A 144,179-nucleotide genomic window follows, 5' to 3' on the forward strand; every position below is an offset into this window, starting at 1 on the left:
ATGCAGATCATTTCAAATGAGAAAAGGGATTGGGGGTTTGGGGAAATATTCAAGACTGAGGAGGACTGCAGCAAATCACAGAAGGACATTACTAAATGTGGAAAGTGGACAAATAATTGGCAAATGAAGTTCAACACTGGTAAACGTTAGGCCATTCTTACTGATGGGGAGAATAGGGATGTGTTAACACCTATTATTTGTCAGGGTAGAGGAGCAAAGGGACATTAGAGTACATGTCCATGATCACTAGGTTAGTATGATAAGAACTTAGTTAAAAAGAGTAAACCAACCACCCTTATTATGGGTTGGTTGTGAAATGTAGGGGAATGCAGCAATGCCAGTTCAACAAATATGATTAGGCTGCATTGGGATTGCCATGTCCAGTTCTGGGCATCTTTATAGAGAAAAAAATGGGGGAAGTAGAGAACGTGTAGAAAAGATTCACAAGGATGACATTAGAACTGTATGGGTATAAGTACTTGGAAAGGTTTGAGAGCCTGCATCGCTATTCTCTTGAAATAAGAAAGCTGAGGGGTGACTGAACGAAAATATTTAAAATTATGAAAGGCTTTGATAGAATGGATACAGAGTGAATGCTTCCATATTTATGGAAAATCAGGAGTTGATAATCAATACAATCAATACAGGATAATCACCAAGACATACAGTCAGGAGTTTAGGAGAAGCAACCTTCGCCAAGAGGTAAGAACCCGGAGTGTTGAGAATGTGGTACTCGTTCCCACAGGGAGTGAGTGAAGTGAATCCTATTGATATGCTTGAGGGCAATTTGGACACATGCATGAGGGAGAAGGGAACAGAGATTTCCGATGGTCTATTTAAATGAGGAAAGATAGATTGCATAGATTGGCTGGATTGTTTCACTGCCTATCTTGTCATGTTCATATTCAATGCAATCCAACCAAGAAGCTTTTTCGAATTCTGTCATGGTATGTATATGAACATGGCTAGTTAGAATCTCTATTCTGGAAGATTCAACAAAGTACATTCAGTTTAAGTATTAAAAAAACATGATTGAATATTCTGACCTGTATTATTCAGGCTGGGCATAAAGAACTATGCTAGTCATCGCTTATTCACATAGCAACTGCTTCTGAATACAACTCAAATGCTTTTGTACTGTCAGTAGATGTCATTTATGCTTGCTATGTTATGTTCTTCAAAGCCAGGAAGGAAAAGGAATTTATTGGTTTACTGCATGAGATTAAGCAAGTGTTACTGTCATTCAGCATTAGATTACTAGATTACATGACCCCTTCTCTGGCAGTGAGGGGGCATTACCACTGTCAGCTGCTGTCTTTCAGGTGAAATGTTAAACTGAGGCCCGATCTATCCTCCTTGGTAGATAGATAAGGTTCCATGATATTATTTAAAGATCAATAGGTAAGTTTCTCTGATGTCATGAGTGTGTTGCTGGAAAAGCACAGCAGGTCAGGCAGCGTCCGAGGAGCAGGAAAATTGACGTTTCGGGCCGGAGCCCTTCATCAGGACCTCTTATCAGGCTCCTGCCCAAAACATCGATCTTCCTGCTCCTCGGACGCTGCCTGACCTACTGTGCTTTTCCAGCATCACACTCTTGACTCTGATCTCCAGCATCTGTAGACCTCACTTTCCCCCAACTAAATTTCTCCGATGCCCTGGGCCAATATTTATACCTTAGCCTACACCATGAAAACAGATGATCTGGTTGTTGCTGTTTGCAGAACTTTGCTGGGCTCAAATTGACTACTGGGTCTCGCACATGTGCAGATGATAGACAGGGCCAAGTGATTCCACAACCAACAGATCAGATTTAAGATCTGCAGTCCTGCAGTCATGAATGGCTCCTGGTAAAGAAACCACTCAGCGGAGGTGGAGGATCCACAAATATCCCCATTCTCAATGACAGGGAATCCCAACACATCAGTTCAAAGGATAAGGTTGAAGCTTTTGCAGCAATCTTCAGCCAGAAGGGTCGAGTGAATCATCCATCTCAGCTTTCAGTGGTCCCCAGCTCACAGATACCAGCCAATTTGAATCATTCCTTGTGATATAAAGAAATGGCTAAAAGACCTGTAAACTGCAAAGGCTGTGGGCCCTGACGACATTGCGGCAATAACATGGGAGACATGTGCTCCAGAACTTGCCGCCCCCCTAACCAAGCTGTTCCAGTACAGTTACAACATTAGCATTTACCCAACAATATGGAAAATTGTCCAGGTGCATTCTGTACACAGAAAGCAGGACAAATCCAGCTCAATGAATTCCCATTCCACCTGTCTGTTCTCAATCATCAGTGAAGTTAAAGAAGCTGTTTTAAACATTGCTGTCAAGAAGCACTTTTTCAACAATATCTGTTTAGATTAACCATAACAACCCTGGAATCAATGGGAATCGGAGAAATCACTCTCTGACAAAAAGGAAGATACTCGTGGTTGTTCCTTTCAGCTTCAGGATATCTCAGGGTGGTGTCTTAGGCCTGATCATCATCAGTTGCTTCCTCAATGACCTTTTCCCCATCATAAAGTCAGAAGTGGGGATGTTCTCAGATGAGTGCACAATGTTCAGCACCATTCGCGACTCCTCAGATAGTGAAGCAGTCCACGTTCAAATACAGCAAGACCAGGACAATATTCAGCAATAGAGTCCTAGCATCTTAGAGATGCACAGCATGGAAACAGACCCTTCGGTCCAACCCATCCATGTCGACCAGATATCCCAACCCAATCTAGTCCTACCTGCCAGCACCCGGCCCATATCTCTCCAAACCCTTCCTATTCATATTCCCATCCAAATGTCTCTTAAATGTTGCAATTGTACCAGCCTCCACCACTTCCTCTGGCAGCTCATTCCATACACATACCACCCTCTGTGTGTAAAAGTTGCCCCTTAGGTCTCTTTTATATCTTTCCCCTCTCACCCTAAACCTATGCCCTCTAGTTCTGGTCTCCCCAACCCCAGAGAAAAGACTTTCTCTATTTACCCTATCCATGCCCCTCATAATTTTGTAAACCTCTATAAGGTCACCCCTCAGCCTCCGACGCTCCAGGGAAAACAGCCCCAGCCTATTCAGCCTCTCCCTATAGCTCAAACCCTCCAACCCTGGCAACATCCTTGTAAATCTTTTCTGAACCATTTCAAGTTTCACAACATCTTTCCGATAGAAAGGAGACCAGAATTGCACGCAATATTCCAACAGTGGTCTAATCAATGTCCTGTACAGTCGCTACATGGCCTCCCAACTCCTGTACTCAATACTCTGACCAATAAAGGAAAGCATACCAAACGCCTTCTTCACTATCCTATCTACCTGCGACTCCACTTTCAAGGAGCTATCAACCTGCACTCCAAGGTCTCTTTGTTCACCAACACTCCCTAGGACCTTACCATTAAGTGTATAAGTCCTGCTAGGATTTGCTTTCCCAAAATACAGCACCTTGCATTTATCTGACTTAAACTCCATCTGCCACTTCTCTGCCCATTGGCCCGTCTGGTCAAGATCCTGTTGTAATCTGAGGTAACCCTCTTCGCTGTCCACTACACTTCCAATTTTGGAGTCATCTGCAAACTTACTAACTGTTCCTCTTATGCTCGCATCCAAATCATTTATGTAAATGACCAAAAGTAGAGGACCCAGCACCGATACTTTACTGGTGACATGTTGCAGGTAACATTCACAAGTGCCAAGGAGTGACAATCTCCAACAAGAGAGAATCTAACTATTATCCCATGACATTCAAAGACATTACCATCACTCAGTATCCAAAAAAAAAATATCCTGGAGGCTACCATTGATGTTTGGGCTGGCCATATAAGTACTGTGGCTACAAGACTAAGTCAAAGGCTGGGAATCCAGCTGCCCATCCAGCTGCTCCAGTAACTCACCTCCTAACTCTGCAAGGCACCAGTCAGGAGTACGATGGAATGCAGTGTAACATTTTTGAGGCTGATATGAGTCTTCTTCTGAATGTTAACTCTGTTTGTCTCTCAACCGATGCTGTGATAATGGCTGAGTTTCCCCAGCATACTCTGTGTTTGAATCAGCCTTCCAGCATCCGCAGGATTTTGCTTTTATTTTAAGGGAGCTGGTGCATTAATTCATCTTCTTTGTCAGTTAAAAAGTAAATTGGGTATACATACCCTCTGAATTTCAGTGGAACTAAACAGCTAACTTTAGTAAAATTTGCTCATGATGCTGTTGAATTATTGTTGGAAACCAAACAATATCCTTTCTGAAGCCTGCAACCCTTACCTGGTCTGGACATGACTGCATTTCAACTTCAATGTGATTAACCCATAGCAGCTGGTTCTCTGAATTGGCCAAACCAGTTACTCAATTCTTTGAATAAGAGAGTAAAGGGAATGCTTGAATTGGGAAAGAAGTTCAAAGGTTTGGAAAACACGCATTTCAAAGAGACTGTTGAAGTCCCGACAGACAAATATTAAACCTCGCTTGTGTTCCTCTTCTTATCTTACTAATGCATAGGACAAAGGCAACAGGTAGATGGGAACATAACTACTTGCAAATTCCCCTCCCCTCCTAACTCGGAAGTATATCACCATTCACTCATGTTCACTTGGTCAAAATCCTGCAATCTCTCCCCAACAGCATTGCGGGTATACCTTTATCCCAAGGATTGCAGCAGCTCAAGAAAGTGACACACCAACACCTTCTCGAGGTAAGGCAATAAGTGCTCGCCAGGCCAGCGATGTCCACATCCCACAGACGAGCAATGAAAACAAAAGGAAAATTATTTTTATATTTCGAAATCGAGTAGCATGGGAACAGCCTTCAGGAGAACGGAGACAGACTGAACAGCGCTGACACATGCCAGTTACAGTTTCACACACACACAAGTGTGAAATGATACATTTTAATTGGAGGAATGGAAAGAGGCACCATAAACTAAATAGTATAATTTTCAAGCAGAGGAACAGACAGGCGTGGAGCTTTAAGGACACAATTGCCCAGTAGCAGGAAAAGGCAATAAATTACACAAATAATTTTTGGTTTCATTAGAAGAGTCAGTAAGTACAAAAGCAAGGAAGTGATATTAAATATCTATTAAATGCTGGTTCAGTCTTAGCTAGGACATTATGCTCAGTTCTGGGTGACCACACCGTATCGTAGAATCATTGTATTGTTACAGTGCAGGAGGAGGCCATTCAGCCCATTGAGTTAGTACATTCTAGAAAGAATATCAAATCTCTGGAGAGGGTGCAGAGGAGATTGACAGGAATTGTAACAAGAATCCTCAGTTCTGTGGGTAGCCTGGAGATGCTCGTGTTGTTCTTCTCGGAAATAGAATCCCCACAGTGTGGAAGCATGCCATTAGGCCCATCGAGTCCATACCAACCCCTCTGAAGAGCATCCCACCCAGACACATCCCCCTACCCTATTCTCGTAACCCTGCATTTACCTTGGCTAGCCCACACATCCTTAGACACTATAGACAATTTAGCATAGCCAATCCACTAACCTGCACATCTTTAGATTGTGAGAGGAAACCAGAACACTAGAGGAAATGCACGCAGATGCAGGGAGAATGTGCAAACTCCGCACACATCAGTCACCTGAGGCTGGAATCGAACCTGAGCCTCTGGCGCTGTGAGGCAGCAGTGTTAACCACTGAGTCACGAATCTTTGGAACTCTCTTCCTCAATCAAAGGTGGAACCAGTACCTCTGAATATTTATAAGGCAGCAGTAGATAGATTCTTGATGAGCGAGGGGGATGAAAGGAATGTGAAGTAATCAGACTCTGTTTCCACCTTCACTTGAGGAAAGGTAGCACAGATAGTTCCAGAGTTACAGTTAGTCACCTGTGCAAAATGGAGTATATGCTCTGTGGTGCATGCATGAAATCATGGACACACCATATGTCCCAAACAATCCCACCTGGAGGAAATGTCACTGGTTACACAAGATTGAGCTCCCAGTTTCAGAATTTGAACAGCGCCTGAAGTCCCTACAGTTGTGTGTCCCGAGAGGGTTACATGGATGGCACTTATAGGGAGGTGATCATGCTACAGATTGAAAAGCGTTCAGGCAGAGAGGGATTCTACCAGGCAATCTTCAGAAAACCAGCCAGGTAGTGCAGGAGTCCCCTGAGTCTATTCTGCTTGCCAATCAGTATTCCATTTCTGAAATGTGTGAAAGCCGTTGTTTCTCAGGAGAATGCAGGCAGAGACTGATCCACGGTACCAAGAGTGTCGGAGCTGTATGGGGCAGGGGAAGAAGAATGCAAGGGTATTAGTGTTAGTTAATGCCACAGAGAGGGGATCAGACAGGCATTTCTGCAGCATTGAACATGACTCCAGGGTGATGTGCTGCTTCCCTGGTGCCTTGACCAAGGATGTCATGGAGGAGATATAGGACATCCTTCCAGGGAGTGGGATGAGCCTGAATCCTGGTCCACAGTTGGTACCAACAACATCAATAGCAAATGGATGATGTCCTGAAAACAGAATCCAGGGATTACTTTAGATTACTTACTTTTTTTAGATTATTTACAGTGTGGAAACAGGCCCTTTGGCCCAACAAGTCCACACCAATCCGCTGAAGTGCAACCCACCCATACCCCTACATTTACCCCTTTACCTAACACTACAGGCAATTTAGCATGGCCAATTCACCTGACCCACACATTTTTGGACTGTGGGAGGAAACCGGAGCACCCGGAGGAAATCCACGCAGACACAGGGAGAACGTGCAAACTCCACACAGCCAGTCGCCTGAGGCGGGAATTGAACCCGGGTCTCTGGCGCTGTGAAGCAGCAGTGCTAACCACTGTGCCACCGTGCCGCCCACAAATTGGGAGTTGGGAAGGAACTTAAACAGTAGTACCCCAAAAGCAGTGTAGTCTCAGCATTTATCCCAGTGCCATGGCAGCATAATAGCTGGAGGATCGGACGATTGAATTCGTGGCTAGAGAATTGGTGTTTGAGGGAGGGCATAAGATTGATGAGGCGTTGGAACCAGTCCCAGCGTGATTGGGGCCTGTACAAGCTGGGACTGATTTTCTGACAGGGAGTGAGTTAATGCTGTTGGAGTTGGGTTAAACGAGCTTGGCAGGGGAATGGGAACCTGAGGGATAACCCAAATCAGAAGGAAGTAAGGTTGGTGACAGGAAATAGAGAAACTGCTATGCAGGCTAAAAGAAAGGAGAGACAAAGCTGAGCTGTGAGTATGCTTCGAAAGAAAAGTGATATTAAAAAGACAAAGTTAAGAGAACTCTACCTGAACAAACACAGCATTCACAACGAGGTCTAAAAGCATAAATAGGTCTAATCTAATTGCTATTACAGAAACACAGGTGACCAGGACTGGAAACTGAAGATTTGAGAGTATTTGACTTTTAGGAAGGACAGACAAGAAAGAAAAGGAGGTAATGTTGTGCTGGCACGTTAAAGTCACCAGAGTGACAGAGGACAGCTCTTTCATTACAGAGAGATAACTTGTGGGAAGGTCAGCCTTGATGGTCACCTCAGGTGAGATTGAGAAGGCAGGAGCCTTTATCTAATGTGGGTCTCAAACCCACACTGTTAGAGCTGCTCTGTATTGAAATCCAGGCATCCAGCCAACTGAGTGAACCGACCCCTGTGGGATCAGTTCATCAGTATGAGAGGATTGCAGATCAGAAGAACAACATGTAGATCAGGAGATGAGAGAATTCTTGTAGCATGGACTGCATAGTTAGGATGGGTAACTTTGATCTACGTTATGGGCTGGATAAACCAATCGAGCGCTCAGGTTTTCAAAGTTTGTGAAAAGATTTGTAGCTCGGGTGCTTGTTGTTGTAGTTCTGTTCGCCGAGCTGGGAGTTTTTGTTGCAAACGTTTCATCCCCTGTCTAGGTGACATCCTCAGTGCTTGGGAGCCTCCTGTGAAGCGCTTCTGTGCTGATTCCTCCGGCATTTATACTGGTTTGAATCTGCCGTTTCCGCTTTGCAAGAAAAACTCCCAGCTCGGCGAACAGCTCAGGTTTTAGAAGATGAGTATCTGGAGGATGCTCGGGATGGTTTTTTAGAGCAGCATTTTGAGAAGTCAACAATATGGCAGGCTATTTCAGATTTATGATGATACAATGAGAAAGAGCTCATTAATAATCTTGTTGTAAAGAGTGAGTGACCACAATATGATAAAATTTTACATTATGATTGAAAATGAGCCAGTTCAATCCGAAATAGGTGTACAGTTTGAATCAAGGAAATTATAAAAACGTGAAACCCAAGTTGGCTGAGCTGGATTTGGGAAAATAAAATTTAAAATGTGATTGTATGAGGAAGTGGGCAGTCTTTTAATAATTATTTTATCTGCTTACAGTTGCTATATATTCCCACAAAATGCAAAAATTCAAAAAATGCCTGTCAACCATTGGCTGACAGAAGAAGTTAAGGATTGAATAAGATGAAAGGATAAATCTTACAGAGTGGTCAGGAATATTATCTGATAATTGGGAAGTTGTTATAGTAAAGCAAAGGAATACCAATGAACTGATAGATAAAGAACAGAACGTGATGCTATCTAATTTAAAAACGTACTGCAAGAGCTTCTTTAGTTACATAAAAAGGAAGGCTTTGGCTCGGATTAGTGTTGGTCCATTACAGATAGAATTAGGAGAAATTATAATGAGCAATACAGAACAGGCAGAGAAGCTAATTGGCTACTTTGTGTTTTCACTGAAGAAGATATCAGGGATCTTGCAGAATTAGACATCTAAATGAAAATGGAGAATGAGGAATTGAAGGAAATAAGGATTATAAGGAAAGGTATGCTGGAGAAATTAAAGAGGCTGAAAATTGCTAAATCCCTGGGATGTGGTAGTCAACATCACAGAGTGTTGACGGAGGTGAATATGGAGATGTCAATGCATTGGTGATCATACATTCTGGAATGATTCCTGCAGATTGGATTCTTGCAAGTTTTACCCTACCGTTTAAGAAAGGAGAAAGAGAAGGATCTAGGGAACTGTCAGCCTCACACACAGTGGTAGGGCAATTGTTACATTCTATTACTAAGGCCATGATACATAAACACTTGGATAAACATGATCTTTTTGGGCATAGCCAGCATGGATTTGCAAATGAAAAATTGTGCTTGAAAAAGTTGTTGGATTTTTTTGATGATACTACAGAGATTTGATAAAGGGGCATTGATAGACATAGTATACTTAGATTTTCCACAGGCTTTTGATTAGGATCTGCATAAGAAGTGTTAATAAAATTAAAGCCTGTGGGATAGAAGGTAATGCACTGACATGGATTAAGGATTGACAAACAAAAAGAAAACAGAGAGTTGTACTAAATGGGTCATTCTCACAATGGCAGACAGTGGCTGAGGTGTGGGGATGAGTACTGAAAGGATACATATGTGGGCGGCACGGTGGCCAGTGGTTAGCACTGCTGCCTCACAGCGCCAGAGACCCGGGTTCAATTCCCGCCTCAGGCGACTGACTGTGTGGAGTTTGCACATTCTCCCCGTGTCTGGGTGGGTTTCCTCCGGGTGTTCCGGTTTCCTCCCACAGTCCAAACATGTGCAGGTTAGGTGAATTGGCCACGCTAAATTGCCTGTAGTGTTAGGTGTAGGGGTATGGGTTGGTTGCGCTTTGGCGGGTCGGTGTGGACTTGTTGGGCCGAAGGGCCTGTTTCCACACTGTAACTAATCTAATCTAATATGTGGGCCCCAGCTCTTTACAAAATATGGCAATGATGTGGTCGTGGGGACCAAACTTAAATCTCCAAATTTGTAAGTGATACGACGCTGAGCAGAAACATGCATTGTGAGGAAGATGGAAAGAAGCTGCAGAGGATTTGGACAGGCTTCATGATTAGGTGAGAATATGCAGCTAGAATACAGTGTGAGAAAATGTGAGGAGAAACAGATATGCAGACAATTATTTCAAATGGTGAGAGATGGAAAAGTGAGGAAATGCAAAGGGGCCTGAGTCTCCTTGTCAATATGTTAATCATTGAAGCTAACATACAGGTGCACCAAGCTGTTAGAGAGGCTAATGGAATATTAACCTGCTTTGAAAGATGATTTGAGTACAGGAGTAGTGAGGTCTTGTTTCAGCTACACAGGAGCTGGGCTCGACCCTACCTGGAGTACTGTCTGACATTTTGGTCTGCTTATCTCAGGAAATGATTTGGAGATGCTGGTGTTGAACTGGGGTGTGCAGAATTAAACATCACACAACACCAAGTTATAGTCCAACAGGTTTAATTGGGACCACTAGCTTTTGGAGCGCTGTTCCTTCATGATGAAGGAGCAGTGCTCTGAAAGCTAGTGCTTACAATTAAACCTGTTGGACTATAACCTGATGTTGCGTGATTTTAAACTTATCTCAGGAAAGATATTATTGCCATAGAGGGAATACAATAAAGGTTCACCAGAATTATTCCCAGAATGACTGACCTGTCCTATAAAGAGAGATTGGGCAAAATGGGGCCTGTATTCTCTCGAATCTCAAAGAATTAGAGGTGATCTCATTGAGACCTACAAAATACTTAAAGAGATAGAGAGGGTAGATGCAGATAAATTGCTTCCATTAGCTTGGAGGTCTGGAATCTAGGAGCATATTTAAAAACAAGGTGGATGCCATTTAAAAATGAGATGAAGAGAACTCCATTTACTCAGAGGGTTGTGAATCTTTGGAATTCTCTATGACACGAGGAGTTGGAAGCTTAGTTTTTGAGTATGTTAAAAGAATGGATTTCTGATCTTGAATGGCAGAAAGGGCTATGGAGTTGGGATGAGTGAAAGGCATTGAAGTGTTTGATCAACCACGGTCATAATAAATGTTGGGAGAACACAGCAAGCCAGGCAGCATTAGGAGGTGGAGACATCAACGTTTCGGTTGTAACCCATCTTCAGAACTTACTCCCAAAATGTCAGCTTCTCCACCTTCTGATGCTTCCTGGCTTGCTATGTTCTTCCAGCCTCCTGCTTGTCTACCTTGGATTCCAGTTTCGTGGTCTCATAATAAACATTGGGGCAGGCTAGATGGGGTGAATGGCCCTCTTCTGTTCCTATGTTCGTACTGGGAGTAGGCATCTGGCATACTAAGAACATCTTCTTTTACTCAATATATTCCTTAAGTAATCATTCATATTTCCCACATGATAAATCTGAACATAATAGCAATATTTCATCTGTCTTACCAACCAGTATCTCATTTTCTGTGATATTTAATACATTCTAATTGCGGCCTAATTGAGAAAAGCATCAAAACAAACCCTCAGCTATTTAAAGCTCTGTGCTTTCAGGCTATGAGAAATGAATGATCAATTATTAACTGTATGGTAAAGATTTTTAAATCAATTATTTGTTCAGTTGATGAGTTATTTTTTAGCTTCTTATACATGAAAATTCCTTCTGTAGTTCAGTACATGCTCCTGAAATGGATTTCAGCTCCTTAATAAATCACCAATTCACAATTCTTATAGAAAAAAATGGCTCCTATTAGATTTATGTCTTCAGTGAGGAAAATGACTAATTATTGATCAGAATATTATTGATGGATTCATGTCATGGTGCAATGTTCTCATGATTAGAACGGAAAGCTTAGATCAATAATGTTGCTCAGGTAAGTGTGTGTGTTCTAAGGATTAACAGAGGATCCATTACCATATTAAAAGTTTGAATCATGGCAGGAGGGATTGGAGGGACAATATTTATATTAATGACAACCCTTAAGAGTGTGCAGGGACAGAAAGACCTGGTGATTCACAGACATAGATGTATGAAAGTAAATGGCATATCGAGTGAACGATTTAAAAAGTATATGAGATAGTTGAGACATTGAGTGCAAAACCAAGGAAATTATGTTGAATCTTTATAAAGCTCTGGTTAGGTCACTGCTAGAATATTAGGTTCAGCTCTGGTCACCACACTCCAGGAAGGATGTGAAACACATTGAAAGGATGTACAGGGTATATATCAGAATCAACAATTAATAATACAGGAATTTGGCTGCCAGAGAAGTGAAATGTAAACAGAAAGTGCTGGAGAGAGAAACAGAATTAATGTTTTAAGTCCAATAGGACTCTTCTCCCAAACATGCGACAGATGCTGTCAGACTTACTGAGTTTCTCCAGCACTTCCTGTTCTTACCAAGGTGGTTCCAGGGAACGAGGGATTTTAACGATGAGGTTAGTCTGGAGAAGCTGCGGTTGTTCTCCCAGGAGCAAAGGAGTTGGAGAGGAGTTCAGATAGAGGTGTACAAGTTTATGTTAGGCGAAGCAAACTAGACAAAAAACATTGTTACAAAGGCAAAGGGACACAGATTTAAAGTTTTAGGCAAGCGATACAGGAGTGATATGAGGAAAAACCACCAGTGGGTGATAATGTGTGAAACCCATGGCCTGCGCAAGATTTGCAAGTAGAGATGACTTCAGAAGGAAATGGGATGGGCTTGCAAGTGAAATAAAGGGCTGGAGGAATGACAACCTCCTGGAGATTGCCGTCTGGCCATTTTTGCTTACATTTCTAAGAGGAATCTCTACTCAGGACTTCTTCAGATATGTGGAAACGTACTTCCAATATGTCAGCTCATTCATAGTCAGAAGTAGGAAAACCATCTCCCAATCTGCTGCATTGTGAAATCTAACGATGCTGAAAGCCACTGTGACAGCTGCTATCAAATGATGTTGTGATGTAGTGGTTCGTCCCTACTTCTGAGCTAGGAAGTACAAAGTACAAAGAACAATGAAGTACAGCCCAGGAACAGGCCCTTTGGCCCTCCAAGCCTGAGCAGATCCAAATTTACTGTCTAAACCTGCCCCCCAATTCCTAAGCATCTGTATCCCTCTGCTCCCCACCTACTCATGCATCTGACTAGACACATCTTAAATGTATCTACCATGCTTGCCTCTACTACCTTTGTTGGGTATTGAGTTCCAGGCACCTACCACCCTCTGTATAAAGTACTTGCTGTGTGTATCCCCCTTAACTTTTCACCTCTCACCTTGAAAGCGTGACGTCTCGTTATTGAATCCTTCACCCTGGGAAAAAGCTTATGTCTATCTACCCTGTCTATACCCGTCATGATTTGGTAGGCCTCAAACAGGTCCTCCCTCAATCTTCCATTTTCTAATGAAAACATAACTAATCTACTCAACCTCTCTTCATAGCTAGCACCTTCCATACCAGGCAACATCCTCGTAAACCTTCTCTGCACCCTTTCCAAAATGTCCACATGCTTTTGGTAATGTGGCAACCAGAACTGTCCACAGTATTCTAAATGTGGCTAAACCAACATCATGTACAATTTTAACATTTTAACAAGTCCAGGATCAAGTCCCACCAGGCCCCAGAGGTGTGCATTAACGTGTCTGAACAAGTTGATTAGGAAATATTTATAAGGTACTTGTGATGTTCGGGTGCTGAGAGGATAGGGCGCCAGACAGATGCCAGATGGGTAGGTGGCAGATTGCCAAGTAAGCAGAGTGCCATGTGGGTAAGGTGCCAGAATGCCAAGTAAGCAGAATGCCAGCTCAGTGCTGTGCCAGTATGGGGAGGACACAAGGTACCAGCTCAGAGCTGTAACTTGTGAGCGTGCTGATCGTTATTCAAACATCCCCACTTTTGACCTTATGATGGGGAAAGGTCATTGATGTAGCAGCTGGTTCTAGGACACTGGGAAATTCATGCAGAGACACCCCAGAGCTCAGAAGATTGACCTGGAACAACCAGAGATATCTTCCATTATAGCAGGTATGACGATTTGAGCTCTTCTTGAATCACATTGTCTCCAGTTAACATCATAGAATCCCTATAGTGTAGAAACAGGTCATTCTGCCCATTGAGTCCACACCAACCCTCTGAAGATTATCCCACCCAGACCCACCCTAACTGTGCATTTCTGATGGCTAATCTACCTAACCTGCACATCCCTGGGCACTATGGGCAATTTAGCATGGACAATCCACCTAACCTACACATCTTTGGGCTGTGGGATGAAACTGGAGCACTCAGTGGAAACCCACTCAGACATAGGGAGAATGGGCAAACTCCACACTGCATTACCTGAGGGTGGAATCAAACCTGGGTCCCTGGCACCGTGAGGCAGCAGTGCTAACCACTGAGCCACCATGCCACTCCATTTGCTTGGGGATGATGCCAGCCTTGGTCAAATGCAGCTTTGATATCAAGGCTGGGTCATTGTCTCCTCACCTCTGGAGACCAGTTCTGCTGTTCATGGTTGAACCAAGACTGTGATTATGTCAGGAGCTGAGTGAACCTGGCAGAACCCAAACTAAGGGTCACTGAGCAGCTTATTGCTGAACAATTGTCATTTGATAGGACTGTCAATGATCCATTCCATCTATTTGGCAAAAGTGAGGACTGCAGATGCTGGAAACCAGAGTTTAGTTCAGAGTGATGCTGGAAAAGCACAGCAGGTCAGGCAGCATCCGAGGAGCAGGAAAATCGACGTTTCGGGCAAAAGCCCTTCATCGGGAATAGAGCTATGGTTTCCAGCATCTGCAGTCCTCACTTTTGCCTAGTTGATTTAACCTTACTGCGAATCCTCTTGCAAGGATGCCACTCTATCTATTTGCTGATGGTCAAGGTGAGACTGATGGGACTGTGTTGTATTTGTCCTGTTTTCTATATGTGGGACATATCAGTGCAATTTTACATATTGCCAGAACATTAGGTGTACTGCAACAGATTGGCTGGAGACACGGTTAGTTCTGGACCACCAATGCTGTTGCTAGAATGCTGTCAGGTGCCATTGTCTTTGCAGCATTTGCCCTGTCAAGCCCCTTTCAGAATCTTATAGGTGTCATTACGATCACCTCCCATTCTTCTAAAATATGGAATGAACATGAAATTAGGTCACCCATAATCTGTTTGAATAGCAGAAGAGGCTCAAGGACTTACCGTCAACCTGTTTCTATCTTCATATTTAGACTCTTGAGTTCTTCCTGTTCAGAGATTTCTGTAGTCTATAGATTAGTGACATCTTTGGTAGGTTTATTTTAAAGTTCCTTCTGCGTTATTTTAATCATTGCGTGATTGTACTGCTCTCAAAAGAAATCATTTGCAGGTCAGTTACGACATGGCCAAGTAAAAACAGGCATGTTTGTTGCAATGTCTACACAGAAATGAACAAAACCATTTATTAAAACTATTGGCCTTCAGTTATGTTCCATACTAGCTTCATGTGGTGAATTGGAAATCCAAACGAGGCTAATTGCCTTTTCAATTCATAAATAAAAAATGAGAAATAGACACAGTTGTTGGTCATATGAATCCAGCACTCATTTTCTCACGGCATGTGTGTGAACTTTAACCTTCTTGCTGTTGTGTTGATAAAATTGTGAGACAGACAACAGAGTATGCAAGTGGTTTTGATTGAATTGCTTTATTTCTGTATGGAGAGAGATGTTTGTTCAATTCATGGCCACATTTGGGGAACATTTACTTGGATTGATGCAAGACGTTTTCCGCCAAAATTAGTATATGTGATGAAAACACTAAGCTGAGGACTTGCCCGCCATTTCAGGTGGCCATTATAGATCTCACTGCTATTTGAAGAGCAGGTGAGGTCTTCCTGCTGAAATGGAGAATATGCATCATATAATGAATAAAGGCAGATGATCTGGTCAGTACCAAATGATGTGAGTAAGATCTTGCTGTATGGAAATAAGCATCTACATTTCTTGCATTACAACAGCATCAGTGGGGTGGCACGATGGCTCAGTGGCTAGCCCTGCTGCCTCACATCATCAGGCACCCGGGTTCAATTCCAGCCTCAAGCAACTGTGTGGAGTTTGTGTGTTCTTCCTGTGTCTGTGTGGGTTTCCTCCCACGTAAGGTCCCAACTAAGAGCTGAGGAAGCTGATAACTTCCTCAGATATGTGGAAATGTACTTCCATTCTGGCAGTTCATTCACAGTCAGAAGTAGAAAAACTATCTCCCAGTCTGCTGCGTTGTGAAATCTAAAGATGCTGAAAGTCACTGTGACAGCTGCTGTCAAATGATGTTGTGATGTAGTGGTTCATCACTACTTCTGAGCTCGGAGGTCCGGGATCAAGTCCCACCAGGCCCCAGAGGTGTGCACTATTGTGTCTGAACAGGTTGATTAGAAAATATCTATAAGGTACTTGTGATGTTCGGGTGCTGAGAGGATAGGGTGCTAGACAGATGCCAGATGGATAGGTGGCAGATTGCCAAGTAAGTAGGATGCCAGCTCAGTGCTGTGCCGGCTGGGAGGACACAAGGTACCAGCTCAGAGCTGTAACTTGTGAGTGTGCTGAACGTTATTCAAACATCCCCACTTTTGACCTTATGATGGTGAAAGGTCATTGATGTAGCAGCTGGTTCTAGGACACTGGGAAATTCATGCAGAGACACCCCAGAGCTCAGAAGATTGACCTGGAACAACCAGAGACATCTTCCATTGTAGCAGGTATGACAACTTGAGCTCTTTCTGAATCACATTGATTCCAGTTTTCATCATTGATTTCCTACAATGTAGAAACAGGCCATTTGGCCCATTGAGTCCACACTGACCCTCTTAAGATTGTCCCACCCAGACCCATGCTATCCCTGTAACTCTGCATTTCTGATGGCTAATCTATCTAGCCTGCACGCTATGGACAATTTAACATGGCCAATCCACCTAACTTGCACGTCTTTGGTCTTTGTACTGTGGGATGAAACTGGAACACCCAGAGGAAACCATGCAGACATGGGGAGAATGTGCAAACTCCACACAGACCATTGCCTGAGAGTGGAATCAAACCTGGGTCCCTGGCACTGTGAAGCAGCAGTGCTAACCACTGAGCCACAGTGCCAGCCTTGGTCAAATGCAGCTTTGATATCAAGGCTGGTCATTGTTTCCTCCTCACTTCTGGAGATCAGTTCTTCCGTACGTGTTTGAACCCAAAACTGGTATGATGTCAGGAGCTGAGTTGACCTGGCAGAACCCAAAGTGAGGGTCACTGAGCAGGTAGTTGCTGTCAATTGATAATACTATCAATGACCCAATCTATTGCTGATGATCTAGGTAAGAGGGATGGCTGTGTTGTTTTTGTCCTGCTTTCTATTTACAGGGAATACCTGTGTAATTTTACACACTTCCAGGAAAGTGCCAGGGCATTAGGCGTACTCCAAAGATATGCAGGTCAGATGGATTGGCCATGGCAAACACAGGGTTGCAGTGGTGGGGTGGGTTTGGGCAGGATGCTCTTCAGAGCATCATTGGTGCAGACTCAATGGTCCGAATGGCCTGCTGAAGGGATCTTATGAGAAGCCATATTTCAAAAGGTTTAAAGTACTTTGGTCATCCTGAGGCCATAATGGGTGCAATATAAATACAAGATCTTCTTGTTTTAGTTTAAAATGGTGCTGCTGTAGCCATACCTCTGGTTTATCTGCAATTTCTCCTGGACAATCTAATATTAACTTTGAAAGTTTAGAAAGCTCAACCACCCCTTCAGTTAAACTGACTTATACTAACAAAGGATTGGAGTAGGCTATTTGGTCCCTTGAGCTCTCGCTGCTGATCTGATTGTAAGCTCAAATCTCTACTCCCAATGACCCTGGATAACCTTTCACTTTCTCGCTTAACAGGAACCTATCCTCCTGCGTCTTAAAAAATTCAAAGATTCTGCTTCCACTGCCTTTACAGAAAGAGAGTTTCAAAGACTCACGACCCTCTGAAAGGAAAATAAATTTACCTAATCGCAATATGAAATAGGCACTGCTCCAGTTTCAGCCATGCCATAGAGGGGATCTTTCCCCTGTGGGACAATCTAGAATGCAAGGTCATAGCCTTAAGCTAAGGAGTAGCAGATTTCAAATGGAGTTGTGGGAGAATTATATCTCCCGAAGGATCATGTAAGTGTGGACCAACACGACTCACCTTGGCTGCAGTGGAGGCCAGGAGTTTGAGTAAATTTAAGGAGGAGATACGCAGATTTTTTAATTAGACACAGGCTGAAGGATTATGGAGTTAGGACTTGAGCTGGGGTCAGCCATGATTGTATTAAATGGCAAAGCAGACTCGAGAGGCTCATTTACTGACTCCAGCTGGTATTTTTTATGTTCTTATGACCAATAATTCTACATTCTCCCATCAGAGGAAGCAACTTCTCCATGTCAATGTTCTCAAGCTCCCTCAGGAGTTTACATGTTTCAATCAAATCGCTTCTTACTCCTCTAACATCCTACAAGCCTAGCCTGCCCAATCCTTCCCTCTCATTCCAGGAATTCGTCTAGTAAACCTACTCTGAGCAGTCTCCAACACAATTACATCCTAAATGTGATGTGCTGGAATGACTGACCAGTCATCCAAAACTGTCTGCTAGCCCTGAGGCCTGTCAGTCTAACCCACTGATCCAGGATGCTCCGTGTTGTCCATGCTTATATTTCCATTCACCGATTGGGACAAGGATGGATTTAGAGTAGCATGAGGCCATTCAGCCCCCTTGAGATGCCTCACCATTCAATGGGATTTCGGGGCTGATCAGGCAGCCATGTTCTTGTCTGCCCCCAATAACCCTTGACTCCCTTGTCAATCAGAAATCTGTCTAACTCAGCCTTGAAGAAAGTCAACGCAATGGTCTCCACTGTTGTCTGTGGAAGAAAGTTCCACAGACTAATGAATATAAAAAATATTCTCCTTATTTCTAGTTCAAAAGAGAGACTTCTGATTCTTCAGCTGAGTTGCTTTGTTTCAGACTTCCCCATAAGAGAAAGTATCCTCTTGGTATCTATCCTATCCAACCCCCTCAGTATCTTGTACATTTCATTAAGATCACCTCTTTGTTCTAAATTCTAATTGGTAAAGACCCAAACTACTTGAATTGAATCAATTCCCTTTGAACTGCTTCAAGCAACTGTAGTTTTTAAAAGTAAGGATAAAAGGTTTAGTTGTATGACATTTGAAAACACTGTCTTGCTTTTGACACACTATTTAGCCAAAAGACAGTCTAGTATGTCTAATAATGTAATGAATTGAAGTACATTCTCCCAGTACTAAGGGATCAACAATCTGCTGTCATGTTGCACGGTTATTAAGGGGCTACATCATGTTGAAGCTGCTGTATAACACTTTAGATCCGTTGTTGCTGTTTTCGGATCCACCCGCTTTCCATTGCATCTTGCTTCATAGAGGATGACTTCAATATACCTCCCAGAAACGTTCACCTGCCTGGTAACTACCAACAGAAGTTAGGCCAGTAGCCAGTGGACTCTGATTCCAAAACTAGAGGGAATAGGCTTAAGGTGAGAGGGGAAAGATACAAAAGGGACCTAAGAGCAACTTTTTCATGCAAAGAGTGGTGTTCGTATGGAATGAGCTGCCAGAGGAAATGGTTGAGGCTGGTACAATTACTACATTTAAAAAAAGGATATTTGATGGGTGTATGAATAAGAAGAATTTGGAAGGATAGGGGCAAAATGCTGACAAATGGCACTAGATTAATTTAGAATATCTGGACACTTTGGATGAATTGGACTGAAGGGTCTGTTTCTGTGTTGTACATCTCTATGACACTATGACTTTGTGATTACCTTGGGAGGAGAGAGAGCTCCTCATTGTTCGGCCATATTGAATGACACTTAAATGGAAGTACTTTGGATAATTTCATAACAGACCCTTCATTTTGGATGGCAGTCTTGTAGAAAGAAAACATTTGCACTGACTCCTTCCTATCGGAAAGGTGTTGTGAAACTTAAAAGGGTTCAGAAAAGATTTACAAGGATGTTGCCAGGGTTGGAGGATTTGAGCTATAGGGAGAGACTGAACAGGCTGGGGCTGTTTTCCCTGGAGCGTTGGAGGCTGAGGGGTAACCTTATAGAGGTTAACAAAATTATGAGGGGCATGGATAGGGTAAATAGGCAAAGTCTTTTCCCTGGGGTTGGGGAGTCCAGAACTAGAGGGCATAGGTTTAGGGTGAGAGGGGAGAGATATAAAAGAGACCTAAGGGGCAACATTTTCACACAGAGGGTGGTACGTGTATGGAATGAGCTGCCAGAGGAAGTGATGGAGGCTGGTACGAATGTAACATTTAAGAGGCATTTGGATGGGTATATGAATAGGAAGGGTTTGGAGGGATATGGGCCGGGTGCTGGCAGGTGGGACTAGATTGGGTTGGGATATCTGGTCAGCATGGACGGGTTGGACCAAAGGGTCTGTTTCCATGCTGTACATCTCTATGACTCTATTATTTGTGATGTGAGCTCACCAAGGTCCTGCACAGCTGTAGTAAAACTTTCTGATGTTGACATTCCATTCTGTCTGCAGCGCAAACCAACAGTTGATTTGCTTTCCTGATTACGGGAGACACCTGTATATCAATCTTTTGCAATTTCTGTATTTGGAGAGCTGGAGGTTGAGTGGCTTAACAATCCAGAACCCAGGTCGATGTTCAGGGGCCTATTGGTTTGAATCCACCATGGCTGATGATGAAATTTGTATTCAGTAGGCATCTGGAATTAAAAGAAAATTTAGCCAAATAGTGACTGCTGATCGGTGCCAATGACGTTTAGGGAACAAAATCTGCAGTCCTTATCTGGGCAGACTTACATTTGATGCCAATATAGTTGACTCTCAACTGCCCTGTGGGCAATTAGGAAGACATCTAACTATTGATACCCATTTCCTGGGAATAAGTATTTGAAAATGTTATAGTTTGATTGGCATAGAAATGGTTTCTGGTCCCATTGCGTCATCAATGAATAAATTTCATTTTTGAACACAGCAATACAGGATCATAGATCAGAACCAAATTGAGCTTCTGAAATTCTGATTTAAATGATCCAGAGAAATAAAATCTAATGTTTATCTCTCTGGTCAGGAGAGATGTATTGGCTCCCATTTTCATTCACCCACCCCCTTGGTTGGATGCAATCAGATTAATTTTTAAATGATCCCTTTGCTTGTCCATATCATCTCCCAGACCCAAATGAACTTCTGTTTTTAAAAGAGCCAAATTAATCAGCTTTTTGGAGTCAACAAAGCATAGAAATTACTAAGTTTTGTAATTGCTAAACATGAGCAGAATTAGTAATGCAACACACATTTCACACAGATTAGGAATAAGATTTGTGTCCAGAAGTATAAAACACATTTACAGATCAGTGTTTGAATTGTTCACAAAGAACAAATAGTTGCATCTTGCAGTGAAGATTAGCAGCAGTGTTAATGTCAGTAGATGAACAAATGGTTCATTCAGAATCCTTGGGGATTTATGGGTTCAATACAATTCTGCAGTTCTGATTCTTTTCAACCATGATTGTATTTCAACATTCATGGTAGGAGTGAGTTCTTCTGTTGTCTGGTTTCCTTTCTAACTGGTTTGAGTATTTGGAGTGAGAGAAGGTATTAGAACACAGGGATAATCGTGTCGTTCACACATGATGATGCTCCAATCCAAGTTGGTATACATAAGAAGATTCAGTCCTACCAGTACACTCCAGTAGAGTTGAAACTGTATTTTTAACCATTCTCCTTGCATATTCTTCAGATGTCAAAACAGAAAGTATATCTGCAGTTTGGGATATAATCTTCAGGATGTGTCTTGAAGTTGAGCAGGAAGTCATCAGGCCTAATTATCTCTATAGTTAGAAGAGATCACAGTCCAGTCTGGTTTGATTTGCCTCTTCCCAACTCTGAGGGGTTTTTGTTCAAAGTTCCTTTTGCTTCCAAATGTGTGACATTTTATGGGTCTCTCTCTCTCTCTCTCTCCAGCCTCTTAATTTATATCCTCGGTTATTGTGGTTGTATCAACCTTCTGTTAAAGACACATACGTGTTTTGGACTGATAAGTTAAATTTGTCCGTAATACTTTGGGGTTCTGACCCATGGGCATGACACTTATTGGATCTCAACTGGAGTACTGTGTTCAGTTCTGGGTGCTATTCTATACGAAAGGATAGGAATACATTTAAATGGTTTATAAGAATGGTTCCAGGGAAGAACATAGACTGGAGAGATTGTGACTGTTCTCCTTGGATAAGAGAGGGCTAAGAGGAGATCTGAAAGAAATTTTCAAAGTTACGAGCGGTCTAGATAAAGTAATCGAGGATAAACTGTTCATTTTGGGCGTGGTTCCACCTGAAATGTTGACTTCTCCACCTCCTGTTGCTGCCTGGCTTGCTGTGTTCTTCCAGCCTCCTGCTTGTCTACCCTGGGAATGAGAAGACAGCGGTTTAAAGTGATTTGCAAACATAACAATATGGGATGAGAAAATTACTTTTTCACACAAGTATTTCGGATCTGGAATGCAAATTGAACTTTGGTGGAGTAGGTTCAATTGAGTCATTCAAGAGGACATTGTTTCTATTTAAATAATCGGTCAATGTGTAAAGATAAGGGGAAAAGCAGCAGAAGGCACTTAATTCTAAAGTTCATTCAGCCAGCCATGATGGGCTGATTGGCCTGTTTCTACACTTATGTGGATCTGTGCTGTTGTGCTATTTTGATTAAAACATACATAATGAATAGAAAATCTAAACGTCATGTACTCTTAAAGGATAGCCATAAATTTGATACCATTAAAACTCTTCATGGTAAAATTAATTTGACTATTGTTCTGATAATAAGTTCCTCTCTCTGTTGATAGCAAGAGGACAGGAGTTTGATAAAAGCATGAAGCATTTACATGATTACATTGCAAAAATAATTTCTGTATTTAACCCTCACAGATGGTCTGTCTTCAACACAAATATGCTTTAATAATATTCATGCACAAGAAAAGAAAATAATCAAGGTTTTTAAAAATTAAATTGTAGGATGTGTGTGTTGCTGGCTGACCAGTATTCATTGACCATCTTTAGTTGCTCTTGAGGTGGTGGTAAGCTATCTTCTTGAACTGCTGCAGTTCATGTGTTGTAGTTGATATGTTGTACCTTTTATTAAATATAAACCAAGGAAATGCTAGAATCACTGAGCAAGTCAGGCATCAACTAAGCAGAGGAATAGAGTTAATATTTCAAGTTGACGATCTTTCTCAGAATTGGAAAGAGCTTTGAGATGTAATAGATTTAAACATGTAGAAAGGCTGGGACGTCAGGAGAAAGTGGGGGAAGAAAAACAGGAAGTTCTGTGAATGAGTGGAAGACAGGATCGATTAAATGGTGAAAAGGATGGTGCAAAGAGATGGCAATGGGACAGGCAAAGTAAAAAAAAAGATGGGTCTAAAGGAGGTGTGAATGGCTGCAACTGGATCACCCAATCTGAAATTGCTGAACTCACTGTTAAGTCTGGGTGGGTGTAACGGGTCAGAGAGAGAGCTAAAGTTGGGAATTAAAACGACAAGCAACTGGAATCTCAGTCACATGCATGAACAAAATTACTCCTCAAAGTAGCCATCAAATCTATATTTGATCACCCCAGTGTAGAGGGGATGCATCATGAGCACTGAATTAGTTCACTAAATTGAAAAGTTCACTTGGAAAGACTGTTTGGAACCTTGGATAATGAAGTGGGAGGAGGTAAAAAGGCTTGTCCTCTCTTGATTCTTGGGATGTTGGCATCACAGACAAGGCTGGACCTTAATGCCCATCTGTAGTTTACATTGAGAAGGTGATGTGAGGCCTTTTCCTTACACTGTTGACCTCCTCAATTTTCCAAAAGAACTGAGGATGCTGGAAATCTGAAACAAGGGTTACTGGACATGAAACATTAATTCTGACTTCTCTCCACAGACCTGCTGAGATTTTTCAGCAATTTACGTCCTCAATTTTCAAACTTTTTAAAGTGTGGTTATTGTTCATTTGTTTGTAAATGCAGCAGCTAATTTACACACACCCGCATCCTGCAGAGGATGTCAATTTTGGCAGCTTGGTTGAGGGACAGATGGTTCCCAAGGAACTGCAAACTCCTTGCTCTTCTTCATTTCCCACTGTAGGGTGACTATCTAATGCAGTACTGAGGGAGTGCTGCATTGCTGGAGGGTCAGTGCTGGGGGAGTGCTGCACTGTCAGAGGATCAATGCTGAAAATGTGCTGCTGGTTAAAGCACGGCAGGTTAGGCAGCATCCAAGGAATAGGAAATTCGACGTTTCGGGTATAAGCCCTTCATCAGGAATGAGGAGAGTGTGCCAAGCAGGCTAAGATAAAAGGTAGGGAGGAGGGACTTGGGGGAGGGGCGATGGAGATGTGATAGGTGGAAGGAGGTCAAGGTGAGGGTGATAGGCCGGAGTGGGGTGGGGGCGGAGAGGTCAGGAAGAAGATTGCAGGTTAGGAGGGCGGTGCTGAGTTGAGGGAACCGACTGAGACAAGGTGGGGGGAGGAGAAATGAGGAAACTGGAGAAATCTGAGACACTCTCCTCATTCCTGATGAAGGGCTTATGGCCGAAACGTCGAATTTCCTATTCCTTGGATGCTGCCTAACCTGCTGTGCTTTAACCAGCAACACATTTTCAGCTGTGATCTCCAGCATCTGCAGACCTCATTTTTTACCTGTCAGAGGATCAATGCTGAGGGAGTGACACGCAGTTGGAGAGTCAGTACTGAGGGATTACCACACTGGCAGAGGGTCAGTACTGAGGGAATGGACACTTGGAGGGTCAGCACTGAGGGAGTGCCACACTGTTGGAGGATCAGTACTGAGGGAGTGGACACTATCAGAGGGTCAGTACTGAGGGAATGGACACTTGGAGGGTCAGCACTGAGGGAGTGCCACACTGTTGGAGGATCAGTACTGAGGGAGTGGACACTATCAGAGGGTCAGTACTGAGGGAATGCTGCACTGTCAGAGAGTCAGTACTGAGGGAGTGCTGCACTGTCAGAAGTACTGTCTTTCAGTTAGCATGTTTAACTAAAGTCCCTCTGCCCTCTTAATGAGACATTAAAAAATTCCAATGGACAATATCTATAAGCGTAACAAGGGTGATCTCCGCCATGTGTTATCAATAGACTCTGCTCAAACTCGGCATTTTGTTTCTTGTGCTTAAATTGACCGCCACGTTTCCCACAGTCCCACATAATGACGAGGTTTTCATTTGTGCGACGCCTTTGGGGCGCCATGTGCACGGGAGAGGCGTTACACAAATGCACGTTCCAGCTTCAGATGACAGAATTACAGATGAAGGAGGATACAGGATGCTGGAATGGGGTTTGAGTTCTGAGGAGGAATGCGTGCGGAGCCAAAATAGCGTGAAGGGAAAGGAGAGGCTGGAAAGGAGCAGCTATAATGTGGAAACTTGAATAATGTAGGTGAGGGGATCAGTGTGACTGGGAACTGGAAACTTGTCGCCTGATCCAGCTCCTGCTGTGTGGTGTGATGCCTACTGCAGTCTGATAGCTAGGGACTGTTAGCTCGCCTCGTCCTGCTACCTGTTGGACAGGCGGCGAGTCTGAGGGAGTGAGTGAGTGACAGAGGCACCGAGGGATCCCAGCCGGACAGAGCAGCCCAGCGCCCAGCTGCCGCTTCTCCCTCACTGTGCAGCGGCCTGAGAGCGCAGAGCGCCCCGGCTCCTGGGCGCAGGGAGGGCGGCGAGCAGGGGGGGGGGGGGAGAACCGAGCCCGCTCCAGCCCCGCACCCCCTGAGAATGGCTCAGCAGAGATGAGCGGCCAACAGGACGGCATCAGCCTGTGCGAGAAAGCTCTCCACATCGTGACTGAGCTCTGCTTCAGGGGGCTGGTGGAGCAGAAGAAATGTTACGAATTTATCTTCAGCGGAGAGCGCAGGAAGAGCGGAATCAGCGGAGCAGGTAACCGGGGAGAATGTGGGGAAGGAGGGATGGGGGAGAGAGGGAGGGAGAGGGGAAGAGTGGAGGGAGAGGGGAAGAGTGTGGGGAGAGAGGGAGAGGAGGAGAGAATGTGGGGAAGGAGGGATAGGGGAAGAATGGAGGGAGAGAGGAAGAGAGGGGGGAGAGGGAGAGAGGGGAAGAGTGTGGGGAGAAGGGAAGAGAGAGACAATGAGGCAGGGGAGAGAGGGAAGAGAACAAGATTGGGGGAAGGAATATCAGGAGAGGAAGAGATAGGGAAGAGTGTGGGAAAGAGGGAGGGAAGAAGGCACCAGGATAAGATCAAGACAGAGATGAGTACACTGAGTTGGACAGGAAAGAGGGGAGATGGGCCGGGGGGGAAGATGGCATTGGGAGGAAAAGAGGAAAGAATGGGTGGCGAATGGGGATAGATTGTGGAAAAAGATGAATCTGGAGCTCAGTCGGAGCGTTGAGGATGAGAATGGTTAGGTGGGATATGGGGGGGAATGCCGGCAGAGTGTACTGGAGCAGTCCACTTGTTGCTCGGGCTGGAATGAGCAAGGTTGGGGAGCTGCTTGTCTGGGACTCCTCCACTGGGTTTGCAAAAACTCAGCCCAGGAATACGCTCCTTAAATAGGCAGCCGAAGTCAGGTAAACATTCAGAACAGAACAGAAAACAACTTGCTGCGAATGTTGCATGGGGGTTTTGGGCGTGTACGTGAAGGAGAATTAATAATTAAAGTGCATTTGTAGAATTGGATAAAGATAAAAATACCAAATACACCGAGGGCAGGTGGTTGTGAAGTGCTAACCAGAAATAATATATTAACCACTGAATCTGGATTGAATATATTTTGATTCCACTGAGCGGCTAGCACGTGTCAACTGCGGAACACAGTCTCTTTCCCAGATATCTGTCCTTGAAGCTATCCTGGAATTTCTAACCCTGACTCTTCTAACTGCCTCCTTTTGCTCCCAGCTCCCTGCCTGGTTCTCATTCACAAATCAGTCTGAGAGAATTTCATTCATTGTTTTAGCTCCGAGCGTTCGCCTAATTTTCATCCCCCTATAACTCCTTTCTCTCCTATTTATTCCTCGCACTCTCTCTGAATTTTATTTCATTTCTCTATGTATCTCTCTCATTATTGTTTAAACTTTATCTCTGTGTGATATTTCCGATATTTCTTGTGAAAATGTTGTTAAATGCATCTCAGTCACCTTAAACACATCAACTGTGAGATATGACTGGAATAGTCATAGAATCATAGACAAAGTATTAATAATCATAATTTCTGGATTTTTTCACTTTATTTTAACAGTTATGTATATGTCAAAAGCACATTTAGTAGGACACAAACAATCATTAATTGTAAACATCTTTATTCAATAAATTGATCCAAAGTTGCGCATAATTACCATTTCAATGATTTTCTAATTATTATTTCAGTGCTTTCAGAATCTGCACATGCTGTGTCTTTCTGGTACATTTAACTGTAATGGTATTACTTCGAATGCTGCAGGGTTGTGGTTGAATACACTTCCAGAAAGCCTAGAAAAATCAGCCTTATTTGAAAGCAGTCAGTCATTAGATAGAAAGGAAGAAGTTGGTTTGATATAGCACTTTGTGCCTCAAAAATGCTAGCATCAATCCATTGGACTGAATAGCCAATAAGTTACATGCAGTGTTCATACCCTCAAGATGTCCAAACACATTCTCCATCAGTTGTTGCTGTTGTTTTTATTATGCAGCAAGTGTTGATTGGATGCTGGATCTCACAAACAAAAAGTAGATAATGACCAGATAATCTGTTTCAATGACCCTGACTGACGGCCATTTCCAGGAATAAGTCCTGCAACCTTTTCTTCAAATAGTATCACAGAATAGTTACACCCACCTGATAATGCAGTAAAAGGGCTGTGATATACCAACAAGTCCAATAGACAGCCCCCCCCCATCAGTGCAGCAGCCTCTCAGCCCTGCATTGGAGTCTCGGCCTAGATTATTGTCAGAAATCTCTAGGACATAAACTTCTTTTAGAATTAGTATCCTTATAGTGTGGAAACAGGCCTTTCAGCCCAACAAGTCCACACTGACACGTCAAAGGATAGCCCACCCAGACGCCTTCCCCTAAATTTAGCCCCTGACTAATGCACCTAAGCTACACATCCCTGAACACTGGGCAATTTAGCATAGCCAATTCACCTAATCTGCCCATCTTTGGATTGTGGGAGGAAACTCATGCAGACACAGAGGAATGTACAAACTCCAGACAGAACGTCACCCAAGGCTGGGATCAAATCCTGGTCCCTGGTGGTGTGAGGCCGCAGTGCTAACCACTGAGCTACTGTGCCACCCTCTTTTGATCTTCTTACTTGGAAATGAGAGTGCTACTGACTAAGACAGAGACTGTTTACGGGATTAGTGGTACTGGAAGAGCACAGCAGTTCAGGCAGCATCCAAGGAGCAGCGAAATCGACATTTTGGGCAAAAGCCCTTCATCAGGAATAAGGGCAGTGAGCCTGCAGCGTGGAGAGATAAGCTAGAGGAGGGTGGGGGTGGGAAGAAAGTAGCATAGAGTGCAATAGGTGAGTGGGGGAGGGGATGAAGGTCAGGGAGGAGAGGGTGGAGTGGATAGGTGGAAAAGGAGATAGCAGGTAGGACAAGTCCGGACAAGTCATGGGGACAGTGCTGAGTTGGAAGTTTGGAACTAGAGTGAGGTGGGGGAAGGGGAAATGAGGAAACTGTTGAAGTCCACATTGATGCCCTGGGGTTGAAGTGTTCCAAGGCGGAAGATGAGGCGTTCTTTCTCCAGGCGTCTGGTGGTGAGGGAGCGGCGGTGAAGGAGGCCCAGGACCTCCATGGGAGTGGGAGGGGGAGTTGAAATGTTGGGCCACGGGGCAGTGTGGTTGATTGGTGCGGGTGTCCCGGAGATGTTCCCTAAAGCGCTCTGCTAGGAGGCGCCCAGTCTCCCCAATGTAGAGGAGACCGCATCGGGAGCAACGGATACAATAAATGATATTAGTGGATGTGCAGGTAAAACCTTGATGGATGTGGAAGGCTCCTTTAGGGCCTTGGATAGAGGTGAGGGAGGAGGTGTGGGCACAGGTTTTACGGTTCCTGCGGTGGCAGGGGAAAGTGCCAGGATGGGAGGGTGGGTCGTGGGGTGGGGGGGGGGGCATGGACCTGACCAGGTAGTCACAGACGGAATGGTCTTTGCAGAAGGTGGAAAGGGGTGGGGAGGGAAATATACCCCTGGTGGTGGGGTCTTTTTGGAGGTGGATGATTTGGTTTATGTGAAGGTTTGTAGGGTGGAAGTTGAGCACCAGGGGCGTTCTGTCCTTGTTACAGTTGGAGGAGTCAGGTCTGAGGGCGGTGGTGCGGGATGTGGACGAGATGCATTGGATGCCTTCCTTGAAGAAGCTCTCTTCCTCCCTCTACAAGGATTTCAGTGAGTCTCTCTCTCACTGCACCCCCCAGGTCATCTCCTCTGCACAGAAACTCTTCAGACCTCCTTCCACCTATCACATCTCCATCGCTCCTCCCTACCTTTTATCTTAGCCTGCTTGGCACTCTCTTCTCATTCCTGATGAAGGGCTTGTGCCCGAAACGTCGAATTTCCTATTCCTTGGATGCTGCCTGACCTGCTGTGCTCTAACCAGCAACACATTTTCAACTGAGATGCATTGGAGGGCATCTTTAACCACGTGGGAAGGGAAATTGCGGTCTCTAAAGAAGGAGGCCATCTGGTGTGTTCTGTGGTGGAACTGGTCCTCCTGGGAGCAGATACGGTGGAGGCGGAGGAATTGGGAATACGGGATGGCATTTTTGCAGGAGGTAGGGTGGGTAGAGGTGTAATCCAGGCAGCTGTGGGAGTCGGTGGGTTTGTAAAAATTGTCAGTCTCAAGTCGGTCATCATTAATGGAGATGGAGAGGTCCAGGAAGGGGAGGGAGGTGTCAGAGATGGTCCAGGTAAATTTAAGGTCAGGGTGGAATGTGTTGAAGTTGATGAATTGCTCAACTTCCTCGCGGGAGCATGAGGTGGCGCCAATGCAGTCATCAATGTGGCAGAGGAAGAGGTGGGGAGTGGTGCCGGTGTAGTTATGGAAGATCAACTGTTCTACTTAACCAACAAAGAGACAGGCATAGCTGGGGCCCATACGTGTGCCCATGGCTACTCCTTTGGTCTGGAGGAAGTGGGAGGATTCAAAGGAGAAATTGTTAAGGGTGAGGACCAGTTCGGCCAAACGAATGAGAGTGTCGGTGGAAGGGTACTGTTGGGGATGTCTGGAGAAGAAAAACGGAGGGCTTGGAGGCCCTGGTCATGGCGGATGGAAGTGTAGAGGGATTGGATATCCATGGTGAAGATGAGGCGTTGGGGGCCGGGGAAACGGAAGTCTTGGAGGAGGTGGAGGGCATGGGTGGTGTCTCGAACGTATGTGGGGAGGTCCTGGACTAGGGGGGATAGGACAGTGTTGAGATAGGTAGAGATGAATTCATTGAGGCAGGAGCATGCTGAGACAATGGGTTGGCCAGGGTGGTCAGGCCTGTGGATCTTGGGAAGGAGGTAGAACCGGGCAGTGCGGGGTTCCCGGACTATGAGGTTGGAAGCTGTGGGTGGGAGATCTCCTGAGGTAATGAGGTTCTGTATGATCTGGGAGATGATGGTTTGATGGCCTCCTTCTTTAGAGACCGCAATTTCTCTTCCCATGTGGTTAAAGATGCCCTCCAATGCATCTCGTCCACATCCCGCACCTCCCCGCCCTCAGACCGCACCCCTCCAACCATAACAAGGACAGAACACCCCTGGTGCTCATCTTCCACCCTACAAACCTTCACATAAACCAAATCATCCTCCGACATTTCCACCAACTCCAAAAAGATCCCATCACCAGGGATATATTTGCCCACCCCTTTCCGCCTTCCGCAAAGACCGTTCTCTCCGTGACTACCTGGTCAGGTCCATGCCCCCCTACAACCCACCCTCCCATCCTGGCATTTTCCCCTGCCACCGCAGGAACTGTAAAACCTGCACCCACACCTCCTCCCTCACCTCTACCCAAGGCCCTAAAGGAGCCTTCCACATTCATCAAAGTTTTACCTGCACATCCACTAATATCATTTATTGTATCCGTTGCTCCCGATGTGGTCTCCTCTACATTGGGGAGACTGGGCGCCTCCTAGCAGAGCGCTTTAGGGAACATCTCCGGGACACCCGCACCAATCAACCACACTGCCCCGTGGCCCAACATTTCAACTCCCCCTCCCACTCTGCCGAGGACATGGAGGTCCTGGGCCTCCTTCACCACCGCTCCCTCACCACCAGACGCCTGGAGAAAGAACGCCTCATCTTCCGCCTTGGAACACTTCGACCCCAGGGCATCAATGTGGACTTCAACAGTTTCCTCATTTCCCCTTCCCCCACCTCACCCTAGTTTCAAACTTCCAGCTCAGCACTGTCCCCATGACTTGTCTGGACTTGTCCGACCTGCCTATCTCCTTTTCCACCTATCCACTCCACCCTCTCCTCTCTGACCTATCACCTTCATCCCCTCCCCCACTCACATATTGTACTCTATGCTACTTTCTCCCCCCCACACCCTCCTGTAGCTTATCTCTCCACGCTTCAGGCTCACTGCCTTTATTCCTGATTAAAGGCTTTTGCCCGAAACATCGATTTTACTGCTCGTCGGGTGCTGCCTGAACTGCTGTGCTCTTCCAGCACCACTAATCCAGAATCTGGTTTCCAGCATCTGCAGTCATTGTTTTTACCTCCGAGACTGTTTACTGTCTTATGACTTTTGCTGCATTAGTACTTTAACAATGTCACATTTTAAAAAAGATTTATTCTGAGAAGTCATAATTTTAAAATTGAGATGAATCCACCAGTTATTTTATTCAGAATTAACTGAATAACATTTAATGGTTTGTTGTGTATAACAAAAACTGGCCCAAATACTATGGCAACAGAAACAAGTCAGCTGACAATTCTACAGCAAGTAACTCACCTTCTGTCTTCTCAAAGCCTGTCCACTGTTGGCAAGGCACAGGTCAGGAAAGTGTGATGGAATACTCTCCACTTGCCTGGATGAGTGCAGCCCAACCAGACTGATGAAGCTAAATACTATCCAGGACAGAGCAACCTCTTGATTGGCCTCTCGTGCATCACATTCAACACTCACTGCCTCCCTCACTGATGCTCATATACAAGATACGTCACAGAAATTCACCTTCAGCAGCAATTTCCAAACTGATTGCCTCCAGCTCCAGAAAGACAAGGATGCATAGGAACACTCCCATTTGTAAAATCTCTTCTGCATTATCCTACTTGGAAGTCTATCGCTTCATAGCGAGAGGCTGAGGGCTGTTTTCCCTGGAGCGTCGGGTGTTTAGGGGTGACCTTACAGAGGTTTATAAAATCATGAGGAGCATGGATAGGATAAATAGTCAAGGTCTTTTCATTGGGGTGGGGGTGTCCAGAACTAGACAGCTAAGGTTTAAGGTGAGAAGAGAATGATTTATAAGGGATCTAAGGGGCAACGTTTTCATGCAGAGGATGGTGTGTGTATGGAATGAGCTGCCAGAGGAAGTGGTGGAGGCTGGTGCAATTACAGCATTTAAAAGGCATCTTGATAGGTATATGAATAGGAAGGTTTAGAGTGATATGGGCCAAGTGCTGGCAAATGGAACTAGATTAATTTAGGTTATCTGGTAGGATATGATTTGGGTCAAAGGGTCTGTTTCTGTGCTGTATATCTCTTTGAATCTATGACTCTATATCATTCCTTCATTGTCACGGGGTTCAAGTCTTGGAATTCCATCCCTGACAACATTGTATGTGTACCTTCAGCAAATAGACTAAAGTGTTTAAGAAGAGCTTTCACTACCACTTTCGGAAGGGTAATTAGGAATGGGCAATAAGAGCTGGACCAGCCAGCAACACCGACATTTCATGGCAGAATGATAAAGATCTGGTCTCAAACTGGGCTGACTAGTCTGCAGATCATTGTACAATTGGCTAATGTTGTGTCGGTGGTGATGTTTCAGATTCGGGTACTTATTTCAGCAGGAAATGTCTCTTATAGAATGCAGGTATAATTACTTTGCAAACATGTGAAACATAAGAATAGGGGAAGATATTCAATCTTTCGCACATTCAGTAAGGTCACAGTTGATCTGTACCTTAACTCCACTTAGCTGCATACTGGTTAATCCCCTTGCCTTTCTATCCACTTTTCGAAAAGAATCAACTTGAAACATTAACTCTGTTTCTCTGTCCAGAGATGCTGCCAGACTTGCTGAGTTTCCCCCATCATTTTCTGTTTTTATTTCAGATTTCCAACATCCACAATATTTTGTTCTTATTAACAATCTATCTCCATTGTCAAGGGCACCATTGACCTACAATGTCAGCAGCTATTTTGGACAGAGGGGAAGAATTTCTGTTTCACCCTCTGTGTGAGGAAATGCTTCTCAATGTTCTTGACCTCTGTCGAGCTCTGAGGCTTAGGAGAAAGTGAGAACTGCAGATGCTGGAGATCGAAGTCGAGAGTGTGTTGCTGGGAAAGCATAGCAAATCAGGCAGCATCTGAGGAGTAGGAGAATCGATGTTTCAGGCATTGGTCATTCCTGAGGAAGGGCTTTTGCCTGAAACATCGATTCTCCTGCTCCTCGGATGCTGCCTGACCTGCTGCGCTTTCCAAGCGACACACTCTGAGCTCTGAGGCTAATGCATCTTGGTGTCAGTCTAACTCCGTCCACTCTCTTGTCCATCATGCATTCTTACTGAGGTCCTTCAGGAAGTCCAGGCAGCTAGAGGGAAGGTGGTCACTGTCCACTGGAAAGGGCACCAGAGAGAGTGAGAGCCAGAGAGAATCACCACAGCCTTACAGGGTGTGCAGAAGAGATTTACAAGACTGGTATCAGGGAGGAGTGACTAAGTTTCTTCAACTGCTGAATCTGAGAATCTTGAGGGCAGGGAAGAGAATGGAGATGATCAGAATGAAAGGTTTGGACAGAGTGAAGATGGGGGAACTCCTTCCAAAGGCAGGAAGGACGATAATCAGAGGGACACAGATTTATGGTGAACAGGTTGTTATGATCTAGAATACACTGTGAAAGAGTACATGGAAGGAGATTTAACAAGAACTTTTAAAATGGAAATTAGAGAAATGCAAGAAGTGAAGACTACAGCGGGACTAAGAGGAAAGAAGTGAGAGTGGGATTAATTTAGGTAGCAGCTTTTTCAAAGCCGTGACCAGACAGGATGGACCAATGAAAGATAGAGTAAAAGATTAGCTATATTTTTATTCTGGAGATAGCGACCAAACACATACATAAAGAGCTATATCATCATGTAAGATCTCATTAAGGTGGGATCCAAGTATGGAGGGAGATTTCCTCTTTGAATCTTCTCCTGTAAGTAGTGTAGATACTTAGTGAACGTCATTGAAAATCACTGATGTGTGTGTTTGAATGTAATGCAGATCCCTTTCAGAGTCGACCAGAACAATCCCAGAGTTCTTTGAGAGGAGATAGACTTTGATTCCTTTATTCATTCACAGGATGAGGACGCGGCTGGCTGGGCCAGCATTTATTACCCATCCCTAATTGCCCAGAGGGCAGTTAAGAATCAACCACATTGCTGTGGGTGTGGAGTCACATGTAGGCCAGAACAGGTGAGGATGCAGTTCCCCTTCCCAGATGGGTTTTTCCGACAATTGAGTCACGGTCATCATTAGACTCTTAATTTCAGATATTTATTGAATTCAAATTCCACCATCTGTTGTGACGGGATTTGAACCCAGGTCCCCAGAACATGACCTGGATCTCTGAATTCACAGTCCAGTGATAATACCACTAGGTAATCGCCTCCCCTGAAGGACTATATCCTCCTTGGATATGCCCTGGCATTCCATTGTATCATCGGGTGCTGAACAGTGGTGGGCTGACTACACAGGAGTCCTCCTGCTTTCCACTGGGGTCCTGGGGTTGGAAGGTGTTACATGTAGCAATCCTTTGCAATGTGGTTAAGGTGGCTCACTGACTCCAGCTGTTTATTTTGCGGTGTGGAGGAATCCATGGACCATGTTGGTTGTGGGTGGTGTCCCCATTTAATTTTCTGAAAAATATTTTTTGGTTCTTTTGGTTACACACCAGCCCCATGCTTCTGTCTTTGGGCAGTGTAGAGGACCTCAATGGGTGGCTGCTCCTGAGCCTGACTAAAGTAGCTATGAATAGGTTCAATGCAGCGGGCTGTAGAGGGAGTTGTAATTCCTCCTCTTCCCCCTGCTTCATTTGTGCCTGAGTGTCCCTGGAGAGAGAATGTGCAATATCCATTGTCATCCTTAAAGCCTTTCAAGAGAGGTGGGCACCGTGAGAGATGGAGGACATATTTCTCCCTTTTGATTGAAACCTTCCCTCTTTCCCTATCAACACTGCCCCCTCCCCCACTGTGCTGTCGGATTGCCCCGCTGTGCAGTGTTTGTCATTTGTTAATTGGGTGTTTAGTTTAATTGGTGCTGAGTCTATTTAAAAAGAGCTAGACTCTTTTTCCCTCGCAGGCAGTGTTCATAAGTTACAGAGTTGGGTGAATTAATAAATTGTTGATGGATGTGTTCTTCCTCAGTGGAGGATCGGCTTCTGGACAGGAAAGAGTACAGCAGGGAAAGGTGGAAACTGGGGCTTGTGCTAAATCAGAGACAGACAATAAAACACTTGTAAATTTTCCAAAGGTATTTGGCTGCTTAATTCAACATATGAGTATCAGTCTGGTAAACAGTAATTGAGAGTGTGGTGCTGGAAAAGCACAGCAAGTCAGGCAGCATCCGAGGAGCAGGAGAATCAATGTTTCGGGCATATTCCTGATGAAGGGCTTATGCCCGAAATGTCAATTCTCCTGCTCCTTGGATGCTGCCTGACCTGCTGTGCTTTTCCAGCACCACACTCTTGACTCTGATCTCCAGCATCTGCAGTCCTCACTTTCTCCTGGTAAACAGTAATGACTGCCTTCCATTACCAAATCCTTACATGATCTTACTACAATGGCCTCCTCCTGTGCTGTGAAGTTCCATGACATAGCTTGGAAAGGACCTAAGAACGGCTAAGCATTGTACCGCAACCATTGATAGCTGATAAATCTCCCAACGTGGAACCAGATACATTTCCAATCTCCTCTTGGTAAAAGTTATAAAATTGTTCTTGATTTGTCTGTTCTACAAGGTCCATTCTCTGCCCCAATATTCTTTATTTCCAAACTTGTTTCAGAGCGTTAGAGCTCTGTCTTGTTGTTCAGGCCCCACCCAACAGTGATCAATCCCAGGTCTTGTTTTGCGTACAATATCATCAGTGAAGTCCCAGAGGGACCATTCTGTCATTAGGAAAACAATTTATTAATTCACCCAACTCTAACTTATGAACACTGCCCGCGAGGGAAAAAGAGTCTAGCTCTTTTCAAATAGACTCAGCACCAATTTATGGGCGGCATGGTGGCACAGTGGTTAGCACTGCTGCCTCACACCGCCAGAGACCTGGATTCAATTCCCACCTCAGGCAACTGTGTGGAGTTTGCATGTTCTCCCTGTGTCTGCGTGGGTTTCTTCCGGGTGCTCCGGTTTCCTCCCACAGTCCAAAGATGTGCAGGTCAGGTGAATTGGCCATGCTAAATTGCCCGTAGTGTTAGGTAACGGGGAAATGTAGGGGTATGTGTGAGCCGCGCTTTGGCGGGTCGGTGTGGGCCCGAAGGGCCTGTTTCCACACTGTAAGTAATCTAATCTAAACACCCAATTAACAAATGACAAACACTGCACAGCGGGGCAATCCAACAACCCATTGGGGGAGGGGGGGGCAGTGTTGATAGGGAAAGAGGGAAGGCTTCAATCAAAACCTCAGGAGAGATTGAGAAGGGAGGGCCTTCATAGTGACTTAGGCTGCTGTGACAATTGAACATCGTGCTGTTGTTATCTGTCTGCATCTCAAACCAGCCATCCAGCCAACTGAGCTAACCAATACCCTCAGCACCATTTGTGACTTCTCCAATTCTGAAGCAGTCCATGTTCAAATACAACAAGGTTTAGACGCTATCCAGGTTTGGGTTAACAAGTGGCAAGTACTATTCATGCCACACAAATGTCAGGTAATGACCATCTCCAATAACAGACAATCTAACCACCATCCCTTGACATTCAATAGTGTTACCATTACTAAATCCCCCTATCAGCATCCTTGGGGTTATCACTGACCAGAAACTCAACTGGACTCATCACATCAACACAGTGGCTGCAAGAGCAAGTCAGAGGCTGTGAATACTGAGGCAATTAAGTCAGCTCCTGATTCCCCAAAGCCTGTCCACCATCTACAAGGCATAAGTTAGGAGTGTGATGGAATGCTCCCCACTTGCCTGGATTGGTTCTGCCCCAATAATACTCATGAAGCTTGATACTATCCAGGACAGAGCAGCCTCTTGATTGGCATCATATCCACAAACATCCACTCCATCCACCACTGACACTCAGTACACACTGCTGCTACGATCTACAAGGTGTACGGCAGAAATTTACCAAAGGTCTTTAGCTAGCATCATCCAAACCCATGACCACTTCCACCTAGAAGATCAAGGGCAGCCGATAGATAGGAAAACCACCACCTGCAAGTCCCTCTCCAAGCCATCACCACCCCGATTTGGAAATATATCGCTCTTCTTTCACTGTCGCTGGGACAATAGCCTGGAATTCCATCCCTTAGTGCATTGTGGGTCAACATACAACACACGGACTGCAGTGGTTTAAAAAGGCAGCTCACCACCACCTTCTCAAGGGCAACTGGAAGACAAGAAACAAAATGCTGGCCAGCCAGCGATGTCCATGGCCCATTAGTGAGTTTAAAAAAAACTGTTTCTGATTTATCAAATTATGTGCAATGCCTCATAAAGGTGTGGGAGAGGTAGGAAAAGAGGGAGGGGACTCAATCAAAATGGAGTTGGAAGGGGAGGTAAGGCACTCCACCTTCTACAGTGCCCACCTTTCTTGAAAAGCAGTGATACCTTTGGTGAGCACCATAAGCTCTATCTCCTGGGCACAAAATAAATGAGAAGGCAAGTGCAGTGGATGATACACAGAGTATCTCAGTAAAGGTAACATCATCTCACTCTGTTATACAAGAGACAACTGGTGATTATTTAACCAGAGAACCACCTCAGTCATAGGGCAAGGTTGAGAAAGCAAGACTTTCATAGTACCATCAGCCAGTCCAGGAATTGAGCCCATGCAGTTTGTACCACTCAGCATCATAAACCAGCTGGCCAGTCAGCTGAACTAACCAACACCTCCAGAGCCCAGCTGTTCAATTCAAAGACTAATGAGCATCATCTGCTGTGAGAATTCTGGGGCTATTCTGGTTGGACCTTAAAGGGAACTGCATTTCTAACACACCCGCATTTACACACCCACATTTGCGCACACATACTCTCTCACACGCACTCACACAGCCATATTCACACACCCATCTACATATCAGTGAGTATCAGCAACCTTCATTAGATATTTTCACTATATTCAGGAGAACCTGATGAAGGGCTTATGCCCGGAATGTCAATTCTCCTGCTCCTCGAATGCTGCCTGACCTGCTGTGCTTTTCCAGCACCACAGTCTCGACTCTGATCTCCAGCATCTGCAGTCCTCACTTTGTCCGAAGTTATACCATATCAGACATAGTGTGTGTATGCTCAGATGTATAATTTAAATATTGATCCATCACAGACGATGCCATTCAGTGCACTCAACGGTACTGTGAGATTCTCTAATGTACATCTGACATGCATTTTCCACACGCTCCTGTTCATTTTAGCCACTGATGTCAAATTCTTCCTGAACAAATTGAGTTTATTTTTGTTAAAATTACATTTGGGACCTGTGAATTTTGCAGCAGAAGCCATTTAGCCCATGGTGTCTGAACCAGAGAGAAATGCTAAACTAATCCTGTTGCCACACTACTGCCTCCTTGTTCTGCAGTACCTTCAAATATTTATTTGTTATGAGTGATGCAGTGGTTGCTGTCTCAACTACCCATTGTGGCAATGTAATCTGCACTCCAGCAGCTCTCCATGTGAAAACATCTCTGCTTAACCTCAGAATGTTAAATTATGGATTGCTGCAAATTTAACATTTGGAAACTCCTGATAGATCTATCAATTATTAAGCCATTGTTCCTGAAAATTTTTTGGAGGATTCTGTTGGACTGTACACTTAGCCTGGCTTACTATATTAGAGCAAATTGATAATTGTAGCTCTGACTGTGAAATGGACTTGGAAAAGTAAATTTGATTCTATGAATTTGTATCACAATTCTTGTGGGATGACTGCTGAAATAAGTGGAGTCAGTGTACAAAGCTATATTGTAACCATTAGCTTAAGCTTAAGAGAATAATAAAATGAGCATCGCCTGTGGTCTGTTTAGGTGCTGAAAGGTATATTCCATTTCGGAAGAAGTGGTAATTTCACTGAACAAATAATCCAGAGGCACATGCTAATGCTCCAGAGAAATCAGTTCAAACGTAGACACATAGAAAATAGAAGAAGCACTAGGCCATTCGGCCCTGCTCCACCATTCGTTCTGATCATGGCCAATCATCCAACTTTCTTCCCATAATCTTTGATCCTTATGGTTCTAGGAACTATATCAAACTCCTTCTTGAAAACTCTCAAAAGATTTGGCCACAGCCACTTTCCATGGCAGAGAGAGTTCCACAGGGCTAACCCCCTCTGAATGAAGATATCTCGGTCCTTTTTGGCCTCAGCCAGTGACCCCTGGTTTTGGAAGCCCTCCTGTGGCAGCTGGTGGAACTTAAATTCAGTTGTGAAACTGCCTCGGTGTTAAGTATTTAGAAATATTTGAGATCCATTCTGTGATTGACGTGCACTGGTATTTTAATATATAAATCTGGAATGAAAGCTGGGCTCCGTGATGGTAAGTCATAGAGTAATAGAGATATACAGCACGGAAACAGACCCTTCAATTCAACTCGTCCATTCCAACCAGATATCCTAACCTAATCTATTCCTATTTCCCAGCACCAGGTCCCTATCCCTCTAAATCCTTCCAGATGTCTTTTAAATGTTGTAATTGTACCAGCCTCCACCACTTCCTCTGGCAGCTCATTCCATACACGCACCACCTTCTGTGTGAAAAGGTTGCTACTTAGTTCCCTTTAATATCTTTCCCTTCCCACCTTAAACTTATAACCTCTAGTTCTGGATTCCTCCACCCCAGGGAAAAGACCTTATGATTTTATAAACCTCTGTAAGGTCACTCTTCAGCTGCCAATGCTCCAGGGAAAACAGCCCTAGCCTATTCAGCCTCTCCCTATAGCTCAAACCCTCCAATCCTGGCAACATCCTTGTAAATCTTCCGATAGAGGGGAGACCAGAACTGCACACAGTATTCCAAAAGTGGTCTAACCAATGTCCTGTACAACTGCAAATTGACCTCCCAAGTCCTATACTCAATGCACTGACCAATAACGGAAAGCATACCAAGTGCCGCCTTCACTATTCTATCTACCTGCGACTCCACTTTCAAGGAACTCTGAACCTGCACGTGATTATTGCAGAAACTGATCTGGTTGTCTTATGTTCTTTAAGAAGGGAAATCTGCTATCCTTACTCGGACTGGCCAGACCCATAGCAAAGTGGTTTACTCATAATTGCCTTTGGAAATGGCCACTCATTTCAAGGGCTATTTGAGGTGTGTAACTAATTCTGTTCATGTCCATATTAGAATAAGCAGTAGTGCACGTCAGATGCAGAATGGACCTCAAATATTTCCAAGTACTTAATGTTGAGGCAGTTTAACTGAGGACTAATAGCTATAAAACTGTATTACAGCCATAGAAGGTTGTGGCACAGAAGGTGGCCATTCAGCCCTGTGCCTCTACTGGTATTATTGAATGGCCCAAAGCAGATCTGACTCTCCTCACTTTCCTTGTAAATGAAAATCTTAAGAGTCGATGGATATAGTGCCAAAGTGCATTTTAATTTTGGGAGCAGAGGGGAGCTGAGTTTGTAATGTTTTAAATCTGGTAAATGAGAACATGTAACTAATAAAAAGTAAAATAGTAAGCTCTCAGCTAATCTGTCTTTAAGTGATTATTGAATTCCACCTCAATCACACGTCAATGTGGAGCACACTAGCCTCTGTAGTTCGAATGTTCAAGTCTGACTCTGGATACTCTAGAGTTGAAGAGTGTGGTGCTGGAAAAGGACAGCCAGTCAGGCAGCATCCGAGGAGCAGGAGGAGAATCGACGTTTCAAGCAAAAGCCCTTCATCAGGAATGTGTGGGGGTGCCCCAAGGGGGCAGAGAGATAAATAGGAGGGGTTGGGGCTAGGGGGTGGTGGTGGCGAAGGTAGCTCTGAATGCGATAGGTAGATGAAGGTGGGGGGGGTGATGGTGATAGGTTGGAGAGGAGGGTGGAGCGGATAGTTGGGAGGGAAGGTGGACAGGTAGGATAGTTCAAGAGAGCAGTGCTGAGTTGGAAGGTTAGATCTGGGACAAGGTGCGGGGAGGGGTAATGGGGAAACTGGTGAAATCCAAATTGATTCCATGTGGTGAAACGGTCCCAAGGTTGAAGATGAGGCATTCTTCCTCCAGGCATCAGATGGTTAGGGCTACTGTCAAACCCTAACCATCTACCTGTCACATTCCCAGTTACCTTCCCCCCAACACCACCCCCCTCCCATTTATCTCGCAGCACCCTTGGGTCACAAGCCACATTCCTGATGAAGAGCTTATGCTCAAAATGTTGATTTCTGCCCCCACCCCCCACTCCTCGGATGCTGCCTGACCTGCTGTGCTTTTCCAGTACCACACTCTTTGGCTCTGATCTCCAGCATCTGCAGTCCTCACTTTCTCCCTCTGGAGACTCTAGTGCGTGATCCAGGCTGACACATGGACTGCTGTGCTGAGGGAGTGCCTGAGGCGTTTATGCAAGGGATCTTGTTAGTTGAGGTACTAGCATCAGCAAACCTATAACAAGTTTGAGAAGGCTAGGCAATCATTTTGACAGGTGGATAAGAGCATTAGAAATTCAAATCACATGTGATGCTTTTAGAGAAGTTATTCTCGTAGACAAATTAAAACTCGCAAGCTTCTGTCATACAGCCTCCTATTGAGGACCAAAGGGTTCACACCTGTGAGACAGGGAACAATAATGGCTGATATAATTATGAGTTGATCGAAAAGACTAAACATATTTTTCCATCACCTTCATTAGTTTGAGAAAGATAAATAATGAGAGCATGAAAGGAAGGCCGGTTGCTAAGCTAAAGAATGGTTGGTGGGAATGGCCTCCTCTTCTGAATCAGATCAGAATTGAGAAGTACTGAAGGTGGAGCTGAGAATCTGAAGCCAAAGTGCTTTTATAGTTAGAAGGTGGGACACATTCATTCAAAATGTTAGAAGTTGAGTGGGAACCCATGAGACTTGTTAGATTTCATAAAATCAAAAAGACAGGGAGGTGGGCAGAGGGGGGTGGGGTTGCCTTGAGAGTTAAGGATGAGATTAAGTCTATGGCACTGAATGACATAGAGTCAGAGGATGCCGAGTCTGTGTGGGTGGAGTTGAGGAGCCACAAGGGCAAATAAACCATACTGGGAGTTATGTATAGACCTCCTAATAGTGGTCAGGACCAGAGACGCAAGATGTACCGGGAAATAGATAGGGCATGTCAGAAAGGCACGGTCACGGTGATCATTGGGGACTTCAATATGCAAATGGACTGGGTGAATAATGTTGCTGGTGGACCCAAAGAAAGAGAATTCATGGAATGCTTACAGGATGGCATTTTGGAACACCTTGTGATGGAGCCCACAAGGGAGCAGGCTATTCTGGACTTAGTGCTGTGTAATGAGCCAGACTTTATATTAGATTTTAAAGTAAGGGAGCACTTAGGAGGCAGCGATCATAATATGGTAAAGTTCAGTCTGCAGTTTGAAAAAGAGAAGGCAAAATCGGATGTAATGGTGTTAACAGTTAAATAAAGGTAATTACTGGGGCACGAGAGAGGAATTGATGAAAATCAATTGGAAGCAGAGCCGAGTGGGGAAGACAGTAGAGCAACAATGGCAGGAGTTTCTGGGTGTAATTGAGGACACAGTACAGAGGTTCACCCCAAAGAAAAGACAGATTATCCGGTGGTGATGGGGGGGGGCGGGGGGAGGTTAGACAGCCATGGCTAACAAAGGAAGTCAGGAAATGTATCAAAGAAAAAGAGAGCCTGTAAAGTGGCCAAGAGCACTGGGAAATCAGAAGATTGGGAAAACTCCAAAAACAAACAGAGGACAATAACGAGAGCAATAGGGAAGGAGAGGATCAAATATGAAGGTAAGCTAGCCAGTAGTATTAGAAATGATAATAGAAGTTTGTTTCAATACATAAGAAATAAACAAGAGGCAAAAGTATTGATGCTGGAAAGTTAGAGCTGGGAGATAAGGAAATAGCTGAAGAACTTAATAAGTACTTTGTGTCAGTCTTCACAGTGGAAGACATGAGTAATATCCCAAGAATTAATGAGAGTCAAAGGGCAGAGTTGAGTATAGTAGCCATTACAAAAGCGAAAGTGCTAAAAAAGATAAAAGGTCTAAAAGTCATTAAATCTCCTGGCCCTGATGGGCTACATCCTAGAGTTCAAGAGAGGTGGCTGAGGAAATAGCGGAGGCGCTGACTGTGATCTTTCAAAAATCACTGGAGTCAGGGAAAATCCCAGATGATTGGAAAATTGCTGTTGTAACCCCCTTGCTCAAGAAAGGATCAAGTCAAAAGATGGAAAATTATAGGCCGATTAGCCTAACTTCAGTTGGAGGTAAAATTCTAGAATCTGTTGTTAAGGATGAGATTTCTAAATTCGTGGAAGTGCAGGGTTAGATTAGAACAAGTCAGCATGGATTTAGTAAGGGGAGGACGTGCCTGACAAACCTGTTAGATTTCTTGGAAGATTTAACAAGTTAGAATAGGTTAGACTTGTGAAACCCAGTTAATGTTATCTATCTAGACTTTCAAAAGGCCTTTGATAAGGTGCCTCACGGGAGGCTGCTGAGTAAGGTGAGGGCCCATGATGTTTGAGGTGAGCTACTGGCATGGTTTGAGGATTGGCTGTCTGACAGAAGGCAGAGAGTTGGGATAAAAGGTTCTTTTTCAGAATGACAGCTGGTGATAAGTGGTGTCCCGCAGGGTTCAGTGTTGGGGCCATGGCTGTTCACTTTATATATTAATGATCTGGATGAAGGGACTGGGAGTATTCTGGCAAAGTTCACCAATGATGCGAAGTTAGGCGGACAGGCAGGTAGTTCGGAGGAGGTGGGGAGGCTGCAGAAAGATTTAGACAGTTTCAGAGAGTTGTCCAAGAAATAGCTGATGAAGTTCAATGTGAGCAAATGTGAGGTCTTGCACTTTGGAAAAAAAAATACAATAATGGACTATTTTTTAAACGGTGAGAAAATTCATAAAGCCAAAGTACAAAGTGATCTGGGAGTGCTAGTCCAGGATTTCCAGGTTGAGTCCGTGATTAAGAAAGCAAATGTAATGTTGTCATTTATTTCAAGAGGGTTGGAATATAAAAGTGCAACGTACTTCTGAGACTTTATAATACTGTGTCCAAGCTTGGGCCCCACACCTCAGGAACGACATACTGGCACTGGAGCGTGTCCAGCAGAGATTCACATGAATGATTCCTGGAATGGTAGGCCTAACATACGATGATCGGCTGAGGATCCTGGGATTGTATTCATTAGGGTTTAGATGGTTGAAGGGAGATCTAATAGAAACTTACAAGATAATGCATGGCTTAGAAAGGGTGAATGCTGGGAAGTTGTTTCTGTTAGGTGGGGAAACTAGGACCCATGGGCACAGCCTTAAAATTAGAGGGGGTCAATTTATAACAGAAATGAGGAGACATTTCTTCAGTCAGAGAATGGTGGGCCTGTGGAATTCATTTCTACAGAACACAGTGGAGGCCAGGCTTTTGGGTGTCTGCAAGGCAGAGATTGATAAATTCTTGATCTCACAAGGAATTGAGGGCTACTGGGAGAGTGCGGGTAAGTGGAACTGAAGTGCCCATTAGCCATGATTAAATGGTGGAATGGTCTCAATGGGTCGAATGGCCTTGCTTCCACTCCTATGTCTTATGGTCTAAAATAATACCCAGATTAAAAAGTCCATGGATCAGATTGTAGCTTTAATTACAACGAAGAGATCAGAGATAGAAGAGGTATATGGGGAGATAAGAAAGTTTTTGTCTATCTTCCTCTTCCTTCAAAGGAAGCATCTAAGACATCTTGGCAGTGTTTGAAGATTCTTTCAGTTGAATGTTAATGGATTGAGTAGAATCATTGCCAAAACCAAGAGCAAGACATTAGTGTAACCTTCCAGTTATGAATAGGATAACCTGATTCCCAAAAGCTTTTCCTTTAAGGACAATTACAGCTGGATAATATTGGAAAAGTGAATGCAGTTTATTTTGCTCACTATGTGTCATCCGTAAACACAGGAAAGGTACTGTCAGACTCTCAAAACCACGGTTAAGGTATACTGCAATGAATATCCACAGGATTGGGATAAAGGATTCGATTTCTTTTTATCTGCTATCAGAGATTTCCTGAATGAATCTATTAGATTTAACTCATTTTAATTGGTTTATGATCATGAGATTAGAGGTCCCATTTACATTGTTTAGAGTCATAGAGATGTACAGCATGGAAACAGACTTGCTGGATTATGTGTCTATGTTTCTAGAAAGTCTGACAGGGTACCACAAGAACGGTGGCTCAGTGGTTAGCACTGCTACCTCACAGCGCCAGGGACCTGGGTTTGATTTCCACCTCGGGTGACTGTTGTGGAGTTTGTACATTCTCCCAGTGTTTGCACGTGTTTCCTCTGGGTGCTCTGGTTTCCTCCCACAATCCAATGATGCAGGTTAGGTGAATTGGTCATGGTAAATTACCCATAGTGATAGATGCATTAGTCAGGGTAAATATAGAGTAGAGGGATGGGTTACATAGAACATAGAACAGTACAGCACAGAACAGGCCCTTCAGCCCACGACGTTGTGCTGACCACTGATCCTCATGTATGCACCCTCAAATTTCTGTGACCATATGCATGTCCAGCAGTCTCTTAAATGTCCCCAATGACCTTGCTTCCACAACTGCTGCTGGCAATGCATTCCATGCTCTCACAACTCTCTGTGTAAAGAGCCCACCTCTGACATCCCCTCTATACTTTCCTCCAACCAGCTTAAAACTATGACCCCTTGTGTTAGTCATTTCTGCCTTGGGAAATAGTCTTTGGCTTTCGACTCTATCTATGCCTCTCATTATCTTGTATACTCTTTGGAAAGTCGGTGTGGACTTGTTGGGCCAAAGGGCTGTTTCCATACTATAGGGTATGTAATATCAAGAACATTTGATAGTTTCAGAGGTGAAAATGAAAGAATGGGAAGATTAGCGTTCAGAACTTGAGTGTTTCAAGGGGGAAATGAAGTCTTGGTATTGTTGCCTTCGCAAAGCGAACATCTGAAAGCAAAATTCAGTCGTCCCTATGTAATGGCTAGAAGGTTAGTAAAGTCACTCATCTGACATAGGAAGAAGAATCAGTTATGTCACATAAACATGCTGAAAAGGTATCATTGTAGGGAAGAGGATAGGAAGAAATAAGTGTGTCAGATGGTAAGAGCTGTGAAAGATGTCTGAGTAAATCCGAGTGAGGTAGAAGGAGAGATAGACAGCTCTCACAACAAATCTAAACTTGGACTAGCTAACACAAAAGTACTGGGATAGGTTGGCACTGTATCCTCATACCCTGAGAGGATGATTCTGTAAGACTACTGAGTAACGATGTGGTCATCTGAAGAGATACACCTGGTTGTATTACATTAGCTGGACATGATATAGAGAGTTAGGACTGGTAAAACAATACTGTATTGGTTGAGCTCAGAAACATAAACGCAGCTGGAAGACAGGTTCAGTACGTGCTAGAGAACCATTTGACTGTACCTACTCAAAGCAGCTGCAGTTCACCACTGATGTTCGTTCCTAAACTGGGTAGATCAACTAACTTTGCATTAATATAGAAAGGAGAATATGGTGAAAAACAAATTTGTACCCAATCCCACAGTTAGAAAACTGCATTGATAGGGTTGGCAGTTTCTCATGCCTTTCTAGGGTTGATCTGTTGAAGGGATAAAAGCATTAAAGGCTAAAGAAATATCTGCTTTTGTTACATCGAATGTACAGTCTCAAGATGTGCAGGTTAGATGGATTAGCTATGCTAAATTGCCCCATAGTGTTCAGGGATGAGTTGGCTCGGTGGATTAGCCATGTAAATGCAGGGTTACAGGAATAGGGTCAGGGGCTAGGTCTAGGTGGGATACTCATCCGGTGGGTCAGTGCAGACTCGATAGGCTGGATGGCCTCTTCCACATGGTAGGGATTCAACTTTTTAACATTCTACAAATTGGTTATACCAATGTCGAGTGATGCCATTTGGGTTAAAGAAAGCCCTTGCTACATTCAGAAGTGTATGAATTAAGCTGTAGCTGATATTCCTAACTGTATTGTGTATCTGGATGATGATATGTATGTGGTAGCAATAGAGAGATAATAGCCTGATGGTATTACCAGTAGAGTCAAGAGTGTGGTGCTGGGAAAGCATAGCAGGTCAGGCAGCATCCGAGGAGCAGAAGAATCAACGTTTCAGGCGTAAGTCCTTTCTGATGAAGGGCTTATGCCCGAGACATCGATTCTCCTGCTCCTCAGATGTTGCCTGATCTGTGCTTTTCCAGCACTACACTCTTGACTCTGGCATCTGCAGTCCTCACCTTTTTCCTGGTATTACCACTAGAGTATTAATTCAGAAATCCAGATAACATCCTGGGGAACCAGGTTTGAATCATACCATGTCAGGTGGTGGACTTTAAATTTATTAAAGATTTCTGGAATTAAGAATCTAAAGGTGACCGTGAAACTTGTGACGATTGTCAGAAAACCCCCATCAGGCTCATTAATGTGCTTTAGGGAAGGAAATCTACCATCTTCACCTCGTGTGGCCCACATGTGACTCCAGCCCCACATGGTGTGACCCACAAGTGACTCCAGCCTCACAGTAATGTGGTTGACTCTTAACTACCTTCTGTGCAATTAAGGATGAGCAATAAATGCTGGTCCGGCTAGTGACACCCACATCCTGTGAAAGAAGTTTTAAAAAAAGTCTTTGTTAGAACATGAGAGACTTGTCAGAGACCTGTTTGGTTCAATAACAAGTTTTAGCCAAAAGTGAATTCCAAACTTTGGAAATACTGTTGGATAATGACAAATGATGTTAAGGACAACAAAAGTTCCATATTGATGAAACTAATAGGAAATCGTGATTTTTTTTAGGAATGTATGGTTTTATAGGATATTTGTGCATAATCTCCGTATGATAGCTGTCCCTTAATAAATTTGTTAAACAAACAAGCAAAACGCTTTAGTTGTCAGAATGGCAAGCAGCCTTTGAGAAACTGAAGACAGTTCTGCGACAGGACCTTGTGGAGACCAGTCCTAATTTTTTCAAAATGGCAATTGATGCTATTGACTTGGAGGTGATGCTATCAGCTACTCAATAATGTGTTGAGATCAAAGAAACAAGTGGAGTACTTCTTTAAGAAACTAAACTGGTATCAGGAGAAGGACTTTCCCATGGTAAAAGGGAATTTGAGATTGTTGGATTTGAAAAAGAAACAAAAAAGTGTTAATTACACTGAGCATAATGCACTAGCATTCATTGAATAATTTGTAAAATTGGAAGGTGAGACAATTCTGATCTTTTGTAGCAACCATTTAAAGTAAAGATTATTTATATTATTGAAAATGTAACTGCAGATACTTTTGAAACAAATGTAGAGTGTTGAAATAAGGCGAAATGTATGAAATGCCAAGACTGTGTAAGGTTGAATAAGAATAAATGGATGTAACTTTTGAATCTAGTTGTTTGTTTCCACATGTATTTTATAATAAAACACATTTTTTGAAATGGCATTTTATCTCTTTGAAATAGCAGAGTAATGTAAAGATCGACTCTTTTTGTTATTTTTGTTTCTTTTAAAATTGTGAGCTGAAATGAGGAATAACATTTTTTATATAGGATTTGGGCATTGTTAGCTGGGCCAGCATTTATTGACAATCCCATGTCGACCTTGAGAAGGTTAGATTTAGGATGTTCAGCACCTTCTTGAACTGCTGTAACCCATTTGGTTTAGGTAGACTTAAATGCCATTAGGAAGGGAAGTTTTGGATTTTGACCCAGCAATACTGATGGAATGGAGATATATTTCCTAGTTGGGATGGTGACTGGAGTGGGTTTGGAGGAACCTTGCAGCTGATTATGTTCCCATGTGTCTGCTTCCTTGGCCCTTCCAGATGGAAGTGGTCAAGAATTTGGACAGTGCTGTCTAAAGAGCCTCAGTAAACATCTGCAGTGCATCTTGTAGATAACACACATTGCTTCGACTGAGCATAGGTGGCAGAGTGACTGAACATTTGTGGATGTGGTACCAATCAAGTGGGCTGCTTTGTTCTGGATGGTGTCAGTTTCATGAGAGTTGTTGGGGCTGCACGCATCTGAGTAGGTAGACAATATTCCTGACTTGTGCCTTGTAGATGGTGGACAAACTTTGGAGAGTCAGGGGGTGAGTTACTCACTGCAGTATTCCTAGCCTCTGTTGTGTTCTTGAAGCCCCTGTGTTTATGTGGTGAATCAAGTTGAGTTTCTTGCTATTAGTAGCCCCAAGGATGTCAATAGCGGGAGATTCAGTGATGGTAACACTATTGAATGTCAAGGGGCCTGGTTATGTTGTTTCTTATTGGTGATAGTCATCGTCTGGCATTTTTCTGGCAAGAATGTTACTTGACACTTGACAGCCCATACCTGGATATTGTACAAACCTTGTTCCATTTGAAGATACAGTGCTTCAGTATTGAAAGAATTGTGAATGGTGCTGAACTTTGTGCAATCATCAGGAAATATTCCCATTTCTGACCTCATGATGGAGGGAATGTCATTGTTGAAGGAGTTGAAGATGGTTGGGCTGAGGACACTACTCTGAGGAACTGCTGTAGAGACATCCTCGAGCTGAAATGGCGGACCTCCAACAGCCACAGCCATTTTCCTCAGTGCCCAGTGTGACTCCAACTACTAGAGAGTTTTCCCCCGATAGCCACTGATGCCAGTCTTGCTCGGGCTCCTTGATGCAACTTTGACGTCAAGAGCTGCCACACTTACCTCACCTCTGGAATTTAGCTCTTTTGTCTATATTTGAACCAAGGTTGTAATAAGGTCAGGAGCTGAGTGACCCTGGTGAAACCCAAACTGGGCGTCACTGAGGAGGTTATTGCTGAGTAGGTGCTGCTTGTTAGCACTGTTGATGACACCTTCCATCCCTTTACTGATGGATCAAGAGTAGACTGATGGGGCAGTAATTAACTGGGTTGGTTTTGTCCAGCTTTTCATGTACAGGAGCAATTTTCCACGTTGTTGGGTAGATGCCAATGTTGTAACTGTATTGGAACAGCTTGACTGCTGGAATTGCAAATTCTGGAGCATAAGTCTTCAGTTCTATTGCTGGAATGTTGTTAGGAGTTTTGCAGTACCCAGGGCCTCCAATTGTTTCTTGATATCACGTGGAGTGCATTGAATTGGCTGAAGAATGATATCTGTAATGCTGGGCAAAAGTGAGGACTGCGGATGCTGGAAACCAGAGTCTAGATTAGAGTGGCAGCATCTGAGGAGCTTTTGCCTGAAATGTCGATTCTCCTGCTCCTCGGATGTTGCCTGACCTGCTGTGCTTTTCCAGCACCACTCTGATCTAGACTCTGTAATGCTGGGGACCACTGGGAGGTCCAGATGGATCATCCACTTGGTAGTTCTGGCTGAAGATTGCACCAAAAGCTCCATCCTTTTGCACTGATGTACTGGGCTTTTCCATCACTGAGGATGGAGATATTTGTGGAGCCTTCTTCACCTCTAGTGGCTTGTTTAATTAACCACCACCATTCCCGAGTGGATGTGGAAAGACTGCAGAGCTTGGATCTGGTCCATTGGTTGCGGGATCACTTATCGAGAGTGTGTTGCTGGGAAAGCAGAGCAGGTCAGGCAGCATCCGAGGAGCAGGAGAATCAATGTTTTGGGCATAAGCCCATCATCATGAATAAGGCTTGTGGGCTGGGGGCTGAGAGAGAAATGTGGGATCATTTAGCTCTGTCTATCACTTGCTGCTTATGTTGTTTGGCACACAAGCGATCCTGTTTTGTGGCTTGTCTGTTGCTACTCATGGCAATGCCCTCCTGCACTCTCCACTGAACCAGAGTTGATCCTCTAGCCTGATGGTATAGATTGTGTGGGAGATATGTCAGGTCATGAGGTTGCAGATTGTGCTGGAGTACAATTCTGCTGCTGTTGATGGGCCACAGCACCTCATGGATGCCCAGTCTTGTGTTGCTAGATTTGTCTGAAGTCTGACTCATGTGCACAGTGATAGTGCCACACAACACAATGAAGATTATTCTCAATGTGAAGGTGGGACTTTGTCTCCTCAAGGTCTGTGCAGTGGTCACTCTTAGCAATATTGTCATGGACAGATACCATCTGCAGCCAGCAGACTGGTGACAATGAGGTCAAGTATGTTCTCCCTCTTGTTGGATCCCTCACCACCTGCCACAGACCCAGTCTAGTGACTATGGGCTTTAGGACCTGAGCAGATGGATCAGTAATGACTGCTGCTGAGCCACTCTTGGTGGTAGCTATGGAAATCCCCCACCCAGAGTACATTTTGTGTCCCCACCACCCTCAGTGCTTACTCCAAGAGTTGTACAAGGTGGAGGAGGATTTTACATGGTTATTAACATGAAGGTCTGAGACTTCATGGGGTCCAGAGTCAATGTTGACTACTCCCATGGCAACTCCCTCCTGACTCTATACTGCTGTGCTACCATCTTTGCTGCATCTGTCCTGCCTGTGGGATGAGAGGTATCCAGGGATGGTGATGGTGGTGTCTGGGACATAGTCATACTCATGGAATCATACCTTACAGGCTGTTGCTTGACTAGCCTATGAGACAGCTCTCCCAATTTTGACACTAGCCCCCAGATGTTAATGAGGAGGACTTCGCAGGACCAACAGGGCTGTTTCTGCTGTTGGTGCCGAGGTCAATGCTGGATGATCCATCTGGTTTAATTACTTTGAGACTTTGTAGTGATTGGTACAACTGAGTGGCTGGCTTGGCCATTTCAGAGGGCAGTTTAGAGTCAACTATGTTGCTGTGGCTCTGGAATCATATGTAGGCCAGACCACGGAAGATTTCCTTCCCTGAAGGACATTAACAAATCAGATGGGGTTTTCCAACAATTGCTGATGGTTTCACAGCCATCAGCAGATTCTTTATTCCAGATTTTTTTTGTCACACTTCCAGTGGTGAGAAATTCCTTCTGATTGCTTAATTACTTCTTCCCTCCAAATATACCAGTTTTTTTTTCCAACCTGTTATTGCATATCTTGGGGCAGGTGGGGGTGGAACTCAGACCATCTGGCTCAGGGATAGGGACACTATCACTGCACCACAAGAGCCTTTATATTTAAGTTTCACCATCTGCCAGGGAAGGATAATAACTGTTCACAAAACCAGGGATCGGAACTGGCATCCTCTAATCATTACTTAATTGATTAAGTGGATAATTTAAGAAGCTGAGTGATGTAACAATCACAAAACATTATTCAGAGCACCTTCTCCATTACAACTGAACGATAATTGACCCACTTGAAAGCAAACATTAGTGATGAATACTCCAAATTGGTAATTGGTTCATAAAATTAACTTGAATGTGAAAGTGCTACTGAGAGCTGTCTATCATAATGGAGTCAGAGAGATGTACAGCACGGAAACAGACAGTTCACTCCAATTCATCCATGCCGACCATATATCCTGAATTAATCTAGTCCCATTTGCCAGCACTTGGTCCATATCCCTCTAAATGCTTCTTATTCATATACCCATCCAGATGCCTTTTAAATGTTGCAATTGTACCAGCCTCCTCTGGCAGCTCATTCCATACACTTGCCCCATCGGTCCCTTTTATATCCTACCCCTTTCACCTTAAACCAATGCCCTCTAGTTCTGGACTCACCCACCCCAGGGAAAAGACTTTGTCTATTTACCCTATCCATGCCCTTCATGATTTTGTAAACTGCTATAAAGTCACCCCTCAGCCTCCAACGCTCCAGGGAAAACAGCCCCAGCCTATTCAGCCATGAATAATGTATCAGGAATCTGTGCAAATGGGTGTTTCTTTAGGTGGACATCAAACCTTGTTTCATGTGTTGCGAGTTACCAATGTATCAATTAGTGACAAGGCAAGAACAGATATTGACCATCTGCAGTACTCTGTACAGTATTAGTCTTCTTATTTAAGGAAAGATATAAATGCATTGGAAGCAATTCAGAGAAGGTTTACCAGACTAATACCTGGAATAAAGTTAAAAATCACACAACACCAGGTTATAGTCCAACAGGTTTAATTGGAAGCACACTAGCTTTCGGAGCGACACTCCTTCATCAGGTGATTGTCGCTCCGAGCATCGCTCCGAAAGCTAGTGCTTCCAATTAAACCTGTTGGACTATAACCTGGTGTTGTGTGATTTTTAACTTTGTACACCCCAGTCCAACACCGGCATCTCCAAATCATGAATACCTGGAATGGATTGCTTGCCTTATGAGGAAAGGTTGAACACACTGGGCTTGTATCTGCTAGAAATGTAAGAGGTAGCTTGATTAAAACATATAAGCTCCAGAGGGGTCTTGACAGCTGGATATAGAAAGGATGTTTCCTCTTTTCGACGATCCAGAACTAGCGATCACTGTTTAAAAATAAGAGGATTTGAAACAGAGATGAGGAGTTTTTTTTAAAATCACAGAGGCTTGTGAGTCTTTGAAACTCACTCTGAAAGCATCGGAGTCAGAGCTGTTGAATATTGTAAGAGTTGACAGATTCCCGACTAATCCAAAAGTTATCAGGGATAGGAGGAAATGTTGAGTTAAGGCCACAGTCAGTCTTGGTCTTATTGAATGGCGGCGCAGGCTTGGGGACCCTACTCCTGAATGTAACTTGTATGTTCATAAAACAAGATGAGAAGTATTTAAAAAAGTGATTAGTGGAGCTCAGGAGACACATACACAGGTATCACCTGCTTTTCAAACGTTTGCTTAATGCCACTTTGCTTTTACAAAAGACCTATATTAGTACCTGCTTTCGTGAATCTGAAGGGAATTTTTACTTTTATGAGAAACGGCGAAGTTTTTCCCACATAAATCATGCACCTTCACTTTACGCCATTTTCAGCTTACGAAAGGTTTCCTGGGAATGCTCTACTTTCGGCTAGCAGGGGAATACCTGTATTCTTGCATAAACAAGAATACACAAACCAACGATAAAATGTTCAAGGTAAATAACAAGACACAAGTTACATTGAAAATAAAGGAGGAGATTCACAAACAATATGTCGACAGTGAAGCAGAGGATGAATCGAGATTGTGGTGCTGGAAAGCGTCTGAGGAGCAGGAGAGTCAGCGTCTCAGGCATAAGCTGTTCTCCTGCTCCTCGGATGCTGCCTGACCTGCTGTGCTTTTCCAGCACCACACTCCCGACTTTGATCACCAGCACCTGTGGTCCTCACTTTCTCCTAGTGAAGCAGAGGATGACAAATGAAAAGCCTGATGAAATTGAAAAGGAAAGATGTCATAAAAAGTAAAGTGCTGAGAAGGTGGAGACCCTACATGATAATCCTGCCAAGGAATATGAAAAGAAACTTTCAAGCGCTTAACTGAAACATTAAATATCACAAGACAAGGCAACATAGGGGGCTGCACCACCAAAGGGACAAATTCACATAACGAGAATGAATGACTTAATTAGTTTCAATATTTATCACAAAGACTAAAAAAAGGAACTTGATATTAGTGCACAGTATAATGACATTTTATGTTAGAAAGTTGAAGGGAGAAAATTGATAAACAAATTAAACTTTGAAGATGAGAGCCCCCAGTCCAGCTGTCTGGCACCCACTTATATTCAAAGAAGTTCGGGAAGAGATAGCAGAGTCATCAATAGGAATGTGAATAGTGGCTGGGTATTGGAGGGCAGTTAATGTTTATTTAAAAAGAGAGATTGACCAACTCCGGGGAGCTTTAATTAAACTAAATGAGCTAACACAATTAAACAATTACCAATTGATATAGGAAAGATTCTGTGATTGTTGCTCCAAGATAAATTAGAAAACCATCCAGAAACTGAAGGTCAGGAATTAAAGACGATGAAGAAAAACTATGAAGCTCTCAAGCAGAGACAGGAAGGAAAAGCCTAAATGTGCAGGGTTTGCAAGGTAGCCTGGTGAAGAAAACCAGGCCTCAAGAAAATGGGAGCAAGAGAACCAAGCTGTAACTCATGAACAGTTGAAGGTTAAAGATAGACTTATTGAGGTCAAAAGGAATATGCGTTTAGTTTGATTTCTTCCATCTAAAACCATTTGACCAAGTAGCTGAAACTGTGGTACTTTATAACTCAAAAAACAGTTTTATTGAATAGTGACTAAATTGTTCTAATGTAACTATATTTTCTTTCAACTGAAATCCCACTCTGTCTATGTATCCTCTTTGGAAAGCTGCCATCCAAACTGTGGCTCCACTGAAGTACTATTTCACCTCCAAAGTATTCAATGGTTTATTTAGAGTAGATTTCTGTAGTGCAACATTTTAGTATAAAGGTATTGTTGGCATTAAGTGTAATTTGTATTTATATAGCACCTTTTTAGCTTGATGTACAAAAGAGGAGGTGGATAGACAAGATCTTTTTCCTAGTGTGGGGGAGTCTGAAGCTAGACAGCATGAGTTTAAGGTGAGAGGGGAAAGATTTTAAAAAAGGCTGAGGGGTAACTTTTTCGAGCAGAGGATGGTGTTTGTGTGGAATAAGCTGCCAGAGGAGGCTGCTACAATTACAACATCTGGATGGGTATATGAATAGGAAGGATTTAGAGGGATATGGGCCAAATGCTGGCAAATGGGATGAGGTCAGATTGGGATATTTGGTTGCTGCGGACGAGTTGGACTGAAGGGTCTGTTTCTGTGTCGTATGATTGTTTCTAATAAAGAACTGTCAGCACAGATTTCAAAGAGAAGTTTAGACTTGACCAATCAAATTGAATTCTATGATGTTTTAATGAAGGAGGGATGAGGATAATGTAGTTCAGGTGATATATTTGGATTTCCAAATACCCTTTGATAATAGGTGGTAAGTTTGAACATGGGAGCAGGGGTAGGCCATTCAGCCCATTGATCATGCTTTGCCATTTCATATGATCATGGTTGATTGATTGATTATTTCCTTCATGAGATATCATTTCTTATCTGTTTTACATCTGCCATCCCTTGGCCAATGGCCTTTCATTCTAGATCGCCCTAGATCTGCTCTACGTCTAATATATGGCTTAGGGACACATTTGGAGTAAAAAGTTATTTAGATTACAAGGTGAAATAGGGATGGGCAACATTACCTTTTCCCCATGTTATCCCCATATCCCATGATGCTATTGGTGCTTAAGAAGCAACAAGCAGAATTGGTTGCAAAATGGACAGAGAACAGTGTTGGGTTAAAATGCGCTAATCAGGTGGTGACGGGGTTGCGGTGACCACTACTGCTCAGCTTTCATGTTAAAGTTGTATTTGGGAAGCAGAAGCAGAATTGTGGTTGATGCCAAACTGGGAGAAAAAGTTAATGCAGGGAAAGACTAATTGCAGGAAGGAGTAAATAAGCAAGCTGAATGGGAACATAAATGGCAAATGAATTTGAATATCAATTAAATATAGATCGATATGTTTCAGTGGGAAGAATAAGTACTTTGTTTATTTGTTCATGAGATGTGGGCATTGCTGGAAAGGCCAGTTTTTTAAGTGCATCCCAAGCTGTCATTGAAATCTCAATGACTTTTTAATCCAAGTGTGTCTGCAAGACAAATATTAGAGTGGATGTGCCCATGGGGCATTCTAGAATTAGGGGTTATTGTTTTAGGCTAAAGGCTGGCAGATTTAAAATATAGATGAGGAGAAATTACTTCTTTGAAAGGGTTATAGAGCTGTGGAATTCACTACCCCAGAGTGTGTTGGAGGCTGGGAGATTCAGTATATTTTAAGGAGGACATAGTCAGACATGATTTGAAGGGTAGTGGATAATGGGCAAGTATGTGGAGTTGAGGCCTATATGAGATCAGCTGTGACTGGTTTTTAAAAATGGAGCCTGTTCAAGGGGCTATATAGCCTACTCCTACTCCTAGTTCTTATGTCCTTTATGTTCTTATGAATATGTGCACAGTTTTGGTCTCCATGCTATAAAATAGTAGAGATGGTGGGGGAGAAAGTACAAAAATGATTTGCAAAGTTAATACCAGAACTAACAGGTTAGAACTATCAGGGAAGATTGAACAGGCTGGGACTGTTCTCAAGAAAAGGGACTGAGGGTTGACCTGATTGAGGTTTTCAAATTTGTGGAGAGGTTTGTTTGGCTGGATGTGGAGAAGTCTGGAACTAGTGGCCACAGATATAGCATAGTCACTAATAAATCCAATAGGGAAGTCGGCAAACACCAAAATAGTGATTATTATAGATGGGGAATAGTACAAGTGTGTCTACCCATCTTTCCCTTATATCATGAAGGAGAATGGAATAGAAAGACATTGATTGATTGGTTGAAATGACGAGCAGTTGGAAGAGGCCCCAATGTAGTACAAACACCTGGACAGGCCAAATGGCCACATTTTGATCAATTCTGATAACCCACTCTGCAAAAACATTCCTTCAAACTTCCCCTTTTGTTCTTCCTGTGTCTTCTTCCTCCGTCCTGTGTGTTTGAGACTAATTTGCATCCAAAGTAAACAACCTTTGACCACTTACCCATTTTGATTTCCTCTTGACATTTTCTTAAAATATCCTGTGGAAACAAATGCAGAAAGGTCTGGGGATTGAGACTAATTGATTGCTTTCTGAAGGAGCAATGCATACTCAGTGGGTTACATGCTCTCCTTCTGTGCTGTCCTTCTCCATGATTTTTGAGTCTATCACCTCCCCATTGACTACAGAATTTTAATCCTTTCCATTTCTGTGCTTCTAATGCTTTTCCCCATAGCTAGCAGCCCAAGACTGAACACAATCCGCCATCTGTAGCCTAACATACAATAAAGTCATCCTAGCTTTATGCTCAGCATCATGTTTAAGACCATGAGACCATAATAAATGGGAACAAACGTAGGCCATTTAGCTCCTCTGCCATTCAATAGCATCATAGCTAATCCAACATTCCTCATAATAACTTTCTTTCATTTCCCCATAACCTTTTGATTCTCTGACTAATCAAGAATTTATCCATCTTAGCCTTAAGTACACAAAATGACCCTGCCCCCACCTCTGTGGAATGGAGTTCCAAACATTCTCAACCCTCTGAGAAAAGGAAGTTCTCCTCACCTCAGTTTTAAATTTGTACTCCTGTATTCAGAGAGTGTGCCTTCTGGTTCCCAGACTCTCCCATAAGTGAAAACTTCCTCTCAGCACTTACCCTGTCAAGCCCCTGAGGAATCCAATATGTTGCAGTGAGGTCATCTCTCGTTCTTTGGAACTGCAGTGAGTAGAGTCCCAGTCTGTTTAATCTTTGCTCATAAGACAATCCCATCATTCCAGGGACCATCCTAATGTACCTTCTCTGAACTGTCTCCAGTGAAATTATATATTTTCTTAAGGGAACCAAAACTGCTCACTTGTACTCCAGTTATGGTCTCACCAGCACTTTGCACAGTTGCAGTAAGACTTCCCTGCTCATATACCCCAATTCCCTTGAAATAAGGGGCCAATATTCCATTTGCCTTCCTGCTTACCTGATGCACCTATGTGCTAGCTGTCTGTGCTTCCTGTACAAGTACCCCCAAGTTCTGGACTGTTGCAGCTTTCTGCAGTTTTTCTCAATTTAAATAATATGCTGATCCTATGTTCTCCCTTCCAAAATGAACAACTTCACATTTTCCTATATTATACTCCATTTATATTTTTGTGCACTTTTCTAACCTACCAATATCTCTACTGAGCTCGACTGAGTGTAGAGCTGGTTGGAATGTGAGCCTCACTTTACACCATTGATAAGGTTGGAGGTAAAGTCATGAGCATGTTTAAGAAAGAAGTAGACTTCTACAAGTTGAAAGTTGTCTGAAGTAAGGCATTGAGATAGAAGATCATGTCGAATGTTGGAATGGGGTAGATGGGCCAAAAGGCCTTCTCCAACTTTTATTTTCTCTGTCTCTATATTGCTGCTTTTCACTGGTGTATGGAATCAAACGGTTAGGTTTTCTGATTGAGTGAGCCCTGCCTAATGTTATAGTGCTTAATGCAATATTTTTGCTACATCCAAGTGCTGTTGTTCAATTTTAGCGAGTTAATAATTTAACCTCACTGCTTTAGCAATATTGTTGTGGTTATTGATCATATTCATCTTGCTCTGTAAAATAGCAGAACATTTATCATCATAACTGTTTTGATATAAGGCCAGTTCACAAGAAGCAGGAATTGTTTATTAATTTGCATCTTGTATTTCTCTTGCAAAAAAAAACTATTGAGTTTCATTATAAATTTATTTCATAAAGGAACATGTTCAAAGAATAAAGACTTTCATTCCTAAAGCACCTTTTGCGATCTCCGATTGCACTGCAACCAATGCAGTACTTTTGAAGTGGATGTAGGATACTCAATGGACAATGTATGCACAGCAGTCTCCCACAAGCAGCAATGCGGGAATGTTACCGATCATTGTTTAATGATCAACACGACCCTGGGAGCACTCTCCTGCTCTTGTTCAAATGACATCATATAATGATGTCATTATATCATCTATATCCAACTGAGAGGGTAAACTTTTCAGAGGGTGCAGCATTCTTCCAGTACTGCAGTGGGAAATTCAACCTCCTCGTGGGAACAGCAGCACTCCATTCAGCCTGTCGCATCTGCTCTCCCAGTTGAATTGACCTTGGTTGATTATTTATGTCACATCCGAGAGCTATCTTGTTATTTTGTTATATCATTAAGCTCCACAAATCTTTCAATTTCTGACTTGAATATGCTCAGCGACTGAGCCTCACGACTACTACCCTCTGAATGAAGAAATTCCTCCTCATCTCCGTTTTTAAGTGGCCTGCCTGGCGTCCTGAGATTCTATCCCTTTTGTCCATGTTTGAATCAAGACTGTAATGAGGTCAGGAGCTGATTGGCTTGATGGAACCTATGCTGGGTATTAGCAAGCAAAAGGGAAGACGACAAATTAAAAGAAACTAGACTTCTTGCAGACAATATAAATATTGAGATTTTGAATCATACTGGAATATAATCCCCGCAATACTCCTTTACAAAACCCAAAACAATCCTGCACAGCACTCAGGATGCTCCAGAAGATCCTTTTCTCTAATGTCTGGATGGATTTAATTTGACTTCAACTCTTGGTCTGGAAAATCTTTGAGGGGTGGGATGGTGGCTCAGCGGTTCGCACTGCTGCCACATAGTGCTAGGGACCTGGGTTGTCTGTGTGGAGTTGGCACATTCTCCCATGTCTGCGTGGGTTTCCTCCGGCTGCTCCGGTTTCCTCTTACAGACTGAAGATGTACAGGTCAGGTGAATTGGCCCTGCTAAAATTGCCCATAGTGTTAGGTGCATTAGCTGGGGGTGTCTAAATGGGTTACTCTTCAGAGGGTCGGTGTGGACTTGTTGGGCCCAATGGCCTGTTTCCATACTGTAGGGAATCTAATCTAATCTTTTTGGCCCTGTTGTATACATGACCTTAAATAACTCTTCAGCATGTTATCCAAACATTTCTAGTCTGGGACTATCACTAACTTCTTATTCTAAGATAATCTATTGTTAACAACTCAATCTCCTCCTTTCTCAGGAACAACTTTACTTATGAAAACCTCTGCAAAACTACTACCAAAACTGAAACTAAAATGGAGAAGTTCTCTTTCTCTCTTACATATTATTAGTCCTGAAAATTAGCCCTCAGAAATTGTTTTTAAAAATAAACTCCACCATGGCTAGAGAAGTACTCCAGGTAACTGTTTATTCCTTCGCAAACACACAAAAGCCCATATGGCACAACTTCAGAATTCAAAATTAACACAAAATTGTATCAACAAGATATATAAATTACAAAGCCTAAATCACACTATCCCTGTGAGATGGGAAATGAAGCAACCATATTGAAGGAAAATAACATGTCAAAGCACAGACAGCAAAATTACTGAATACAAGAAACTCAGCTGTCAACAGCCAGACGTCAAAGATTAATGGAAGCATTTTGACTGCTTGTTATGGCAATTTCCCTCGGTCAATGAAGGAGATTAAAAAAACAATACAATACAAAAAACAATTGATAAACAATATAGAGGTCAAAGTTACCACCCCTAGTCCCAGATTCAACCTGCATGCCCAGAGGGAGAGTCTTGCATACATTCTCACAATGACAGGAAGATTCTAAGTTTGAATCAGGAAATTGTTACTGGTTTGTGTTGCACTGAGGCCAGTGGCTTGAGGTTCTAAACTCTACATTGGAACAAAGGCTACCATTGTCTCCTCTAACAGCTGTAATGTCTCTTATATCAATGTTTGTGTACTAAACGTGGTCAGTTTTTGCAAACTGTTTTATTTACAATATTGTACAACCTACTGTTGTCTATAATCACATCTCTCTCTACTGCAAACTATCCGAACCCCTCTTCAAATGTTCTTGCATGTGATTTTTACATCTTGATGTAACCACCATCTCATTTAAGATATCTATTGTCATTTTATTATAGGTACTGCACTGTAGGAGGCCATTCTGCCTGCTATGTCAGTGCTAGTCCTATGTAAGAACAACACAGCTAGTCCCAGTCCATGGCTTATTCTCTACAGCCCTACAACATTCTTCCATTAGGATAATTTAGAGGTGCTGAATTAATGGCTTATTTGCACATATTTTCCCATGGGCTACAGACAGCAGGTGAATTTCTTTGTGTTAGAGACAGAAACAAACCAAAAGCAAGATACTGCTGGACAGTCATCAATGTGACACATTGAGCTGATTTCTCTCTTTCTCCCAGATACTGCCTGCTCTGTTGAATGTTTCCATCAGCTTTGTCCCAAACAAAACCAAACCATATAACAATACTCCAGCAAAGGGACCAACACATCCCAATCATAGGTGTCCAGTGTGAGACCTGTGCAAGAAGATGAGCAGGGTCTAATAACATTCTACGTCATGCGCTGCCAAAGATTCTTTACATTTCTGTGAGCTAAGAAAAGAACTAACCTCATTAAGAATAAAAAAAACTGTAGTTTCACCTTGCCACAAGGATGCCCGAGAGAGACCGAGATCACGTCACTTTCTGTGATGTTTCCTTAGGGTTGGTTAGCTCAGTTGGCTGGATGCCAACAACGAGGAGTTCAATTCCAGTAGAAAGTGAGGACTGCAGATGCTGGAGATCAGAGCTGAAAATGTGTTGCTGGAAAAGCGCAGCAGGTCAGGCAGCATCCAAGGAACAGGAGAATCGACATTTCAGGCATGAGCCCTTCTTCAGGAATGAGGAGAGTGTGTCAAGCAGGCTAAGATAAAAGGTAGGGAGGAGGGACTTGGGGGAGGGGCGTTGGAAATGCGATAGGTGGAAGGAGGTTAAGGTGAGGGTGATAGGCCGGAGTGGGGTGGGGATGGAGAGGTCAGGAAGAAGATTGCAGGTTAGGAGGGCGGTGCTGAGTTCGAGGGATTTGACTGAGACAAGGTGGGGGGAGGGGAAATGAGGAAACTGGAGAAATCTGAGTTCATCCCTTGTGGGTGGAGGGTTCCTAGGCGGAAGATGAGGCGCTCTTCCTCCAGCCATCGTGTTGCTATGGTCTGGTGATGGAGGAGTCCAAGGACCTGCATGTCCTTGCCGGAGTGGGAGGGGGAGTTGAAGTGTTGAGCCACAGGGTGGTTGGGTTGGTTGGTCCGTGTGTTCCCAGAGGTGTTCTCTGAAAAGTTCCGCAAGTAGGCGGCCTGTCTCCCCAATATCGAGGAGGCCACATCGGGTGCAGTGGATGCAGTAAATAATGTGAGTGGAGGTGCAGGTGAATTTGTGGCGGATATGGAAGGATCTTTCATATCCGCCACATATTCACCTGCACCTCCACACACATCATTTACACACATCAGAGAACACCTCTGGGACACCCGGACCAACCAACCCAACCACCCCTTGGCTCAACACTTCAATGGAAAAACAAATGGGGTCTCTCAAAGAAGAGAGATGTGGAGAGATTTCACGGAAGAATTCCACCAATAAGGCCCACGCAGATGAAAGCATTTCCCCAGAAAAAAGTGCCCAGTCATTGCCCTGCTGATGTTTGTGAGAGCTTACTGGGCATAAATTGGCCACTGTACACTTCCCATGAAACAGTGACTGCATCCACTTTGAAAAAAAAGTACTTGTCTGGCTAGATGCAATTTGTTCCTAAGTCATTAAAAGTTCTGTATAAATGCAAGAATGCCTTTTCCTTTTTCTCACTTCTTGTAGGACGGTCATTCTGCCAGTGCAGACAATGGGCTCAGTGCTTTGCTTCAGAGACACTGGAATCCTCAGGGAGGGACAATTCCAGGGTCACTTCCGTGGCTCCATTATGCCCTCAGCAGTTTGGTGTAATTGCTAGAATCAGAGACTTGGGAGGAGTTGTAGAATAATGATTTAAGTTTGACTTGTGCTATGCTAATACAGCAAAGTAGACATCATCATCAGAAGGGACACAATATCACATCATCTTGCCCTTAGTTTGCAGCCTCGTACTGAGATGAAATGACAGAAGAATGACTTTATTTGAGAAACAATGTTTCCATTACCTCAACATGCCCTGTAAGAATTCCTTAGACTGCTGCAGCAGCTCCATTGTGTCTTAGGAAACAACTGAGGGCAAATCGCAGCAAAAGTATTGCCTTGTAAAGTCAATGAAATAAGTTTTGAGACCAAAGGTTGCAGGACAGGAGTAAAGAGCATGACTCCAGACACATGCCAACCCCAATTTGACTGCAGTGAGTTCTGAGAAATTGATTTTAGATAAAGGCAATTAAGATTCCCGCCTCAGGCGACTGACCGTGTGGAGTTTGCACATTCTCCCCGTGTCTGCGTGGGTTTCCTCTGGGTGCTCCGGTTTCCTCCCACAGTCCAAAGATGTGTGGGGCAGGTGAATTGGCCATGCTAAATTGCCCGTAATGTTAGGTTAGGGGTATGGGTGGCTGCAAATGTGTTGCTGGTCAAAGCACAGCAGGCCTGGCAGCATCTCAGGAATAGAGAATTCGACGTTTCGAGCATAAGCCCTTCATTTTTCTTCATAAGCCCTTTCTCTATTCCTGAGATGCTGCCTGGCCTGCTGTGCTTTGACCAGCAACACATTTGCAGCTGTGATCTCCAGCATCTGCAGACCTCATTTTTTACTAGGGGTATGGGTGGGTTGCGCTTTGGCGGGTCGGTTTGGACTTGTTGGGCCGAAGGGCCTGTTTCCACACTATAAGTAATCTAATCTAATCTAAGTAATCTAATCTTAAAAAAAAATGATGGGTTATAGGTTTTGTTGGCAAGTCTTGCATTTATTGCCTCATCCCTTGTTGCTCTTGATCTCTGATTGGCTTCCTGGGTCATTTCAAATGGCACGCGAGAGTTGACAAAGTGGGTTGGGAATCACATGTAGACCAGGTCAACTGAGAATTTCATATTCCCTTCCCTAAAGGACATTGGTGAACCAGGTGGGTTGACATTAGATTAGCTTATAATTCCAGGTTATATTGAATTTGAATTTCGCGGCTGTCATCATAGGATTTGAACTCCTGTCTACCCAGGACATTAACCTAGGTCCCTGGAATAACAGCGCACTGACATTACCAGTGAAATCCAGCCTGGAGGAGTCTCCTAACTATGTCCAGCCTCTCGTGGTCTGCAAGAACTTTTGAAGAATTTTAGATCACCTCTCATTCCTTGACACTCCAGAGAATACAGACCTGCCCTTAATCTCTCTACGTAGAGGTAGAGCCATCTTATGATGCAGTGGTAATGTCCCTGCCACTGGGCCAGAAGGCCTGAGTTCAAGGTCAAGATTAGGGTGGTGCTGGAAAAGCACAGCAGGTCAGACAGCATCCGAGGAGCAGGAAAATCAACATGTTGGGCAAAAGCCCTTCATCAGGAAGGCCTGAGTTTAAGCCTCACCTGCTCCAGAGGTGTGTAATAACATCTCTGAACACATTGATTAGAAAAACAGGTTGACAAAATAAAAAAATTAAGGTAGTCCTGATTTTGAGGGAATAATTGGGTGAACCTCTACTGTACTCCTTCTATGGTGGATCTATCCTTTCTTGAGTAAGGAGAACAAAGCTGCACTATTTCCAGGTGAGATCTTGCTCCTGTCTGTATCCTGATTAGGTCTGAACATTTTGCTGATTATTGAGGGACAGTATTGTAAAGATATTTGGAAGTGGGTATGCTGAGACCAGCTCCTTTCTCAATCTTTTCCTGTTTTCTCTCCTCCCTGTTTGTCTGCCATGTTGTTTGCTTGATTCCACCTCTCTGCCCGCTCCTAGACATTTCAGTCAGTCTCCTTGCTGTAGTTGTCTGTTTCTGTGGGCTTGCCTTGTTGGTAGTGTCTCTGTTTGTGTTTTGGAAGCTTTGCTGGCCGTACTGGAGGAATAAAGATCTCACCTCTAATGCAAATAACGTCCCTCAGCAAACATCGAGTGAAGTTCCAGAACCTGTGGAGACTCCAGAGAAAAAGGAGATCAAGGAGATTAAAGAGATTAAAGAGAATGGGAAGAATCCAGTCACACAACTGGCGACCGCCATGAAGATCAGCCAGACCTCCCCCGATATCCCTGCTGAAGTCCAAGCAGCTCTCAAGGAGCATCTTCTCAAACATACTCGTGTGCAACGCCAGACGACTGAACCGACATCCTCCTCCAGGTGAGTACCAGCCCCAGTGGGATTGCTGTGTGGTTCGCAGGAGACATACAACTTTTTTTTTCCTTTGTTAATTCACGGGTTGACGGTGTCACAAGCCCTCGTCTATTGCCCAGCGAGCAGTTAAGAGGCAACCACATTCCCAAATTGGGAAGGGAAGGGGTATCCTTAACGGGTTTGGCAACACGTGTAAGCTAGGCCCAGTTAGGATAGGCCTTCCCAGTTTCCTTCCCTAAAGGGGATTAGTGAACCAGATGGGTTTGTCTGACAACTGATTCATCATTAGACTCTTGTGCATACAGGACATCCAGGACGTTCTGTTTAATTAACATGAATTCGCTCTAATGCGATTGACAAATTGCGAAAATTGTTTCTAAAGCGTGAACTTTTAAAAAGTGTGTTGGCTGTAATCTGATTACATCACCAACGCTTTAAGCGTTGTTTCTAAAGCCCGATTTTTCTATAACACGGGGTTGCACAAGAACACGACCATCCCATTATAGAAGAATTACCTGGACTGATCTGACTTGTCTCGTTTGCTTCCAAATGGAGCCCCAGTGTGACAATTAAAATAAAACAAAGAACTGCGGATGCTGGAGATCTGGAACGAAAATAGACATTGCTAGTAAAACTCAGGAAGTTAGCATTGTGGCTCAGTGGTTAGCACTGCTGCCTCACAACACCAGGGTCCAGGATTGAATTCCACCCTCAGAAAACTGTCTGTGTGGAGTTTTCACATTCTCCCCCAGTCTGTATGGGTTTCCACCAGGTGCTTCAGGGATGTGTAGGCTATGTGCATTAGTCATGGGAAATGTAGAGCATTAGGGGTATGAGAATGGGTCTGGGTGGGATACTCTTCGGAGGGTTGGTGTGGACTTGTTGGGCTAATAGGCCTAATTCCACACAGTAGGGATTATATGATTCCGCTGCCTGAATAAAGTGAAACAACTCATCAACATTATCCATGTTTTTCATTTATTGGAAAACCCAAAAGAGAAGGCCTTTAAGGAATTTTTACAGATAAAGGGATACAGAATGATGCTGTGCTTTTGAAAGTGAAATAACACATGACCGCTCCATTAAACAACTCATCCATAACTAAACTGAGGATTGAATTGAGTTAGTGTTTTAATACTATGGCTTGGTCCACTATGGACTGCCAAAATCAGGCAGCACCCCTGTGTCAGGCGCCATCAGTCTCAGGCATCACTACCCCACCTCCCTCCCATTCCCCCCTCCCCCACCCCAGCCTAACTCCCTGGCCCCCAGAGCTACACAGTCTCCCCCAAGAAGGGTTACACCCGAAACGTCAATTTCTCCACCTCCTGATGCTGCCTTGTGTGCTGTGTTCTTTCAGCCCCCTGCCTGTTTACCTAATCTTCCTTCATTGTCAATCTAGACAGGACATCATCCCCATTGCAGGGAAGGGGGTCTCCACCACATCTGTCCCATTTGTCATATACCTGCTCTCACCTCTCCCTCTATGAGCTACAATAGGGCTCTCCTTGTCCTTATCTCCATAAGTAATGGATCATTCTTCAGACCTGCTCCAATATGACACCTTTCCCCCCCCCCCCCCAACATTCTACAGGGATCTTTCCTTCAGGATGTCCTGTTCACCTCTTCCTCTCACCCCAACACCTTCCAAAACAAACATAGGAGTTGCTATCTCAGATCTTTCACCTCCTCTATTATTCTCACCATCGTAGGTCCCAAACACTCCCTAGAGATGAAGAAACAATTTATTTTACTTCCTTCGATATTTGAATTTGATGTTTACAATCTAATCTCCTTTGGGAAAAGCCAACCATGGATTGGCCAACTGCTTTGCACAACAAAGCCTTCCTTATACACCATAGACTCAAGTATCCAATGGCTTCTCATCTTTGTCTGCCATTTCGCACAGCCACTGTCCACTCAGTTTTAACCTCCTGCAATATTTAAACAAATATATTTCAACACTTACTTAAGATCCAGCAACTCATCTTTTAATCGGGCACTTTCCAGGTTCAAAGCAAAATTGAACAATTTCAGAGCATAACCTCGATCCACTTGTTCAGACAGGAGCTGCTCCTGGTGATTCTGCCATTCCCATTAATACGCCTTCTCCACTCACCTATTTATATGTTCCCGTGTCCCAGCAATATTATCAGTGCTATAACACCATAAGATATAGGAGCAGAAATAGGCCATTCAGCCCATCAAGTCTGCTCCGACATTCAGTGAAATCGTGGCTGATTGGAAAATCCTCAACTCTACTTTCCTGTCTTTCCCCATAAACTTTATCTTGCTTTAAAAAATCTGGCTATCTCAGCCTTGAACATACTTAATGAACCAGTCTTTACAAGCCCTGCAGTAAATAATGCCATAGATTCATTACCCTCCTCATCTCCGTCTTAAATATCTTATTCTGACATTATGCCTAGACTCATGGTCAAACTTATTGGTATTCCAGCAGTGGATTGAATAGTATTGTTCCACCTGGGGACCCTGCAGTGTCTGGGACTCAACATCGAGTTCAATAACTTGATTCCATCCTTTGTGTTTTTTTACTCAGTTCTGTCAGGATTTGGGCTGCCTTAGGCATGTTTGCTAAGGGATGATTTGCATGTAAACACAAGCCCATTATGATATGACATGAGTTGTATTCAGCTCAGCGAACCCATTTTCTCACTTTAACCTCTTCATTATCAAATATTCAGCTTTTCTTCTGTCCTGGCCTGCTATCCTGAATTACCATGTTCACCTATCCTTTTCGTATCTCTCTCTCTCTCTCTCTCTCTCTCTGGGCTCCATCTCCACTTCATATCTGCTGACCTCTTCCCTTTTCCTCCCAGCTGCCTTCCCCTACTTCAGCTTCAGTATAAATATCACCTTTCCTGAGCTACTAACAGTTCTGATAAAGAGTCACCATGCTCACAACGTTAACTCTGCTTTCCTCCCACAGCCCTCATAGTGAATGATAGCATTTCCACAGTGTGGAAGCAGGCCATATGGTCCATCAATTCCATACCGACTTTCCAAAGAGTATCCCACCCAGGCCCAGCCCCTATCCTATCCCTGTAAACCCACATTTCCCATGGCTAACCCGCCTAGCCTGCACATTCCTGAACACTATGGGCAATTTATTAGGTTAGATTAAATTCCCTACAGTATGGAAACAGGTCCTTCAGCCCAACATGTCCACACCAACCCTCTGAAGAGTAACCCACCCAGACCCAATACCCCTTCCCCATATTTACCCCTGACTAATGCACCTAACACTATAGGCAGTTTAGCATGGCCAATTCACCTGACCTGGACTTCTTTTGGACTGTGGGAAGAAACTGGAGCACCCAGAGGAAACCCCACACAGATTTGGGGAGAGTGTGCAAACTCCACACAGGCAGTCACCCGAGTTTGGAATCAAACGTGGGTTCTGGGTGCTGTGAGGTAGCAGTGTTAACCACTGAGGCACTGTGCCACCCTAGTTCCAGGGGACATGAGGGAGAGAAATTATAAAACTAACCCAGAGATACAAAGAGTTGACTCATAACTCTCTTGAGCAGGGTCAGGTGAGGTGTTAACATCAACCCCAACCCACCCACTTGAGGGATAATTAGAGGTAGCATGAGGAATAGGTACTGACCCAATCCAGGCTGGCAATTGTAGTGTTTTATTGAGGTGGGCCCAAGATCGAACAGCTTTACATTGGTCGGAGATAATAGTATCCAAATATCAGGGAAATTGGCAACTGTAGGGAGGTGAGGGCAAGTTCACACAGCAGGTAAGCACCTTTTCAGCATTGTCTGTGGGCCAAGAGGATCAGGAAATCTTCACTATAAAGAGCCAACAGCTGTCTCCCCATATGTAGATCATACCCATCCTCAAATTCTGCTGCTGGCTAGAACTTTCCTGCTTGTTCTGCAGTCTCCCTGCCTGTCCCCCCACACACCTGTTCCTGCAGTCTCCCTGACTGTCCCCCCACACGCCTGTTCCTGCAGCCTCAATACCTGTTCCTCCACACGCCTGTTCCTGCAGCCTCCCTGCCTGTTTCCACAGTCTCCCTGCTGTTTCCACAGCCTCCCTGCCTGTTCTCACACATGCCTGTTCCTGCAGCCTCCCTGCTTGTTTCCACAGTCTCCTTGTTCCCACACACGCCTGTTCCTGCAGCCTCCCTGCCTGTTCCCATGGACACCTCTCCAGTCTACATGCCTGACTGCAGGCCAAGTCTGTTTATTCGGCTGAGTTCTAGGCAGTTAATTTTGTGAAGAATAATCTTGCCCATTGCTACAGATTGATCGATGAAGTGAATCAATAACTCTGATATTGTTTTACCATGAGTCTGTCAGAGTGGACAGACCAAATCTTTGTTGATCCACAAGTGTGGCATTCCCTCAGAGCAGCTTTCTCTCCATTTTGTCAGGTGATTGTTCCACTTCATGGTGTGGGGATGAAAGTTGAAGTTAGTGCTGTACAGAGAAAGTGTTGGAGGTGATGTTTTTGTGATGTTAAACCATCACTCCACTAACCCTGTGAGGTGTTTCTCGCTGTTTTATTTTGTGGAAGAGCAGTGGAGGCCCATGGAGGAGCTTACCTGTTCATAGTGCTCTTTGTCAGCGCCTTTGGCAAATTAACGGGCACATTTCCTACACTGGAATAATGACAGCACTGCAAAAATAATTCAATGGCTGAAGAACACTTTGGGATGTAGGTCACAAAAAGTGCTGTAGCTGATTGTCCGTCTTCAGAACATCAGTAGTGTTTTATCTTCTGAGCAGTGCGTTGGCTGCTGATATCAGCTCTTTTCTACATCTTCTGGGGTGGGGGGCATGAGGAAGGAAATGGTTTAAAGTTGCGTCTAATTTTTATTTGATCCAAACTGGTAGCGGTTTTATTAAAATTGATTCATAAGAGACTGGACTGTTTTCCTTTTGTAGGCATAATTCCTTCAAAAGGCACTTACCAAGACAAATGCATGTGTCGAGTGTGGACTTCAGTATGGACAGCATGCAAAGAGACAGCCTGCAGAGAGGGGAGACAACCACCAGTATTGGACGAATTAAACCGGAGCTGTATAAACAGAAGTCTGTCGACTCTCAGGATGGTGAGCAAGAGGATGTGAAAACGAGTGGAAAATTGAACCTTACCCTTAAGTATGATTACGAGAATCAGCATTTGATCGTAACCATTCTCAAATCCTTGGACTTGCCAGCAAAAGACTTTTCTGGAACCTCGGACCCTTACGTTAAAATTTACCTCCTTCCGGATCGGAAAAAGAAATTCCAGACTCGGGTTCACAGAAAGACACTCAATCCCATCTTTAATGAAACCTTTCAGTTCCCAGTGCCCTTGGACCAGCTCAGCAACAGGAAGCTGCATTTCAGTGTTTATGACTTTGACCGATTTTCGCGACATGACATGATTGGGGAGGTAATTGTGGATAACCTGTTTGAGCTGTTGGAACCTCCGAGGGAAGATACCATCTGGAGGGACATCATTTGTGTCAAGACCGTGAGTTTGATTGCTGTCAGAAACCTCAGCCGCTTTTACAATGTTCCCAGGGGCCAAACATTCCACCTTCCCACCCCTGCCTCGCCACTTCCCCAAGCTCCACCCTTGGTAAAATGCTTATTTCTTAATCCAAAGGTTGTAAGATTCAGGATTTGACATGTAATCCAGCCTGATAATATAGCTCCCCTACAATGGGAATGCAACATTGACACTGAGATTGATCTTTGACCACTTTGCAAATGATTCCAGCTGTTTGGGATCAGCTTTACCCCGATCTCTCTTATGGGAAATGTTGAACATTGTACCATTATGCCTGCTCAGCTGTATATAGAACATTGCACGGCATTAAGTTCTGGAGCCATTCTCCCTCCCTTAATCATTAATGTAGAGAAAATCACAACGTGCTGTGCAGGAGTGGGTATCATAAGGAACTATTGAGACTGATGCTTTTAAGGATGAAATACCTGGGAGGTTGAGCCATACTGATCTGTAGAGAGAGAGAGTGAGGAAAAGGAAATCAAAGACTCCTTCTGGAGAAGGGTCACATTTGATTCGAAACTAACTCAGGCCTGGATTTCATTTTACAAATTTGGACAGGTCTCTGTTTTTAAATTTTATTTTGTTGCCAGTTTTTGTGTTGCCCACTAATTTTTTTTTGGGGTGTTGGATGAGGAAAGGTTTAGGGTAAAAAGTGAGGTCTGCAGATGCTGGAGATCACAGTTGAAAATGTGTTGCTGGTTAAAGCACAGCAGGTTAGGCAGCATCCAAAGAATAGGAAATTCGACGTTTCGGGCATAAGCCCTTCATCAGGAATGAGGAGAGTGTGCCAAGCAGGCTAAGATAAAAGGTAGGGGGGAGGGACTTGGGGGAGGGGCGATAGAGATGTGATAGGTGGAAGGAGGTAACGTGGCTGGAGAGTTTCTGTGCAGAGGAGATGACGTGGGGGGTGCAGTGAGAGAGAGACTCACTGAAATCCTTGTAGAGGGAGGAAGAGAGCTTCTTCAAGGAAGGCATCCTTGCAAGAGGATTCGCAGTAGGTTAAAATCTTCGGGTAAAAAATGAGGTCTGCAGATGCTGGACATTTTCAACTGTGATCTCCAGCAAGAATTTCAGTGAGTCTCTCTCTCACTGCACCCCCCAGGTCATCTCCTCTGCACAGAAACTCTTCAGCCACGTTACCTCCTTCCACCTATCACATCTCCATCGCCCCTCCCCCAAGTCCCTCCTCCCTACCTTTTATCTTAGCCTGCTTGGCACACTCTCCTCATTCCTGATGAAGGGCTTATGCCCGAAACGTCGAATTTCCTATTCCTTGGATGCTGCCTAACCTGCTGTGCTTTAACCAGCAACACATTTTCACCTGAGGAAAGGTTTAGGCATCCTTTAGCACAGCTGGAATAAAGCACAAAGATGGAAGAAAGTGCTCCCAGGACCTTGGCTGACTGGAGTCGCAGATGCTGTTGGGAAAGGTGATGTGTTTTCTCTCATGACATTTTTAGAAATCTTTTTTTGAGCCTTCAATGCCAAATAAAAACTCATTTTGGGAATGGAGGCCCTTTACAATTTCTAGTTATAGAGTCATATCGCCCAGAAACAGACCCTTCGGTCGAACCAGTCCATGCCGACCATAATCCCAAACTAAATTAGTTCCAACTGCCTGTGCTTGGCCCATATCCTTCCAAACATTTCTTATCAATGTCCTTATACTATAACAAACTAAAAATGAATCAAAATAAAAATGTTCTACACCTGGGATAACTGTAAGGAATCTAGAAATACGCCTAAATCTCAGGAATAGCTGCAAGATCTATGCTACTCTTGTCCACCATTTTCAAAAAGAGAGGTTGTGACCGATTTCCTGTTGTGATGTTATCTCTCTGTCACATGATTTTCCTGCCTGATTTTATTTGCTCATGGGATGTGGATGTCACTGGCTGTGCTAGCATTTATCTCCCATCCCTCAATGCTGTTGAGAAGATGGTGGTGAGCTGCCTGAAGTCCATGTACTGTTGGATCATCTATAGTGCTAGAACATAGAACTTTACAGCACAGTACAGGACCTTCGGCCCTCGATGTTGTGCCAACCTGTGGAACCAATCTGAAGGCCATCTTTCCTACACTATTTCATTTTCATCCATACCTTTATCCAATGACCATTTAAATACCCGAACAGTTAGCGAGTCTACTACAGTTGCAGGCAGGGCATTCCATGCCCTTACTACACTCTGAGTAAGGAAACTACCTCTGATATTTGTCCTACATCTATCACCCCTCTATTTAAAATTATGTCCCCCTGTACTAGCCATCACCATCGAAGGAAAAAGGCTCTCACTGTCCACCATATCTGACCCTCTGATTATCTCATATGTCTCAATTAAGTCACCTCTCAACCTCCTATTCGCAAATGAAAACAGCCTCAAGTCCCTCAGCCTTTCCGTATACGACCTTCGCTGCATACCAGGCAACATCCTAGTAAATCTCCTCTGAACCCTTTCCAATGCTTCCACGATATTCCTATAATGTGGCGACCGGAACTGTACGCAGTACTCCAAGTACAGCCGCACCAGAGTTTTATACAGCTGCAACATGACGTCATGGCTCCGAAACACAATCCCTCTACCAATAAAAGCTAACACATCCCGTATTCCTTCTCAACAACCCAATCAACCTGTGTGGCAACTTTCTTGAATCTATGTACATGGACACCAAGATCTCTCTGCTCATCTACACTGCCAAGAATCTTACCATTAGCCCAGTACTCTGCATTCCTGTTGCTCCTAGAGACAGAACTCCAAGTGTTTGGCTCAATGTCACTGAAGAGACAGTGATATGGTTCCAAGTCTGGATGGTGAGTGGTTTGGAAAGAAACGTGCAAGTAGTAGTCACCAATCCTTTTTTAAAGACCATGCTAATACAAAGAGGGAGTTAGCTCCCCTTTGAATCTATAATTGGTCTCTTTTACAGCAGTTGGCCACTATTTTTTATTTATTCACTCTCAGAATGTGGACATTTCTGGCTGGGCCAGCATTTATTATCCATCCCTAATTGCCCATTGCTGAGGGTCTGGAGTCACATGTAGGCCAAACCAGGTAAGGATGGCAATTTCCTTCCCTCAAGGAGATTAGTGAATTAGATGAAGTTTTTACAATAATTGCTAATTGTTTCATGGTCATCATTAGACCCTTAATTCCAGATTCTTTGTTGAATTCAAAATTCTACCATCTGCCATGGCAAGATTGGAACCCAGGCTCCCAGAACTTTAGCTGAGTTTCTGGGTTAATAGTCTAGTGATAATACCACTAGGCCGTTGCCTTCTCTCACAAATGATCAAATTAATTGACAATAATCAGGCAGTGATAGGACTTTGCAGAAACAATTGTGGGCAGGAGTAAATTGAGCCCTTGGTTTGTATTCTGGCTCTCTCACTTTGCCAAGAAATGGAACATTGGATTTTTCCTGCCCGATGCTGCCAAGGCCTGTGGGGTATTTCCAGCAATTTTGTAATGAGTTCAGCTTTCTGGTATCCACAGTGTTCTCTATTTATTTTAGGTTTTAAGACAGTCAGCATGATGAGGCAAACACTTGGCTTGCTGCATAATCCCATTCTCCATTTTAAATCATCGATTTGAGGTGCGTTCTCCTTGGAGGGATCAAAATGGAACCGCCTTTGTAATGTTAGAAGTGTAACTTTAAACGTTCTTATTCCTCCTCCAGGAAAGCGTGGATTTAGGGGAGATTATGTTTTCTCTTTGCTACCTTCCAACAGCTGGTCGGATGACACTGACCGTCATCAAATGCAGGAACCTTAAAGCCATGGACATCACTGGATTCTCTGGTACGTCTCAGGAAGGATCGGAGTGGCGCAGAGCAGATTCATTCAGGGAGTGCTGAATATGTGGAAAACCGTGACCTGGCAGAAATATGACAGAGTCATTGGGTGGGATTGTCTGTTCCGGGGATGGTCAGGAGACTATTGAATTGGGTCCCCGGGGTGACATACCAAATCCCACCACTACCTTGCTCCCTCTGGTGTCTGGTTTTGGATGGTAAGCTCACTGGTCAACCTTTCTGCCTGCAGACCATTGAAGGCCTGAAGGTGTTTGGAGAACGTCATCCTATTGCCACTGGAATTACCCACACGGCAGTCAGATCTATCACTGTGTGATCCTTTTGGTAGATTACTTACAGTGTGGAAACAGGCCCTTTGGCCCAACAAGTCCACACCAACCTTCTGAAGAGCAACCCACCCAGACTCATTCCCCTACACCTAATATTAAGGGCAATTTAGTATGACCAATTCACCTAACCTGCACATTTTTGGACTGTGGGAGGAAACTGGAACACCTGGAGGAAACCCACACAGACACAGGGAGAATGTGCAAAATCTACACAGACAGTTGCCTGAGGCGAGAATTGAACCTGGGTCTCTGGTGCTGTGCTAACCACTGTGCCACCCATAGCTTCCACATTGCAGGCCAGCTTGCTACTTCATAGTGGAGGTGGTGTAGGATCTCACTCAAAGTTGGAGTGATTGAGGTGCTGGTCATCAGGCAGGAAGGGGTATATCTGTTGGGAGCCATTATCTTGTTCTTGTTTCCAATAACCCTGATCCCCTTTTCAGACATTGCATTTGATAATCCACAGGTAATCCAACATGAGTTAGACACTGAACATTTTGTGTTAACACCAGATAACAGCACATCCACAGTAAAGAGTTCACACCAAACTGCAGTGGCTGATAACCCACAATAATGTGAAATTGTTCAACAATATCCTGACCAGAGTACAAGAGCTCAAACCATCATGTTATGTACACCAAAACTTTATCTCAATGTGTAGAGAAAATGTTTAAGAGCAACTTTTTAAAAAAACCCTTGTACATATTTTTCATGTGAGAAATCCTATTCTTTGAAGGAAAACGAGGATGTTATGACAGAATCCTTCATAATCTTGAGACTCTGGGGAGTGCTCTTCCTCCAGCAGCCACTACTTCCTTTGTGGCGCCACTGAGTACAAGAGCTGTCAGCCTTTGATGGCCTCTACCTCTCTCCTGATGTATTGACTCCAGCCAAATGCTCAAAAGTGGCCTCACCACGACCCCTGGCAGAGGCAGTGCTGGCTGACAAAACTCCCAAAGTTTCTAGATCTGCCCAGAGAGTCAATATTCCCAGTACAGAAAGCCTTTGAGCCCATCAGATCCATGTTGTCTCCCTGCAGAGTCAGTTTTGATGCATTGTTGGGGTTTTAGTATAATGCTAAGTCTCTCAGTCTGAATACTGAGACTGGGTTTTTACTGAGAACAAGTATCAGAAGATTTATTTTTGAGCAACTAAACACGTTGTGATTTTATCACAGATATTCAGAGCCTGGGCTCAAGTTGTTTGACCATGCGGAAGGAGAAAAAGAGTAAAACTGGGAAATTTTGGCCGAGTATGTGTTATGTCTTGTATCCCTCAAAATGAAGCTCCAGTATGCCCAATTCATTCATTTCCCAGTATTACTGGTTTTTGCTGGTTTTTTCCCCTCTGGGTAATCAACCTACCTGATGGATTACTAACAAGATGAGTCTCTAGTCAAGATGGAGTTTATATTTTAATGCAAGAATATCGTTTAGCATATTGATATCACTCTGTTAAAGGAATGTGCTTATCTGATTTTAGGTATCACTTTCCTACAAAGAATACAACTTCTCTCATGAAAAATATTTATGAGAATAGAGATTTTTTAAAAAACAACATTTTTTACACAATTTCTTTACACATTGAGAGAAGGTTTTGGTGGACATATACAATGACCAGGTTGAGTTCTTGTACTGTTGTCAGGATATTTAAACAATTTCATACTATAATGGATTGTCAGCTTTTGTAAATTGGTGTGAATCGTTTACTCTGGATGTGTTGTTATCCAGTGTTAGCACAATACTTTCAGTGTCGGGATCGTGTTAGATTACCTGTGGGTTATCAAATGCAATGGAAATGTGCCTTCTGTTCCATCTTAGAAGTCCCTGGTCGTAGCAGTCTTGTGATCTCTTTTGTGCTCTGCATTGTTCTATACATTGAAGTATTGGAGTTAGTGTCAGGTACTCTTACATTTTGAACAGAATGAGGTTGCAGTAACTGTCTACACACTTTTTAATCGTGCTGCTGTGGGCAGCACGGTGGCTCAGTGGTTAGCACTGCTGCCTCACAGCAACAGGGATCCAGATTTGATTCCAGCATTGAGCGACTGTCCATGTGGAGTTTGCACATTCTCCCCGTGTCTGCGTGGGTTTCCTCCGGGTGCTCCGGTTTCCTCCCACAGTCCAAAGACTCAGTCACATTCGGCGATTTAAACAATCCTTGGATAAGCACATGGATGATGATGGGATAGTGTAGGGGGATGAGCTTAGATTAGTTCACAGGTCGGTGCAACCTCGAGGGCCGAAGGGCCTGATCTGCATTGTATTGTTCAATGTTCTATGCTCTCTGAAGAAAACATTTGGTATGCTTTCCTTTATTGGTCAGAGTATTGAGTACAGGAGTTGGGAGGTCATGTTGCGGTGTACAGGACATTGGTTAGGCCACTTTGGGAATATTGCATGCAATTCTGGTCAGCTGAAGAGCCTGTTCTGTGCTGTATTGTTCAATGTTCTACACAATGGCAAACCAAGCCTCAATGGACCACTTGCTTTAGCAATGTAGAACATTTGTGGTCTTCATCCTGAAGAGCTATCTTGACTTCTGAGGCACTTCACCTGACAAAGGAGCAGTGCTCCAAAAGCTTGTGATTTCAGATGAACCTGTTGGACTATAACCTGGTGTCGTGTGACTTTGGACTTTGCCCACTCCAGTCCAACACTGGTACTTTCACATCTTAACTTTTGAGATCAACAGAGTCTCACAGACTCTCACTGTCTCTAACAGGATGGCAGTAGTTGGTACTGTTACCTCACAGTGCCAGGACTCAGGTTTGATTCCACCCTTGGGTGACTGTCTGACTGTGTGGTGTGTACACCCTCCCTCTGACTGTGTGGGTTTCCTCTGGTGCTCCAGTTTCCTCTCATAGTTCAAAGCTGTGCAGGTTAGGCGGATTAGCCATGGCAAATGCAGGGTTACGGGGATAAGGTAGGGTGTGCTGCTCTTCAGAGGGTTGGCAAGGACTTGATGGGCCAAATGGCTTGCTCCCGCACTCAGATCCATTATAGGAAGTGAGTATGTGATGCATATTTTTCACTATTTGCTTGCATGTACCTCATCTAGGATAGGTAACAGGGTAATGTTAGCACTCGCATCTGTTCTGTGTGGATTTTAGCTTGCAGTTCATGCTGACCATTTTTCCTGAGATTCATTGTCTTTATCATAATGTATGCTTCAGCTGGTCTAATATTGTCAATGTGATGTGTTCAACTGACCGCTGGATGGTTCTGACCAGAATTTGCTGTGTTACAGGTATTTCCTGACCTTCATCCAAATGTTTGCACTTGGATGTAATTTTGGGAATGTTCTTGATATTGAACTTTTTCTCAACCATTGTTATGTGTTGTAGTTGAGCTTTATACTGTATCATGGGCTTGTGTTGTAGAACACTGGTCACTTCATTTTGTGTATGAATAGGGGACTATTGACTTAGTCAATGCTTGAACATATTGCTATCTTGCAACAATGGCTTTGAACTTTCATCTGTCTTCCAATAATGTGTCCTTCAACTTTGTCTAAGAGAGAGTTCCTTGGAATGATTAATTGGTGTTGTAACCAATACCATGAGTCGTTCTCCATTTCTCTGACCTCACATGTTGTAGCACCGTCTGGCAGCAAACTATTCCGTTGTTTCACTTGCTTATTGCCTGTAGGACATAAATTCAAGTCTATGAATTCTGAGACTTACTCTAACCTTGAGCAGATCCTCTATGAATCTTGGTCATTGTTCGAGAAACTGAAAGAATTTCTTTCAGATGTCCAGCTTTTATATGTTCTTAAAAGTTCAATACATCTGTGACTTGCTGAAGGCAAGAACTGTTTTCATGACAATACTTCACATCCTGCCATACTGAGAATACCCATTTATTTTTACTATCTCTTTTCAGTCTGTTAACCAGTTCTCAATCCATATTAGTATTTTCTCCAAAATAACACACATTTTAATTTTATTTACACAGCAGAGATTAGTGCGACTTTATCAAAAGCCTTCTCAAAATCCCAAGTGCACCTTGCTCGCTGGTTCTCCTTTATCTTTGTTACAAATAACATTTTCAAAATGCCCTGGTGGGTTTGTCAAACTTGACTTCCCTTTTGTAAATCCCTGTTGTATCTGCGCAATAGTATCATTATTTTCTGGGCAGCTGGCTGTGACATCCTTTGTAACCTCTTCTACTCATCTCAAATTAATATATCTATAGTTCATTATTTTTCTCCCTCCATTTTTTGCAAGATTGAATATTGAAGATATTACCTAGTAGGGTGACGGAACGTCTGGAAATGAACCTTCCAGCTCAGCGAGCAATCCTACACCCATTATAGTCACTACTTTCCAGGCTGCAAGCGTCTTTCCAGAGTCCAAAGAACAATGAAATGTAGCTGCCAGTTCATCCATTATTTCTACTGTCATCTCCTTCAACACTCAGATATAATTCATCTAATCTCGGGGGTTTGGCAGCTTTCAATACAGTACTAGCTCTTTATTAGTCTGGACTTCTTTCAGTTTCTCATTTTCACAAGTCCCTCAGTTCTCTTGAATATCTAGGAGATTTATTATACCTTCCACTATGATGACAAGCACAAAATAATTATTTACATTCCGTATCATTTCCCTGATATCCTTTATAAATTCTAATTTTCTGCCTGTATCCTTGCTAATCTTTTATTCTCACATTCTTAAGGAAGCTTTTACAGTATACTTTTATGTTTCCACCACCTGGCGTTCATATTCTGTTTACTATTTGTTTCCCAGTTTCTGAATCATCCTTTGCTCAATTCTAATTGCTGCTAATCCTCAGTCTTACCTCTGCCAACATTGTAAGCCAGCAAGTATTTTAGCTGGTGGCTTGGGTCCAAATCAAACAGAATACATGAATATTGTTGCAGTCACACTTATCCTACAACAACAAAATTTTATATTTAAACAGAATCTTCAATGTACAAACAGATCCCAAGACGCTTCACAAGAATGTTAGTATGCAAAATGTGGAGCGAAGCAAATAAACCAATATGGTCGCATGGTGAAGAAGGAAAGTGGGGTGTAGAGATTAGATTCCCCTACAGTATGGAAACAGGTCCTTTGGCCCAACAAGTCCACACTGTAAGTAAACTAAAAAAAAAGTCCACACCAACCCTCTGAAGAGTAACCCACCCAGATCCATTGCCCTCTGACTTATGCACCTAACACCACAGGCAAGTGAGCATGGCCAATCCACCCTAACCTGCACACCCTTGGACTGTGTGAGGAAACCAGAGCACACCCACGCAGACACAGGGAGAATGTGCAAACTCCACAAAGACAGTCACCCAAGGCTGAAGTCGAACCTGCGCCCCTGGTGCTGTGAGACAGCAGGTGCTAACCACTGAGCCACCATGCTGGGAAGGACAACCCAGTGTTTAAATCTTAGGCAGCTGAAGGCATTACTGTCAATGGGACAGTGATTAAGATCAGGGGGTGCAAGAGATCTGAATTGGAGGAAGACTGAGATCTGAGGGTTCTGGGACTAGTGAAGATTGCAGAGATGCAGTGGGGTTCGTCCATGGAGTGATTTAAATATGAGGATGAAAGGCCAGACAGGACAATTATTCCATCTGACTTGTAAGTGGTGGAGTAAGGATTTGGGGGGTCTGGAGGTGAGTTGCTCGCCCGCAGTAAACATACATGTTTGTTTCTCAGACCCATATGTAAAGGTTTCTCTAATTTGTGAGGGACGAAGACTGAAAAAGCGAAAAACCACAACAAAGAAGAACACTCTGAACCCAGTTTACAATGAGGCTATCATCTTTGATATTCCTCCAGAGAGTATGGAGCAAGTCAGCCTCTCGATTACAGTCATGGACTATGATCGGTGAGTTTCTCTTCCTGTTGTTTTCTTATCTTCAATAAACCATTTGCAAAAGGGCGATTCCCAACAATGCATTAGAGGATGCAGAAGGTTTCAGTTGTGGAGAGAGGCTGGATAGTTGGGTGTAGTTTCCTTGGAGTAAAGAACGCTGAAGCAAAATTTGATTGAGGACTACAAAATTATGAGGGGCATAGACAGGGCTCCAAAATGAATTACTAGAACATATAGATTTAAGAGAAGAGGCCGAAGGTTTAAAGAGAATTTAAGGAACAGTGTTTTCACGTAGAGAATGCAGGGTATCTTGAACTTATTGCCTGAAAGAGTGGTAGAGGCAGGAACTGTTATAACATTTAACAAATATTTAGAGCTCAAAGGGCCTCTGTCCATGCTGTAAGGCTCTATGACTCTATCAAATGGAGATTGCTTCATTTGAAATAGGTATTTTTTTCTATTCTTTCATGGAATCTGGGCATTGCTGACGATGCCAACATCTTGATAGGTCATTTTGGAGGGATGTTAGGAGTCAATCACATTACTATGGGTCTGGGCTCACATATACATAGAATGTCAACTTGTGGAGCATTCCAGGGAACATCTCTAGGAAACATGCACCCAGCAACCCCACTGCCATGTGGCTGATCACCTCAACTCCCCCTCCCACTCCGCCAAGGGCGTGTAAGTCCTGGGCCTCCTCCACCGCCAGATCCAAGCCACCTGAACACTGGAGGAAGAACACCTCATCTTGGGACCCTCAACCACATGGCATTAGCATCAACTTCACCAATTTCCTTATCTCCCCTCCCCCCTCACCTCATCCCAGATCCAACACTCCAACTCAGCAGCACCCTCATGAACTGTCCTACCTGTCCATCTTCCTTCCCACCTACATGCTGCACCCTCCCCGCTGACCTATCACAATCACCCCCTACCTGCATCCATCTTTTGCCTTCCCAGCTACCTCCCTCCCCACCCCCACCCCAGCATCCTATTAATCTGTCAGCACCCTTCTTCCCCCCCCAACCCCCGACATTCCAGTTGAAGGGTTTATGCCCAAAACATTGATTCTGCTGCTCCTCAGATGCTGCCTGACCTGCCGTGCTTTTCCAGCACCACACTCTTAGCCCCTGACTATCCAGCATCTGCAGTCCTCGCTTTCTCTCAAAGTCTCACATTTGGTCAAAGTAAGGATGGCAGATTTTCTGTGCATTTCTGTACCACAGAAAGCTGTGGAGGCCAAGTATATTAGAGAAAGAGACATATTTCTGGATTTTAAAGGCATCAAAAGGTATGGGATTGAGATAGAGCACCAACTATGGTCAAGTGGAATGGTGGTGCAGGCTTGAGGGGCTGAATAGCTGCTAGTTTGATATTTTCCTACCCTGAAGGACATGTGATCCAGATGGGTTTTTGAGAACAATCACTGACAATATTATGGATACAATTACTGAGACTATTTTTAATGTCCAGATTTATAAAAGAAACAAGTTAAATCCAGTTAATGTGGGACTTGAGCCTGTTTTTCCAGTTCATTAGCCTGGTAAAATTTTCAGCCCAATAATAGTTCTTTTATAAATCTGGACATTATAGATAGTCTCAGTAATTGTATCCATAATATTGTCAGTGATTGTCCTTGGCAGAGTGGGAAGGAGAGTTGAAGTGTTCGGCCACGGGGTGGTTCTCCCTGTTTTGCCCCTCGCTGTTGATTTTGAGTCCGAGTAACAATGAGTTTCTTGCTCCTCACCCACAGCGTCGGTCATAATGAAGTCATTGGGGTTTGTCGTGTAGGACAAGATGCCGAAGGCCTTGGACGTGATCACTGGAATGAAATGCTGGCATACCCTCGCAAACCGATTGCCCACTGGCACCCATTGGCAGAGGTAAGACTGGCAGCTGGAGCTTTCATCTGGCTCAGGCTCATGCCTCACTGGTTAAACAGGGAGTTACCTGTATGTAACCTCCACCTGTTTAATACAGCTGTAACATAACAAGCTGGCAAGTTAGCTTCCAGCTCTATAACACTGTAGTTAGACTACATTTGTAGTATAGTGAGCAGTTCTGGTCACCACACTACTGGAAGGATGTGGATGTTTCTGCTACCTTTGGAATACTGCAGGCAGTTCTCGCCTCCTTTCTATAGGAAGGGTGTTGTGAAACTTAAAAGGGTGCAGAAAAGATTTATCAGGATGTTGGAGAGTTTGTGCTATAGCGAGAGGTTGAATAGACTGGGGCTGTTTTCCCTGGAGTGTCAGAGACTGAGGGGTGATCTTATAGAGGTTCATAAAATCATGAGGGGCATGGATAGGATGAATAGCAAGGTCTTTACCCCACAGTAGGGGAGTCCAAAACTAGAGGTTTGAGGTTAGAGGAGAAAGGTTTAAGAGGGACTTCAGGAGCAACTTTTTCATGCTGTGGGTTGTGTGTGTGTGTGTGTGTGTGGACTGAGCTGCCAGAGGAAGTGGTGGAGGCTGGTACAATTGCAACATTTAAAAGACATCTGGAAGGTTATATGAATAGGAAAGATTTATGGTCCAAATGAAACTAGATTAATTTAGGATATCTGATGAGCATGGACACATTGGACTGAAGGGTCTGTATCTGTGCTGTTACTGCTCTGTGTGACTCTGTGCTTTGAAGAACGTGCAGAGAGGGTTTACAGGACGTTGCCTGGTCTAGAGGATTTTAGTTGTGAGGCGAGGTTGGATCAATTGAGATTGTTTTCACTGGAACAACAGAGACTGAGGGGTGACCTGATAGAGGTCTACAAAATTATGAGAGGCATAGATAGGATGGATAACCAGAGGCTTTTTCCCCGGGGTGGAAAGGACAAATGCAACAAAGCACTGGTTCAAGGTGAAAGGGGGAAAGTTTGGGGGAGAAGTGCAGGGAAAACTTTCCACCCAGAGGGTAGTGGGTGCCTGGAACACACTATTGGTGAAGGTAGTGGAAACAGGCACATTAGCAACATTTAAGGAGTATTTTGACAGACACATGAGTGGGAGGCAAACAGAGGGATAGAAATCATGCATGGGCACCAAGTAGAGTGTCTAAATAAGGATTAGAATCAGCGCAGACTTTTTGAGCCGAAGAACCTGTTCCTCTGCTGTATTGAATTGTATCATTGTGTGCTGAAGCTAATGGGATTGAGTGCTTCTCAACTTCTTTTTTAAACAATTGGAGGGCAGATTTTGGGAAGGGTGGAGGGGTAAAATTCAGAAAGAAATATTTGTATTTCCCTAGTGCCTTTTCAGAAGCACCCACAGCCAATTAGGTACGAACTTATTGAAGTGTAATCACTGTTATACTGTTGGAAATCTGACAGCTAATGTAAACACAGCAAGCTCCTACAAATATAATGTGGTGTTGAGCAGGTAATGTGTTTTTCTGATGTTAGTTAAGGGATAAATATTCATGCTTGGTTTATTAGATTTAACATTCGCCCCAGGGATGGAAAACAATCAAATCAAGACACCCACGTTGGCGATACTAGGATTGATAATGTCTTCCACAAAGAATGGCAGGCCATGACACCTAATTTCCATACTTTGTGCAAATCTCATCAAGTGGAAAATGAGGTACATGATTAATTCTGTCTGTGACAAAGAGATTGACATCTGGGTCACAGAGTGCATGGAAATATGGTGCAAACTGCAGACACTTGTGTGCGCACACGAATTGAGTTTTACACTTCAGATTAAAGTGTTAAAGCCCACAGCTGATCGGCATTAAAGGACTTCAGTGTCTGGACTGGAAGAGACAATGAAATGTAACAGCAGAAGTTGAGTGTTCACCTCATCAAGGAGGAGAAAGTGAGGATGGCAGATGCTGGAGACCAGAGTCAAGAGTGAGGTGCTGGAAAAGCACAGCAGGTCAGGCAGCATCCGAGGAGCAGGAGAATCAACGTTCCGGGCATAAGCCCTTCATCAGGAATGAGATCATGGCTGATCTGATAATCCTCAATTCCACTTTCCTGCCATTTCCTCATAGTCCTTTATTCACTTACTGATTAAAAATCTATCTAACAGGATCACTGTCACAGCTTTCATTAAAGGAATAAGCCAATCAGGAAAAGCCACATCCTTTGAGGAAAGTGAAATGTTTAAAGAATTTGAGGGTGAATTGAACATAGCAGCAGGAGTTTCTGACACATTCCTGATGAAGGGCTTATGCCCAAAATGTCGATTCTCCTGCTCCTCAGATGCTGCCTGACCGGCTGTGCTTTTCCAGCGTCACACTTCCGACTCTGATCTCCAGCGTCTCACTTTCTCATAGCAATAGGAGTAGGCCATTCAGCCGAACAAGTCTGCCCCACCATTCAGTACGATCGTGGCTGATCAAAACTTCAATGCCTTTTACTTGCCCCATCCCCTAAATCTGTATCTTACTGATGTTCAGAAATCTATGGATCTCTACCTTAAACACACTCAGGGACTGAGCTTCCACAGCCTCTTGGTGGAAAATTCCAAAGGTTCACAACCATCTGAGCAAGACGATTTCTCCTTATCTTAGAATTAGTGGAACTCCCTTTGTCTTTTTTTAAAATAGTGCCTCCTGGTTCTTGACTTTGCAGACAGGGAACTTTTCCTTTTCATGCTTGTAGTCTCAGTACCCTGATCCACTTGCCTTGAATTGCTGCCTGGACTGATGCCTTTGCTCATGACTATAAATTGGGAAGGGTAGTCTGTCCACTAGTACGGAACTCGCACACTGGGACAAAGTGATTTCTTATTATCAGAACTTACATTTCCAGTTTATAAATTGATGGTTGCTGAACTTATTAGCTTTATTCCTGAAATTGCTCTCTAATTTTGATCCTGGAATGTGCTAACTAGACAATTATTTTGGAACTCTTACAAAAAATGTGAGGATTCATGGTTTCAGGTATGTTTTGTATATACTGGAAGCGATCACCTAAGTAGATTTTGCTCACGTGGAGATGAGTGGAAAAGGAAATGTCAATGCATCGAGGAAGGATCAGAAACTCTCACTGCAATTTCAGTTCCCAAATGTTAAAAGGAGCAGTGATTACTGCTATGTGACATAACAGCCTGAAATAGGGCAGGGAGACTTTGAAGCCTGTGTCCCTTAACAATCCTTTTTGAACCTAATGTGTGATCAGGTTGTTAAACATTCATTGAATGTACAATTTCAATTTTATTTTCTATCTGTAGCATCAAATGGAGGCCCAATCTGTTCAAATACCATTGGAATCTGTAAATGATTGCCAATTAAAGGACGTTTCAGAAAATCCCAGAGATCAGGGGGACGAGAGCTACATAGTTTGACTAAACCTGCCATTTCTGAGCTATTATATGAAGTGTTTTATTTTCCCAAGTTGTAGGAAGATAAAATAACTGGTTAACACAGCATTATCATTTCAAAAGCAGAACGTGGAATGGAGAGTTGTGTTGCCGTTAGTAACCCATACAAGAAAAGGTATTATGACTGCATTGGGAAGAATTTACTGTCACTTGAGGCCCTGTTGTTGAAAAAGCCTTTACAACTGTGTAAATATCTAATTAAAATAACAAGGTGACCAGTTGTGTGACTGACTGCTATTCAGGACAAAACTGATTTGTGCCAGGTTTCATTATTCACAGGAAAATGACTCTATTGTAAACTAACATTCTTTAACAAATAGCAGGGAAAGGAAATGATTACTAACTATGCAACTTAAAATATAACCCTTAAACACCAAATACACAGACTCAGTCATTCATACGTAAGACGAACAAAAGACAGATAGTTTAATGCAAATGTATTGGTTGGAGAAACATAAGCACAGGAAAACACATTTCTAAGGAAGATGTTGCAGTAATGGTGTTATGTGCTGATTGTTATCTTTCTAATTTCCCTAGATTCCGAAACAATCCCTGTGGGTGGAAAGGGAGCAAATATAACCCAGTCCTGAAGAAGGGTCCTGCCCAAAACATTGACTCTCTTACTCCTCAGATGCTGCCTGACCTGCTGTGCTTTTCCAGTGCCACGCTTCATCAACTCTGGCTCTCCAGCATTTGCAGGCCTCACTCTCTCCTAGCAAATATAATGCAGCCATGGAAGGAGGAAGGAGGGAGGGAAGGAGGGAGAAAACAGGGAGCTTCCCAACAGTTAGCCTGAGAACAGCCGTTGAGAAAATGCTGGAACCCAGAATTAAGGAAGTAATAACTTAGCTGAAAATGTGTTGCTGGAAAAGCGCAGCAGGTCAGGCAGCATCCAAGGAGCAAGCGAGTCGACGTTTCGGGCATGAGCCCTTCTTCAGCAATCTAGGAGAAAGTGAAGACTGCAGATGCTGGAGATCAGAGCTGAACATTCCAGCAACACATTTTCAGCTCTGATCTCCAGCATCTGCAGTCCTCACTTTCTCCTAGAAGTAATAACCTAGCCATGTTATGGTTATTCTCTTTATCCATCCCATAGGAGGACTCGAGTATGCAACTAACTTACAGTGGCTAAACAGAGTTCTCTCTAATGCTCTGACGTGGCTGTGTTTCATCACTGTGTGATCTTAGTCTGACATCTATCCAATGAAATCTGAATGAACTGCAGACCCTGGAAATCAGAAACAAAATCAGAAATTGCTGGAAAAGCTCAGCAGGTCTGGCATCATCTGTAGAGAAATCAGAGTTAACGTTTCGGGTGAAGTGACCCTTTGGGGTCAGTTGACCTGAAATGTTAACTCTGATTTCTCTCCATACATGCTGCCAAACCTGCTTAGCTTTTCCAGCAATTTCTGACATCTTTCCAATATATTTTCAAAGCATACATTGTTTACATTTCATTCTTCCACAATAGACGGAAGGTTTCCACCTAGGTCCTTCTGCTGGCCTGTCTGCAGGAATCAGCCTATACTCCAGTTTATGTTCAAGGCTGGTACAGGCTTTAGCATGTATAAGGTTCCAATCTTTTCTGCTAAGATGGTCACTTAGAGTGTTCAAGGTTCATGCTTCTAAAATGTGCCTTATTGCAGGACCTTGCCTTTTTGGTATAGAAGTCTGCTTTTTAAAAACATACTTAATTACTGTTACAGTCATATTGGACTCACATTACTCTGTTTCTCTCTGCACAGAGGCTGTCAGACCTGCTGAGTTTCTTCAGTACGTTTTGCTTTTATTTCAGATCACCAGCATCTACAGGCGTTTGTGGTGGTGTATTCAGCCTCACCAGCCCAGGGGTTCAGCTTTATCAGCCTGGGATCCTTGGTTTGTGACGTTGGTGAGTGAGCCAAGTGGTCAGAGGGTATCCCATCTGACTGATGGCTCTTTGCACAAAGTAGTCAGCCTGCAGAGAGGGCTCGGTCCTGCTGTAGGTGGGCTCAGGATTAAACTTTGAGCGGTTGTCTGAGTGAGGTACCAGGCTTGTGGATGCAGTCTGCTTGATGAAGCTGCCTGTCTTTCCTGTGTGGCAGTGGCACGATCCGAGGAGCTGTGAATCACTGTGGTGATGAAGGCATTGAAATATCCGCAAGTGACTAATTTGTACTAAAAATTGCAACTTGTTAGCTGTATTTGTAAATGTCACAGTTTTAAATTGAGGTTAAAAAGCAACAACTATCTGTTCAAAAATACTATTGTGATTATAGTGGCAATCAATGCACAATTTTAACACTAAGATTGATTTTGGGCAGCATTACTGTGAGTTAGCGTTTGAGGTTAATGATTAACAGAACAATCTATAACGCTCTTAATTAAGATAGATTACCAAGCAAGCCCCAGTCAAAGGTCTCAAGATCCAAGCAGCCTGCAATTTCCGAGACCAGCACAACAGCAGTAATCTGCACTTCAGGCAATAGTGACACTTCAGGGGGCTGACTTGACAAAGTATTCAGACTCTCTGGGCCCCACTTGTGGTGTCCTCTGCAATCAAATCTCCGTCTGGTGTCTGCGCACTGGAGTAATTGATCAACAGACGTCTGAAATTTGCACACCTTCCTCAACAGGATGTTTCAAAGACAATCCTGATTTTCGGAGGCTTCTTGTGGACTGGGGAACCTTGTCTTACAATTACTTTGAGAGAGCTCATATGTATGGTTACCGAGGTCTCAGTCTCATCATCACTTTACAAAGTCATGCCATTTCTCACGTGTTGTGTCTCCACACTCATCTTCTCAAAGTGCATCACCTCATACCCCTCCGTATAAAAATTCACCTGCAATACTTCTGACCATTAGCATGCTGCCCTTAGCATATTACATCTATCAACTGATCTATGACTTCCCCATATTTTACATCATCTGTGAACCTTATCATGCTGCTCTCTCTGATTGGTGATCATTTACAAACATTGTTGGGAGAAAGAGGCTGAAAGCAGACCGTTAAGGTGAGGTGGGTGGAATAACCATTACAAAGCTTTACTGTTACCTGAAACCCATCCGTTACCACTTTCCTTTGCTTCCTAAGTCAAATTCTGTCTTCATTCTATCACTTCCTCTTAATTGTACAAGTTTTTAACTTAATGATGTGGCATTCTGCAACTCCATGTATGCACCATCCATTGTGTTACTGTGATCAATCTTCCCTGGAATGTCATGTAAGGAGCTATTAACAAGTCTGTGTCTTTTGTTTTGAGTAGCCCATGCCTTTCCAGTTGCATTTATTTTGTTTCTGGCAGTGGTTTGCATTAACATCACCATCACTGATGGCTGACTGGCCTGTAGCTTTGTGGTTTCTCCCTTTCCTCTTCGTTGTGTAATGTATAACATGAGTAAAGCTCCAGTCCTCTATTACCACACCTGTGTTCAAGGTGTTGAACGCCTGACACTTGGAAAAAAATAACTGGAAAGTGACATCACCCACCCTAAGAAACCAAAACCTATAAATAGAGAGGTGGGACATACCAGCAATGCTTCACTGGAGACTCTCACTGATGATGTTACCTAGTATGGTGACAAAACGTCTGAAAACAAACCTTCCAGCTCAGCAAGCTAACTTACATACTTACTGTCACTAATACTTCCAACTATTTCTACTCTGACTTATTTTAAGAGACCACCGGGATCAACATTCTTGTTCAGAAATGCAATTTTAGTTTTTAGCAATTTTCTCTAATAATATCCTAATTTCTTTCCTCCATTTGTATAACCTTCATGTCTGTGAAGGCAAATTAAATAATAGGCTTTTTTTTCATTTATGTTCATGGGATATGGTATTGCTGGCTAGGCCAGTATCTATCGTCCATCTCCAGTTACTCAGAGGGCAGTTGAGTGTCAACCATATTGCTGTGGGCCTAGAGTCACAGGCAGGGCAGACCAGATAAGGATGGCAGTTCCCTTACCTAAAGAATATTAGTGAACCACACATTATTCCTGACAATTGGCAATGGATTCATGGTTATCATAAGATTCTTAATTCCAGATTTTTATTGGATTCAAATTGCACCATCTGCCAAGATAGGATTCAAACCTAGGTCCCCAGAACATTACCTGGACCTCTGGATTAATGGTCTAGTGATAATACCAAAAGACCAATGTCTGACGTGAGGATTTCACTTTGGATTTTAAATAGGCCCATCTCTTTTTTTGCTGAGTACTTACTCAATATTCATTCTTTAATTTCAGCACGATGATACTAATGTGTCCTTGAGTATTTTTTATTCATTCATGGTGTAAGCTGGCTGGGACAGCTTTTATTGCCATTCCTAGTTGCCCTTGCGAAGGTAGTGATGAACTGCTTTCCTGAACTGCAGCAGTCCATGTCCTGTAGATAGACTGACAATGCTGTTATTGCATCATAGATAGAGTCATAGAGATGTACAGCACGGAAACAGACCCTTCGGTCCAACCTGTCCACGGCGACCAGATATCCCAACCCAATCTAGTCCCACCTGCCAGCACCCGGCCCATATCCCTCCAAACCCTTCCTATTCATATACCCATCCAAATGCCTCGTAACTGTTGCAATTGTACCAGCCTCCACCATATCCTCTGGCAGCTCATTCCATACACGTACCACCCTCTGCGTGAAAAGGTTGCTCCTTAGGTCTCTTTTATATCTTTCCCCTCTCACCCTAAACCTATGCCCTCTAGTTCTGGACTCCCTGACCCCAGGGAAAAGACTTTGTCTATTTATCCTACCCATGCCCCCCCATAATTTTGTAAACTTCTACACGGTCACCCCTCAGCCTCCGACGCTCCAGGGAAAACAGCCCCAGCCTGTTCAGCCTCTCCCTGTAGCTCAGATCCTCCAACCCTGGCAACATCCTTGTAAATTCTTTCTGAACCCTTTCAAGTTTCACAACATCTTTCCTATAGGAAGGAGACCAGAATTGCACGCAATATTCCAACAGTCTTCTAACCAATGTCCTGTACAGCCCCAACTCTTCTACTCAATACTCTCACCAATAAAGGAAATCATACCAAATGCCTTCTTCCCTATCCTATCTACCTACGATTCCACTTTCAAGGAGCTATGAACCTGCACTCCAAGGTCTGGGTTTCAGTAACACTGAAGTTTGACTTTGAAGAGGTGACAAGTAGGTTAGACCAGGGAAACCCAGTGGATGTGGTCTATTTAGACTTCCAAAAGGCCTTTGATAAGGTGCCACACGGGAGGCTGCTGAGCAAGGTGAGGGCTCATGGTGTTCGAGGTGAGCTACTGGTATGGATTGAGGATTGGCTGTCTGACAGAAGGCAGAGAGTTGGGATAAAAGGTTCTTTATTGGAATGACAGCCGGTGACAAGCGGTGTCCCGCAGGGTTCAGTGTTGGGGCCGCAGATGTTCACATTATATATTAATGATCTGGATGAAGGGACTAGGGGCATTCTAGTGAAGTTTGCCAATGATACGAAGTTAGGTGGACAGGCAGGTAGTACTGAGGAAGTGGGAAGGCTGCAGAAGGATCTCGACAGTTTGGGAGAGTGGTCCAGGAAATGGCTGATGGAATTCAATGTGAGCAAATGCAAGGTCTTGCACTTTGGAAAAAAGAATAAAAGTGTAGACTACTTTCTAAACGGTGAGAAAATTCATAAAGCCAAAGTACAAAGGGATCTGGGAGTGCTAGTCAAGGATTATCTAAAGGTAAACATGCAGGTTGAGTCCGTGATTAAGAAAGCGAATGCGATGTTGTCATTTGTCTCAAGAGGGTTGGAATATAAAAGCACTGTTGTGCTACTGCGACTTTATAAAGCTCTGTTTAGACCCCATTTGGAGTACTGTGTCCAGTTTTGGTCCCCACATCTCAGGAAGGACATACTGGCACTGGAGCGTGTCCAGCGGAGATTCACATGGATGATCCCTGTAATGGTTGGTCTAACATACGAGGAACGGCTGAGGATTCTGGGATTGTATTCATTGGAGTTTAGAAGATTAAGGGGAGACTTAATAGAAACTTACAAGATAATACATGGCTTGGAAAGGGTGGACGCTAGGAAATTGTTTCCATTAGGCGAGGAGACTAGGACCCGTGGACACAGCCTTAGAATTAGAGGGGGTAAATTCAGAACAGAATTGTGGAGACATTTCTTCAGCCAGGGAGTGGTGGGCCTGTGGAATTCATTGCCGCAGAGTGCAGTGGAGGCCGGGACGGGTAAATGTCTTCAAGGCAGAGATTGATAGATTCTTGATGTCACGAGGAATTAAGGGCTACGGGGAAAATGCGGGTAAGTGGAGTTGAAATGCCCATCAGCCATGATTGAATGGCGGAGTGGACTCGATAGGCCGAATGGCCTTACTTCCACTCCTATGTCTTATGGTCTTATAGTTACACCCTGGGCTAGGTCTTTTCTAAATCACTGATGTTCATTCTCCCAGATTGAACATTTTGACTTCAACATTCTCTGGTTCCTTCCTTCACTTAACAAATTGTGAATCTTTGGAACTCGCTACCCCAAGGAGCTACTGTGGTCTATTGTTGAGTATATTCATGACTAAGATTAAGGGAATTAAGGGAAATGGGAGTTAGGTGGTAAAGTAGATGACTAATAATTGTATTGAATGGCAGAGCAAGCTTAAGGGTCTTTATTGTTCTTCACCAAATTCTGACAAGATGTCTAAGAAATAATGGAACAAAGGAATAGCTGATGGATATATTAATTTAAGGTTCATTGGGTGAGAATTAGTTGTGTATATATATTGGAAGCTAGCAATCAGTAGGGGGAGGAACTGTAGTTAACTGAAATAAAACTGTTACAAGAAGTGTGGACTTGGATTCAGTTTAAAAAACACAATTATCTTTTGTGTATGGTCCACTCTCGTTCCTGTTTCCTATGCTCTTCTTAAAAACCAAGTTTAAATCTCAACTTTAGCGGTGGAAGAATTTGGCAGTACAAGGATTCCAGTTTTTCTAAAAAAAAATTCCATACTAAAAGAAAACTGGCTTCATTACAAGCGACCATGAAGCTGCTGGACTTGTCAAAATTCCACTATCCTTTGGAAATTGAAGGTTGCTTTCTTCAGACATTTTCTGAGCAGTCTGCCTGGTGATATTATTACACACTGGATAAAAGCTTTGACAAAGGGTCAGTTAGACTCGAAGCGTCAGCTCTTTTCTCTCCTTACAGATGCTGCCAGACCTGCTGAGATTTTCCAGCATTTTTTCTTTTTTGATATTATTACACATCTCTGGAGCAGGTGGTCTTAAACCTGGGCCTCCTACCTCAGAGGTAGGGACACTCCCAAGGCACCACCAAGAACCCTCCAAGATGCCTCCTCTACATAAACAAGTCTACAGGTGACTTTTACATTTGGGGCTTGTTTTTGCAGGTTTTTTTTGTTAAATGACTAACCATCTGAGTAGCCAATTCAATATTTACACTCAAAGCCTCTTTAGGGCAATATGAACTGTTAAAAGTGAGGGGGAGGTAGGGGTCACTAAATCAACATGGAGTTGGAAAGGAAATAAAACATTGTGTCTCCTATGTTGCCCACCTAGTAGCATCAAGAGCATTGATGGACACTACGTGCTCTTTCTCCAGTGATACTCAGACATAAACATAACCACAGAAGAGAGGCAGAAGTTGGCAGAGCTGCTGTTTTGGTTTTGCCCCTCGGGATGAGTGAGACACAGCTGCTCCTCTACAACAGGCCAACAATATTTAAATAACAAGGCTGAACTTTCCAACCCAGCCCCCATCTCCCTTCATTCCTTTGGAATGAACACTCACAAATTGCTGATCTCAACCTAAATCCATATCGACTCCCAGTGGGCCACCAGGGAGTGCAGCAGTAATAGAGGTGCCAGCTTTCTCACAAGATCTTAGACTGGGCACTGTCTACGAGGCCTGGGGCATGCAAAAGGTAACAAGGCATTACGTCAAAGAACAGCAGGGAAATTCACCCCTTCACTCTGGCCAATATTTGAATGGTGAAAGAATTGAGAAATATAGGTTACCTTCTCTGATGTTGCATTGCAAATGAAAAATAATTTCATAACAATCAAGAACAGAACGTTAAACCAGTGCCAACCAAATTTTAAATCTCCCAGTCCTGCCCCTTGTTATAATTACTGCAAAGGCACTTATAGCCATAAGAAGTACCGATGCTGTAGCTTAAACGGTTCAATAAGGAGGACAGCGTACGGAAACCTGACTTGTATTCCCTTGAATTTGGAAGAATAAAAGGCAATCAACTCAAGGTGTTTGAAATGATAAATGGACGTGATTGGGTAGATAGAGAGAAACTATTGCCTCTGGAGCAGAACAGGGCAGCAAAATAGATAACAACCTTTCAAATATAGCCTGGCTGTTCACAAGTGAAATCAGGAGCACTGTGCACACTGACGCCAGGAATTCTCTCTCCCAAAAAAGGTGTGGATAATGGGAAGAATCAGAACTTTCAAGTCTAAGATGGTTGGCTTTTGGCTGGGTGATTGTATGAAGATGTACAGTGGCATTGATCTGACTGAATGCTGGAACAGTCTCAAGGGGCTGAATGGTCCTGCCTGACCTGCTGTGCTTTTCCAGCACTACTCTGATCTAAACGCTGAATGGCCTCCTACTATTCCATTGCCATGTTGGATTACTGCCCTTTTACATTTTTTTAAAAATAGAACTTACCTTCTCAAAATTATTCCCCTCTCAATGATATTACAGAACATGTTATAATGAATCCCATGCTGGAAAATGTGTTGCTGGCAGTCACACCAAACCTCCGACAACTTCTCTGCTACGAGAACTAATGGCTTCAGGTGAAGTTGTACATTTCACTACCCACCGGCTCAGTAACAGAACTACAGAAAACGTTAAAGATTCCAACACACTTAGCTCCTGGTTCAAACTTCCCTCTGTTCAACCTTTACTCTGTGTGACAGACGCATGGTGGCACAAGAAATATCTTTTTTACAGAGTCAGCCATGGCTCACACTCTCAAATTTGTGACTCAGGGTCATGGAGGCTTAAGAACCTTTCGAGAGATTTAAAAATATAATCTAGGCTGATAATTGGTGTGCAGGACCAAGGAAAGGATTTTCTGTCATTTTTCAGGAACAGTATTAAATCAGGCTCCATCAGCCCCCTCAGATATTTGCAATTTACTGTGTGAAGAACAGTTGAGAGCTCACTAGTGACCAATAGTTGGGGGAGAAGATGGAACATTGAGAATATCAATGGACCAGTAATCCATAAGCCCAGGCTAATGCTGTAGAGACATGGTTCAAATCCCATTATGGCAGTGTTTGGAATTTAAGTGCAATTAATAAAATCTGAAATTTGAAGCTAGTCTTAGTAATTGTGGCTGTAAAACCATTAATAAAAAAACTATCTCTCAGCAGGTCTGGCAGCATCTGTGGAGAGAGATCACAGAATTCTTCTGAGGAAGAGTCACTCAACCCATAACCTTAACGCTGATCTCTCTTCACAGAGGCTGCCAGAGCTTTCCAGCAATTTCTGTTTTTGGCTCAGATTTACAGCATCTACAGTTCTGCTGGTTTCTGTCTGCTTCGCTGTTGTCCTTTAGGGAAGGGAAGGGAATCTGCTGGTTTTACCTGAGCTGGCCACATCTAGTGAACGACCCAGAGACATGTGATTGACTTCTACACGCCCACTAAAACAGCTTGGCATCATGGTGGCTCAGTGGTTAGCACTGCTAGCTCACAGCACCAGGGTTTGATTCCAGCCTCAGGCAACTGTTTGTGTAGGTTTCCTCCGGGTGCTCCAGTTTCCTCCCACAGTCCAAAGATGTGCAGATTAGGTGAATTGGCCATGCTGAATTGCCCATAGTGTTCAGGGATGTGTTAGTTAAGGGAATGGGTTTGTGTGGGATATTCTTTGGAAGGTTGGTGCAGACTTGTTGGGCTGAAGGGCCTGGTTCCGCACTGCAGGGATTCTATGAGCCACTCAGTTAAAGGGCATTTAGGGATGCACAACATCTCAAAACAAAAAAAAATCAATCAACACCATTAGTACAGGTTCAGGAGGTTACGCTTTACTGGTAAGTAAACTCACCTTGTCCTACTGGACCAGCGGACTGGTGGTGAGTTTGACTTTGGGCAAGACGTGAGGTTGAGAAGATGTGGTTTTCATGGTAACCTCAGCTAGTGGGGCAATTGGATTCACACTGTTGGTGTCATTCTGCATTTCAACCACCAGTCCAGCCAACTGAACTAACTGATCCCCAGTGTACTCCTGGTACTCCTCTCCAAATAATTCTGCAAAATCACAAACACCCTTCAGAAGATAACCAGGCACCGACATCCCGACAACTCAGTATCGTTCTGGGTATCTCACAGAGCAGTGAAGGTTTTTTTTTGATTAGATTCCTCACAGTGTGGAAACAGACCCAATCAGTCCACACCGACCCTCCAAAGAGTAACCCACCCCAGATCCATTTCCCTCTGACTAATACACCTAACACTATGGGCAATTTAGCACGGCCAATTCACCTGAGCTGCACATCTTTGGACTGTGGGAGGAAACCCACGCAGATACAGGGAGATTGTGCAAACTCCACACGGACAGTCATCCAAGGCTGGAATCAAACCTGGGACCCTGCTGCTGTAAGGCAGCAGTGCTAACCACTGAACCACCGTATCATGTTGTGGGTCTGAAATTCCGCAAAAGTCCAGGCTAGGTAAAGGCATCATATCTTTCTTCCTCAAACGTTGGTAAACGAGATCGACTTTGCAAAAAGTATAAAAGTATTATGACTGAGATGAAGATGAATGCAGAGCATCTCTCTCGTCCCACTATTCCATATGTTTTATCCCGTTGCTGATATGGCCAGTTAAACATTTCATCAGCATTAGGTTTAAAATAACAAGATCTATCAACTATATTTCTTCAATAACAAAATTATTGATTTGTTATACAAGCCCAGTGATTCATCAGCTGAAGGACAGGTTAATGCAGTTTTGAAATATGAAAATATTAACGTATACACTTGGTTATTTTTGCCCATATTTGTCTAAATACTAGTCAATTCTCTGAAAATGAAAGGAGAAGAGATGGGATGTTCTATTGTTGGACTATAACCTGGTGTTGTGTGATTTTTAACTTTGAAATGTTCTAGATTGCTTTCAGTCTGGCATGCTTGCTCGGGTAAACGGGCATCACGAGGTACATGACACTGCCACCAGGATTTCTTCGAAAGCAATAAGTTCAGAAGCTGGTGAGAGGAAATGTTGCAGCAGCCTTTCTTTCTGTTTTTTGCAGCTTTCACTCACCCTAAAGGGGCTTTGCAGGGAGTTGCCAATGGCTGAACAATGCATCTTATCTCTGCACATTCGATACCCCAGCTCCACTCCAAAACAATATCAAATAGCTACAACTCCTGACAGTTATAAACTCATGCTTGTAACTTTCACTGTCTCTCCCCTTGGCTTTTTACACACCTGAATTCCATTAAGTTTTAAGTTTTTTAGAAAACCTTCCGACCATGTAGTGCTTCCTCCATACTGACCCAATGATGTGCCAGTGCTGGGGGAGTGCAGCACTATCGGAGGGTTGGAGCTGAAGGAGTGCCGCACTGTCGGAGGGTCGGTGCTGAGGGAGTGTCACACTGTCGGAGGGTCGGTGCTGAGGGACCACTGCACTGTCAGAGGGTCAGTGCTGAGGGAGCATCGCACTATCAGAGGGTCGGTATTGAGGGAGTGCTGCACTCTCGGAGGGTCAGTACTGAGGGAGTGCTGCACTATCGGAGGGTCAGTATTGAGGGAGTGCCGCACTGTTAGACAGTCATTGCTGAGGGAGTGCTGCACTGTCAAAGAGTCAGTGCTGAGGGAGCGCTGCACTGTCAGAGAGTCAGTACTGAGGGAGTGCTGGATTGTCAGAAGGTCAGTGCTTGGGAAGTGCTGTACTGTCAGAGGGTCAGTACTGAGGGAGTGCTGCACTGTCAGAGGGTCAGTGCTGAGGGAGTGCTGCACTGTTGGAGAGTCAGTACTGAGGGAGTGCTGTACTTTGGAGAGTGCCTGTTTTGAGTGAAACAAATGAGAGCCTGATTTGCGCTCTCAGGTGATGATGGGTCAATGTTATCAAAGACACCAATAATCCCCTCATTGGTTTGTCCCAGTCTGTGGGATCTTCCTGGGTGAAAACTGGCTGCCATGCTTCCCTTTTCTAAAAACAGTGACGAGACTGTTAAAGTAAGATAATGTGAAATGTGTCATGATAATTTATACAATAACAAATTTTTTACAGATAAAAGCAGAATTCGCTGGGGTTGGTCTGTGGAATAAATCTGAAATGATTCTGTTGCAGGCACCAGGTCGAGCGACCAGCTTTGACAGTCAAGGATCCTGCCCGTCTCCAAAGCTGCCACCCACACCGTAGAGCTGCTGCTTGTCCAAGGCTGAACACCTCTGAGTTGTTACTGGAGAGCATCTGGAAATGTCTGTCTTATTGATAGAACAGGAGTGAAGCAGTGCAGTAATGTTCGTGTGGGTGAAGCCCACAACACTGTTTCATGAGTGGACAGAGGTGATGGGTCCAAATACTCTGCAAAGAGCTACAAGGGATCGCTATCATGTGAAAATGTCGGTGACGGAGATAACTCTTTATTGAAAATTTTAAATCCTTTGATTAGGAAAATGGGAACAGAAGGAGCCCAGTCAACCCCACTTGCCCATCCAGCTCATTCCATTCAATAGTGGTTGACCCGTGTACCTTACACTATTTCCCTACCTTGGTGAAGAATTCTGATCAACTGGTTATGTCATACGGCTACAAATCTGAAATGGTCTTTTCTCAAAGATATTGCCCTGACCTGCTGAATATTTGAGCACTTATTTCAAACATTCAGCATCCAGGATAGTTCCCTTTCGTAAACAATCCATCAATCCCAGTCTTGATGTTTTGTTAAATTGATACCCAGCCCTACAATCTTACAGAGGAGGACAGAGTTCCAAATTTCACTCCTCTTTGTGTGAAGTATTTCATTACGTTAACGCTGAATGGCCTGGAACTTTAAGTCCCTGGCCTGTTGATTTGTGAGTCTCCCCACACGCCCTCCCAAGCAGAGCTGGTGGAATAGAGTTTCTCTCAATCTGCCGTATTAACTTTATTAATCATTTTAAACCTCTTGACTAGTTCACTCCTTGATCTTCCTTTCTTGTTGGAAGAGCGGCCTAAGCCTGTCCTCATTATGATGAGGTCCTTTTAAGAATCCGCAGGGAAAAGGCAGACTTTGTACTTTATCGAGAATGAAACCTGTCGGGTAACCCTTAGAAGTTGACACTCAGATGTGAACGATTTTGAAATATTCATATGAAAAGAAAACAGCCAGGGCTGAACTGCAATTGAGATACTTGATGACAGACATAAGTTGCAAAGTCTGTTGCCATGACGCAGGCAGTTACCTGGGAACCAGTGGAGTGTCCTTTATATCTGGCATTGGAAACTGGCAATTTGCAGCCGTTGTGTTTAAGATGCACCTTAAAATCCGGAAAGCCTACAGTCCACTCCTCCTCATCTGATGTCCCTCAGCATTTCTCTGGAGTATTCTGCATGCTGGTGGGTAGGAAGTATCTTTGAGGATTGTACACCAGCCCTGTGGTGGATCTGTCTTGCAGCAGACTTCTGAGGTCCTGTCACTAACCGATCACCAATTACAACGCCCACGTTAGGAGTAGCCTGTCAGTAATGACAGCCAGTAAATGCAGTCCATTAGCCTTTTACATTATTGCCATTTTCAAAGCTTGCAGCATCTTAAATATTTCACGGAATCACAGAAGGAAGGCATTTGGTTCGTCATGTCTTCATTGGCTCCCCGAATGTGCATCGTGACTTAGTGCCATTCTCCTTCCCTGTAACTCTGCATGTTGTTTCCATTTAAATAATCAGTTAATGCCCTCTGAATATTTCAATTGAACCCATCTCTGCTACACTTTCAGGCTTGGTTTATTTAATGACGACAGAAACAGCTGCTTTCTCTTTGCTATGAAGCTGTATATGTTAAAAGAGATGGACAATACCTCATGAATCCAACATTGTCTGTCATTGATGTAAAAACTCCTAAAAATAATCAATAAGAGCGTTCAACCCAGTATCTTCGAGCAATGCACCCTAAACCTGAGCATTTCTAATGTTAATTAAATTACACAGATACTCCTGCTTTAATTGAGACATTTTGGTTCCTGTTTTGGGTGGCACTGTGGCTCAGTGGTTAGCACTGATGCCTCACAGCACCAGGGACCCGGGTTTGATTCCAGCCTTGTGTCTGTGTGAAGTTTCCACATTCTCCTTGTGTCTGTGTGGGTTTGCTTTGGTTTCCTCCCACAATCCAATGATGTGTAGTTTGGGTGAATTGGCCATGCTAAATTGCCCATAGTGTTCAAGAATGTGTCGGTTAGGTGCATTAGTCAGGGGAAATGTACAATAATAGGGTAGGGGAATAGGTCTGGGTGGGACACTCTTCGGAGGGTTGGTGTCGGCTTGTTTGACCAAATGACCTGTTTCCACATTATAGAGATTCTATGAATTAATTGTCCAGACCAGGCCTTGACGATTGATTAATTCTCTGAAGACTTTGGTTCTAATCCTAATCTGGCCAAGAATGGACAGAAACTACAGCTGTAAAGAAATAAAGTCATGGGCTATAAAATTATAATCTCACATTGCTTTATTTAATTTTTAAGGCAAAATTGGGGGGATTCCTTTCACACACTAGCATCAACCATTCCTTTCACCGTTCTTTTGAAAATGAAATTGCAAACTGTTTTAAAATCTAATCTGCACCTGACTTTAATGCCACAAAATAAAATTGCCAAAAAAAAGATACAATTGCAAAGTTGCCCAGAAAAATCCATTGGGCCATTCTGATACAATGACCAGTGAGGATTGAATGTGCCAAGAAGGAGGAATGCGAGTTTTAGTGGTGTGTTTCAACCCCGCATTTTCACATACCAATGATGTACATGTGACAAACTGTTTTGTTGCAAATTTATTGCTGTTAAAATCTGCATAAGATTTTTCCAGAGCATTTTTATAAGCAAAAATGGTGCCCCTGTTTGTAGGGAACTTTCTGACACCCAATGCTGTTGGCAGGAAATAGATATTATTATTAAAACACTTTGGGAGAAGTAAAAATCACGTTTGGACTGAATAAAAAGGAGACGCCATTTAACGACAGTTCCTTAACACCCTTGCAGTGTGCTTCAATACATTTTTGTGTCTATAATCTAGTGGTAATGCAGATAGACATACCAACATCAATAGTAAATATTGTAACAGAGTAAAGACTGTGCGTTACTCGTATGCTGCTGATTAGCACTGTGTAACTATTTTGAAGTATATGTGAGCTAAAATGTTAAAATTGCAGCGTTCTGGTTCATTCTGCTGCTGTCTTATCCCGTTGTGATTGACGCACTGTTGATGGGGTTAAGTGGTGTGAACTTCCTGTTGTGAGTCTGAACAATCATGTGTAACACTTACAGATGGAGAATATATGGATTAATATGTGATGAAGTGTACAGTTTGCGATATATTTTGTAAAATCATAATTACATTAAAATTATACAGCAAATATATGTTTAATATGTATTTTGAATATAAACAAATAAATAAACTTGTAATTATTTTAATATGGTCATAGAAGCTCTTTGTTTCACCGACGCTCTAGAGGGTCAAGAAGTCTCCAGACAAATCTGCCCAATTCAAAGTCATCAATAAAATTGATCAGTGGTTGTTAACCAAATTAATGGGGCAATAGGATGAGTTTTAAAGCTATTGGTAGAGATTATTTTAACACTTTATAGAAAATTGAATCATCGTTAAATATTTTCTAATCAACCTATTTGGAGATGCTGTTACACAACGCTGGAGCAGATGGGACTTGAACCTGGGCCTCTTGACCCTCAGATAGGAACACTACCACTGTGCCTCAAGAGCCCTTGAGCTGCACTTAGATTTTTTAAAAAAATTAACGTATTTTTCTAATCAACCTGTTCAGAGGTTTTATTACACACCTCCAGAGCAGGTGGGACTTGAACCCAAGCCTCCCAGCTATGGGTAGGGATGCTACCACCATGCCACAAGAGGTGCCTTGAGCTGCACTTAGAATATTGACAGCCAAAGTCACCACAATTGGTGCTAAGCTTCACAAATCTGGCCTGCAGGACTCAGTGGTTAGGTGTTAGGCCTCCTCTCTTGTCAGTTGTGTAATCGTCATTGGCGGGAATTTGCTGTATGCTAACTGACCAATATGTTTCATACATTACAGAAGTACTCTTTAACATTGTTTCTTCATGGTATGTAGAGGTTACTGGCCGAATCAGACTTTGTTGCTCAACCCTTAATGCCCTTGTGAAGTTGGTGGTGAGGTGCCATCTTGAATAGCCACTGTGCTTAGAAAAAAGACTGCAGCAAGTTGCAGTCCAGAGGGATTTGGTGGTCCTCATTAGTAAATCACAAAACGCCTACATCCCAGTTCAGCAGCCAATAGGGATGGCATATTGAATGTTAGCTTTGATTTCAAAGGAATCAAGTACAAATGTACGGAGGTATGATTAAAATTGTACAAGGGTCTACTTTAGACCATGCCTGGAACACTCTGAGTCATTTTGGCACACTTATTTTAAGGAAAGATACTCTGGCATTTGAGACAGTAGATTGATTCTGCGTATGGAGGGATGTTCTTAATGAGGAGAGGTTGAGTCAGCACTCATAGAGTTAGACACATGGAAAGAGACCTTTCGGTCTCATTGGCATTTAAAAGTGCTAGAGGAGATCTTATCGAAACATGTAAGATTTCTCAAGGACTTGACAGTGTAGATGCCAGGAGGTTGTTTAGCTTTGTGAGAGAGTCTATGGCCAACACAAGGATTTCCTATTTAAGACTAAGATGAGGAAATATTTCTTCTCCCTGAGGGTGGATGAATGTGTGGAATTCTGTGTTACAGAGGGATGTAGAGGCTGGGTAGTTAAGAATATTCAAAGCTGCGATTGGTGATGTTTAATCAATAAGAAAATGAAAGGTAATGGGGAAAAGGTACCGAAGGTTAACAAATCAGCCCTGATCTGATTGATTAACAGAGCGGACTTGCTGGGCTGAATGGCCTACTTCGGGATGAGCCACATAGGGAGTGCCCGGACTTGAACCCAGTGACAGTGAAGGAACACCGGTGTGATTTACCATAAAACACTTGAGTATTGCCATGAGGCTGCAGAAGGCATTGCAATTAATTGCTTTCCATTCCTCAGTACTAAGGGTAATACCAGTGAATGAACTTCTTGCATTTAGTTTGTGCAACAGCAGTAATGTGTGAATGCTTTAGTAGAACTAAATGCCCCAAATCCCTTACAGCATGTACACCTGTCAGATTGTGATTAAATGCAATAAATTACATCAAAGGTTTCACGTGCATGACAAGTAGAATGTGGAGCATCACAAATAAGTTCCCAAGCAACTAACAATTGTCCAACTCCAGAGAGGCCAAAGCCATCAGGAGTCATTAATTGTGCTTGACTGTACCTGATGACAAAGCAATGTACCAAAAATAAAAGAGTTTGTGAGAATGTGTCTGCACTGTAATTAAACACCATTGGAAAACCACAGGATTGTTAAACCCTTGCACATGGGGAGGCTGCATTGGAAAGCGTACTTGAAGGACATCACAAAGCAGCAGAGCTATGACATTGATATATCATCCAATTGTTTCAAATTTGAAATAGGCAAAATTCTTAAGAAATTATAAGTAATTAGAGATTCATTGGATCTCTTCTTAAAAAAAACAAAAACAAATTGCAGGGGATTGAAAGTAAAAGTTAAAGTCGCCATAGTCTCACTCTCTCATGAGAGAAAGAGAGAGAGAGATGACTGGTCGTGCCTTAACCTGAGGGTTACCACACCTTAGGCAAGGGGAGAGTTTGAAGAGAGTCCCTTATGGTAACTTCACCTCATACTGGTGGTGTCACTCTGTATCACAAACTAAGCTAAACAACCCCCTAAATTGAGGAAAGAGCAAAGGAATAGGATAAGCAGGTATAAGCATGATGGACAGAATGGCCTCTTGTGCTGTAACATTCTGATTTGGTGATTCTAATCCTACATTTAACAGCAGTCATTATCAAAGTTCGCTATGAGAAAGTGAGGACTGCAGATGCTGGGGATCAGAGTCAAGACTGTGCTGCTGGTCACGGCATAAACTCTTTATTCCTGATGAAGAACTCATGCTTGAAACATCGACTCTCCTCCTCCTCCTCGGATCCTGCCTGACCGGCTGTGCTTTTCCAGCACCACAGTTTTCAGAGTCCGCACTCATTTCGTCCAGTATTCTGGGCTCAAACTTTTGGCCTAATTCTTGATGTCTCCTAAATCATTCTAAATGGTGACTAATCTTTTCTTCTGTAATCAAAAGTAATGGTCAAAGTAGCTCCAGAAATGAGTTCCATGTAATGTCTTTCTGCTCTGAGACAGTGTGGTCACTGCATTTGCTAATGAACAGCACTTTGCTTGGTCAATTAATTGTGCTCATTTTCCTGACGGTACATTTGACTAATGTTAAAAGGATCTCCAGCTGTGAGAACTGAATGGCAATAAGTGTTATACAGAAACAGATTGTGCTGTGGTAAAATTATGCCTATAGGTGGAAACTGTAGCTCTGTGGGATGTCCTCCTGCCAAACTAAAATGCACATGCCCCTAAATGAAATCACCATGGGAGGGCATTAAATCCTGTCCAATTGTCCCACTAACATTCAACTCATTAGTGAGACATTGACATCACTTTCTAACTCTGTCGTATGTCTCCAGTCAGGTGAAGAAAGTATTGAGAGCCCAATATGGCCACAATAAAACTAGAGGAGTTCCTTTGAAATTAACCGTCAGCCAGGCAGACAAAAGGCAAATGGATCTTAATGCCAAGGTGTGCAAAGGGATGCAATGGGAACTCATACAGGACTGAAAATGTGTTGCTGGTTAAAGCACAGCAGGTCAGGCAGCATCCAAGGAACAGGAAATTCGACGTTTCGGGCCAGAGCCCTTCATCAGGAAGGCTCTGGCCTGAAACATCGAATTTCCTGTTCCTTGGATGCTGCCTGACCTGCTGTGCTTTAACCAGCAACACATTTTCAGCTCTGATCTCCAGCATCTGCAGACCTCACTTTTTACTCGAACTCATACAGGACAAAGGAATGGGCAATAAATAGGACAATTCTGAGAAATGTTGAAAAGCCTTAGGCAGCATATTCACAGGCCCCTGAAAGGAGCAGGAACGGTGGATAAGGTCATTTAGTAGGTACATTGGGTCTTGTTTTATTGGCTGAGATATAGAGTTGAAGAGCAAGGATGATTCTTTAGAACAATACAGAAACATAGAGAATAGGAGCAGGAATAGGCCACACAGCCCTTCAAGCCTGATTTACCATTCAATATGATCACCGATGACCATCCAGCTCAGTACCCTTTTCCCACTTTCTCCCCACTCCCTTTGAACCGAGTATGAAACACTAATTAGGCCAGAGTTCGTGCTGTCAATGCAGGTCTGAAAGGATCTGATCAGACTAAAAAGAGCGCAGAGAAGACTTAAAAGATTATTGTCAGGAATGGAGATTAGTGACAATGAAGAGTGATTGAATGGGGTGGGGTTGTTTACCTTAGAGTAAAGTAGGTTGAGGGAAGATTTGGTTATAGGCAGTGCCCAGGTTGCGGGTAGACTGGGTCACAAGTCAGACCACAGTGCAATACAATAGAAAGAACTGTTCCTAAGTACGGGAAGTATTCGTATTTCAAATCTTTGCGATCATGTATGAGATCACACATTATGTCCTGACGTACATATGAATGGATTCTCGAGTAGACTCCTGAATGGAACCCATTTGGAACCCAGCCTGGAGTTCCAAATGAAGATGGTATGGAGGGGATCATGCTGGAGATGGTGTTTCTGTGCATCCAATGCACTTGGCCTTCTAGATGGGATTGACATTTAGAAAGTAGAAAACATAGAAATGATCAGATCCTCTAGCCTCAGTGGCATGCTCCCACTCTCTCTCCATATTCCCTTGTCAACTTTAGACACTATGAATCTACTTCTTTCTTAAGTATATTCATTAACTTGGCCTCCATAGTCTTTAGTGGTGCTGGAATTTCCACAGGTTCACCACTTTAATACTAGGAAGTTCTGTAATATTAACATTTAACTTTATTTCTTTATTTTTCTACTTATATAAGAACAACTGTTATACATTACTTTTAACTTTGTTTCTCTGTGATACTATTTGTTCCAAAGTTTTGTCCCCAGGTATGATTGAATCTAAGATGATGCCATATTTTTCAATGGATTCCTTTACTTCTGTACTTGAGTACACGTGACAATAAAGCTTGAGTCAAATCAAAACTTGTGAAGGGATCTTTCCTCATCTCAGCCCACACTGTATCCTCAGACCATGACCCCTTGTTCTAGAACTGGGAAGCAAGCAAAACATTCTCCCTACATCCAGTCTATCCAGCTCTGTCAGAATTTTATACGTTTTGATTAGATCCTCTCTCATTCTTCTAAACTCCAGTGCATACTCATGCCCGAAACGTCGACTCTCCTGTTCCTTGGATGCTGCCTGACCTGCTGCGCTTTTCCAGCAACACATTTCCAGCTCTGATCTCCAGCATCTGCAGCCCTCACTTTCTCCTTGAATACAGGCCCACTTGACCCAATCTCTCCTCGTGTGACAAACTGGACCTCCTTCAATATATTCCCCTGGTGTGTTCAAGGTGATGAACTAATTCCTCAGCACGCGTCTATCAGCAGGGTGCCTGGAGCTGGGTGACTTTGCCAATTGTTGTTCCTGCAGAAAAATGCACAAAGGTTTGAGGAAGAACTGGAGCTCAGTGTCTCTGTGTCTTCTTCCCACCCTCTGTCCGAGGTTATTGCTTCGTTGTATTGGGAAGTTATGCCTTTTTGAGATTGCCCCTCAAGAATATGATTGAAGATTGTTGATGGAAATTAAGTGGGCAGTCTTTTCTCACTGTCTTTTTCAGAGAAAGGTGTTCACTGAGTCTAGTATCTACCCTTTCATACAATGCTAATACAATCCAATATTACACTATGTACATCTCATCTTCCATCTTCATTGTTAAAAACTGCATGAGACACTAGGTTAAAAGCCCTGTGAAAATTGACAAGTGCTATATAAATCGGATGTTACAATGTCTCTTCTTGCCATGTTAAGTCACACTATAACCTTGGCGTTGCTTAAAGACTGTATGTGTCTTTCTGATTCAGCATTGAACCTCCACAACAGCGTATCTGTGACACTTCACTCCAGAAGGACCACATGGAGAATTGCTGGTGGGGTCAATATTAATTTTCTGCAGCAATAACTTCAATCGAATTAAAACTTGAGGAGAAATGTAAAGTATGCTGCTGACCGCTGTCCCTGTTTACACCATCTCTCACATAGAAAAGACATAGAAACATCTGTACGATTATGATTCGGAAGGAGGACATTCAGCCCATCATATCCTTTCCAGTCAAAATCAAGTTATCGAGCCTCGTCCCAGATCTTAGCATGTTCCAGCCATCCACTTTGTACATATCAACAACTTGGATGAAAGTATCAAATGTACTATGCCACGTTTGCAGATGGCACAAAGCTAGGGAGGATTGGGACTTCTGAGAAGGGTATGAAGGGTTCAGGGTGATTAAGACAACTTGAGTAAGCAGCTACATGGCAAATGCATGTAACATAGATATGTACGAAATTGTCCACTTTGGGTTGAAAAGATAAATGATACAAATGGTGTTAGATTGATCTTCAAAGGGACAAGAGCATCCTTGTAGATATTTTCTAATCAACCTGCTCAGCGATATTGTTACACACTTCTAGAGCAGGTGGGACTTGAACCTGGTCCTTATCTTAAGCGAAAGGTGTTAATTTAGCAACATCAGCATGCTTTGTTAACCCTTCAATGGATGCGGCTGTCTTTAGCAAGGCATTTTGCTATTGCCCATCTCTGGCTTGCTTGGTCATTTCACAGGGAAGTTAAGAGTTGACCACATTGTTGTGGGTCTGGAGTCACATGTAGACCAGACCAGGTAAGGATGGCAGATTTACTTCCTGGAAGAACATTAGTAAACCAGATGTGCTTTTATGACAATCACCAATGCTTACGTTTTAAAAAAATTGGGTTCAAATTTCACCAACTGCTGCAGTTGGATTTGAGCCCATTTCCTTCAGGACATTAACTTCGGTTCACTAGATTCCTAGTCCTGTGACATTAACACTGGGCCAGCAGGTCCCCACATGTGGATATGGGGGCATGGGTTTTCCAGTGACCGAGGGATGATATTTTAGATTAACAAGAGTGTCCAATAAAAGGGCATTGGGAGGCATGGTGGCTCAGTGATTAGTACTGCTACCTTACAGCACCAGGACCTGGGTTTGATCACACCCTGTATGGGGTTTGCACATTCTGTGTCTGTGTGGATTCCGCTGGGTGCTCTGCTTTCCTCCCATAGTGCAGCTTAGGTGGACTGGCCATGGATGGGATGCTCCTCGGAGGGTTGGTACAGATTTGATAGGCTGAATGGCCTCTTTGTGCATTGTAGGGATTCTCTGACCAAATTAGTGAAACAAAAGTTTCAGACCTAGAAGTTCTTCACTCAGCTTGTTTTTATTCATTCATGGGATCTGGGTGTAGTTGGCTAGGTGATCATTTATAATAATAACAAGTTGTACACATAAAATATCTGTATAATTACTTGTACATATAACTTGTACAAATACGTATGGTGCTGATAATGCAACAAAATGTCCCGTGGCTTTTTACAGGAGCAATTATTCATCAAAATGTGATACTAGGCACAAAATATGATATTAGGGCAGATGACTAAGCAATGAAGGTTTCAAGGTGTGTTTTAAAGGAGAAAAGAGAGGTGAAAAAGTGGAAAAGTTGATGGATCTGCAGGAGTTATGGCCTTGGCAGCTGAAGACATAGTATCATAGAGATATACAACACAGAAACAAAGCCTTCGGTCCAACTCATCCTTGCTGACCTGATATCCTAAATTAATATTTACAAGAATGTTGGAGTCAAGAGTGTGGTCCTGGAAAAGCACAGCAGGTCAGGTAGCATCCGAGGAGCAGGAGAACCAACGTTTCAGGCATAAGCCTTTCATCAGGAATCATTTACAAGGATGTTGCCAGGGTTGGAGAGTTTGAGCTATAAGGAGGGGCTGAGTAGACTGGGGCTGTTTTCCCTGGAACATCGGAGGCTGAAGGATCTGACAGAGGTTTATATAATTTTGAGGGGCATGAATAGGGCAAATAGACAAAGTCTTTTCCCTGGGGTGGGAGGGCCCAGAACTAGAGGGCATAGGTTTAGGGTGAGAGGGGAAAGATATGAAGGGGACCTAAAGGGTGGTGCGTGTATGGAATGAGCTGCCAGAGGAAGTGCTGGAGGCTGGTACAGTTACAACATTTAAAAGGCACCTGGATAGGTATATGAATAGGAAGGGTTTAGAGGGATAAGGCCAAGTACTGGCAAATGGCATGGTCACCCATGGGCAATACTGAAAATTACGAGGTCAGAATAAGAGTGCGGAGATTGTGAGGATAAAATGCTAGAGGAAATTAAAGAAATAAGGTCGGAGAGAAAATGAATGGATTTGAAAACTAGGATAGTGTAATTAAACATTTGTGATATATCTAGTATATATTGAATTTGGATTTTAAACGAATGATATAGGGCACTAATTTATTTTTGTTAAATGGGTTTAAGAATTAACTAGGTCAGTCTCATGAAAACCGTGATTGAAAAGCTGACAAACTGAGACAGAGACAGAGTCAAGTAATGTTATGGAAAGAGCAGAAATTCACCAAAGATCCAGCAACTTCCAAATCCACGATCACTTCAATACAGAAGGACAAGGGCAGCAGATACATAACCACCTGCAAATTCCCCTCCAAACCATTCACCATCCCGACTTGGAAATATATTGCCATTGCTTCACAGTCAAAATCCTGGAATTCGCTCCCATAGGAAATTATGAGTCAACCATGGACTGCAACGGTTCAAAGGCAGCTCACCACCATTTTCTCAAGGGCAGCTAGGGACAGGCAGCCAGCGATGCCCACCTCCCAAAGGTGAGGAAAAAAAAATCAATAGATAGGAATGTCTTGAAAGCAGAATAAAAGAAGTTAATTTAAGATTTAGTTCAATTTTGCACTGTCAGAAAGTGATTGTGTGATCTTTCTGGGTGGATGGTGAGAGTTGACAAAGTTTTTTTGAGGTGCCTTCCTAATCTGTGTGTGTTTCTTGTCACCATGTGAAAGCAGGATTATAATATAATGATTTATTTGCAGGTACTAATTCTCTTCTCGACATAATCACCTCAGGAGTTGCATCCTTCATCAAGGATGATACACAGAGGCTCCACCAATCGGCATAGCCTCAAAATGTCAACATTAATTATTATTAACTGGAAGCCAAACTTTACATTTCAACACAATATTGGCAAAAACCAACATCAACAAGTATCTCTTGGGGTGAAACTGCTCAGACTGCTCCCAGATCTTCTGAGCTGGTGCCCAACAGAGGGTCAACAGATCAGCAATATAAATGCTGATCCCTTGGGGAAGTTGCAATAACGATACGTCAACAAACCCGTCTCATTAGATATCATCAGCATGTGTAAATTCTCATCCATCGAAAGGACATGTCAAAGAGCAGATGGATATTTCCCTCCAGTTCAGCATTTACAGAATGCATCTGTAGGTGAACAGAAATCCAAACTCTTTAGCTAATTTTTAGCTTAATAGCATAGCTTTATCCCTGATGAGAGTAGCAGCAGCTATTTGCAGCAGTGATTGGATCTGTCCATGTTGTGATTAATGATATCCAATCACATCATGATTGTTCTCAGAGGCTGATGTTCTGAGTTCTCCAGGTTACCCATTTGAAGCACCAAGAACTCTTGCTCTTTAATTAAGAAGAAATGGGTTGAACATTAGTGAGCCATTATCAAGAATTATGGTCAATTTAACATCCATTTCATTTTTTGCTGTCTGCACATACAGGATACAATGGCATCGTGGTAATATCTCAATTAGTAGTCAGTATTGCAGAGTGAAAATTGCAGGGGCAAGGCTTTCTGCATTGACACAATCTTGTCAGTAACCCACTGAGATGGGGTCTTCACTGAAGTCGCGTCTGTGGTGGTTCTGTTGCTGAGGATCATGGTCTACATTCATCATGGAGTATCACAGAGGCTTAACAACTCAGAAAGAGGCCATTCAACCCATCATGTCTGCACTAGCAACTCAAACCAGCATCATTACCTAAAAGGGTGAAAGTGAGGACGGCAGATGCTGGAGATTAGAGTCGAGAGTGTGTTGCTGGAAAAACACAGCGGGTCAGGCAGCATTCAAGGAGCAGGAGAATCAACATTTTGGGCAAGAGCCCTTCATCAGGAATGAGAATAATGCCCATCATTACCTAAAGCCAGCCTACCCAATAGCCTTGAGTAGGCAGAGGATGGTGATAAATATCTGTTGGCAGTCTCAAGTTGAGGAAGATACTTCACTAGCTTTTCAGGCCGATGGTGTTGAAGACTTTGTTGAGGGTGAAGAAGGTCACGGGCAGCAGTGAGTGCTGGTCCATGCAAGAAATTTTTTATGCCTTAGTGAGCATGACTCGCTTGGCAAGAATTACACTGTGACTTTGGAAAGGGCTTGTCAGCCACTGGGAGGAGGTGATTGAATGTGCCTCCAACCTCATAGTCCCACAACCCCGCACCACCCGTTTCTACCTCCTGCCCAAAATCCACAAACCTGACTGCCCGGCCAATCCATTGTCTCAGCCTGCTCCTGCCCCACCAAACACATCTCTGCATACCTCGACACGGTCCTGTCCCCCTTAGTCCAAGACCTCCCCACCTACGTTCGGGACACCATCCATGCCCTCCACCTCTTCTGTGATTTTCACTTCCCCGGCCCCCAATGCCTTATCTTCACCATGGACATCCAGTCTCTATACACCTCTATCCCCCATCATGAAGGCCTCAAAGCCCTCTGCTTCTTTCTTTCCCGCCGACCCAAACAGCACGTTTCCACTGACACCCTCCTTCGACTGACTGAACTGGTCCTCACTCTGAACAACTTCTCTTTCCAATCTTCCCACTTCCTCCAAACCAAAGGAGTAGCCATGGGCACCCACATGGGCCCCAGCTATGCCTGCCTCATCGTTGGATATGTGGAACAGTCCATCTTCAGCAGCTACACTGGCACCACCCCCCACCTTTTCCTCCGCTACATCGATGAATGTATCGGCGCTACCTCGTGCTCCCACGAGGAGGTTGAACAGTTCATCCACTTTACTAACACTTTCCACCCCAACCTCAAATTTACCTGGACCATCTCAGACCCCTCCCTCCCCTTCCTAGACCTCTCCATTTCTATCTTGGGGACCGACTCAACACAGACATTCACTATAAACCAAATGACTCCCACAGCTACCTAGATTATACCTCCTCCCACCCTGCCCCCTGTAAAAACGCCAGCCCATATTCCCAATTCCTTCGCCTCCTCCGCATCTGCTCCCAGGAGGACCAATTCTAATACCGAACAACCCAGATGGCCTCCTTCTTCAAAGACCGCAATTTCCTCCCAGATGTGGTTGACAATGCTCTCCACCGCATCTCCTCCACTTCCCGCTCCTCTGCCCTTGAACCCCGCCCCTCCACTCACCACCAGGACAGATCCCCACTGATCCTCACCCAGCACCCCACCAACCTCCATATATATCGTATCATCCTTTGTCATTTCCGCCACCTCCAAACAGACCCCACCACCAAGGATATATTTCCCTCCCCTCCCCTATCAGCGTTCTGGAAAGACCACTTGCTCCGCGACTCCCTCGTCAAGTCCACACCTCCCACCAACCCAACCTCCACTCCTGGCACCTTCCACTGTAACCGCAAGAAATGCAAAATGTGCGTCCACACCTCCCCCCTCACTTCCCTCCAAAGTCCCAAGGGATCCTTCCATATCCATCACAAATTCATCTGCACCTCCATACACATCATTTACTGCATCTGCTGCACCCAATGTGGCCTCCTCTACATTGGAGAGACAGGCCGCCTACTTGCAGAACCTTTCAGAGAACACCTCTGGGACACCCGCACCAACCAACCCAACCGCCCCGTGGCTGAACACTTTAACTCCCCCCACCCCCCCAACTCCGCCAAGGACAACCATCGCCAGACCATGGCAACACGAATGTAGATTTCTCCAGCTTTCTCATTTCCCCTTCCTCCACCTTGCTCAGTTCCAACCCTCGGACTCAGCACCGCCTTCTTGAATTGTAATCTTCTTCCTGACCTCTCCGCCCCCACCTCCACTCCGGCCTATCACCCTAATCTTAACCTCCTTCCACCCATTGCATTCCCAACATCCCTCCCCCAAGCCCCTCCTCCCTACCTTTTATCTTAGCCTGCTTGGCACACTCTCCTCATTCCTGAAGAAGGGCTTATGCCCGAAACGTCGATTCTCTTGCCCCTTGGATGCTGCCTGACCTGCTGCACTTTTCCAGCAACACATTTTTCAGATTTGGTATAACCCCCCATGTAGGCCATCTTACACTCAGCTGCTAAAATCAGGTCAGGCAATTGAATAAAGTAATATTAAACAGAGAATTGTGATGCTGGGGATTGGAAATAAACAAAACTAGAAATTTCTGGAGAAACTCAGCAGCACCAGTAGAGAGAAAACAGAATGAACTTGCTAAGTCCAGTAACATTTCTTCAGCACAGTTCCTTAAGAATCTTGATTAATCAGACCATAAGATATAGGAGCAGAATTAGGCCATTCAGCCCATTGAGCCTGCTCCACAGTTTGATCATGGCTGATATATTTCCCAATCCCATTCCCTTGAAATGTCCCCTTAAACATTAATCCCCTTACTAATCAAGAATTGATCTATTCCGTCTTAAATACAGACATAGACCTGATTACCACAGCCTTCGGTGGCAATGAGGTCTATAAATTCACCACCCTCTTGCTGAAAGAATCCTCCTTATCTCAGTTCTAAAGGGTTGTCCCTTCACTCTGAGGCTGCGCCCCTGCACCTCGTTTCTCCTACTAGTGGAAACATCTTCTCCTTGTCCACTCATTCAGTATTCTATAAGTTTCAATGAGCTCTCCCCTCATCTTCCTAAACTCTATCGAGTACAAACCTAAAGTCCTTAACTGCTCCTCATCTGGAGAGTCTTTCATCCCCAGGATTACTTTTGTAAACTTCTTTGGATCCCTGCTAAAGCCAGTGCATCCTTTCTTAGCTATTGGGCCCCAAACTGCTCACTATATTCCAAATGAAGTCTGACCAGAGCATTATACAGCCTCAGCAGTATTCCATTGCAATTGTATTCTAGCTCTCTTGCCAACTGAACCTTCCTGTTAACTTTAAGAGAATCCTCAACCAGGACTCCTTAGTCCCTTTTTACTTCAGATTTCTGAAGCCTTGCTCCATTTAGAAAATAGTCCACGGCTCCAATCTTCTTAACAAAATGTGTAACCTCACAATTTGCCACATTGTATTCCATCTGCCACTTCTTTGCCCATTCACATAGCGTCTCCAAGTCCTTTTGTAGCCTCCCTCCTTCCTCAACACTACCTAACCCTCCAAATATCTTTGTTTGGAAACTCAGCAAAATTCCCTCTGTTCCCTCATGCATATCTGTAATATACAATGTGAAGAGCTGTCATCCCAAAAGTGACCCCTGTGGAACTTCACTAGACACTGGCTGCCATTCTGAAAAGTACCTTACTTGCCTCCTGAATGGAACCTCGTCAAAAGCCTTCTGGAAATCAGGTCCACTGGATCTCCTTTGTCTAGCTTGCTTGTTACCTCCTCAAAGAAGTCTAACAGATTTTTCAGGCATGAGCTCCCTTTGACAAAACCATGATGACTCAGTCCTACTTCACCATGCGCTTCCAAGTGCATCACAATCTCATCCTTAATAGTGGATTTTAAAATCTTACCAACAACCGAGGTTGGACTAACCAACCTACAATTGTCCATCTTCTGCTTCCCTCCCTTCTTAAACAGGGATGTTATATATTTTCCAGTCCTCTGGGACCCTCCCTGACTCCAGTGATTCCTGATAGATCACTGCCAATGCCTCTACAATCTCTTCAGTTACCCCCTTCAGAATCCTGAGGTGTAGTCCATCTGGTCCAGGTAATGTATCCACCTTCACACATTTCTGCTTCTCCAGCACCTTTTTGTTCGTGATGGCCATTACATTCGCCTCTGCTTCTGACTTTCATGAAATTCTGGTTTGTTGCTGGTATCTTCCACTGTAAAGACTGATGCAAAGTACCCATTCAATTCCTCACCGTTACTTTGTTCCCCATTACTATTTCTCCAACCTCATTTTCCAGTGATCCAATGTCCAATGCCTCTCTCCTACCTTAAAAAAAGCTCTTGAAATGTTCTTTTATATAACTAGCTCGCTTACACTCATATTTCACCTTCTCCCTCATTATTAATTTTTTAGTCATCCTCTGTTAGTTTTTGAAGGCATCCCAATCCTCTGGCTTCCCACTATTGTCGAAACATAGATCATAATCACCAGCTGAGTGTTGGACATGCTGATCCTTTATGTCCTTAAACCAAATCAGAGGACCTATCAGCTCCCAGGATTCTTTATTCCAACAGTTATTGTCACTAGACACTACCTTTCCAAATAGAACACTTAGCCATGAGAAGAGATTAGTTTAATATTGATAGAATGTTAGAGTTACCTCTCCACCCTTCCTTTGAGCTGACTTTTAAAACATATCTCTTTGACAACACTTTTGCTCGTCGTCTGAATATTTCTTAATCTGTCATTATTTGATGTTTGCTCTTGAAAAACACCTCACTTGCTCGTTCTGTCTCCTTCCCCACAATATCCTCAGCAATTTCTGCTTGAATCCTTTCTTGTTAGGTTTCCTTGTGTCTCTCTTTATCACCAATGATTTGAAGGTTGGCTTGTGTGCCGTTGAATAGGAACAAATATGTAAGTGTCCCACTTTCAGAGCAGAATAAATGTTCAGATTACAATTAATGTTGTTCACAGAACATTACAGAAAACCAATTTAACACTGTGTGATCAGATTGAAGATTGTTCTATCGGAAAGGGAGTAGGTTAATAATTTAATGGGATAATCTTCTGAAAATTGAACAGTGCTGAATTGAATCAATTTATTCACTGAATAGAATTTTGATCACAATGAACTTGAGAATTATGTTTACTATAAGTAGAAGCATAATAAAAACAAGGGATGTTTTCAAACTGGAATAAGCGACAGTGGCTTCTAAGGAGTGCCTTAAGGTTGGGTATGTGCACTGTCTTTCTTGATTATGATGTATACTTTTGAGTGAAACAGCAGCAACAAGGGCTCCTCAAATACCAAATGGAAATTAAACAGACAGCTCTCCAATCCTGAAATACTGTCAAGGGTTTGTGGCAAACCTAGGCTGAATTCTTGGAGCTCTCTCTTCCCATACAAAAAACAAATCCACCTAAGAATGAAATGTGGTCATTGAAATAAATTGCTGAAAAGAAAAGTTTTTTTTCCCCCTTTTGTACTCATCAGGACAAACACAAGATACCAGATTTTAAAGGATCACAACATGGAGTCATAGAGATGTACAACCCAGAAACAGAACCTTCGGTCCAACTAGTTCATGCCGACGAGATATCCCAACCTGATCCAGTCCCATTTGCTAGCACTTGGCCCACATCCCTCTAAACCCTTCCTATTCATATACCCATCCAGATGCCTTATAAATGCTGAAATTGTACCAATCTCCATCACTTCCCCAGGCAGCTCATTCCATACACGCAGAACCCTCTGTGTGAAAAAGTTGCCCCTTAAGTCTCTTTTATATCTTCCCCTCTCACTCTAAACCTATGCCCTCTAGTTCTGGACTCACCCACCCCAGGGAAAAGACTTTGCCTATTTACCCTATCAATGCCCTCATAATTTTATAAACCTCTATAAGGTCACCCCTTAGCCTCCAACGCTGGAGGGAAAACAGCCCCAGCCTCTCCCTATCGTTCAAATCCTCCAACCCTGGCAACATGTTCCATGCCAAGAGGGAATGGGAGCCAGTTGGTTGGTAAGTGAGCTCTGAATAGCCAAGGCGTTGCCACAGAGAGAAAAATGAACTATTGGCTCTTCAATTTCTCAAATAATTTTTTTAAAAAGGTGCAAGGATTGACCATATTCCCTCAATAAATTCGTACTGATTTATGCTGGTTTTGAAGTGGCATACAGAGTTAAAGAATGTTGTGATGGAAAAGCACAGCTGGTCAGGCAGCATTTGAGGAGCAGGAGAATCGGGCATATATCAACTCTCTTGTCCCTCAGATGCTGCCTGACCGGTTGTGCTTTTCCAGCACCACACTCTTCAACTCTGATCTCCAGCATCTGCAGTCCTCACTTTCTCCTTGAAGTAGCATTCATTCATACTCAGGGATCCTCTGTCAATAAAAGGAATCCAACTCCATCTCTCCCTCATCCTCTTTTAGGTGTCCCTGAAAGCCTAAGGCTTCTGATCCCCTTTCGTGCCTCAGGGTCAATTTCTGGTTGATATTAGAATTAGAATTTCTACAGTGTGGAAACAGGTCCTTTGGCCCAGCAAGTCCACACTGACCCTCCAAAGTGTAACCCACCCAGACCCATTCCCCTATTACTCTACATTTACCCCTAACTATTGCACCTAGCCTATATATCCCAGAACACTATGGGCAATTTAGCATGGCCAATTCACCTAACCTACACAGCTTTGGACTGTGGGAGGAAACCAGAACACCTGGAGGAAACCCAAACAGACACGGGGAGAATGCCACAAACTCCACACAGGCAGTCGCTCGAGGCTGGAATCGAACCCAGGTCCCTGGTGCTGTGAGGCAGCAGTGCTAACCTTGACCTGTTTTGCAATGTTGAACGTACTAAACAAATGTCTTTGAGCAAATATTGGCATGATAGAGTAATAATGCTGTCATAGTGTTTGAGATGCTGAAATTAGTGATGCTTTGACATAAAGATGGGTGCCTTTGATGGTAGCTCAGTGGTTAACATTGCTACATCACAACCCAGGGACACAGGCTGATTCCAACCTTGGACAACTGTCTATGAGGAGTTTGCACATTCTCCCTGTGTCTGCGTGGGTTTCCTCTGGGTACTCCAGTTTCCTCTCACAGTCCAAAGCTGTGCAGCTTAGGTGGATTGGCCATGGGAAATTGGCCATGGTGTGCAGTAGCGTGCAGACTAGGTGGGTTAGCCATGGGAAATGCAGGGTTAGAGGGATGGGGTGAGTCTTTATGGATTGCTCCTCTTTGGAGGTTCAGTGTGGAATTGATAGGCCAAATAGCCTGATTCCACTTTGTAGGGATTCTATGATTTTATCGACTGCATGAAAATAATCATCACTCTCTTGATTAAATGCGACCTACATTGATAACTCAGTCACTGTATCGTGGTCATGTTAACTTTAGACAATGAGGTAACACTGGCACCAAGGAATTAACTCCCTGCTGTACAGTCTGCCTAACTTCACTTTCCAAATGAAAGGCACATGCAAACATGTGAAATTGCAGCAGTAGTAACCCATTTAGTCCCTCTGACATTCAATGAGATCATGAGTGATCTTTTTGTGTTTCAGTTTCCACATTTCCATCCATTCTCGATAAACCTTGATTCCCCTCTCTCACAATCAACTATCCCTGCCTTAAAAATATCTGATGACCCCGCCTCTGCTGCTTTCCGATGTGAAGAATTCTGCTGCTTTACCTTCTGAAAGAAAAGTATTCTTCTTATCTCTGTCCTGAAAAGACACGTCTAATTTTCAAACAGTGTCCCCCACTTCAGGACTGACCTACAAGAGGGAACATCTTTTCTATGTCCATCTTGTCAACACCATTCAAGGTTTTAATAAACTTCAACCAAGTCACTCCTCACTCTTCTAAACTCCAGTGGGAACCAGACCAGCCTTGTCCAACCCTCCCTTATCTGAGGTGCCAATTTAGTTAAACCCCAATGAACTGTCTCCAGCGCACTGGCATCCTTCCTGATATAAAGACATCAAAATATTTGAGCTGAAAATGTCTTGCTGGTTAAAGCACAGCAGGTCAGGCAGCATCCAAGGAACAGGAAATTCGACGTTTTGGGCCAGAGCCCTTCATCAGGGCCAGAGTCCTTCCCAATTCCTGATGAAGGGCTCTGGCCCGAAACGTCGAATTTCCTGTTCCTTGGATGCTGCCTGACCTGCTGTGCTTTAACCAGCAAGACATTTTCACTCTGATCTCCAGCATCTGCAGACCTCACCTTTTAATCAAAATATTTGAGATATGGTCTCACCAATGCCCTGTAAAATGGAAGTATAATGTCTTTACTTTTGTAACAAAAACAGCAAGTGCTGTTCCAAAGTACAGTCCCTCGAGCTGGAACAGATATAAGGTGTCCTTGAGAAGGTGGTTGTAAACTGCCTCATGATTCACTACAGTTCCAAGATTTTCACCCCGAAGGAATGGCAATATGTATCCAATTCAGGACGGAGCACTGTTCTATACAGAGTCGAAGAGTGCAGTGCTGGAGAAGCGCAGCAGGTCAGGCAAGAACCAAGGAGCAGAAGAGTTGATGTTTTGGGCATAAGCCCTTCAACAGGAAGGGGGCTGAGAGATAAATAGGAGGGTTGGGGTGGAGTTGGGGCAGAGTTAGCTTAGAAGGCGATAGGTGGATGCAGGTGGGGTGGTTAATGGTAATAGGGTCGTGGGGAGGGTGGAACGGATAGGTGGGAATGAAGACGGATAGGAAGGACAGGTCAAGAAGGCAGTGCCGAGTTAGAATGTTCGATGTGGAATGAGGTGGGGAGAGGAGAGATGTGGAAACTGGTGAAGTCAATGTTGATGGCGTGTGATTGAAGGATGCCGAGGCGGAAGATGAGACATTCTTCCTCCAGTTGTCAGGTGCCTAGGATTTGGTGGTGGAGGACATTGCATGTCCTTGGGGGAGTGGGAGGGGGAGTTGAAGTGGTCAGCCACAGGGCAATGAGGTTGTTTGGTGCATGTGTCCCAGAGATATTCCCTGAAACGGTCCGCAAGTTGGCATCCTGTCTCCCTAATGTAGAGGAGACCACATTGAGAGCAATGGACACAGTAGATGAGGTGGGTGAACGTGCAGGAAAATCTCTGCCAGATGTGAAAAAATTCATTGGAGCCTTGGACAGAGGTGAGGGGGGTAGGTGTGGGCATAGGTTTTACACCTCCTGCGGCAGCAAAGGAAGGTGCCAAGTGTGGAGGGTGGCTTGGTTGTGGGGGGTTGGGGGGGGTTTGTGGACCTAATGAGGGTGTCATGGAACGCAGGTAGGGGTAGGGAGGGAAATATATCTTTGGTGGTGAGATCTGATCGTAGGTGGCTGAAATGGTGGAGAATAATGCATTGTATCTGGAGATTAGTGGGGTGAAGGTGAGAACCAGGGGGTTCTATACTGGTTGCGCTGGGAGGGGTGATATTCCAGGGTGAAGGTGCAGGAAGTGGAAGTGATGCACTGGAGGGCGTGGTTGATCACCTGGGAGGGGAAATTGCTGTACGTGAAATAGAAGGTCTCTGTGATGTGTGGGAGTAGCATTGTTCTTCCTGGGAGCAGATACAGTGGAGACAGAAGAATTGGGAGCAAGGGATAGCATTTGTACAGGGGTGGGGAGAGTGGGAGGAGATGTAGTCAAGGTAGCTATGGAAGTAGGTGGGTTTGAAATAGATGTCCGTGTTGAGTAGTTCACCAGAGAGGTCCAGGAAGGGGACGTAGATGTCAGAGATGGTCTGTGTGATCTTAAGGTCAGGGTGGAAGGTGTTTGTGAGATTGATGAACTGTTCAACCTCCTTGTGGGGATACAGTCGTTACAATCATCAATGTAGTCAAGGAAAGGGGTGGGGGATGGTGCAGGTGTAACTGCGGAAGGTGGACTGTTCCATGTACCTGACAAAGAGGCAGGCATAGTTGGGGTCCATGCAGGTGCCCATGGCTACCCATTTGGTCTGAACAAAATGGGAGGATTCCAGGGAGAAGTTGTTTGAGGGTGATGACCAGTTTCGCCAATCAAATGAATGTGTCGTTGGAGGGATATTGGTTGGGTGGGTGCCAGAGGAAGAAACAGACGGCTTGGAGGCCTTTGTCATTACGGATGGACATGTACAGGGACTGGATGTCCCTGGTGAAGATGAGGCATTGGTGGTCGGGGAACTGAATGTCATGGAGGAAGTGACAGCATGGGTGGTGTCCCGAAGAGGATCCTGAACCAAGGGGGACAGGACGGTGTCAAGATATGAGGAGATAGGTTCGGTGTGGCAAGAGCAGGTGGAGTCAATAGGTCAGCCTGGGTAGTCAGGTTCATGGATTTTCAGTAAGTGGAAAGTTATTTGGAAAGGCAAGGACTGACTAGGGATAGTCAACGAGGCTTTGTGCGTGGGAAATCATGTCTCATGAACTTGGATGAGTTTTTTGAAGAAGTAACAAAAAGCATTGATGAGGACAGAGCAGTGGACGTGATCTATATGGACTTCAGTAAGGTGTTTGACAAGGTTCCTCATGGTAGAATGATTAGCAAGGTTAGATCTTTGGAATACAGGGAGAACTAGCCATTTGGATACAGAACTGGCTTGAGGGTAGAAGACAGAGGGTGGTGGTGGAGGGTTGCTTTTCAAACTGGAGGCCTGTGACCACTGGAGTGCCACAAGGATCGGTGCTGGGTCCTCTACTTTTTGTCATTTATATAAATGATTTGGATGTGAACATAGTAAGTTTGCAGATGCCACCAAAATTGGAGGTGTAGTGGACAGCGAAGAAGGCTACCTCAAGAGTACAATGGGATCTTGATCAGATGGGCCAATGGGCTGTGGAGTGGCAGATGGAGTTTGATTTAGATAAATGTGAGGTGCTGCATTTTGGAAAGGCAAATCTTAGCAGGACTTATACACTTAATGGGAAGTGTTGCTAAACAAAGAGATTTTGGAGTGCAGGTACATAGTTCCTTGAAAGTGGAGTCGCAGGTAGATAGGATAGTGAAGAAGGCATTTGGTATGCTTTCCTTTATTGGTCAGAGCATTGAGGATAAGAGTGGTGGGGAGGGGGGGGAGGTCATGTTGCGGCTGTACAGGACATTGGTCAGGTCACTTTTGGAATATTGTGTGCAATTCTGGTCTCCCACCTATAGGAAGGATGTTGTGAATGGGTTCAGAAAAGATATATAAGAATGTTGCCAGGGTTGGAGGATTTGAGCTATAGGGAGAGTCTGAACAGGCTGGGGCTGTTTTCCCTGGAGCATCGGAGGCTGAGGGGTGACCTTGTAGAGGTTTATAAAATCATGAGGGGCATGGATAGGATAAATAGACAAAGTCTTTTCCCTGGGGTGGGGGAGTCCAGAACTAGAGGGCATAGGTTTAGGGTGAGAGGGGAAAAATTTAAAAGGGACCTAAGGAGCAACTTTTTCCTGCAGAAGATGGTGTATGTATGGAATGACATGCCAGAGGAAGTGGTGGAGGCTGGTACATTTACAACATTTAAAATACATTTGGATGGGTATATGAATAGGAAGGGCTTGGAGGGATATGGGCAGGGTGCTGGCAGGTGGGACTAGATTGAGTTGGGATATCTTGGTGGCATGGACAGGTTGGACCAAAGTGTCTGTTTTCGTCCTATACATCTCTATGACTGTATGACTTGAAACCTTAGCTCTGTTTCTCTCCCACAGATGCTGCCAGACCTGCTGAGTTTCTCCAGCACTTTCTGTTTTTATTTCAGATCTCCAGCATCCACAGTCTGCTGCTTTATGGATCCTCACTTTCATATTCAATTCCTCTCATTATAAAAAATAGCATCCCATAAACCTCCTTGATGACATATTGTATCTGCATATTGACATTTTGTGAATTAAGCACCAGAACACTTAAAATCTTGCTGCATCTCAGATTCTAAAGTCATTCTCTGTTTGAGTAAGGATCAGATTTTTAGTTCTTCCACCAAAATGAACAACTTCACATTGATTTTAGTTGAAGTGGGACTGACAGGAAGAGAGTTCATGTACAAAAGCAAGCTAGGATTTTGTGCATGAATAAATTTAGTAAACATATTTTGTACTATTCCCATTTGCTGCTATAGGGTGTATACACCACTCCTAGGACAAACTTTCACCAACACTGCTGTGAGGTGAAGGGAGCATAGTGTGACACAGAAAAGGGCAGCCACTATGGAAAAGATGGAGGCTTTATAGTGAGTGAGGCTCAATGAGGAATGAGTGCAGGTGTCTCTAGGGGAGAAGGGGCTAACTTCATAAACACTGATAAGAAAAGGAAGGCAAGGGGTCATATAGGACCTTAAGTTGTCGGAGCAGAAGTAGGCCATTCTGTCCATTGAATCTTTTCCTCCATTTAATTAGATCACGGCTGATCTGATAACCCTCAACTCCACTTTCTTGCCTTTTCCCCATAAGCCTTGATTCCCATATTGGTTGAACCCTTGTCTATCTCAGTCTTGAATATTCTTAATGACTCAGCTTCAATAGCTCATTATGGTAAAGAATTACCCTCAGAGAGAAGAAATTCGCCCTCATTCCTCTCTTAAATAGGAGACCCCTTTCTTTGAGATTGTGCCCTTTGGTCCTAGATTCCCTCACAAAGGAAACAACTTTTTTGAATCCACCTTGTCAAGTACTGTCATATATCAATGTATGTTTCAATAAGGTCACCACTCAGTGTCACAATCATCTACACTCCAATGAGTACAGGCCCAGCTTACTCAACTTCTCCTTTTAAAACTGGCTAAACGTAAATGGGATCTAGCTAGAGAAGCTTCCTTGAGCTTCCTCCTCTGCTCGGGTATCTTTCCTGAGGTAAGGGGATTGAAGCTGTTCACAGTATTCCAGCTGTGGTCTGATTAGTGTCTTACATAGTTTTAGCAAGACTTTGCCACCTCGGGACCCTCCAACCCCATGGCACCAACATGAATTTCACCAATTTCCTCATCTCCCCTCCCCCCACCTTACCCAGATTCAACTATCCAACTCGGCACCACCGTCATGACCTGTCCTACCTGTCCATTTTCCTTCCCATCTATCCATTCCACCCTTCCCTCTGACCTATCACTATTACCCCCACCTCCATCCACCCATCACACTCTCAGCTACCTTCTCCCTCAACCCTACCCCCTCCCATTTATCTCTCCATCCCTGAGGCTCCCAGCCTCATTCCTGATGAAGGGCTTTTGCCAGAAATGTCGATTCTCCTGCTCCTTGGATGCTGCCTGTCCTGCTGTGCTTTTCCAGCACCACACTCTCGACTCTGATTTGCAGCATCTGCAGTCCTCACTTTCCCTATTTTTACACTCCACTCCCTTTGAAATAAAGGTTACCATTCCATTCGCTTTCCCTATTACCTGTTGAAATTGTTAATGAGTAAAAGGAGTCTCAAATCTGTCTGTTCTGTGGCTTTCTGAAGTCTTATTCTGTTTAAATAATATTCAGCTCTTCTATTCTTCATGTCAATGTTGGATAACTTCACATTTTCCACATTAAATTGAATTGAATTGAACTGAATTTATTGTCACGTGTACCGAGGCACAGTTAAAAGCTTTGCCTTGTGAGCAATACAGGCAGATCACAGAGTTATGTAACATAGATAAGTAAATAATAAGTAAACAGCGGCAAAAACAAAAACACAGGTACAGGCGAACGTTAAGAGTTTGTGAGTCCATTCAGTATTCTAACAACAATAGGGTAGAAAGGTTGAAACCGGCTGGTGTGTGTGTTCAGGCTTCTGTACCTTTTCCCCGATGGTAGAGGTTATAGAAAAACATTGCCAGGGTGGAATGGATCTTTGAGAATGCTGATGGCCTTTCCTTGCTAGCGGGCCTGGTAGATGGATTCTATAGATGGGAGTTTGGTCTTTGTGATTGTCCAGGCCGAGTTCACCGCACTCTGTAACCGTCTCTGATCTTGAATGGTACAGTTGCCATACCAGGTAGTGATACATCCAGACAGAATGCTCTCGATGGCGTACCTATAAAAGTTGGCAAGGGTATTCGCCGTCATGCCAAATTTCCTCAGCTGCCTGAGGAAGAAGAGATGTTGTTGGGCCTTTGTAACCAGTGTGTCCACATGAAGAGTCCAAGAATGCTTGTTGTGGATGATCAGTCCAAGGACCTTGACACTCTCCACTCATTCCACCTCTATGCTGTGTAGGGGGGCATGAGTAACATCTTGCCGAAAGTCAATAATGAGTTCCTTGTTTTTGCTGGCATTGGGAGCTAGGTTATTTCCAGTGCACCATTTTTTCAGATCTTCCACCTCTCGTCTGTAGTCTGTTTTGTCACAACCTGAGATTTGACTGACTACGGTGGTGTCATCAGCGAGCTTGTAAATGGCATTAGTCTGGTTTTGATATCGCAGTCATGGATATACAGTGACTGTTTTCCAATTGTCAAGTTATTTATTCACTCACTTAACATGTTAAATGTCCCTCTGCAGATTCTTTGTGTCATCCTCAACACTTGCCTATTTTCCTGTCGTCTGCAAACTTCTACATGCACTTTCTGCATCTAAGTAATTAAGACCAAATGACCACAAGACATAGGAGCAGAAATTTGGCCATTCAGCCCATCGAGCCTGTTCTGCCATTCAGTCATAGCTGATAAGTTTCTCAACACCACACTCCCGTTTTCTCACCTTGATCCCCTTGATACTATCTATCTCAGTCTTAAATACACTCAATGATGTGGCCTCCACTACCTTCTGTGGCAATGAATTCCACAGATTCACTACTTTCAGGCTGAAGAAGTTTCTCCTTATCTCCATTCTAAAATCTCCATTCTCTTTACTCTGAGGCTCTGCCCTTGGGTCCTAGTCTCTCCTCCCAATGGACACATCTTCCTAGCGTTCACTCTGTCCAGGCCATTCAGTATTCTGTAAATTATAATTATATTCCCCTCATCCTTCTAATCTCCATCAAGTATAGAGCCAGAGTCCTCTTGTGTTAAGCTTTTCATTCCTGGGACCATACTCCTGAATCTGTTCTGAACATGCTCCAGGGCCAGTATATCTTTCCTGAGATATGGGGCCCAAAACTGCGCATTAACGTATGTTGTAAATAATTAAATTGATTCCTGCAGTTACAGGTTGTTATCCAGAAAGTGTTTCTCTTATCCCAACTCTCTGTCTTCTATTAGCTAGTTAATCATCTAACTATATACATGGACTACCTCTGACACAATGGACATGTCTCTTATTAAGGTAAGATACCTTTCAAAAGTGAGCATTGGCATCACCATCAAGGGGAGGTTCCGTGAGGCACAGCTGTAAAGGACAGTGAAAAGACTAGAAAACATCTACCAGCGCCGTTGTCCTGAATGATAGGAGAGGGTAATCCTACATATTGCAGGCCTTTGAGAGCACATGGACTCCTAAGATTTGTCCCTAGTGGCACTTGATGTCTACATGTCCCATTACAAATGAGGTGCGCCCCCACCAGCAGGACATTTCAGTGCTGGAGGGCATATTGGCCACAAACCTGGTTTACAAAGTCAGCATCACTACCCAAGGAACTTTCCCTTCATTATATGTACATCATTCTCAGAGTGTTGAACCAAGAGCCTGATGTAATAAAGGAGATAATGTTGGCAATTGCTCAACAGGGCAGACAGTAATGAAGGGGACGAAATAGATGAATGTATCTTGTTGATAAGCTTCTGTTACAATTGATAGAAGTTTGAATATTAATGTACTTTTAGCAAATAAGTTATAGATTCTGCTCATTGCCATGACATTAACTCTGTTTCTCTTGCCTCAGATGTTGTAGAGTCATCGAGTCAGAGAGATTTACAGCATGGAAACAGACCCTTCAGTCCATCTTGTCCATGCCACCCAGATATCCTAACCTAATCTAGTCCTGTATGCCAGCACTTGGCCCACATCCCTCTAAACCTTTCCTATTCATATACCCATCCAGATGCTTTTAAATGCTGCAATTATACCAGTCTCCACCACTTCCTCTGGCAACTCATTCCATACAAGCACCACCCTATGTGTGAAAAAGTTGCCCTTTAGGTCCCTTTTAAATCTTTCCCCTCTCCCCCTAAACCTATGCCCTGTAGTTCTAGACTTCTTGATTCCAGGGAAAAGATTTTCTCTATTTATCCTACCAATGCCCCTCATGATTTTATGAGCCTTTGTAAGGTCACCCATCAGCATCCGATGATCCAGGGAAAAAAGCCCCAGCCTGTTCAGCGTCTCCCTATAGCTCAATTCCTCCAACCTTGGCAACATCCTTGTAAATCTTTTCTGAACCCTTTCAAGTTTCACAGCATCCTTTGAATAGTAGGGAGACCAGAACTGCACGCAATATTCCAAAAGTGTCCTAACCAATGTCTTGAACAGCCACAACATTACCTCCCAACTCCTATACTTAGTACTCTGACCAATAAAGGAAAACATACCAAACACCTGCACCCCAAGGTCTCTTTATTCAACAACAATCCACAGGACCTTACTATTAAGCGTATAAGTCCTGTTCTCATTTGCTTTGTTAAAAAATGGCACCTCACATTTATCTAAATTAAACTCCATCTGCTACTCCTCAGCCCATTGGCCCATCTGATCAAGATCCTGTTGTACTCTGAGGTAACCTTCTTCGCTGAGGCTGAGTGCTTCCAGCTGGTTTGGTTTAGATTTCAGTGTGGTTATGGTAGGGGATTTTAACTTTCCAAACATGGACTGGGACTCACATAGTGTTAGGGAGTTAGATGGAGAGGAATTTGTTAAGTATGTACAACACAATTTTCTGATTCAGTATGTGGATGTACCTACTAGAGAAGGTGCAAAACTTGACCTACTCTTGGGAAATAAGGCAGGGCAGGTGACTGAGGTGTCAGTGGAGGGGCACTTTGGGGCCAGTGACCATAATTCTATTCGTTTTAAAATAGTGATGGAAAAGGATAGACCAGATCTAGAAGTTGAAGTTCTAACTTGGAGAAAGGCTAATTTTGATGGTATTAGGCAAGAACTTTCAAAAGCTGAGTGGAGGCAGATGTTCGCAGGTAAAGGCTGGAAAATGGGAAGCCTTCAGAAATGAGAAAGTATATTCCTGTCAGGATGAAAGGGAAGGCTGGTAGGTATAGGGAATGCTGGATGACTAAAGAAATTGAGGGTTTGGTTACGAAAAAGAAGGAAGCTTATGTCAGGTACAGACAAGATAGATCGAGTGAATCCTTAGAAGAGTATAAAGGCAGTAGGCATATACTTAAGAGGGAAATCAAGAGGGCAAAAAGGAGACATGAGATAGCTTTGGCAAATAGAATTAAGGAGAATCCAAAGGGTTTTTACGAATACATTAAGGACAAATGGGTAACTGGGGAGAGAATTGGACCCCTCAAAGATCAACAAGGCGGCCTTTGTGTGGAGCCACAGAAAATGGGGGAGATATTAAGTGAGTATTTTGCATCCATGGAAAAGGATATGGAAGATATAGAATGTAGGGAAATAGATGGTGACACCTTGAAACATGTCCATATTACAGAGGAAGAAGTGCTGGATGTTTTGAAATGCATAAAGGTGGATAAATCCCCAGTACCTGATCAGGTGTATCCTAGAACTCTGTGGGAAGCTAGAGAAGTGATTGCTGGGCCTCTCACTGAGATATTTGTATCATTTATATTCACAGGTGAGGTACTGGGAGACTGGAGGTTGGCTAACGTGGTGCCACTGTTTACAAAGGGTGGGAAGGACAAGCCAGGGAACTATAGACCAGTGAGCCTGACGTCAGTGGTGGGCAAGTTGTTGGAGGGAATCCTGAGGGACAGGATGTAAATGTATTTGAAAAGGCAAGGACTGATTAGGGATAGTCAACATGGCGCTGTGTGTGGGAGACCATGTCTCACAAACTTGATTGAGTTTTTTGAAGAAGTAACAAAGAGGATTGATGAGGGCAGAGCAGGAGATGTGATATATATGGACTTCATTAAGGCATTCGACAAGGTTCCCCATGGGAGACTGGTGAGCAAGGTTAGATCTCACGGAATACAGGGAGAACCAGCCATTTGGATACAGAACTGGCTCAAAGGTAGAATACCGAGGGTGGTGGTGGAGGGTTGTTTTTCAGACTGGAGGCCTGTGACCAATGGAGTGCCACAAGGATCAGTGCTGGGCCCCCTACTTTTTGTCATTTACATAAATGATTTGGATGCGAGCATAAGAGGGTCAGTTAGTAAGTTTGCAGATGACACCAAAATTGGAGGTGTAGTGGACAGCGAAGAGGGTTACCTCAGATTACAACAGGATCTGGACCAGATGGGCCAATGGGCTGAGAAGTGGCAGATGGAGTTTAATTCAGATAAATGTGAGCTGCTGCATTTTGGGAAAGCAAATCTTAGCAGGACTTATACATGTAATAATAAGGTCCAAGGGAGTGTTGCTGAACAAAGAGACCTGGGAACGCAGGTTCATAGCTCCTCGAAAGTGGAGTTGCAGGTAGACAGGATAGTGAAAAAGGCGTTTGGTATGCTTTCTTCTATTGGTCAGAGTATTGATTACAGGAGTTGGGAGATCATGTTGCGGCTGTACAGGACATTGGTTAGGCCACTATTGGAATATTGCATGCAATTCTGGTTTCCTTCCTATCGGAAAGATGTTGTGAAAGGGTTCAGAAAAGATTTACAAGGATGTTGCTAGGGTTGGAGGATTTGAGTTATAGGGAGAGGCTGAACAGGCTGGGGCTGTGTTCCCAGGAGCGTCAGAGGTTGAGGGGTAACCTTATAGAGGTTTACAAAATCATGAGGGTCATGGATAGGATAAATAGACAAAGTCTTTTCCCTGGGGTCGGGTAGTCCAGAACTGGAGGGCATAGGTTTAGGGTGAGAAAGGAAAGATATAAAAGAGACCTAAGGGGAAACTTTTACACACAGAGGGTGGTATGTGTATGAAATGAGCTGCCAGAGGAAGTGGTGGAGGCTGGTACAATTGCAACAATTAAAAGGCATCTGGATGGGTATTTGAATAGGAAAGATTTGGAGGGAAATGGGTCAGGTGCTGGCAAGTGGTTCTAAATTGGGTTGGGATATCTGGTCGGCGTGGACGGGTTGGTCCGAAGGGTCTGTTTCCATGCTGTACATCTCTATGACTCTATGACTCTAAGTGTATTGTTCTGGTGTTTATCTGACTGCTTCAGGAATGGAATCAACTAGGTACCTATGTACAAACAAGGAACAGGAGTAGGACATACAAATCCTTGAGCCTGTTCCACCATTCAGTAAGTTCATGACTGATCTGAATAAACATTCCTGCCTATTTCCAATAACCTTTCACCCCAGGGCTTAACATGAATCTACCTACATCTGTCTTAAAAGAAAGGTTGAAGGCTATGCTTCCATCATCTTTTCAGAAAGAGCATTCTAAAGACTCACAATCCCCGTGAGAAATAGATGTCTCCACATTTCTACCTTAAATTTGCAATCTCTTGTTTTTAATCATCGGTCCCTGGTTCTAGATTCTCCTACAAGAGAAATTATCTTTTCCATTTCTGTCTTGCCAAATCTTTCCATGATTTCATATGTTTTAACTAATTTGCCTCCTAAATGCTGGCAGATACAAGCCTGGTCAATCCAACTATTTCTCATAAGAGAACCCACCCATTAGTTTCTTAAACTTTCTAATAACTGTTTCCAAATTATATCTTTCCTTAAACAAGGTATCCAAAACTGCACCGAGTATTTCAGATGTAGCCTCCACAATGGCCTGTATAATTAAAGCATAACTTTCCTATTTTTGCATTCAATTCCCTTCACAATAAACAATTACATTCTATTAGTTTCCCTAATTATTTGCTGCATGTGCATATTAACTATGAAGACCACGTATATTTATGTTTTGTGAAAACTGGAAAATGGTAGGTTTAGGTAATTCCTGGGTTGCACAGAAATTACTATGTGACTTTTTGGAAGACAGATGTCAAAAGGGCTAAAGAACTAAGAATTATATGCTGTTTACAAAAAGCAAAGTGGCCTCTGGAAAAAGGCTATTAAACAAAAGACAAGAGCTTGTCTTATGAAGTTAATTGCTAGACCAACGCATTGACTTTTGGAAGAGGAGTAGTGTTGAAGATTGTCTAGCAACAGCCTCTGGTTTCTGATTTACCACTGTCTTGGAAGCTATGGGCAGTTAAAAATATTTGGTAAGAGAGAAAATATCTCTGTCTCTCTCTCTCTCTTTTAGTTATAAAAGGCAACAGTTTCCTCATGCTGAAGAACAACTAGTATAGGATTTTCTAAATCCTATACCTGCTCAAATGTCTTCCTTTGATCTACATTGATTCTGGAGACTACAACTTCTATTTTGAGCTAAGGTTATGCTTGATTTGCTGAACCCTGTACCACCTGCATTTGTAGCACAAAGGATTATCTGGTTTGATATCCAACTAGACCTTAGGGTTGTTATCTGTGCTTTTGACACTTTGACCAGCTGATGTATTAAAAGTACTTTACCCAAGCTCTCTTGTTGGTGAAGTGGACAAAGAGACATGTATTTGCCTTTGACTTTGGCTTTGCAAAAATTTGGTTTTGCAATTCAAGTCAATTTTATACACAAATTATTCCTTGTTAAAAACACCATATGAGCATTTTCCAAGTTCATACAGTATTTACTCTCTTTCTAGTTGTATCCGTCTGAGAAACGATATTATCTGCTATAATCCACGTGTTTGAGTTGATCCCATTGGAAACTCCCTCCTGTCTGACGTAATGGTGGGCTCTCTTCCATGAAGGTAGGGTTTAGCAGGTCACCATGAATCTTGCTGTGAGTTTTCACTGAGGTGGTGGCTTCCAGGTGTGTGTTTTCAAAAGGTAAGTACTTATCACACTCTTCTCATGAGGTGGGAGCCGTAGGGTGGGTAGATTGGCAGGTGATGACCTCAGAGTTAAAATTCTTGACAGCATCCATGCCTCAGACAGCTCCAAATTTTTATTTTATGTTATTTATTTATTGTCACATGTGCTTTGTTACAAAATACAGTGAAAGGTGTTGTACAGTGTCGGTCCTCTCCAGCACCATCTTAAAACACAGAAAACATAGAACACAAAGGCAAATGGTGTTCTCCTGGACAGTGCTTAGTGTGAAGTGCTCTGCCATGGACCGTGGGGCTGGTGGCCAGGCATGAGTCTCCTTCACGTTGCCGTTGCTGCTGGAAGGAAGGGTGTCACTCCTTGGTGCCATCTTGCCAGGGTGAGTTCTCGCTTGACCTCACCAATGCAGGAACCATCGTTGTCGCTAGGTACAGCATGGCCCAAACTCAACTCCACTGCCACCACCATATGACATGCTGCAAGCCCACCCTCACCAATGCAGCTGCTGGTAATGCTGGGAATCTTCATAAAGCTACCCCTGACACAGACACAGCTGAGAACCCAACCTTGCATCCGCTGCAGCAGCCAGGAATTGGCGCAAGGACCATAGGATCGATGCAGAAGCTCTGGGTTCAGTTTGAGTCTGTGTTGGGCCCAGTTTGAGTCTGTTCTGGGCTCAGTTTGAGTCTGTGCTGGGCCCAGTTTGAGTCTGTTCTGGGCTCAGTTTGAGTCTGTTCTGGGCTCAGTTTGAGTCTGTGCTGGGCCCAGTTTGACTCTGTGCTGGGCCCAGTTTGAGTCTGTGCTGGGCCCAGTTTGAGTCTGTGCTGGGCCCAGTTTGAGTCTGTGCTGGGCTCAGTTTGAGTCTGTGCTGGGCCTAGTTTGAGTCTATGTTGGGCCCAGTTTGAGTCTGTGTTGGGCCCAGTTTGACTCTGTGCTGGGCCCAGTTTGAGTCTGTGCTGGGCCCAGTTTGAGTCTGTGCTGGGCTCAGTTTGAGTCTGTGCTGGGCCTAGTTTGAGTCTATGTTGGGCCCAGTTTGAGTCTGTGTTGGGCTCAGTTTGACTCTGTGCTGGGCCCAGTTTGAGTCTGTGCTGGGCCCAGTTTGAGTCTGTGCTGGGCTCAGTTTGAGTCTGTGCTGGGCCTAGTTTGAGTCTATGTTGGGCCCAGTTTGAGTCTGTGTTGGGCCCAGTTTGAATCTGTACTGGGCCCAGTTTGACTCTGTGCTGGGCCCAGTTTGAGTCTGTGTTGGGCCCAGTTTGAGTCTGTGCTGGGCTCAGTTTGAGTCTGTGCTGGGCCCAGTTTGAGTCTGTGCTGGGCTCAGTTTGAGTCTGTGCTGGGCCCAGTGTGAGTCTGTGCTGGGCCCAGTGTGAGCCTGTGCTGGGCCCAGTTTGAGTCTGTGCTGGGCTCAGTTTGTGTCTGTGCTGGGATGAGTTTGTGTTCATGCTGGGCTCTCTTGCCATCACCATGACTGAACTCTGCAACAAGAGCAAATTGGGGAACTAGACATAACCAACCTCCTAATGCATGAGCTGGCCACCTTGGTTTCCTCAGCAGAGAACTAGTCATCTTTCTCTCGTGCCAAGGAGGCAGTGGCCTTGGGAAGTGGAGCAGCCACTTTTTAAACTCAAAGGCCTCAGCTGGTGCTGAATCAAGAAGGTGCCTCATAGAAATCCCCAACCGGAAAGGAGTTACTCAGGGAGTAATGAGGAGGATCGTTTCTCTCCAGAACCAACTCGCTCAGTTATTTTCCCTGCCTGCCACCCTCAGGGGGTGGAAATTCAGATGCCTCAGTGCCAAATTTTCCAAGGGTATGAATATTCTCAGGGTCAAGGTGACATGCTTTGGGAGGTGTGAGATGAATAATTCCCTAAAGTGTTGATTGAGCCTGTTCGTAGATACCTGTTCTACTATTGTTTCAAATCAATTTAAATACTCGGGAGGGAAAGTGTTTCATTAGTGCAGGACTCCAGCAATAGCCACAGTTCACAACTCAGTGTTAAATGTACAATATTCCTCAGCCATGCCCTCACAATTAACGATGATTCGATAGGGGCACTAACCTTCTTTGCTCTTCATTATTACCTGTAGCCAGGGTTTTGGAAAGTCACATTTGTAGATGGGCTGGTATCCTGGTGATTTTCGAAAGGTACTTCAACGCTCTGAGTGCAGCCTAATTGGGAAAAAAACAGCAACGCTTGAATCAGAAAGTAAACTCGATCATTGACTGTTCGTTAGCTTTGCACTGTTGAGTCAGATGATGGGGTTCAGGACCCTGCTGTGGGTAGAATGACTAACAGCTGTCAAGCCTTCAGATTATATGAGAGTATTTCAATCTTTTCCTGGGGCTTAGGATGTCACAGTTGTCAGAAACAGACTCTGCATCTAAAAAGTTCTGAAGAGCGAAAATTGAGAAAAAAGATTATTCGTTATTAAAGCTTTACAGAGAAAGAAGTTGCTTGCTGGTGGCCCCTAAATGGGTTTTGTTTCCTATTTTGTTTCTTCGTATTGTTACTATGGCATTGTCCAAATTATTTTAAAGAGTACATGCCCTGTATAAACTTATTTTGATCTTTAAAACAATGTTGCACCTGTGAGAAGGGAGTTCCGATGGAGTCACACAGTCTTGAGGACTTTGGGAGCATGGTTACACAGCCCAGTTTGTGGCTGGATTACAATGATTGCATTTTCGATCTGAGGGAGAGAGATAGAGAGGGTTTGAGACTCATCTGAAGGACAGCATCTCATTGATCCCTCTCTCCTCCTTTGCAAACTCCTCCGTAAAGTATATGAACTAAGAACCCACCAGAGATTATCTTTACCACTCTTGGAGAGGGTTTGTTGGAATCTACCATCATCTACAGAAAGTGGAATTCACTCACTACAATTGGTCCAGGAAGGCACCCTGGTGTCAGCAGTTTGTGGGTGCAGAATAACTTCAGAATTAGAACATTATTTGGGATAATACATGACTTATCCTTTGTTTAAATTTCATGAATTTAACAATTACTTGGCCGTTATTACTATAAAGTTGAAGTTAACAGCATGTGGAGTTTATTTTTCCTCCTCAGTTTTGTTGGTGTATATAGAACATTACAGCGCAGTACAGGCCCTTCGGCCCTCGATGTTGCGCCGACCTGTCATACCAATCTGAAGCTCATCTAATCTATACTATTCCATGTACGTCCATATGCTTATCCAATACAGTTTAAATGCACTTAAATGTGGCAAATTTACTACCGTTGCAGCCAAAGCATTCCATACCCTTACAACTCTCTGAGTAAAGAAACTACCTCTGACATCTGTCCTATATCTATCACCCCTCAATTTAAAGCTATGCCCCCTCATGCTCCCCTTCACCATACTTGGAAAAAGGCTCTCCCTGTCCACCCTATCTAACCCTCTGATTACCTTATATGTCTCTATTAAGTCACCCCTCAACTTTCTTCTCATGTGTAAATGAGAGAGAGTATGCATGTCTGTGAGTGTGAGTGTGTAAATATGGCTGTGTGAGAGTGATAGAGTGTGTGAGTTATAATGAGAGTGAATGAGTGTGTGTGTGAGTGATTGCGTGCGTGAATGCATGATTGTGTGACAGTGTGAATGCATTTGTGTGTGATTGTGTGATTGATTATGAATGAGTGTGAATGTGAGTGAGATCATGTGAGTGAGTGATTGCGTGTGTGAGTGCTTGATTGTGAGTGAGTGATTGTGTGAGTGAGTGATTGTGAGTGCAATTGTGTGAGCGAGAGATTGTGTGAGTGAGTAATTGTGTGTGTGAGTGCTTGATTGTGAGTGAGTGATTGTGTAAGTGAGTGTGTGTGAGAATGCATGATTGTGTGAATGTGTGATTGTGTCAGTGTGTATGATGGTGTGTGATTGCGTGAGTGAGAGATTGTGTGTATGAGTGAGTGTGTGTCAGTGCCTGATGTATGAGTGATTGTGTGTGAGTACATGATTGTGTGTGATTGTGTGTGTGATTGCATGTGTCAGTGACTGATTGTGTGTGAGTCTATGTGTAAGTGCGTGATTGTAATTGCGTAATTGATTCTGTGAGTGTGTGAGTGATTGTATGTCTGATTGTATGAGTGAGTGAATGCATGTGTGATTGTATGTCCGTGAGTCAGTGTGTGTGGGTGTGAGTGAGTAATTGTGTTGGTGATGAATGGGTGTATGTGTGTGAGTGATTGGTAGTGTGTGTGTAAAGGAGAATGTGTGTGTTTGTGTGCTTATGTGTGTGCGTGTAAAAAATGAGGTCTGCAGATGCTGGAGATCACAGCTGCAAATGTGTTGCTGGTCAAAGCACAGCAGGTTAGGCAGCATCTCAGGAATAGAGAATTCGACGTTTCGAGCATAAGCCCTTCATCAGGAATAATATTCCTGATGAAGGGCTTATGCTCGAAACGTCGAATTCTCTATTCCTGAGATGCTGCCTAACCTGCTGTGCTTTGACCAGCAACACATTTGCAGCTGCTTATGTGTGTGCATATGAGTATGAGTGTGTGTGTGAGTGAAAGTCTGTTTCTGATGTGTATAATTAATTTATATTTATGTATGTGCTTTATCCAAACCTTTTGTCATTAAACTTTGCATCTTTGTTTGAGAGAATTTATTTTGGGCAATAAAATATTTACTAGCTGTTGATGAATGAAACCTGGCTGAGTTGTTCTTAACAATGAACTTTGCACTGACCTATATAATTAGCTAGATCACCAACATTTCAAATTTATCATGACCAGCAGAGGAGTAGGACTGGAAAAGAAAACATTGCACACCTCCAAGCTCAGTGTTACAAGATGTACTGAGACCTGCCCCAGAGTCTGGGTGACAAGACCATGTTTGCTTCACAATTTGGATAAACACAGAGAATGCTAGAGAAACTCAGCAGTTCTGGTAGAATCTGTGGAGAGAGAAACAGTTAATATTTCGAGTCCAATGATGGAGTCTGGTAAAATGGTGGTTTCCATGCTGTTGAAAAAGCTGGAGGACCAAGTAGAACAGATGATAAAGATGCCCCAGAGCAAAATACAAATGGTCGTGCCCATTTATACTCCCTGTGTTTTTTGTTGTGAGGTGCCTTCATCATCTGTTCCACTTGTTCCTCTTCCAATTTGTCAACAGCATAAAACCATCTGTTTACCAGCTCTCTTCAGCGTGAACACAGCTCATTGAACTCGAAACATTAACTCTGTTTCTGTCTCCACAGATGCTACCAGTCCCGCTGAGTTAACCAAGCATCTTCTGTTCCTCGTTTTTTAATGTTAGATCTTCAGACCCCACAGTGTTTTGCTATTATTTGAGAGTTTGTTTGGAGATTGTTTTGGCTCAGGATAAATGGCAGTTTTCTTTTTATTTTAATTATTAATTTATGCGTTGTGGATGCTGTGGCTTGGCCAGCATTTATTGTTCATCCCCAAATAGAGGAAGCAGTGGCTGAGTGATGTATCGCTGGACTGGTAATCCAGACTAATATTCTGGGGTCAGATGGTGAAATTTGATGTCAGTAAAATCTAGAATTGAAAGCTAGCCTGATGGTAAACATTCGAGGAGAAAGTGAGGACTGCAGATGCTGGAGATTAGAGCTGAAAATGTGTTGCTGAAAATGCGCAGCAGGTCAGGCAGCATCCAAGGAACAGGAGAATCGACGTTTCGGGCATAAGCCCTTCTTCAGGACGGCTTATGCCCGATACGTCGAATCTCCTGTTCCTTGGATGCTGCCTGACCTGCTGTGCTTTTCCAGCAACACATTTTCAGCTCTGATGGTAAACATTGCCAAATATAATAAAAACTCATCTTAATCACTACTGCCCTTTAGGGAAGGAAATCTGCTTTCCTACTGCATCTGGACTGTATGTCACTCCAAACAGCAATGTGGTTGACTCTGGGCAATTAAGGATGGGCAGTAGATGCTGGCCTAGTCAGTGGCAGCCACAGCCAGTGTATGAATAAGAATAAAGGATATTGCCCTTGTCTCGGTGGTGGTGGAGGGGAATCTTCTTGAACAACTGCAGGGCATGTGGTGGAGATACACTCATGGGGAGGTTATGGAGGGAGTTCTGGGATTTTGACCCAGTGACAGTGAAGGAAAGATTATATAATTTCTAGTCAGTGAATTGGGAGGGAACTTGCAAGAGGTTGCATTCCTAGGTATCTGCTTACCTTATCCTTTCAGGTGATAGAGCTCACCGATTTCAAAGGTGCTATTGAAGGAACCTTGGTTAGTTATTGCAGTGCATCTTGTAGATGGTACACACTATGGCCACGATGCCTTGGCAGCAAGGGGAGTGAATGTTGAATTTGGTGGACAAGGAGCAAACTGGACGATGTCAAGTTTCTTGAGTGTTGATGGAGCTGCTCCCATCTAGATGCATGGAAAGGGTCTTGTGCCTTGTGGATAATGGAGAGGCTCAACCTGCAAGTTAACCTTGAGAGAATCATGGACTAGAACTCCCAAGTATCTTTGCACTTTAGACTTCTGAATTTTCTCCCCCGTTTCGAAAATAATTTATGCCTCTATTCTTCCTACCAAAGTGCATGACCTCACACTTTCCCATGTTGTGCTCCATTTGCCACTCCTTTGCCCTCTCTCCTGACCTGTTCAAGTTCTTCTGCAGCCTCCTCACCTCCTCAATGCTACTTGTCATGCTACCTATCTTTATATCGTCTACAAACTTAGCTAAAATGCCCTCAGTTCCGTCATCTGGATCATTAGTGTATGAAAGGAAAGTTGTGGTCCCAACACTGACCCTTGTGGAACATCACTTGTCACTGGCTGTCATCCTGAGAAGGACCCTTTTATCCCCACTCTCTATTTTTTTGCCAGACATCCAATCATCCCTCCATGCTCACACCTTGCCTCTAACAAATGATGGTTTTCTTCATCAGTGCTTCAAGTTTTGGATCATTGCAAACCTGAAAGATCTAAAGAAAAGCTGGAAACAGGAGCAACCGTGGAGAGTGAAGGGCAGAGGTAGTTTTTCCTATTGCTGAAGATAATTCACCTTAAATGTCAACACCATTCCCCAAATTTTATTCACTCCAAAGATTCCATCTGAATTGTGAGTTTCCAGGGTCCTGTTCTAGGTTTTGAATGATCCACCTTTGTGTAGTGAAATAAAGCAGATGGTTGTTAATATATTAAATTATATATTTTTCAGCCTTTGACATGTTCCAACTGAGCTTCACATAAAATGGAAATTCAATTAATGTGCTGTTGAATGATTGCTGGTGTTGGGATCTTGGATTGATCCTTGTCATAAAGATATTGGATGATGCTGATGCCAAGTGAATCCAGGAAGTAGTGCAGACATGATGCATCTGCTACTTTCTGCACATATTCTCTAACATGTGGATCTTGCAAGGTCAGCTTGACTCAGTGGTAACACACTCTCTGTGTTATAATGTTTTCTGTTTAACTGTACCTGAGTCCATAATCGAAGATTAGATTAGATTCCCTAAAATGTGGAAACAGGCCCTCAGACCAGCAGATCCACAGCGACCCTTCAAAGAGTAACCCACCCTGGCCCATTTCCCTCTGAGTAATGCACCTAACACTACGGGCAATTTAGCATGGCCAATTCACCTAACCTGCACATCTTTGGACTATGGGAGATACTGGAGCACCTGGAGGAAGCCCACGCAGACACAGGGAGAATGTGCAAACTCTACACAGACAGTCACCTGATGCTGGAATCGAACCTGGTCCCTGGCGCTGTGAGATAGCAGTGCTAACCACTGAGTCACCGTGCCACCTGGTGTTCGTGATGATTTCTCAGAGATAGCTGCACTGTTGGAGTTGCTGTGTCCCAGGAGAGACCTTGAACCCTGGTTTTGTCTGACAATAGACAATAGACAATAGGTGCAGGAGTAGGCCATTCTGCCCTTCGAGCCTGCACCACTATTCTGATCACCTTTAATCAGTATCCTGTTCCTGCCTTATCTCCAAAACTCTTGATTCCACAATCCTCGAGAGCTCTATCCAACTCTTTCTTAAATGAATCCAGAGACTGGGCCTCCACTGCCCTCTGGGGCAGAGCATTCCACACAGCCACCACTCTCTGGGTGAAAAAGTTTCTCTTCATCTCTGTCCTAAATGATCTACCCCGTATTTTTAAGCTGTGTCCTCTGGTTCGGCACTCAACCATCAGTGGAAACATGTTTCCTGCTGCCAGACTGTCCAATCCTTTAATAATCTTATCTGTCTCAATCAGATCCCCTCTCAGTCTTCTAAACTCAAGGGTATACAAGCCCAGTCGCTCCAGTCTTTCAGTGTAAGGTAATCCCGCCATTCCAGGAATTGACCTGGTGAACCTACGCTGCACTCCCTTATAGCCAGAATGGCTTTCCTCATATTTGGAGACCAGAACTGCACACAGTATTCCAGGTGTGGTCTCACCAGGGCCCTGTACAGCTGCAAAAGAACCCCTTTGCTTCTATACTCAATCCCTCTTGTTATGAAGGCCAGCATGCTATTAGCCTTCTTCACGACCTGCTGTACCTGCATGCTTACCTTCATTGACTGGTGTACAAGAACACCCAGAGATCTCTGTACTGCCTCTTTACCTAAATTGATTCCATTTAGATAGTAATCTGCCTTCCTGTTCTTGCCACTAATGTGGATAACCATACATTTATCCACATTAAACTGCATCTGACCACTCACCTAACCTGTCCAGGTCACCCTGTAATCTCCTAACATCCTCATCACATTTCACCCTGCCACCCAGCTTAGTATCTGATTGTTCAGTTGCATGCATAAAGATCTAAAGTGTAATTTAAAGAAAAGGAGGGACATTATTCATGACAGCCTGACCACCATTTATCCCTAGTTCCTTTTTATTCATGGTACGTGGCATCACTGGCTAAATCAGCATTTATTGACCATCCCTAAGTGCCCAGAGGCCAATAATGAGTCAACCATGGCTGCTGTGGGTCTGAAGACACTTGTAGGCCAGACCAAGTTCTTGAGTTCACTGCCCAAAGACTCGCAGTACCATGACCTCCACCACACATAGAACAAGGAGATGGATTCTAAATCCACCCAGATTGGTCAGGGATTGAACCCTGTACTGTAGGTTGCAATCTTATTCACCAATCTCATCCAACCACCAGAGCCCAGACTGCCACGGCAACATATACTTTTATGCCCATGTTGTAGCCCAGTTCTAAGGATTTGGATTGGAGAGGCGTCAATTTCCTTTCCATCACATGGCTGACCAAGAATCTTTCCTCCCATTACATTTGGCACGTGTTGGTAGGACTTATGGGCTGACATGTAACCTGTTTGCCCACATTGTGGGCATTGCCTCTTCCTCACACATCAAGTCTTGCAGTGGGACTTGAACCCAGAGTTTCTGGATCTGAGGCAGGGACATTACTCACTACAACACAAGATCACCTCAAATTAATCTTATTGGATCACCTTTGCCATGTACAAACTGACCTGTTTTCTTCAGGTCAAGAATTGACCATGAGATTGTGAGAAGTGGTCTAGAGAATGGAAGTGCTTTCAACAGGACCTCCACATTGAGATCGTACTGCTGGATACTAACACCATAAAGTACCATAGTGCAGCAAACTGCATGAATTTTTAAGTTAACCTAGGACACCAACGAAAGCATGACATGAATATTAATTCTGAGACCCTGATTTCCTGTTGAGCAAATTAATACCTTTAAGAAGGCCACGTTTCCAACTATCTTGATTCAATTAGAATCTTTATAGCTTGCTATTAATGCTCTGAAAGCGTTCTGAAGTGAAATGCAGAATGAGATAATGAAGCTTCAATAAAGTTGCTGATCCATTAACTTAAGATATTGCCTACATCATTCATAACTAATTATGCAAAACTGCAGGTTTTTGTATTAGAGGTAACTTCTTTCTTACAGAATCCTGATTTCTGATGCTCTCCATCACAGGGACTTGTCCCCATCTCTTGTGTAATCCTCCACATTAATCCTCCAGTTCCATTCCTGCCTGCACTCCAGAACCCTTGATTCCCTTATTGATTAGAAATATGTCTCAGCCTTGAATATTTTTAATGGCCCAGCCTTGACAGCCTCTGTAAAAAATAATTCCATAGATTCATTCCCATCTGAGAAAACAAATTCCTCCTCATCTCTGTCTTAAATGTTCAATCCCTTATTCCAAGATTATTCCCATTGGTCCAGGATTCTCGCACAAAGGGAAAGATCTTTCTGCATCTACCATGTCAAGCTCCCTAAGAATCTTACAGATTTCAATCAAGTCCCCTTTCATTTTTCTAAACTCCCATGGATACAGGTCCAAGCCACTTACTCTCTCCTCATAAGACAGTCCCCCATTCCTGTTATCAACCTAGAAAACCTGATCTGGACTGTATCCAATGGGTGTTTTATCGGTCCTTATATTAGGAGACTATAATTGTTCACAGTGTTCCTGACCAATGCTCTGTATAGTTTAAACATGGATCAGATTGGTGCCTACTACCCGTGCCCAGTCCTTGGGGTGGATTTGGAATCTGCCTCCTTGCCCAATCTGTGCCCAACCGCAGTACTGTGAGCTTTTTGGCAGAGAACCTAGGCAGAAGTGCATTGGCTGAGGGATAAATAATGGCCAGGGCATCAGGAAGACAACTACTGCAATTGGTGAATAATTCTGTTAATGTTGCAACACCAGGATGTTGCATTAGACGGATTTATTTTGCCCAAACGATTCCCCTGTTCTGCAATCTTAGATAAACCATTGCTAATATAGATAGCATCAAAGATACCTTTGGGCAGTTTAAATCATCACATCAGTCACCTTGTTGATTGTGAGGGTACATACTGTTCAGGGCCATTTAAAAGTGGAGGTTTTTATTTAAGTTCTCCATAATTTAGTATCAATTCCTTCTCAGGCCAATCACTGGGATCACAGAACACAGCACAAAATTGCATTTCATTTCCAACTGACAAGGCTTGAAATAAAATTACTCTTGATAATGTTCTATTTCCTTCCTGACAGGGTGCCGCAGGCTGGATGATGGTGAAGTGGGATGATGTTTGCTGTTTTCAAAGAGTTAAACGTTTTGTGACAGTTGTCAGCACATTATTTTGATTCAGATATGTTTGCCCAAGTCCATCCAGTACATGAATAATCACCTGCCATTTGGAAAGTCGAAAACTTTCTCACTTTTCAGCCAGAATTAAAATGCCACAGTGCGATGTTCTCTGCTATTCCGTTGCCTAGCAATCTGCAAAGGCACTGGGAAGTAAATGCAGGTGTTGACACGAATATTTACAGCAATCCGTAATATCAACACTGACCATCTTGAGTAATCGCATGAGGATGTTGTCAAGAGATGTTTTTTGCTTCAAAGCATTAGAACTGAACAGACTTACTCTGAGTACCAACAATTATCTGACTCAGAAAACAAGGAACTTGCATTTTTATAGCTCCTGTCACAACGTCAAGGTGTCTTAAACCACTTCACAGCCTGACAGAGAGCTTTAGAAGTGTAGTTGCTGTTGTTAAGTAGGAAAAGCAGCAGATAATTGTGCCCAGAAAGCTTCTACAAAAAATGTCATTGAGACCAAGATCATCCATTTTGTAATGTCATTTAAGGAATTAATATTAGACAAAGCAGAACTCCATTGCTTTTCTCAAGCAAGGACTTTTTTTTAACTGTTTGTGAACCTGGAGTCAGTTGTAGAACAGTTGAAATGCAGGCGTCCTTGGGAGA

General features: G+C 43.6%; 1 protein-coding gene across 1 annotated transcript; it reads left to right on the forward strand.

Annotated features, from left to right (window-relative positions):
* The first annotated feature begins 25,520 nt into the window (after positions 1 to 25,520).
* On the forward strand, positions 25,521 to 99,429 carry syt10 (synaptotagmin X). The gene is made up of 7 exons (XM_060839272.1): positions 25,521 to 25,668; positions 65,384 to 65,759; positions 70,676 to 71,249; positions 74,964 to 75,084; positions 81,099 to 81,270; positions 83,015 to 83,144; positions 98,888 to 99,429. The coding sequence occupies exons 1-7, from the start codon at positions 25,521 to 25,523 to the stop codon at positions 98,957 to 98,959; spliced, it is 1,593 nt and encodes a 530-aa protein (XP_060695255.1). The 3' UTR covers positions 98,960 to 99,429.
* Positions 99,430 to 144,179: the final 44,750 nt, after the last annotated feature.

This window comes from Hemiscyllium ocellatum, chromosome 19, assembly GCF_020745735.1.
Source record: "Hemiscyllium ocellatum isolate sHemOce1 chromosome 19, sHemOce1.pat.X.cur, whole genome shotgun sequence".
Classification (NCBI taxonomy): Eukaryota; Metazoa; Chordata; class Chondrichthyes; order Orectolobiformes; family Hemiscylliidae; genus Hemiscyllium; species Hemiscyllium ocellatum.

Bases quoted from the DNA above. Each gene is read 5' to 3' on its own strand.
- syt10 (XM_060839272.1), top strand. From the start codon at position 25,521: ATGAGCGGCCAACAGGACGGCATCAGCCTGTGCGAGAAAGCTCTCCAC. The intron at 75,085-81,098 runs GTACGTCTCAGG...TTTGTTTCTCAG, and splicing joins GGACATCACTGGATTCTCTG to ACCCATATGTAAAGGTTTCT. The intron at 83,145-98,887 runs GTAAGACTGGCA...ATTCTGTTGCAG, and splicing joins ACTGGCACCCATTGGCAGAG to GCACCAGGTCGAGCGACCAG.